General features: G+C 36.8%; 8 protein-coding genes and 1 long non-coding RNA gene across 12 annotated transcripts; 4 read left to right on the top strand and 5 right to left on the bottom strand.

The window, feature by feature from the left end:
- Positions 1–9571: 9571 nt before the first annotated feature.
- Positions 9572–17867, top strand: LOC106160552 (aquaporin AQPAn.G). Of its 2 annotated transcripts, XR_015333875.1 has the most exons (4): positions 9572–10965; positions 15102–15182; positions 15489–16226; positions 16476–17867. XR_015333875.1 is itself a non-coding variant. In XM_013537186.2 (3 exons), the coding sequence occupies exons 1-3, from the start codon at positions 10312–10314 to the stop codon at positions 15738–15740; spliced, it is 987 nt and encodes a 328-aa protein (XP_013392640.2). In that variant the 5' UTR covers positions 9572–10311; the 3' UTR covers positions 15741–16296. The 2 variants fall into 2 exon arrangements, 1 of the variants encoding a protein (XP_013392640.2); XM_013537186.2 differs by lacking the exon at positions 16476–17867 and having other exon boundaries at positions 15489–16296.
- Positions 17868–18015: 148 nt separating this feature from the next.
- On the bottom strand, positions 18016–28135 carry LOC106160550 (DBH-like monooxygenase protein 1). The gene is made up of 12 exons (XM_013537183.2): positions 27737–28135; positions 25468–25614; positions 24710–24895; positions 24258–24344; positions 23722–23907; positions 23480–23582; positions 22529–22692; positions 21944–22132; positions 21577–21636; positions 21212–21342; positions 20243–20426; positions 18016–19495 (listed from the first exon to the last, which is right to left on the bottom strand). Exons 1-12 carry the CDS (start codon positions 27983–27985, stop codon positions 19304–19306), a joined length of 1878 nt encoding a protein of 625 aa, XP_013392637.2. The 5' UTR covers positions 27986–28135; the 3' UTR covers positions 18016–19303.
- Positions 28136–28745: 610 nt separating this feature from the next.
- Positions 28746–40663, bottom strand: LOC147762572 (DBH-like monooxygenase protein 1). Of its 2 annotated transcripts, XM_087010769.1 has the most exons (12): positions 40211–40663; positions 36673–36819; positions 36023–36208; positions 35579–35665; positions 34859–35044; positions 34538–34640; positions 32663–32826; positions 32071–32259; positions 31646–31705; positions 31295–31425; positions 30728–30911; positions 28746–30524 (listed from the first exon to the last, which is right to left on the bottom strand). In XM_087010769.1, the coding sequence occupies exons 1-12, from the start codon at positions 40457–40459 to the stop codon at positions 30330–30332; spliced, it is 1881 nt and encodes a 626-aa protein (XP_086866895.1). In that variant the 5' UTR covers positions 40460–40663; the 3' UTR covers positions 28746–30329. The 2 variants fall into 2 exon arrangements, with proteins under 2 accessions (XP_086866895.1, XP_086866896.1); XM_087010770.1 differs by lacking the exon at positions 36673–36819.
- Positions 40664–42640: 1977 nt separating this feature from the next.
- On the bottom strand, positions 42641–63283 carry LOC106160549 (uncharacterized). Its single transcript, XM_087011476.1, has 25 exons — positions 62822–63283; positions 61027–61173; positions 60062–60247; positions 59751–59837; positions 59229–59414; positions 59004–59106; positions 58437–58600; positions 57662–57850; positions 57345–57404; positions 56993–57123; positions 56498–56681; positions 55919–56121; positions 55298–55382; positions 52527–52811; positions 50225–50371; positions 49438–49623; positions 49183–49269; positions 48640–48825; positions 48402–48504; positions 47694–47857; positions 47129–47317; positions 46704–46763; positions 46347–46477; positions 44036–44219; positions 42641–43601 (listed from the first exon to the last, which is right to left on the bottom strand). Exons 1-25 carry the CDS (start codon positions 63068–63070, stop codon positions 43434–43436), a joined length of 3864 nt encoding a protein of 1287 aa, XP_086867602.1. The 5' UTR covers positions 63071–63283; the 3' UTR covers positions 42641–43433.
- A 7400-nt stretch (positions 63284–70683) lies between these two features.
- Positions 70684–77293, top strand: LOC106160553 (aquaporin). Of its 2 annotated transcripts, XM_013537188.2 has the most exons (8): positions 70684–70938; positions 73506–73669; positions 73966–74026; positions 74374–74578; positions 75090–75179; positions 75502–75634; positions 76291–76374; positions 76647–77293. In XM_013537188.2, exons 1-8 carry the CDS (start codon positions 70805–70807, stop codon positions 76661–76663), a joined length of 888 nt encoding a protein of 295 aa, XP_013392642.1. In that variant the 5' UTR covers positions 70684–70804; the 3' UTR covers positions 76664–77293. The 2 variants fall into 2 exon arrangements, with proteins under 2 accessions (XP_013392642.1, XP_013392641.1); XM_013537187.2 differs by having other exon boundaries at positions 70685–70938; positions 76291–77293.
- A 596-nt stretch (positions 77294–77889) lies between these two features.
- LOC106160541 (biogenesis of lysosome-related organelles complex 1 subunit 4) lies at positions 77890–81082 on the bottom strand. The gene is made up of 5 exons (XM_013537174.3): positions 80855–81082; positions 80435–80506; positions 79816–79917; positions 79329–79463; positions 77890–78795 (listed from the first exon to the last, which is right to left on the bottom strand). The coding sequence occupies exons 1-5, from the start codon at positions 80990–80992 to the stop codon at positions 78592–78594; spliced, it is 651 nt and encodes a 216-aa protein (XP_013392628.2). The 5' UTR covers positions 80993–81082; the 3' UTR covers positions 77890–78591.
- A 127-nt stretch (positions 81083–81209) lies between these two features.
- On the top strand, positions 81210–83174 carry LOC106160542 (uncharacterized protein KIAA1143 homolog). Its single transcript, XM_013537176.3, has 3 exons — positions 81210–81405; positions 81747–81891; positions 82687–83174. The coding sequence occupies exons 1-3, from the start codon at positions 81289–81291 to the stop codon at positions 82917–82919; spliced, it is 495 nt and encodes a 164-aa protein (XP_013392630.2). The 5' UTR covers positions 81210–81288; the 3' UTR covers positions 82920–83174.
- Positions 83158–100778, bottom strand: LOC106160540 (tyrosine aminotransferase). Its single transcript, XM_024076066.2, has 12 exons — positions 100610–100778; positions 92221–92451; positions 91627–91731; positions 91122–91189; positions 90088–90246; positions 89312–89503; positions 88844–88926; positions 88216–88285; positions 87697–87825; positions 87243–87326; positions 87002–87100; positions 83158–86487 (listed from the first exon to the last, which is right to left on the bottom strand). Exons 2-12 carry the CDS (start codon positions 92447–92449, stop codon positions 86239–86241), a joined length of 1467 nt encoding a protein of 488 aa, XP_023931834.2. The 5' UTR covers positions 92450–92451; positions 100610–100778; the 3' UTR covers positions 83158–86238.
- Positions 100779–101814: 1036 nt separating this feature from the next.
- LOC147762571 (uncharacterized) lies at positions 101815–104137 on the top strand. Its single transcript, XR_015334205.1, has 2 exons — positions 101815–102258; positions 102748–104137. It is a non-coding gene; the product is annotated as an uncharacterized LOC147762571 (long non-coding RNA).
- Positions 104138–107163: the final 3026 nt, after the last annotated feature.

The raw sequence follows: 107163 nt of genomic DNA, 5'->3' as shown, positions 1-107163 counted from the left end.
CTACTTATAATGTGACTAATGAGTATAAAATCGCTGTACCATGGAATTGTATTGCTGGTCTTTTTGTGAAATTTGATGTTACTAAAATGATACCAGGAGCATATCATTCCACAGTCATTTATCTCCCCCAAAGTACTGGTTCAGTAGGGGTGGCACTTCTATTGTCCAGTGTGTGTAGATACCGGTAAAGATGACAGCATTGATAACTGGATTGACAGCGCCGTTAGTGTCACATTGTTATCTGGCAAAATTTGCTACTAACCCCAGGGAACAAAAGGTCTGGCACTTAACAACCAAGTTGATAAAATCACAAAAACGAGGGTAGAAAATAAATTATACTTTCCTAACGATGTCTTGTTCAGATTCTTGACTAAGGGGTGCGTTACTGGTGTCAAGGGCCAAGTTCTGAACTTAGGGGTTTGGCATGACAATGGACATTCCTCTCGATTTCTGCTCAAATCCAATGAAGCATCATGATCAGTTGCCAAATTTTGCCAAATTTTCAGTATCTACAGGTTGTGTTGTTCTATGCTTGGGGTCTCTTCTCTGCCGGCGGTTAATCTGGGACACCTGTGCGGCCTGTCATCGTACCTAGACTCATTTTTGCAAGTGCCATAAACACATTAAAAATAACCTTGTCGCTCAAAGTTATGCTATCATTACTGGCTTTTATGAACATAGTTCCAGCCTAGATTATAAACCCGTATAGGCAACCGAGCAAGGGAAAACGAGTACTGAACTGCTTCTCGCTTCTTTACTCCCGATTTTGCTTAATTTAAAGATGACAGATGTGGAAGACATAATGTTTTTTATTTTTAAAACATTCTTGTCATACCGTGTATATACTTCGATTTAAAGCGTTTTTTTTTTTAAATAAATCATATGGCAGGGATTATTCTTAATAACTTTATAGGGAATGTAATGCATTTGGCATGGTGTTTTAACCATATGATTTTTTATGATTTAAGGAAGGTCAGGCCTTATACATATTCTACAATATACAATTAATGTTGGACGTCAAAATATTGCCCTTGATTTACAATGTAGAGCAGACAACTTTTCATCACTGAGTAAGGTGCGAGTGGTGACGTAGCTGCGCTAATTACCAGATTGTGCATTGCGACTTTGTGTGGAACAACTAATGCAATTTTCCAGTTTGTTGGCTGTGCCAATTTTACCACTAGCTTGATTGTGCATTGAAACGCCCCGTGTAACATCTCAAGTATCTGCGCCGTTTTTGGGCAGGTGTGCTTGTAAGCCGTTCTCCTCCTTATCGTCACACTTGATAAACCACGAGTGGTTTTTACCATTAAATGTATATTGGTCTGCTTTTCTGTTTTGTTTGTTTGTTTTATGTCGTACTTGTAAATCACAATAAGTATGTTTGACCACCGTTGAACCTCACTATTGATTAACTTTGGCTACAGTGTGGGGTGACTTTATACAAAATGTGCAGTGGGATGTAAACGTAACAGACTACGCCTGCGTAACTCACCTTACAGCAAATGTCTTGATCATTGTAGTTTGGTAGTATTTTTAGGGAGTTTTTATGGGTGTCAACTAATCTGATAATAAATCGATTACTATTATCAATATTTTTATCATCATTACCCAAATAACTTTTTGTCTCGAAAAAAATATTGTGGAAAGGTTCATTTTGTTGGTAAAAGCTGAAATTCAATATCTTCGAGTAACTCGAACACATTTCCCGGGTCCAGAGTTACTTGAAGCCTTCTTTTAGTACTATTTACACTGTTCAAATAATAATAATAATAATAATAATAATAATAATAATAATAATAAACTTTATTTCTATTTAAAGGGTAACATATTAAAATTAAACAACTGTCATATCACATGTTCTCTTTAATGTGTATATAACCACTTTGGTTGACGTCAAAAAGTGTAATTTAAATCAATCTTTCTTCAATTCTTTTTCAGTTAACTTTTGATTTTCTCAGTTGACGATTTTTTCTGTTCGGACACCTAATTTACACATTTTGTCCTCTATCTTAGAATTACACATAACAGCCACTGAAACGTGCAATGGTGTTTCCAAACAGTAAGGGTCAAGGATATTTACTTGTCTGCCAAAATAAGAGCATTAAGTTGCCTTTAAGTGTTTTGACACTTTAACCCTCAATCACCTTTCAGGGGCCTCGCAGGCCCGGACCCATGTATCTTTTGCTCTCTCTTCATTAGCATGAGGTTTTGAGCCTGTTCCTTTCATGTAATCCTCAAGCAACTTATACCCCATCAATGGATAAATAATTAGTTTTGAAATAATTTACAACATATGTAGAAATTAACTTTTCCAAAAGTTAGTCCCATTTCCTGGAAACCGGGCCTCTGAGGCCCGGTCGCTTGATAATTTTACTTCCACATGGGATAAATAAGTCCATGTTACCTCAAATAGCTTTGCTATAAAATGTTTTACACAAGCAATATCATGTGTGCTATGACTATCAGTATGGTCAATGAAATCTGCCTGTGAAAGATTCAAGACCTGGAGAAATTATTATTTATGAGTAATCGGTCACCTTGCATGGTCACCTGATATGCAGATATCAGTTTAAATCTATCATTATTACATACCTGATAGACTGCGCTACCTTTGCGAAACTTTCCATTTTGAGAAAAAAAAATGTTTTTCCGCATTTTCCATACACAGTGTATACTCATGCACCCAGGTGGAGGTAAAGCGAGCAAGGGACTGGTGTAACATGAAAATCTGACTCCCCATGAAAATTTGACTCCCCCTCCACAAATGTTCATAAATCTTATTTTATTTGAGTATATGACTGTGATATTGTAGTATGTAAAATGGAAGATACTTTGGCACTTTTTTTTTTTTTTTAAGTTTGCAGGTGAATATTTTCATGAAAAAAAATATGAAAATTAAAAATGTGCACTTAACCGCCCATTGTCTCCCCTTTGAAAAAGCTATTTATTTGATATTGGATGATCATTTCTACATCTTTCCTTTAAATTTACTTTATGAAGATTATACTGGAAATATTTGAAAGTTTGATGGTAAACTATTGGGTGAAAAAACTAAAACAAAAACATGAAAAATAGAAAATTAAAAATGTGCATTTTATCACCCAATAACTCCCCTATGAAAAAGCTATTTATTTGATATTTGATGGTCATTCTGACATCTTTTCTATTAGGATACTTTATGAAAAATATATTGGAAATATTTAAAAGTTTGATGATTAAATAGTGAGTGAAAGAATGAAAAATAAATCATGAAAATCTTCATTTTTATACCCATGAGATTTGATTTCCCATAAAGAAAAGGACCTATTTTATATTCAGTCACCATACCATTGTTTTCTACATAGTTTGCACAGAGATGTACTTTTTGTTATTATTTGAAAGTTTGGTGGTGAAAATTTTGGTGAATATTTTTAAAACAAGTATTCATCTTACTACCTGTAGGTTTTGCACTTCCATGTCAAAATGCTACATTTTTAACTCAGGAAATTGGCCCCATCGCCTTTTTACTGAATTCTTCTTATATAGCATACCCAGTATTATACCATTCAAACTTTCAAATATCTCCAATATATTCTTCATTAAGTATCCGTAAAGAAAAGATGTCAGAATGATCATCAAATATCAAATAGATAGCCTTTTCATAGGGGAGTCATTGGGTGTTAGAATACAAATCTTTAATTTATCTTATTTCTCATGTGTTTTTTTATTATTTTTTTCACCAATTTTTTAACCATCAAACTTTCAAGTACTTTCAATATATTCCTCATAAAGTATCCTCAAAGAAAAGATGTCAGAATGATCATCAAATATCAAATAAATAGCTTTTTCATAGGGGGGTCATTGGGTGTTAGAATATAAATCTTTAATTTTTCTTATTTTTTAATGTGTTTTTTTTTTTATTACTATTTTTTTCACCCAATTTTTTAACCATTAAACTTTCAAGTACTTTCAATATATTCCTCATAAAGTATCCTCAAAGAAAAGATGGTGAAATGGTCATCAAATGTCAAATAAATAGCTTTTTCATAGGGGAGTCCTTGGGTGGTAAAATACAAATCTTTAATTTTTTTTTATTTTTTCATGAAAATTTTCACCTGCAAACTAACAAAAAGTGCCAATGTGTCCTCCATTATGCATACTACAATATCAAAGTCATTTACTCAAATTAAATTAGATTTTTGAATTTTTTTTGGGGGGGAGTCAGATTTTCATGGTACACCGGGCCTCTGAGGCCCGGTTTCAGGGTTTACGTAGGGTTCCATTTCCTTGTGGATGAGGGTTAAACAAACATACTGGTAGTGACCACCCACATCTACCTGTAGAACCACCGTTTATTAGGATTCTATTGCACATGCATCTGAAGCTGGGTATTGAACAGTCGGGAAAATACAGCAGAACTCGTATAATTAGGACTCATTCCCAATTCTTTATACGCAGATCGACCCAGCTCCGCGGGGACTCTTGCTGAATGCAATCAGTTTAGCAAATTAACACACCTCCTCTTGTTTCCATTGCACACGTATAATCACCTGCTTTTCTGTATTCTATTTAACTCCAGGAGGAGGCGTGCTTGTCTGTTAGCCTGATTGCATTAAGCGAGAGACCCCGGCGTGTAGGATCGATCTATGTAGAACGATAGCTTCCTTGGGTATGCGCCCTTAGACTTCTAGAAAAGCATTCACAGCAAACTGCTTCTATTTTTCTTCTGCCCTTCCCGTAAATTGAAAAATAAAGAGAAACATAACCGAAATACCTGACAACTGCTATATTTAAACAAAACTGATAATATATTTACCCTATCTCCTTCTCAAAGACACAAATGAAAAAATAAATACAGAAACAGCTCGATTAAATATACAATATAAATTAGATTGGATTGAAAACGGACATATGAAAATAGAATGCATGGGATGACCTACCGAATTGATTAATGTAAAATGATAATAGCAATTTAAATTGATTATCCCCTATGAAATAGCATCTACTGGGAATAAAACAATCACGGTAAAGCTATTCGATTCTCGATGTTTTCTCTTTTCATACGGATTGTTAGACAACTTAAAGTGACATCTCAACTGACCTGACAGTATTTGCAATGAAGTGAAAATAAACGGCTAAATAGTATTAAAATACCAATTGTCACCACGACTTATAAATTGATATCACGGTATGCCATATCACATCAACGATAGCAGCGATAACAATTACTAAGAACTGACAAATGTCTAATTATTTGGCGTCAGTCAAGTTCACGTTGTGCACCCGAAACTAAAGGTAGGTGACTTTATTAAAGAAAAGCACCGGCAGCTATTAAAAAGAGTATCCGTTAGAAGGGTTTAAAGCAAAGTTTTTCAAACGAGCTGCGAATAATAATTTAATTTCCATTACTCGACTATTTTCATTGTTAATACAACAGATCTTGATGTTAAAAATTCTAACTTAGTTATCGATGTACGGTGTCACATAAGTTATGAAACATTACAACAATTAAAAAAGTAGGCCTACCCCTCAGTTGAGTGAGGTATTTTGAAGGACTTTTCCTAATCTCCCAAAAAAGTGGATCAAAATAGTTGATATGAAATTTATTCTTACTAAACTTTTCATTTGTAAGCATCCAAAACTGTCAGGATGTCCCAGTTACACGGACCCTCGGTTTGGTCAAGCACTGGAACAATGGGACTACATTTGCTGCTGACGGTAAGCTAAGCTTCACCATACATGTACGTCCAGTAAGGGAGGATGATCCTGAGAATGGTCAACCCAACTTATATGTTAACGCGCCTTCAGGGTAAATCCACGAACTGTTTGAGAAAGCCGAACGAGTGACACATTCTACTTTGATAAATTATTTTACGTGATGATTGATTCCTTGCTTTAACCTGTTTTGGCGGTGCCACGCACTGGGGTTCGGCAACGCTCAGGTGATGGGGGCCGGACTTCGGCATGCGGGGTTTTACTCGAGAAGTTGTTTTGGCAGTGCCGCTCACGAGCTGTCGGTATTACATTTAGGTGATCCGCAGCGGATTTAGGTTCGGTGACCCAAAACTTATCCTGTGGTTTAGCGCTGTACGAAGACGGAAGAGGGGGCGGGGCGCGGAAAGGGGGGGGGGGGGGCGGGGGGGGTAGGGAGGCTAACTGGCAATGCCAAGCTGGGGTTTAAGGGCATATACACCCTCTCTTAAAATTGCTAGACGAATAAAAGATAAAGAGGATAAAATAAATGAAGTGCTGCTGCTGATTTTTATATTGTAAACATCGAAAGGTAATGAAGAACGCGCGCGTGTGCGTGTGTGTGCGCGTGCCTGCTAGGAAGGTAGGGGCTGGGCAGAGGAAAACCGCCACATGTCACTAGCTAGTTACGCCGATTCACAAGCAGTTCTACATGTAGTCCACTTGCCATGTTTGTGTTCCTCGCGATAGCTAATTCTACTTTGAGAGTGGTAATTAAAATGTGAAGCTATTACTCTGTACCTTTGATTAGTTTGCTGTGAAATGAAAAGGACATGATGGTAAGCATTCAGTAGCAAATACATAATGCGAACTTAAAAACAAAGAAGTCGATAGTCAATTTTTGACAGTCAAAAGATGAGTTTGCAGCACTACTTGCCGAAACTTGTGTCATGCAGTGGATATTTGCAAATATTCGCGATCATGGACTTGAAGTCTTCAACTCTAAATGCCCTGACGTTAATTTTATAAGGACATACGCAAGGGGGTACGCATCACCTCACACATACAATACAAACACATCCCTGTTTGCATACACAAGTTGTAATTTTTTTTAGCTTGTTTATAATCTATTGTATAGGTTGTCAACCGCTGAAAATTCTGCCATCCGTTATTTAGGCCTGCAAATACTAGTGCAGCGCGAATGCTCATACACAATGCGATAATTTGGGTAAGTGTTTATGTTGTAGTTGAAGTTACCTTTGCATACTTTGACCTTTTGTGGTAAATTTACACATTTATGACAGCAGAGGCTCAATTTCTTATCTACTGCCACCACCCTGTGTCAGTAAGCACAATTTGCTCTCGCTTAAAGGCAAAATACGCAACACCATGTCAGAAAAACGATGTTATGTTAATAGTTAGGAAGGATGGAGACGAAGTTTTTTGGGGTCATCTATGATCATCAACATCATTATCTCTGAAAATATAATGCACGATTTTACCATCTTGAGTCAAGTGCAAATCATACGCTGTCACGCAAAGGTTATGGCATATACAGGTAATTGGCGGGTAAGGGTTTAATGATATCTTCGGAGACCCCCCTCCCCCTGAGTAATTCTCTCTTTCATAACTACATGTCTTTACACGGGGTAACACTATTTAACATAGGCGGAATATCATTTGCCTCTCATTTATTTAACGGTGGTCTATAAGGAATCTACAGGCAAAATGAATTCTCCTTGAGAAAAAAAGGTAATTTTTTCCAACCCGCAAATCATTGCTCGATCCGACCCTGCTCTAGGTTTCGATGTTTTATTCCATTTATTTAATGACTTCTTTGTAAATGATTGGTCAGTCATTTACATGTTGAATGCTATATCTTCCTGTACTTTCAGAAGGAACTAACGACGCCAGGTACTTAAATATGAGGAGTTATATAGTTTTAAGGACTGAATTGGGTAAAATTTTAGCTTTGCAGGATATGTAGATATAGAATATATGACTTCGAGAAATTTCCAAACGCGTACAGTGTACCTCTAATGCATATTACCGATATGTTTACCAAAATACTCATTGTTTTTTTAGTGGGATTCTTTGCCGAGGTAACAAAACAAAATAAAAACATGATTTTCAGAATAAAACAGAAGTGAGACTAAAAGCTTTAAAAACTGTCATATTATTTGCTCATGCAACATCCAACTTGGTGTGTTGAGATGAAAGCCGTTTAATTAATCTAGATCGATCTATCCCTGTGGCGAGTCTCACTAGATTACTGTCAGCTTGGCCGGCTTAAGCGTCTGCCCCGCCTACTAAAAGCTGTAAGGGGGTAATTAACTATGGTGCCCGCTCGGCTGACTGCAATTTAGCGTGAACCCCCAGGGAGTTAGGTCGATCTAAATCTTAATCTTTAGATCGATCTAAATCTCTGGGAAAACACCCTAAGGCTTCGTTCACATGCAATGTCTATTTTCTAAATTCTATTTTCTATTTGCGGTATGTCTTATGATCACGGTCTGTGGCCTGAATATCCCGCGGCGTAATTACTGGCAGCGCGAGCCAGTTACTATAAGTTACTATAAGTAACTGGCTCGCGCTGCCAGTAATTACGCGGCGGGATATTCAGGGCACAGACCGTGATCATAAGATAGCGCAAATAGAAAATAGAAATTAGAAAATAGACATTGCATGTGAACGAAGCCTAAGTTAATAGGTTGTTGGAATATCACATATTTCTCGTGCTAAGAGGAGAGGAGGATGTAATAACCTTCATTATATCTAAAAATATTTTTTCTTAAGAGTAATTAGATTCCTTTAGGATGAGAATTCCAATCTGGGCAAAAATAAGAATAATGTAAATTAAAATTAAGGTAAATATACTAATTTTCATCCCATGCCGCCCTTAATGTATCGTTAAAAATATTGTTGCATAAGTTCAGGGAGAGGAAGTAGAAACATTTCGATTATCAAAAAATCGTGAACCGCTTATTAAGCCAAGTTTTTCCTCTAGTAGGGAATAAGTTATTTGTGGATATGTAAAATATTCATAAGACTTTCAGCAAAAAGGAGACCTCTTGCCTATTATGATACGCCTGACTTACCTGGTTCTCATTAAAGCGAATGAACTAAAAGGGGTAATCATCAAATATGCAACACTTAAAACCGTAACGAGGTAACGGGGTTAGGACGCTGTTAAGTATGTCTTTAAAAGGCAAATGAAAGAATTTAAGCAATTCAAATGGTAAGCTCCTGACACCATTTTCAAAGACCACTGCACTTCTGTTACACCCTGAGTTACCCCTTGTAACTCGCCTTTCTACCATCAGCATCGGCATTTTCTCAACCGCGAATTAATGCGGGAGTAATGCGATTTCAATAATCTCCTGTAGATACGGACAGGTTAACGGAATTGCGTTCTCAATTTAAAATGCGGTGTTTGCAACGTATTTCACAAACTGATCAGGAAACCACGGTCTAAGGCATTTTAATTTAGAATTCGGCGATCGATATCACAAATCGGCGGCTCCAAGTCTCAAGCGACAATTTCGATTATAAGGCCTGTGTACGCCTCTGAATTTCCCAATGACTGCAAATATTAGTACTTAGTAACTCAGGGTGACAGGTGGAGGATCTCTTGGTATCTGGGTGAAAACAAAAGAAGCGAACTGGAGACGGTCCAGCCCGAACTGTGAAAAGGACGTAGTTTTGTGAACATTTTATCCGACCGAAAATATCCTGGTAATTCGTTGCATCGATATTAAAAATGCCGCAAGTCGCCACCTGTTTCGATCGGTATACTTTTGCGGTGCATTCTGTACCGATACAAAATCCTGTCATGTACATACATTCGAGAGGGGGGGGGTCACATTCACAAGTTCGCTTCCCACTTTTTGGGTGGCGAGTACGGGGCTCTGTTTAGGCGACTCTTTTACCAGGCTGTTAAGCTGCCAACCTCCTAAACAGTACCGTAACTTGGAGACTGTACCATTAAACTAGAACAATCGATGTAAATATATTGAGCCTTTGTGTAGACCGCTGATGTAAAAAGGGCTTATTTGTAAAAATATTTTTGAACGGCGTGATTTTTGGACTATTCTTTCCAGGTAAGTAACTTTCTTTCTTTCTTTCTTTCTTTCTTTCTATCTTTCTTTCTTTCTTTATTTATCTGTTTTTGGCTACCTGCCCATATTCACACCTACCCAACATTATATGGTTCTAGTTGCAGTATACCAGAAGACTTAGGTTGAGTAATAAAGGTTGGTTAATTATTAAACACCAATCATTCAGGAACAGTTTCACACAGCGGACCAATTTATTCAGAAACAAAACGTAATACGAATAAAAATTGATCATTTTTTCATTTTTTTTACTTCTCCTCCATATATTTTTTGCGGTTTAATCGGTATGAATGCATCGCTGTCAACAGGCTTTTTATTCCACTCCCTTTTGATCAAAATTTGTACATCAGTTTATTTCCCGGCGGACGTGCTGTTCTTTGTAAATAAATACGCTTTTACAACAAGAGAAAAAATTACGAGTGTAACAGCCGAGAGTGCTTAGCAATATCATTGACTTAATGTTTACCGAGAAGTAGGCTACTTTGTTTAAGTTAGGCCATCACTGAATTATTCATATTTGCGCATGTGTGAAAGGACACTCGTTCCCGTCGTCTGTCATAAAATATCGTCGTCGAAGACAACGCGCGTATTATTTACCAACACATTCACGGAGATGGTCGAATCCAAATACAAGCCCATTGGGATCAATGAGTTTCGTAACCCACTATTCTACCGGGCCTTCGCAGCCGAATTTATCGGCACCCTCCTCCTTGTACTTGTAGGCTGTGGGGCAATCACTGGCGACCGTTCGCCTGTCGTGGCGCAACTACAGATTTCTTTGGTGTTCGGATTCACGGTGGGGACTATAGTATGGATTTTTGGCAACTCCAGTGGAGGGCACATCAACCCAGCGGTGACGGTAGCCATGTGGGCCGTCGGCAATATCACCTTCGTGAAAGCGGTGTTTTACATCGTAGCGCAAGTCACTGGAGCGGTCGGGGGAGCTGCCCTTCTGAACGTTCTCACCCCGGCCAACGCCACCGACGGCGGCAAGAAGTTGGGAGCCAACCTCCTTTCCCCCGGGGTTACCGTGAGCCAGGGCGTGGGCATCGAGATATTCTGCACTCTCGTATTGGTGTTCACGGTGTTCGCGGCCTGTGACGGAAGTAGGACTGACCTGTCCGGCTCCCGGCCACTGTCCATTGGCATTGCCGTCACCATGGCACATCTGTATGCGGTGAGTGCTTTCATAGGGTAGAGGGATTTTTATTTTATTTGGAATATGAATATCAGAATCTGTTTTGGATTTGGGTATATGGAAAATTTATGCGAACCGATTTACGAAGTACATCAACAAAACATGAATACAATCAAAGCAATCATGAATATTCGACGATTCCCTAAATGTCTTTTCCATTACCTATCTCTCGTGGCATAAATGCGTGCATGTGTGTTTAGTAATACGGTGACTGCATGCCACTACACGTTACAACTTTGGTTACTAAAATTATAGTTTCATTATTACAATCAAATTTACATAAAAATCTGAATTACATAAATCATAACTTAGAGGGAGGTGGTGTTCATTATACTAAATTTATAGTGAATAATCGCTCTGAAAGAATATTGGAGGCTAAAGGATTGGGTTTATGAGTAGTTTAGGGGGTGGGGTGGGGCGTTCCCCCCCCCCCCCCATCCACACACACACAACTGACAACATGATAAAAAAAATAAAACACATCTCTTCAATAAGAAAAACAGATAGAAGGAAGGAACCCACCGTATTTCAAGGTCTTATATGGAGATTATGGGTTTTTGTTGGGTTCGGAATAAGCTTATTCTAATTAGCAAGGTGTGTTATTAAAGAGGAACATAAGATTTCTATCTTAGAATTGCACGGTCAGTCAGTCCATTAACTTCGTTCCTATGGCAACAACCAATGGTTGGCACGAAGCCTGGTTAATAGTCTTAGTTAGTCAGTTCTAACAGGGGTTTATTTTACAGTTTCAGCTCAGTCAGTTTACGTTTATCTCTCTACAGCCGTAATGAAGTTAAGTCGAGCGTAGTTATACCGGTGTGACAGTAGTAATATAAATCCCAGGAATGGAAATCTCGGTCACGTTTTCCTTTCTAACAAAAGATTGCCAAAGCGTCACGCTCTATAAATCTGTTATTTTTGTCTATAACACTAAAACCCTTGGTGACGGAAAATTCTACCCAATAATTCGCCGGAAACACTTACATGTGATCGTTTTCTTATTAATTATGAGGGTCAGTTGCGTTCTAGGACAACGCAAACATAAGCTGACCACGCTTCATGCAGGTTCTCAATAAATGTTTTTTTTTTTTTTTTTTTTAGTAGGTCCCGTTGTGGAAATATGCTCTGTATCGGAGTGTCCCCCCTGCATGTGCATTTTATGGTAGGCGGTGATTTATAAGAAAAATGACCACTTTTAACGAATTCAAATAGCCTTTTCTATCCTATGCCTTTTGTCTTCCAAGACCTAACTTCCCTATATGTATTGCTTGGTATGGCACACGTGCTATCAAATATCATTATTTCACAGTTATAGATTTCAGTTTAAATGTATTTAAAACGAAGTTTGATAAAAAAGGCAAAGAACATAAATGTATTGTTGCTCAAACTTCTCTATTTATACATATATTTTAAATATACTAAATTTGAAACTATTTGACACCTCAATCAAACCAATTGGGAAATCTATAAATTCTGAACCAGTATGTGTATTACAAACAGGCTTTATTAACACTTTGAAATCAGCTGTTCATGTCTTCCAGTATTCAATACTGAATGTGTATAACTAGCAGCATGATGTAGGTTTTCATAAGAATATGTCACTATTTTGATATATTGTCAGGTAGGTAAAAGCCTTGTTATGGAATTTTGCTAGAACTAATAACGATTATGACTATACTAAAATGCGTCGAAAAAAATTCGCGTGCACCACTTCCTGTGCACGTATAAATTCAACTATATAACTTCAGATAATCAATACACTAGTAACACTATTCCTCGTGAATTATCGTGCTATCATTCAGTTGGTAAGTTGGGTAGAAAAATCAATACTCCACAGCTGAGATTTTATATGATGGGTTTGGTTACCCTCTTTAAAAGGAACATGCTTCTCAAGACAAACAAGTGGTTAAGGAAATGGATTAACAGCTTTAGGAGCATGAAAGCGTTCTTGACCCTCAACCATTACCTGTTTTTGAAGAAATTATAGACATATTTTTGGGACCATCGGTAATATTTTTCTTTGAAAAGGGACCAGCATAATTTATCAGTGAAAATATTAATTAAAAAAATAGCACCCCAATGATCCACACGTTTTATTGTCATGAAATTATCTTCTCCCGTGAGTGTTTCATAAGGCGATTTTACTGAAAGCCGTGCTTCGTGCGGCAATTTTTTCAATAACGGGTCAAGAAGCTGTGGGCACACCTACTGTATTCTGTCTGTATATTAAAAAAAAACGGTGAGCATGGGGGGTTTTCATTCATAGCTACATCCTAATTGAGTGCTTTACAATATGCTTGACATTTCCAGAATTCCAAATAATTACAGACCTTTTACGAGACGACAGCCTAATCATGGATATTCTTTTCAGCATTCGTAATTTCCTTCGAGCAGTAACCTCTACATTTAGATTTTCATTCAAAACCGAAGGTAACTGTTTCTGATTATGTTGCGAAACAAGTCGCCCAGGGCAGCGTACGTGCTGTCGGAATTTCGTGCATGAAAACAGCAAAAAGCAGACATCTTTGTTAAGATGCTAATGATACAAGGGCAATGGAATATTGAAATCAATTTCGTATTGTACGTGTTAGTCATCCAAGGAATAAATCGTCCTTTCAAAAATAGGTAGTCTAAATGATGTGACGCCTACATTCGCATTAACATGTCTGAAATTGTATCCTGAATAATATTTGAATGAAAAGACATCATCAATGATTAAAGAAATAATAAACAAATAGAACTTAAACAACTTATTTATCATTCGAGAATTATCCATTCAAAGACCTAGCATATATTTCACAAGGTTTAACAGTGTCACTGTTGAAAAATGATAGGAATTACAAAGGCAGAAAGTACATATAAATGTACCTATTACTATTCACTGATATTAGTTTTACATTTCATTTTTCCACACCAAAATTTGCATCAATGAGGACGTCCCATTGCTCATTGCCAAAATGGTGAAATGCTGTGGTTTCCACCATTTTTCATCAGTCGCCTAGTCGATTTTCGATTTTATGGAACTGTTCAAAACAATCGGAGTCTTGCGATCAACAACCATCGCAAGAGGCTGTGATAATGACGGAGCAGGGTTTCATGATTCCCAAGTCAAACCCCAATCCGACCAATTTCCAATCAAATACAGAGGGTGTATGTATCACTACTTTATTTTAGAAAATGACACCCGCCAAATGCCGCAGTCCGATATCCATAATACGTTTTTAAAAAACATGAGATGGATATCCATATCTTATCACACGTCTAAATACACCCCATCTCCTCTTCATGACTAAGTGCTTAAGGCCTGTTTCCACCACAAATGGGTCCCTTTTACTTAGCAATAAGAATTTAGAAACATTAATATTATGTAGGATGTAAAGCTGATGGAACACGACTCACCTATATGAACTATGGGCACATAACATGAAGTATTAGATTTGTTCATGACGTACATTTTTTACGCATTTTTGCGTGTTGGAATTTCGTTTTAAACTGACAAAGTCATTTTACATCTTTTTTAAAGCAGACCCACTGAATTGTTCATGACATTTTCTTGTGTGTCAGAGGTGCGGGTTGTGAAACATGGAACATCGCAATATCAGAGTATTGACGTTTCTCTTCTCTTCCGCTATGGAGTATGAATCCATGTGTTTTTTTTTTTCGTTGCTTTAATTTTAGCCTGAAAAAATTAGCGATCTCAACAGGTGGTATTACAGGTAATATAATTGAATTTGCATATATATATCAATATCATTATTCTTTTTCGAAATTTTAATTAAAGTCGCAAGTCGTAGTAGCTGTTTTTTTTGTTTTTTTTCTGTTTCCTGTCGACCATGAGGAATGTTAGAATGAAACTCCACACTAAGCAATATGAATGTCAAAAGAAATATGGCTTAGTGGATGTCAAGATTTAATCGTGTTGAGCAGCACTTTAGATGGCAAATAAACACAACTAAAGATTGCCATTTTAATTATTAAAATACCGTTTTAACATGTTTTTTTTTTTTTTTTTTTTTTTTTTTTTTTTTTTTTTTTTTTTTTTTTTGCCTGGTCTTTCTAGTGTAAAGCTTACACATATAAAAGTCAGCTATAACATGTTTTTCCCTTCATTTCAGCACGAGTACACGGGGTGTAGCATGAACCCAGCCCGTAGTTTGGGACCAGCTTTGATATCAGACACGTGGACAAACCACTGGGTAAAACGAGTGACCAGTCAGAGGCGTTTCCATTTGTGTTAGCCGCCCTTAGCGTTGTCTGTCTTTGTGAATATAAGAACACTAACTTTTGGTCAGCTGTTGGTTTGGCATATCTAATTGGTTTCTGTTGATAGACAACTCTCTTTTCAGTCAAGCATACATATAATTGATTATCAAAAAGGCAAATGCAGCCTTAAATATAAAATATTCGATCGAGTGCATAAACTTTTATCTGTAATAAAAATAACATTTACAACATCATTTATTAGGAATATATTCTAACCGTTCTTTAAATACCGCTTCCAGGTGTATTGGGTCGGACCTCTGGTTGGCGGTCTGATTGCAGGCTTTTTGTACGAGTTTATCTTCGCTGAAGACGCCTCGGTGAAAAAGCTGAAGAGATACTTAGCGTGCCGATGCCGCTCCCTTTTAGAGGAGGGTGAGGAATCAAGTTGTACGAACAAAGAAGAAGATTTCCAAAACAATGACAGTGATTTTAAGCCTGTTGAGTTCAGAGGGTACCAAAATCACGCTTACATTGAATCTACCCATTTTTGATTCTCTGTAGCTTTTTGTTTGACTGGTTCTCTGAGAGACCCAAACCCGTCATCACATTTTAACATCACGTGATTAAGCTACGCGGTCAGTTCTGAATACAACCATGGATGCAATTTTGATGCGGGTCTTAAGACATCATGAAGGTAGAGGATATCTTTCCCGTACTCCATGCTGTAAACCAGCTTAGTGATGACAATATTCCATACATAATTTCGTGTTGGACAGTGCATAAACCAGAGACCTTACTGTGAACATCTTGAAAAAAATCAATCTGTGGTCCTGCCAAAAGGAATCTTGCCCCTCTCAGATGTTTCAGACAAGTCATTTTCCTCATATGAGCGAAGAACGTGAATAGATAAATTATGTGCCTATGGTCACATGGACAACTTGAAGTGTAAAGAGCACTTCTTTCTCTCTCTCAATGATTCAAACTGAAGGAAAACAAAGTTCAATCCGGACCAAAAAGCAGACGTTCATTAATGTTGTGTTTTGTATATCATATTGTGTCTTGTAGTATATTGTTGTTTGACAGGAATTAAACTGCTGTAAGTATTGATTGCGTGTCTTTATTAACTGACGTGTATAAAACTGACGTGTCCTCAGCTACTCACGGATTCGGCTCCACAGTAACCATAAGATAAGTAGGCCTATATATATGTAGTTGAATGGATCCCCATCAGACTATTGTTAATGTACTGAATACGCAGAAATAAAGGGGAGTACCTCTCCAGGAAGGAGGCTATTCACCTTGCCTCTAGATAAGCATCGAATATTGCAGGTAAAAAACAATTCAATACAAACTCTTGAATGAAGGAAAAATACAGTAACTTCATTCTTAATATTCCAAGTCTAGAGTATTGCTGCCTGTCTCCCTCTCTCTCTCTCCCACTCTTACTTAACAATGAAAGCCAAAAGCCACACCTACACTAATGCACTTCGATCAAACTGGATATGAAGATCAAAGTCATTTCGTCACCACCAGCTTGCTGTTTACAACCTTCTTCCCCAAAAATGAACCATCAGACTGTTGTGGAAGAATTATAAGCCAACCTCCGTAGCAGAGGGCTTCCTCACATTAATGGCAGCCGAGACACCAACTATTATGAGATGAATATTATATAAAAAATATTAACTCAAAAACGGCTTGCAACTTAATCTATATACATTTATCTCAGTGAAATTTTAAGTCAATGCTATTTGGTTCGTTATTGATTGTCGATTGCGACCATCTCAACTGTTGCAATGTTAGAGTAGTACGGTATTAAATTGTGTTCACTGTTGTACCATGTCTCCCTCCCTCTCTCTCTCACTCTCAGTTTAAACAAATATCACATCATATTAACAAATATTAGTCGTAGGCCTACATGATCAAGAAACGTAAAATGACTTAATCAGACTCTGTGTTTTTGACATGACAGCACGCAACATTCGCAGACAAACATAACTTGAGGGGAATGTGTGTTTGCGGGAAATTACATTTCAGGAAGATATGCTTGTAAAGGCAAATTAGTTTACAGCAATAACTACATGCCAAACGTTACTGTTGCCACAGTAACTGTTGTCACAAATATGTCCTCCGTTCACAAGAGCAGCACATTTTGTTACATGTCGCAAGGTAGGGTCCTAGGCCTACAACGGAAGTTCAAGAACAAGACATGCTGAACAATATGCTTGCAAGTTTTGTTACTTTTAGCACACTGAAAAATACCAATTTGTTTGCGATAGTTAAGGCGGATACCGCATTAGACAAAGCAGCTTGAAGGTGTGTGTGTGTGTAAAATAGCACTGATATGGCATTTTCAGTCCATACACGCAAATGTCAGTCAATCACAATAAATGTTTTTTCTATCAATCAAGTGTTCAGTAACTGGAAATACTAACAGAGAATACGCTAGCTCATAATGACTTAAAAATTTGATCAATGATCAGCATGTTTAACCCGCAACTTAAGAATTTAGTACTCTAGCTCACATAAGGTATGGTTGGTACTACATGCACAAGTACGTGCACCAAAGCTAGAGCAGGGATTACGTGAAATTATACAGTGGTTTGCAATAATATCACTGAACTGATAAATATTCAAAAGCTAGTTGAAATACTAATGGAGATAATAGAGGTACGAGTCGCTGCAAAAATGAGCAATTAATAGCTTCATGAGGTGGTTGTCAAAATTATTGTTATGCACCTATATAGGCCTTTAAACGTATTGTATACATATTGGTATTTGTCACGCACAGAGGGTTTTAGCATTTGTTTGTGTAATAAAACACATATAAAAAAGCATAACTGTTTCTTTATTTTCTGCAACACACACGTCTCCACCAACATGGATGCCTGACATCACATGGTTCAAAACTCCCACCAGAGTGACACCACAATGTACTGTGTCACCTCCAACACAATCCAAATAATACCAACTCTAATTCATAACAGTACTGTTTGTTTGTGATGGCGTTTGTCGGAATGTGAGTCTAGGCTTGTTTTTGTGTGCTAGTCGGTCTATGAATGTGTACGTTTTTAGTTTAAGCATAAATATATGTGCATGGATAATTACCTTTCTCAGTCATGAATAAAATACATGCTAATATCCCCCTAAAATAAATAAATAAATAAAGTACTCCTTTCTATATGATGTTTCCGAATACTAGATATGTACTAGAATAAGATACCGTGGTGCATGAATAGGGTATTTAGGCATTGTCCTACATTCTATAAGTTTTTAGAAACATTATCCAGACAAAGAAATTCTACTGGTAAAATTGGAAAAGCACAAACAAGTGCTGCTACTTTTGCACTTCGTCGTTTTTGTGCAAATGACACAGAAATTGCAGAATCTATATCGCTTCCCCATGTACCTTTAGGTGCGCGTACTGAGGATACAGTTTATGCCGTCCATCCCTTCTTTGAGTGTGAATAAATATACTTTTTTGAGTGTGAATAAATATACTTGTAATATTCAATATATGCGCCAGTGTCAATAATTTGTTTTGTGTTAAAGCGCTGATGTTGTCGGGTGTAACTGTGTACTCAGTTTATGTGACACTATACAAATTTAATACATAGCATATGATGAAATTGTGTACTAAGAAAACATGTCCTATCTAATAAAAATCCGATTACATGTATTGTTCCTATAATGCACTATTCATAATGCATGGAATATAAAATGCAAGTATGGTATCTCCCATCCTTTTAATGCTTAGGGACATAACAAAAGTGGGGACGAAGCACTCTTCCTCCGTTGGATTTGATGTTGTCACGTTTGGATTAACGATTCATTTTCTTTATGCAAAAGAATGTCAACCAAATTCACATTTGGAAAATAAAGCTGAACGTACTGTAGCAGTTCCAACAGTGTATATACATCCGGGCGTGGTGATTAAAGGTTTTCAGTATGTTTTATATTTGACCAAAATATATAATTTAGGGAAAAAAAGCCGAAATAGGTCGACCCATAAATTCACGTGCTTGATCAAAAACAGTTATGTCTACAACTACAAGAAAATTCTGATCTTGAAAGAATCATTTTCTCGTTGTTTGAATGTCTTCTGCATCCCATCCCATCACATCTTCAGCAGGAGTGAAAACAAGCTGCACAGAACTGTTGCCATGGTAACGGACATCGTTCTATCAGCAGACGATATGGATCCAATGGTGACTCCTGGCGTGGTTGCAGCAGGGGTCGTGGTGGCGGGGCAGGATACCTGGGGTAACACGTACGGTGTTGTGATCTGGAGACGTTGGATTAGACCTCCCTAAAATAAAAGATGCATATGAAGTCATTTTTTTTTTTTTTTTTTTTTTTTTTTTTTTGCCACAAAAGCTAACCAAATGGCAGCATATAGTTTCAAATAATAGAACTAAGAGAATACCAAAATACATCGAAAAATTATATTTGAAAGGCTTTTACTGCTTGCTTTCTATGCTGTATATAAATGGGGCAGATACGTTGGTCAGATAAGTAGGTTAAATCTTCGACCAAAAATTTAAAGAAAGCAGTTTAAAGCTCGTTTATGGGTGATCGAGTGATTTATTCAGTTTATCGCTTGGCATGTTGAATTTATTTGAGTCGTATAAGAAACTAGTAGAAGTGGTTTATATGTTACTGGGAATCCACGCTTCATCGATGCTCGTTTCATATGTACCTTTAATGTAAAGCCTTTCTGGGGCGGACCCAGGATTATTTGAAGGGAGAGTCCGCGGAGTCAGGACCTCCCTGCCCTCCCCCCCTCTAAATCCGCCACTGGCCTTTTCTCTAAAAAGTACTGATTTTGTACTTTACTAGAACATAATGTAAATTAAGATCTCCTACTGAGCAAGAAGTGCATGTCTGTGAGTACGTATGAAAAATGCGTGCATGTATATTTAATATATTATATTCTGGTTTAGTCGTACTACAGTTAAAATCACTCGTGAAAAATAGCCAATTAGTAAACTTAATAAATGTATGTTAAAGACCCGTAGAAACTTAAAATGAATTTTGAAAAATTGAAAACGCTTACGTGTCCATATCCATTTATTCCAGCACAATATTGCGCCCGAGTAGAATTCAGCTCAAGATCTTGGAATCTATCACGAGTCTGCACGTCTTGCCAGTTGACCAAGTTTTCCATGACATCTGGAAATCTGCGTCCTGCATATTGCGATGGTGCTTGGATAATCGCATTGAAGCCGTAGTCACTGGACCTAGAATTTTACAATGAAAGAGAATAAGAATTATATTATTTAAATCACACTGGTTTATTATTTTGTTACATGCACCACAGCAGCACAGTGGCAAATTACAATTACGTAAAAATAGCCAAGAAAACGTACAAGTCTATTGAAGATAACAACCCTCATGGGATTCATCGACGTTATAAAACATCCTATAATAGCTTTTTTACACAAATGGTGTCGTTGTTATTGAAAAATTGAAAGTTGGAAATACTTTGGTGTACAATAGTGACAATAAGTTTTTATCAATTTCCTGAAAGAGAGCCGGATTTATCATGTATAATAGTGCTATAAGCAGAGTATATGCACGTGCTTAAGACCCCACAGCTAAGGGGACATCGAGCTGCCACAGTTAATTATCTACACTAAAGAAAAAAAAGTTAATTAAATTTATAAATAATTATTTCAATTAAAGAAAAAAGGTTAATTTAATGTAAAAATAATTATTTCAATTTGACAGACAAAAAAGAACAAAAAAGTAGAAGAACATATTAGGCGTTTTCACCCATGGGACATTTAAATGTGCTAAGCATGCTTGCCACTCATCCCCTTTTCCGGTGTGTGTGTGTGTGTGTGTGTGTGTGTGTGTGTGTGTGTGTTGGAGGGGGGGCATTGTGCTGTGAGTGCCGAAAGTACTATCCAGAACAATGCTATAGTAGATAGACTTAAGTCGGTTTCTCCAGTGTGTGTTTCAATTTTCAACTTTTTGTTTAGAATTTCAAGTGGATAAATAAAAATATTCTGATATCACTTACGCTGACGTCACCCCTGGGACTATTTTTATCAGCTCCGACTGCAGCGGTGCGCTGATGCAGTTTGTCAGGTTTACTCGTGGGTAATACATAATAAACGCCAGGCACATTTCTTCTTTAGTACCGAGTCCTCCCTGCAATGAAAAGAATCTAAATTTTTGTATGATCTATTAAAATATTAACGTTTTCAAAATAAGCAGTACCTCTCACAATTCTGTAAACTAAAACAGAATTTTGGAGTTACTACTCCCTTGTGTTCAGGATCAATATGGGATTCAGCTCAGCAATCTCTATTGTATTTCCTCACATGTATAGCACAAATATAACTGGTAGACGTTACTTGATGTATATGTACATGTATATCTTACCCACGTGACACTTGTTCGATCACTGCTTTTGTATTTGCAATGGGTGACCAAATCATCATTCTGGAATAAAAATCGTTTTTAAATTTAAATTAGATTTAATGCGAATACCGTTAAGTCCAAGTAGAACTCAAACCTACTGGTATATCGTTATATAAATATTTGAATTAAGCTTATTCAGAAAAATTCTATTTGGCGCTAAATTTCTGGATATAGGTTTATTTTAAATCATCGATTACTTCCCTGGGGAGCCTACACTGTATTTTGAAAGAAATGCATTAACAAAAAGCGTTTGGGAGTTTATCAATGCACGGGCTTCACTATTTCAATTTCATTTAATAGACATTTCAACAAAAAAGTGTTTTCTTACCGGCATTATTTTCTTCGGTTCTTTGAAATACCTGTACTCCTGATAGTTGAAGTCGTAATTTTCGTCGTATGCCATATACGGAAGTTCTACTCCGTCCCGGAAGTGCCTCAGGTAAATTGAAGTTCCCGCCAAATGAGTGTGCAGCACTGCACCAAATGCATTGATTCCCTCTGGCACGTTTACTAAACCCTGTATAAACATAAAGAGGCGTGAGAGGTTTCAATACCTTAGACGATATAAGGTCAAAGTGTGGGCATGTCTCCAAAACAAAAATGGCACTTTCAGACTCGTTCTGAAAATGGCTCACAATGAGAGCGTTTGTAATAATGGTAGACTTTGCCAGTCCCACACCAAGCTAGTCTGTCTAATCTCATGATAAACAACAGGCAGCGTAATTTTATCCATTACAAAATGCAGATGATTTCGAAATCTAATCTAAATTGCGTACAAATAATTTGTAACTATATAACATGCTTCGCCATTTCAGTTTTCCTTGCATTCGATTGTACTTGTAGTTCTATTGCCGGCATAACAGAAGTGTCTCTACTTATTTGGAACACAATATTTTGATTCGTATGCTCTTACACTTTCCAAACAGTCGGAGCACTGTCCCCAGCTGTAGAATTCGTCATAGTATGGTGGAATGACGTGGTTTCTAGAGACCATAACGCCAACGTCCATTATCCCTGCATCATACTGTCGACGACGTGGTATAAAGGTAAAACGCACACCAGATGAGTCCACGTAATCTGAAATTATTGAAATCCAAAGTCATGAAAAGTACTCACAAAACAGAAAAACCAAACAAATTTATATAAGAAGAATGCACACAACTAAAGATATCGTGGTACTTCCAGAATATTTTTTACATATTTTATTGTTAGGTTGTAATTTTTTTACTTTCAAATGATGCATGGTGGACTCTATAGCTGTGGAGTTTTTACAGATAAATATCGACACGTGAGACAAAGACTAATTGACCCTGTGAAGATAATACTGTATTTATCAAAGGGATATTTTCATATATTCGGTGGACACACCCATATGGAAACAATTTCATATACTCTCACAGGTTTAGTACGGGAATTCTGTATTGGTTTTATATGCAATTGCACCGTAAAAATAGCGTTTCATTGGGGCTATTTTCAGGAAACTATTTATCATGTAGGCCACGAATAAAAACGTATTTTTTGGGGAAACATGTTTTGTTTGTAATTGAAAGACAAAATGTTGCTCTTACCATCTACATCTGTTCAAATTTCCAATATTGCACTATTTTTATTCAAGCAAAATTTACATATATCACAAATTGTACCGACTTTCTTTGAAAATACGTATGTTAACCCAGCAATTTATAAGACTAATGAAAAGAAGGTGGAAAAAGAGCATATAGACTGAAGTAAAGTAACAGCAAATATTGTCCAATATTCACCTGTATAAACCATTTGTAAACCAACAAATAAAATAATACAAAATATATCTCTGAGAACGAAGGGAAAATCCGCTTTGGTCTGTAGACGTATGATATCGACTCACCATTTCTCAGAGCTGGGTTGTCATAGTGGGTTTCTAACAAAATAAAAGTGGGGTCACCTTCACCTCCAAAAGGATAGCCAACATTTTCTGGATACACCTGAGCCTGTAAACATAGATTGATCAATTATTTAATTATACAGTTGACACAATCGATAAATATAAAAACGATTTATTAGTGATTGCAAAAATCGTAAAACAATTTTAAGTTAAATAATCCAAATATACACTCTGTTGATACTCACTTCTCCTCCAATTGCCCACGCCATCAGCATTTGTTGGCATAATTCAAGATCTGGAGGCATATTTCTCCTCGCACCGCATGACTCGCTATAATTGGCGTGGTCAGTGAAGTTGAACTGGTGGTTGCAGGCATACACTATAAAGTGATGCACGATAGCTTCGTTCCCAACTTGAACTATCGGCTCTGCCTAGAGGATATAGGCATATATGTACGTACCGATATATCCATTGTTGATTTGGTTCTTTTCGAATAATCGGACTGTCAAAGGTCTATTCTACTAAAGTTCCCAATCAAACAAAAGGAAAAGGTTAAGTTTTCTTTTAAATATTTCATACTATTTAATAAAATAAAGTGCCATGGAGAGAAATAAGAAAACGCGTCGTGCAAAGGGTACAAACTGATGATGGAATGATTCTAATTACCCATGCGTTTTGGTGTTTGTCATATTTCGACATGTTATTCCTCTTTGCCTTTGAACAAAAACAATAGTGTCTGTTTAATATATACTTTAGTGTTCAATGGAGAATTAAATCATACCTTTATCATGTGATGAACGCCACTGAAACTGGGCAGCGTGAAGCCTGAACACCAGTATGTTGTGTCAGAAGTTGAAGGTACTTGAACCTGGTAGTATAAGATGCAGTGAGATTATATGTCAGTGCATGTTCTTAGACAGTTATATCTAGAACCAAGTATGTAGTCAGTCCTGGTATATACTTATTGAAAGGATTAGGGGTAAGACCGGAACGCCAGCCTTTTTAAACTTGAATTCTACCAAGTTCCAGAATTCAAGTTTGAAATATTCTTGATGCAATATGTAATAGCTTCGATCCCCCTTAAGTTAAAATTTCTAGCGTAGATATCGCAAAGATCTATTTCATCATTTATTAAATAAATCATTTGTGTCTGTGGAAATTATCAGACGAGGACGGATTTGACGTTAATACAGGGGAAACAGAAGTCCCTTATCATTCAAAAAATCCTTATACCTTATTATTTAGAAATTCCAAGGTATATGCATCGTTTGGTATAGTGACAGTGTTAACTGGATTATCAGCGGACTCCAAAAGGAACATGCTCTTTGCTCCACGGTTCACGTTTCCATGGTACAGAAGGTCTGTCTCAGTCAGGGGGTCTGAATCGTGGTAAGCCCATATAATGCGCATTGTACTTTGCTATAATGAAAATTATTTTATGTTGAGTACATTTATCAGAAATAACGACTGACTTGAAACACGCTGTTTTTTCCCTTTTTTTAACAAATGCCAATCGAAATTTTTAAGGGAAGAGGTTCCGCCATCCTTATTTTTCAAATCATTGAGGCTTATTTATCCATGAAAAAAGAACAAAAAATACTGACATCTCAAACAACCTTTCCAAGCACATCTTTTATCATTATTGATAACGCCTTAAATAATTATTTTCTGTGAAAATTGGCCTTTTTATAATACATTTCTGTTGTTTTGCCACCTTGTGTACATTATATGAAGATAGAAAAAAATCGTCTAACATACTTTCCCACAAGGCCCGATGCAGTGTATATAATCTCTTATTAAATTTTGTTTAATTTACTATAATTATTTTAATTTGCCTACTTGCCTATTGTTTTCCTGTGGAAAAAATGAGGCAGATCTACTAGTAAAATATATTACTTTCGGAACAGATGTATACGTGTTTAAAAGACATTTTAAAGTACACACAAAAACATTTGCTACACTTGTTACCAGGAATTATTCCTATCACTCACTGTTATCTTGTTATCTTTACTATCACATGTGTCCAGTCTACGCTTAAAGCGTAATGTCGTAAAGGTGCTGTTCTCGCTGCCAGAGATCAGCTCAACATCTTGGCTCGCGTCGATAGAGGGCATTTGCTTCGCCGTCGCGTAGCGATCCTGAAATATGGATTAAAAACCAGCTATATTACTATGCTACAATCAAAAACAAGCAAGCGACAAAGCTGTCGCATTAACCTGCAATCCTACCCTTGAATTTTAGGAGCGTACGTCCCCTGCCAATTCTGGGTGCAGTGAAGGGAGTTTGTAGAGTTAGAGCATGGAAGTATTCTTCGATGGTTAGAGGAAAGGCTGCAATGGAAATGCGCAAGTCTGCCTTGCGAGTGGCAGGGGCAACGTGAGATGTCCTTTCAAGCTTAGCAGGGACGCTAATTGCAAGGTGCGACTGCCTTGGGAATTGTACTTAATTCTTGTAGAGTTTGCCTTGCTGCCTGCACACGCATTCATCACTAAGGCCCCTATTTCACACAGACCACGAATCGCCAGGAATTGACAAATTTCAGGATTCGTGAGGATTCGTGAGATTTTGCCAATTTTCTGGTCTAATTTGACACGCTCATGATTCAGTTACGATACAGGTGCGATAGTGTTACGAATATTCGTGGGATTCGGCTGGAATCGCACGAATATTGTCCAGAAATTCACTACGATTTTTTGGAATCGTGAGTTCGTGGCAAAAACTTTGAACAGCTCAAAATTTTTGCCACGAATTCCCGATTGATCAAGAATTGCAAGAACTGACTACGATTATATACGAATCTGTTAAGAACTTCACGAACTGATTACGATTCAACCACGAATCCTGAAATTTTCAATTCCTGGCGATTCGTCGGATTCGTGGTCTGTGTGAAATAGGGGCATCAAAGTTTTTGCCACCAATTCCTGTTGGTCAAGAAGTGCAAGAACTGACTATGAATATATACGAATCTGTTAAGAACTTCACGAACTGATTACGATTCAACCACGAATCGTAAAATTTGTCAATTCATGGCCATTCGTGGGATTCGTGGTCTGTGTGAAATAGGGGCATTACAGCCCTTTCATCACGAAATTTCGGATGCTCTTTCAAGCCGTCTTTCTACTTTCCACTTCCCGTCAGCGGCCGCCTAGGAGTTTAAGAGCGTTTAAAATGTGCATTTTAAAAATAATCAGAGCAAAAATATGACTCGTTGTTGCATTATACACGTAAGGCCTCTCAATACTCAAATGAAATAAAGGCTTATTTAGCCAAGAAATATAAAAAATAAATAATTTTTGGGAATAAAATGCCCTGTAAAAGCGTCGTTGTTTTATAATACTGTGAAAGTTGTATAAATAAAAATGTTTAAGACTTTGTATTAGAGAAGGATAAGGTTAAAATGATAAAAGCTACATAAAGATCGTTTACTACTCTCTTCAGTTAACGGTTCGCACAGGGCATAATGGATTTTCAAGACGTGTTCTGTTCAAATAGGGAGTGTGAAAGGGGGGTACAGATACCTGCAGTCGTCTTATAATAAAAATCGGGCTGGATATCATACTACTATTGAACTTGACTGAACAGTTTGACTTTCAGATGTAATGAGAGTCTTCCCTCAACATCAAGGGTCTTGTGACCCACATACCTATTTCAATCGCTTGTTCGTTTCTGCTCCGCCTTTGACAAACTATTCTCTTTCAGTCCTCTAATATTGACTGAATAGGACTTAGGTTAAAAATCGGGTCATGTTATGAAAGCTGTGGTTGTGCAGCAACAAAGTTTAACAGTTAAATGCGAATAAATCATGACATTTTTACTCAAAATACATCGTAGGTTTAAACCGCAGTATTTTTAGATAGTGAAGGGGACAATGGTCATGAATATGTAGACCTACATGTAAAAAAATCAAACACTGTGTAAGATTCAAAAGTATATACCTTTAAATTAGTAGCATATTCGATAATCGTAATTATTCTGTGAAATTATAATCCAATAAACGTAAATATCCACTGAAATTATAATCTGATATTTGTTTTCCAAGAAAATAATATTAAGAACAGAGGTGGCAAAAAGCAGAAAAAGTGCACCGTCATTCGCTTAACCTTTTCTGCCCTAGACAAAGAAATGGCTTTTGATGACTTTTCCTATTTTCTATTACGAAATATTAAATTAGTCGTTAAAATTCTGCTAATAGAATTCAGTTTACAAATCCCTAACCCAAAATAAAAAAGATGTTAAACACTTAAACCCTATTACGTTTACCTTCAAGTACGCCGTCCCATCTTTCACCCATCCGATGACGATATCCGCCCCTGTCATACCCCCATTGGGAGAGAATCCAAGTCCTATATAGCCTGTGGTTCGAACCTGGGTCTCAAACGTGATAGTTTCATTGTCGAATTTCCAGGATAAAAAGTAGACGTCATCCTTAAGTACCGCATGGTGAGTGAAATCCGCTAAACTGGGCATGACGAGCGCAGCAAAAAGTGATAGAACACTAAACACCAGCATTTTAGAAACACTGACTCCAAACTGCTAAAATAACCGAGCGGTCTAAAAGCGTTTTTTATAAATGTTAAATTAGATGCTTAGTCAGTTCTGCTATAGAAATCACCTTTACTTGAGTTGTGCACGGGGTATTGCACAAGACGCTGGGATGTGAATCGATGAAAGGCTGGGCTTAATAACGTTCGAGTGTGAGGGTACACAAATATCGTGAACAAAATAGTGCCCCTTTGTGTGTACTGTTTACCTTGCTCTATTAAATGACCCTCCGACGGTGAGAGGAAGAGTACCCGCGACCTTGCAGTCGAGAGTAGCAGATGAGAGTAGCAGATGTCCTGCAATATACTTCTCTGATGAATCTTTGTGTAGATTGTTGTGAAGACGGGGGGGGGGGGGGGGAAGGGGGAGAGGGGGACGAGTTGGGGGGGACGACACTCTGTCTTCTCTTTATCCAAGATTCAGCAGGGACATCGCACAATGTACTTTAAATTAAATACTATGTATGTATGTTTAGGGAAAAGATTGAATATATAGATGTATCTTGAGGCGCTAATATGGCTAAGTTGACAGCTTGCATGATAACTTTAATTCGCATCATATGTACATTATAGGCCCCCGGCCCTCCATGCGCTTACAATGCCACAGCGTCTATGGGCTTAGAGCGCCTAACATTACATAATAATGAAAAGTGCACTGGGTATGACTTTTTTATTGTATGAAAAGCTCTTTTTTCTCTATGAAGCTCAAACGAAATTGAAGCTGGACATAAAAGCAAAGAAAAACTTTTATTAGTGACTGCAATGAATATATCCCATCTATAATCCTTTTATACAATACATGCTAGTAGGTAACTATTGATTAAGGCTGTTGTTGCTAGATTGACATTGTTTTCTTCTTCTTCTTCTTCTTCTTCTTCTTATTATTATTATTAAAATGAAATATTTGTAATTCAAAGTGACGGTCACTTGTTTCCTCTTAATATAGCATAAAGAGAATTCCGTAGCGCCGCATCATTAATACTTGTGTACGATTATTAAACATGCACAACATTCATATTCAGTAGTAACACGATTGTGGGATATAACCTAATTTAAACGGAGAAAAACTCACACCGATACAACAGTGCAGTAATTTTAGATCCCACAAGGAATTGTCAGTGGCGGATTTAGAGGGGGGGGGGGGGTCAGGGGGGTCCTGACCTCCCCCCTCTCTAAATCCGACCTGACCCACCTTTAATTTCTGAAACATATATCACACCAATATTCCACTCTTGAAATTAAAATACCACCCCTCACATTCTTGACCACAGTATGAGTATGCACAACTGTTTCTTTATTTTCTGCAACACACGTGTCTCCAACATCTTGGACTCCTGACATCACATGGTTCAAAACTCCCACCCGAGGGACAACACATAATATACCCCCCACCCCCCCAAAAAAAATAAATAAATAAAGTACTCCTTTCTATATGACGTTTCCAAATACTAGATATGTACTTGGATAAGATACCGTGGTGCGTGAATAGAGTATTTAGACATTGTATATTCTATAAGTTTTTAGAAACATTATTCAGACAAAGAACTTCCACTGGAAAAATTGGAAAAGCACTGTCCAATTAAACAAGTGCTGCTACTTTTCGTTTTTGTGCAAATGACACTGAAATCACAGAATCTATATAGGCTACACACGTGTCTTTGGGTGCACATGCTGAGGATAAACTTTATGCCGTCCATCCCTTCTTTGAGTGTGAATTAATATACTTGAAATATTCAATATATGCGTCTGTGGTGGTGGTGTTTTCGGGTGTACTTGTGTACCCAGTTAATGTGACACAGTTTTAGTATATATAACATATAACGAAAATATATGTGAAGAAGACATGTCCTACCTAATAAAAATCCGATTACATGTATTGTTCCTATAATGCACTATTCATAATGCATGGAATATAAAATGCCAGTATGGTATCTCCTATCCTTTTAATGCTTAGGGACAATACAAAAATGGGAACGAAGCACTCTTCCTCCGTTGATTTGATGTTGTCATGTTTGGATTAACGATTCATTTTCTTTAGGCAGAACAATGTCAACCAAATTCACATTTGGAAAATAAAGCTGAACGTACTGTAGCAGTCAGAACGGTAAATATGCATCCGGGCGTGGTGATCTAATGTTTGCTGTATGTTTTATATTTGACCAAAATATATAATTTGGGGAAAAAAAGCCAAAATAGGTCGACCCATAAATTCACGTGCTTGCTCAAAACAGTTACATCTACAACTACAAGAAAATCCTGATCTTGAAAGAATCATTTTCTCGTTGTTTGAATGTTTTCTGCATCCCATTCCATCACATCTTCAGCAGGAGTGAAAACAAGCAGCACAGTGCGGTTGCCATGGTAACGGACATCGTTCTATCAGCAGACGATATGGATCCAATGGTGACTCCTGGCGTGGTTACAGCAGGGGTCGTGGTGGCGGGGCAGGATACCTGGGGTAACACGTACTGTGTTGTGATCTGGAGACGTTGGATTAGACCAAAATGCTAAAATGAGAGCCTCGAACTTTAATGTAAAGCCTTTTCCCTAAAAAGTACTGAATTTATACTTGACTCGAACATAAAGTAATATATGTATTAAATTCTGGTAAAGTCTCACTACGATTAAGATCAGTCGTGAAAACAGAGTATTGAATAACTAAATAAAAGCATGTTATAGATCCGAATTTTAAAAATTTGAAAACGCTTACGTGTCCATATCCATTTATTCCAGCACAAAATTGCGCCCGAGTGGCATTCAGCTCAAGAGCTTGGAATGTATCACGAGTCTTGACATTTTGCCAGTTGACCAAGTTTTCCATGACATCATCAAATCTACGCCCTGCGTATTGCGATGGTGCTTGGATAATTACACTGTAGCCGTAGTCACTGGACCTAGAATTTTACAATATAAGACTATAAGAATCATACTGTTTAACGCACGCTGGTTTAAAATTTTGTAACATGCACCACAGCAGTGACAAATTACAATTGCGTAAAATAGCCGAGAAAACGTACAGAACTATTGAAGATAACCACACTCACCGGAATAATCGACGTTATAAAGCATCCGATTAAGAGCTTTTAATGCAAATGATTGGTGTATTTTAAAAATTGAAAGTTGAACTTTGCTGAACACTGTCCTGAATAGTGACTGCCATAGAATATAAACTTCCGTCTGGACTCAGATCATCGGAATGCCCAGTAAAGTTTCAATTTCCAATTTTCATTTTGTTTGAAACTTTAACTGGATAAATCAAAATATGTATGTCACTTACGCTGACGTCACCCCTGGGACTATTTTGATCAGCTCCGATTGCAGGGGTGCGCTGAAGCAGTGCGTCAGGTTTACTCGTGGGTAATACATAATAAACGCCAGACACATTTCTTGTTTAGTACCGAGTCCTCCCTGCAATGGATAGCATTTGTATGATCTATATGCTAATATTTTCAAAATAAGCAGTACCTCTCACAATTCTGTGAAGTGCAACGGAATTCTGATGTTATTACTTCCTTGTGTTCAGAATCAATATGGAATTCAGCTCTGTAATCTCTATTGTATTTCCACACATATAACACGGATATTACTGGTAGAAGCTATTTCATGTATATGTACATGTATATCTTACCCACGTGACACTTGTTCGATCACTGCTTTTGTATTTGCAATGGGTGACCAAATCATCATCCTGGAATAAAGTGCGTTTAGAAATTTTAATTACATGTAGATTTAATGCGATATGCATTAGTGATCAACAAAGAAGGCAAATGTATTTATCATTCAACAGATTCTGATGCCATGAAATCCGAGCAGAACACAGACCGACTAATATATCGTTATCTAAATATTTCAATTAAGTATATTGAGGAAAATGTTATTTAGCGCTAACTTTCTGGAAGTAGGTTTACTTTAAATCATCAGTTACTTCCCTAGAGAGCCTACACTGTACTTTGGAAAATGCATTACCAAAAGGTGTTTGGGAGTTTATAAATGCACGGACCTTGCTATTTCAATTTCATTTAATAGACCTTTCAACAAAAACTGTTTTCTTACCGGCATTATTTTCTTCGGTTCTTTGAAATACCTGTACTCCTGATAGTTGAAGTCGTAATTTTCGTCGTATGCTATATACGGAAGTTCTACTCCGTCCCGGAAGTGCCTTAGATAAATCGAGGTTCCCGCCAAATGAGTGTGCAGGAACGCACCAAATGCGTTTATTCCCTCGGGTACGTTTTCTAAACCCTGTATATACATAAAAAGGTGTGAGAAGTGTCAATACCTTGGACGATATTGGGTCAAAGGGTGCATTCCCAGAGATATAGATCGATCGAGAGATTTAGATTTAGATCGACCTAACTCCCTGGGGGTTCACGCTAAATTGCAGTCAGCCGAGCGCGCACATAGTTAATTACCCCCTTACAGCTTTTAGTAGGCGGGACAGACGCTTAAGCCGGCTAAGCTGACAGTAATCTAGTGAGACTCCCCACAGAGATAGATCGATCTAATATCTATGGGAATGGGGTGTTAAACATGCTTCGCCATTTCAGTTTTCTTTGCATTTGTTTGTCCTTGTAATTCTGGCATAATAGAAGTGTCTCAACTTATTTGGAACACGGTCCATGTATTTTGATTCGTATGCTCTTACACTTTCCAAACAGTCGGAGCACTGTCCCCAGCTGTAGAATTCGTCATAGTATGGTGGAATGACGTGGTTTCTAGAGACCGTAACGCCAACGTCCATTATCCCTGCATCATACTGTCGACGACGTGGTATAAAAGTAAAACGCACACCAGATGAGTCCACGTAATCTGAAATTATTGAAACCCAAAATCATGAAAAGAACTCACAAAACAGAAATACCAATCAATTATAAATAAGAATTCACCCAACTAAAGATATCGTGGAACTTCAAGGGTATTGTTCATATTTTAGTGTTAGGTTGTAATTTTTTATTTTCGAATGATGGTGGATTCGAGCTACGGGATGTTTACAGATGAAAGGCGACATGTGAGACAGAGACATATTGACCCTGTTAACATCATACCATGTTTATCGAAGGGAAATCATTCAGATATTCAGTGGACACACCCATATTGAAGCAATTTTATATACTCTCACAGGTTTTAATGATGTGTTCAGAAATTCTGTTTTGGTTATATGTGCAATTGCACCGTTGAAAAATAGCGTCTCATTGGGACTATTTTAAGGAAACTGTTTATCATGTAGGCCACGCATAAAACCCTATTTTTGGGGAAAACCTCTTTTGTTTGCGATTGAAAGAGAAAATATTGTTCCAACCATCAACATCTGTCCAAATTTCCAATATTGCACTACACAAACAAACTCTGTAGTTGCTTTTATGCAAGCGAAATTTACATATGTCATTAATTACACCAACCTTATTAGACGAGACGCATGTAAAGCCACGGTCAAAACCGGAGGCGCGGATTTTAGGATCGCACGTCCCCTGCGAATTTTGCATGCAGTGGAATCCGTGGAGGTATTAGAGGTAAAGGAAAGTCTGCCTTGCGAGTTTCAAGGGCCAAATGAGATGTCCTTTTCAGCAGGAACGCTAATTGCAAGGTGCAATGGCCGTGGAAATTGTACTCACTTCTTGGATTTGTCTTGCTACCAGCGTACGTGGCACGCACTCGCCACTATTAAAGAGAAAACAACGCACGGCGAAAGTAGTTCTCTTTTGCTTCACACTTGCCTCACTCACTTGTGATGACGTAATTACCGCGTACGTCAGTTTTGCCTACTGTTCTCCCCTTCTTTCTTCTTCTTTCTCCCTTAATTTCTACTCTCTAAGGTTTTTTCTAGGCTTTTGGAGGCATATTAGAAGCTGAATTAAGCAAAATTTGAAAAATTTTGAAAATTGTTGTACAGGTTACACGATCGTCGTTAATTTTCGAGACACGAGCGTGCGTCGTGAGTGCACTCCTGGCGTAGAGGTGACGCACGTGCGACGCACTTCCGCGGTGCTTTCAACTTTGATCGTTAATTGTGAGGGCGTGCGCCGTACTCAACACGCAAAGGGCACTTGCTCCTTCATTACTTGCGACGTGGACCAAGCACGTCTCACTTGCGAACTCCTTGTAAGCAGGTAACGTGTGCGGCCTCTTTGTTCGCAGATTATTCGTAGAATCTTTTGGACCAACATCCTTCGTACGTGCATACGGTTTGTCTGCAAACTCCAAATTTTGCAAGAAAGACTTGCGTTGCACATGAGATTCTGCGCAAAATTTGGACGCAAACAGGCCGTAAGAGCCCGTATGGCCGGTTGTGACCGAGGCTTTAAGATCAAACCCAGCAATTTTTAAGACTAATGAAAAGAAGGTGGAAAAAGAGCATATAAACTGAAGTAAAGTAAGAGCAAATATTGTCCAATTTTCACCTGTATATACCAATTTTCACCTGTATATACCACTTGTAAACCAATTAATAAAATAATACATAATATCTCTGAGAACAAATGGAAAATCCGCTCTGGTCTGTAGACGTATGGCAACCACTTACCATTTCTCAGAGCTGGGTTGTCATAGTGGGTTTCCAACAAAATAAAAGTGGGGTCACCTTCACCTCCAAAAGGATAGCCAACATTTTCCGGATACACCTGAGCCTGAAAACATAGATTGTACAATTATTAAATTAGACAATTTACAAAAATCGATATCTATACTAATTATGCTCTTTTAGTGATTGCATAAATATACACAGTTTTGTCTAACATCAAAATATATACTCTGTTGATACCCACCTCTCCTCTACACAATCGATAACTATCATGTGATGGCAAAAAAGGTAAAGCAATTTTGTTTAATATAAATATATACCCACCTCTCCTCCAACTGCCCACGCCATAAGCAGCTGTTGGCATAATTTAAGATCTGGAGGCATATTTCTCCTCCAACCGCATGACTCGCTATAATTGGCGTGGTCAGTGAAGTTGAACTGGTGGTTGCAGGCATACACTATAAAGTGATGCACGACAGCTTCGTTCCCAGCTTGAACTATCGGCTCTGCCTAGAGGATATAGGGATATCATATGTATATGTATTTGCCGATATATATATCCCTTGTTGAGTTGGTTCTTTTCAAATAATCGGACTGTTTAAGGTCAGTTCTACATAAGTTCCCAATCAAATAAAAGGAATAGGTTAAGTTTTCTTTTAAGTATTTCATACTAATTAAGTGATAGATACAATACGAGTCGCCAAGCTGTACGTGAAATATTACGAGTGGTATTGGTGAGCTGCGGCCTAGTAATGCAACAGACCGTGGAACGCACTCGTACATGACATGTTTGTATGTCGAATACAGCACGGCCGCGTCTTTTGTTCTACGCGCTAGCCGTGGTTTGAATGAAATAATGTACCATGGAGAGAAATAACAAAACAGGTCGTGCAAAGGGTACAAACTGATCATGGAAGGATTCAAATTACCCATGCGTTTTGATGTTTGTCATATTTCGACATGTTATTCCTCTTTGCCTTTGAACAAAAACAGTAGTGTCTGTCAAATATACACTTTAGTGTTCAATGGAGAATTAAATCATACCTTTATCATGTGATGAACGCCACTGAAACTGGGCAGCGTGAAGCCGGAACACCAATATGTTGTGTCAGAAGTTGAAGGTACTTGAACCTGGTAGAGTATGATAAAGTGTGATTTTATATATCAGTGCACATTCTCAGGCTATGACTAGAACCAAGTATGTAATCTGTCCAGGTATTTACTTAGTAAAGGGTTAGGGGTAAGAACAGAACGCCAGTCTTTTTAAACTTGAATTTTTACCAAGGTCCAGGATTCGTGTTTGAAATATTCTTGATGCAATGTAAAAACTTCGATCCCCTTAAATTTTTTAGCGTAGATATCGCAAAGATCCATTTCATCGTTTATTAATTTAATCATTTGTGTCTGTGGAAATTATCAGACGAGGACGGATTTGACGTTAATACAGGGAAAGCAGAAGTCCCTTTTTCCTTCATAAAATCATTTTACCTTATTGTTTAGTAATTCCAAGGTATATGCATCGTTTGGTATAGTGACAGTGTTAACTGGATTATCAGCGGGCCCAAGAAGGAACATGCTCTTTGCTCCACGGTTTACGTTTCCATGGTACAGAAGGTCTGTCTCAGTCAGGGGGTCTGAATCGTGGTAAGCCCATATAATGCGCATGGTACTTTGCTGAAATGAAAATTATTTCATATGAAAAAAGAACACAAAAATACTGACATTTCGAACAACCTTTCCAAGCACATTATTTATCTTAATTGATAACGCTTAAAATAATTATTTTCTGTGCAAATTGGCCTTTTTATAATACATTTCTGTTGTTCTGCCACCTTGTGTACATTATATGAAGATAGAAAAGTCGTCAACCATACTTTGCTAAAACAACATATACAGTGTATATAATCTCTTAACAAAATTTGGAATATAATTTGCTTAATTTACTATAACTATTTTGAATTGCTCATTTGCCTATTGTTTTCCTGTGGAAAAATGAGGCAGATAAAAATGTATTACTTCCATAACATGGGGCTACGTGTTTATAGGACATTTTGACGTACACATAAAAGCATTGATAGTAATCACTTTAAAAAAATCTTTGCAATTCATCGTTACCAGGAATTATTCCTATCACTCACTGTTATCCTGTTATCTTTACTATCACATGTGTCCAGTCTACGCTTAAAGCGTAGTGTCGTAAAGGTGCCGTTCTCGCTGCCAGAGATAAGCTCCACATCTTGGCTGTCATCGATAGAGGGCATTTGCTTCGCCGTCGCGTAGCAATCCTGAAATAAGGTTAAGATTAGCTATACGGCTATGCTACCGTCAAAAACAAGCAAACGACAAAGTTGTTGCATAAACCTGCAATCCTGCCTCAACTTGAGCCTTGGTCACAACCCGACGCACGGATTTTAGGAGCGTACGTCCCCTGCCAATTCTGGGTGCAGTGAAGGCCGTGGAGTTCGTAGAGTTATACTTCGTATACTTCGCTGGTTAGGCCCCTATTTCACACAGACCACGAATCCCACGAATCGCCAGGAATTGACAAATTTTAGGATTCGTGAGAATTCGTGAGATTTTGCCAATTTTCTAGTCTTATTCGACACGCTCACGATTCACTTACGATACAGGTACGATAGTGTTACGAATATTCGTGGGATTCGGCTGGAATCGTGAGATTTTGCCAATTTTCTGGTCTAATTCGACACGCTCTACGATTCAGTTACGATACAGGTGCGATAGTGTTACGAATATTCGTGGGATTCGGCTGGAATCGCACGAATATTGTCCAGAAATTCACCACGATTTTTTGGAATCGGGAGTTCGAGGCCAAAACTATGAACAGCTCAAAATTTTTGCCACGAATTCCCGATTGACCAAGAATTGCAAGAACTTACTACGATTATATACGAATCTGTTAAGAACTTCACGAACTAATTACGATTCAACCAAATTTTCAATTCCTGGCGATTCGTGGGATTCGTGGTCTGTGTGAAATAGGGGCATCAAAGTTTTTGCCACCCATTCCTGTTGGTCAAGAAGTGCAAGAACTGACTACGAATATATATGAATCTGTTAAGAACTTCACGAACTGATTACGATTCAACCACGAATCGTGAAATTTGTCAATTCATGGCCATTCGTGGGATTCGTGGTCTGTGTGAAATAGGGGCATTAGAGGAATGGTTGCAGTGGAAATGTGCCAATCTGCCTTGCGAGTAGCAGGAGCCACGTGAGATCTCCTTTCAAGCAGGGACATTAGTTGTAAGGTACGACTGCCGTGGAAATTGTATAGATTTCTTGTAGAGTTTGTCTTGTTGCCTGCGTACGTGACACGCACTCACCACTTAAGCCTGGGTCTCAACCCAACGTACGGGCTTCTACGTCTGGTCTTCGGCCAAACATTGCGAAAAACGTGGGAAATCTTGTGCGTGCGGAGCACGTCCATCGTGCAACTTTTGGAGTTCGCAGACAGCACGTAGAAAATTTTCGACAATTAACAGCCGCTGCGGTCTACAAATTCTCAAGAAATGGAAAAAATACGACATGTGAACGTTTAGCGTTCGCCTGTCGTGAATCTGTCGTACGGGACACGTGAGAAAATTCTTTTATTTTTCACTGCGCTTGGGTGGCTACTGCGTGTAGTGCGATGCACGTGGTTAAGGCGCTCGATACACGTACTTATTTCTTGCTCACAACGTGCTCACTCCGCACTTCCGCGCGCCCACCATGTTGAACGAGTAGTGGTCAGTCCATGCGCACGGATCGTGAGTTTAAAAGAACGAAAAAGAAATAATTCTGTCTTTGAAGTCAAGTTTTAAAAATGCCTAAAAAGACAACAAAGAGCAAGAGGGGGAGAGGGGGATCAGGGGCAAGCCAGGTATGATTGGGCTCACCATCTTTGAAGACTGCTGCGGATATAATGATCTCCTCAAACATCCTCTGTTTTAACCCTCCCAAAAACATCTCAACACGTAAGACTCGCGTGCAAAGGACGAGCAACAACCGTAGGAAGTCAGCAAGAGTGCCCTACGTCTACTTGCGTTGCCCTTGCATTGCCTGTACTCCATGTACGCACTACATACTGTTAAGGCCCACTAAATGCATGTGATGAAATCACTCATTTACATATTATGTTTATACTTGTAATCAGTCAGCATATTATCATTCACCTTACTTCAGTCCTGGCGAGCTCGCCAAATTTGTACTGAGTTCTTTAATATACCACCGGGTATAAAATTACTTCTAAGGGCTCTAACGCAAACGTGAAGTTCCAAGGTTCGGTACACGATTCCCGACTTGAGTTATGCTCAGAGAGAATAGCAACGCAACACCACTGTTTCGTTACAAAATCACAAACTGAATTTTATTTGGCTTCGTAGCCTTCTTTATACTTAAAACCGGCGTGCCAGACCTTTAATGTTTACGAGTTTAAAGATAAGAAGAGCGTCTAAAGATAAGAGTGATTACTGCGATAGGGTAGAGGGAAAGAGCGTCTAAAGATAAGAGTAATTACTATAAAGAGGAGGCTGTGCTTCTCACGTACCTTCCACGCACTTTCTTTTTGCGCACTCATTGCAATCACCAATTACTTGATTCTTCCCTGCGATCTAGCTACGGCCCATTCGGACGAGAGGAACCCAATAAAACGTACGTCCTGAAAATCGTGCGTGGGGTCAGGACCCAGGCTATAGGGCCCTACCATCAAGAAATTTCGTATACTCTTCCAAGCAGTCTTTCTACTCTCCACTTCTCAACGGCCGCCCAGGAATTTTCGAGTGTATTAAACTGTTTTTTTAAAGTAACCCGAGCAAAAATAAAGCTCGATGTTGCGTTTTTTAAAGGCCTCTCAATACTCAGATAACATAAAGGTTTATTTAGCCAAGAAATATGTAAAATATACAATATCGGAATTAAAATGCCCTGTAAAAGCGTTGTTGTTAAAAAAGCGGAAAAGTTGTATAAAATAAAAGAAGTTTAAGACCTAGTATTAGAGAAGGATAAAAAGGATAAAAGCTACATAAAATTAGCTGACCACACTCTTCAATAAACGGTTCGCTCAGGTCATAATAAATTTTCAAGTCGCTAGGTTCAAAAAGAGAGTGTAAAAGGGGTGTAAAGATGACTGTAGTCGTCTTATAGTTAAAAATCGGACTGGATATCATACTGTTGTTACTTACTTTCAGATGTAATGAGAGCCTTCCCTCAGCATCAAGGGTCTTGTGACCCACATACCTATTTCAATTGTTCGACAAACTATTCTCTCACAGTCCTCCAATATTGACTGGATAATACTAAGGTTCAAATCGGGTCATGTTATGAAAGGTGTGGTGGTGCAGCAACAAAGTTTATCAGATACACGCGAATAAATTAGGACATTTTTTTAAAACATGGTAGGTCTAAACAATGAGATTATAAACCAATAAACGTAAATAACCACTGAAATTATAATCTGATATTAATTTTCCAAAAATATATATTTAGAACAGAGGTGGCAAAAAGCAGAAAAACTGCACCGTCATTCGCTTAACCTCCTCCGCCTTAGACAAAGTAATGCCTTTCGATGACCGTTCCTCTTTTCTTTTACGAGTTAAAATTCTGCTAATAGAATTCAGTTTACAAATTCCTAACCCAAAATAAAAAAAATGTTAAACACTTAAACCCTATTACGTTTACCTTCAAGTACGCCGTCCCATCTTTCACCCATCCGATGACGATATCCGCCCCTGTCATACCCCCATTGGGAGAGAATCCAAGTCCTATGTAGCCTGTGGTTCGAACCTGGGTCTCGAACGTGATGGTTTCATTATCGAATTTCCAGGATAAAAAGTAGACGTCATCCTTAAGTACCGCATGGTGAGTGAAATCCGCCAAACTCGGTGTGACGAGCGCAGCAAAAAGTGATAGAACACTAAACACCAGCATTTTAGAAACACTGACTCCAATGTTTACTCCAAACTGCTAAAATAACCGAGCGGTCCAAAAACGTTTTTAGACAAGCTAAATTTAATGCTTAGCCAGTTCTGCTATAGATGTCACCTTCACACTTGAGTTGCACAAGACACTGGGTTGTGAATCGATGAAAGGCTGGGCTTGATAACGTTCGAAATATTGCCCCTTTGTGTGCACTGTTTACCTAGCCTGCTGTATGAAATGACCCTCTGACGATGAGAGGAAGAGTACACGCGAGCTTGCAGTCTTGAGAGTGGCAGATGAGATGGAGGAGCTGGGGGAAGAAGGGAAACTGCATAACCGACACCTCTTCTTCTCTGTATCCCATATTCAGCAGGGACACTCTCACAATGTATATTAAATTTATACACTTTTAAGATTATTTTAAATATTTTCAAAAATATTTTCATGTACGTACTGAGGCGCTAAAATTGCTAAGATGACAACATGCATGATAAATTTTGTATCATATGTACAGTGTAGGCCTCCGGCCCTCCACATACTGTACAATGCACATACATGTACAATGCTACAGCATCTATGGGCTTACAGCACCTAACATCACAAAATAATCATAAGTGCACTGGGTATGACCTTTTTATTGCTTGGCCCAAATTCTCCTTTTTTTCTATGCAGTTCAAGCAATATTGAAGCTGTACATAAAAGCAACGAAAAGCATTGTTTATGCCTTTATTAGTGACTGCAATGAATATATCCCAGCCATAATTCTTTTATACATGTACAGTACATACTAGTAGGAAACTATTAATTTTGGCTTTTGTCTCTAGATTGAAATTGTTTTCTACTTATTATTATAGTCATTATTATTATTATTACTATTATTATTAAAAAGAAATATATGTAATTCAAAGTGACCGTCACTAATTTCCCTTTTAATATAGCATTGTGAGAAGTCCGCAGTCGTCACATTAATACCTGTATACACTTAATAAATATTAAGAACATTCATATTCAGTAGTAACAACAATGTGGGATATAACCTAATTTAAGAGGGAAAAAATTCAAACCGATACAACAGTGCAGTAATTTAAGATAACACAAGGAATTGTCAGTGGCGGATTTAGGGGGGAGGTCGGAGGGTCCTGACCCCACCTTCAGTTTCTGAAACATATATATCACACCAATATTCCTCTCTTGAAATTAGAATTTTGTCTAGCTAAATTATAGTTTTAAACCATACCAAATTACCAAAAAATTTCGGGGGCCCTTGAGCAGGCGCCAAACCCCACACCAAGGGGGTGACGGTCGGCTTTGTATCCGAGGCCTGTCGTTCCAGACCCCCCTTTCAAATTATCCTGGATCCGCCCCTGATTGTTATTAGCATTTGAAATAAAATTGAAGAAATAGTTTCATTGTTTTGAATTATTACTACTAGAAATACTATTTCTAAATATCAAGGTAAATTGTACTCATTAGGTTTGCCACCAAAGTATTTCTCACGTACAGAAAGTGCGTCAGTCTGTACTCCCATGCAAACATTGCTATTGGTATATAGCAAACAATATATAACCAATATTTCATGTTGAATTAAATTGAGTTATTGCCTTTGCCATAGAAGAAGACTCGCCACTCTTGTTGATTTAACGAGAATGGAGGTATTTTAGCCAAGAGTAAATACTGTCTAAGGGGCAAGTGGCTATACTCTACGCGAGCATTTGTCATGTCATTTGTCCACTTTCTTTACGTTTCTTATCATTACTTGCAATTCGTCTATGAACAATTGTGTGTCAAGAACATTTCGTGTTTATAATCGCTTTCACTGGGATTGAAAGTTAACATCATTGGTCATAATTCAACCAAAAGACATAGACATGTGTATAATTACAATACAAATACAACAATGCATGTAAGCAAACGTGCTAATATATAAAGACGTTCAGGAAGATAATTATAGAGAAGAATGAAAGTTAAAAACAAATTGTAATTTAATATGCATAAGTTAGAGCACGCACTATACCGTGTGAAGTACACGAGGCTCTGAAGGTGCGATTGAACTTCTATATGTAAATTAATTAAGTACACGTATAAAGTGCGAACTAGACATGGGACCCTGAAGGACGCCCCCCCCCCCCCCCAACACACACACACACACACACAAAGAAAAGAAAAGAAAAGAAAAGAGGAAACACTTGCTTGAACACGTAGCATGTAATGAATGTGGTATGAGTAGACAAAGACAACTATTATTGAAATATGTGAAATGTACTTGCAAAAATCATTTTCCACTACAGGAAGGTAAGAAAATGTCTGATAATGAATGACCACATTGTTGAGCTGCACATATTGTAAGACATTCATCCTTCGAAGATTTGAAGTAAAAACATAACTGAAGAGACGAATTAGTTTAAATAAAGATTACACCATTTATGAATATTGTACCTGGAAATTGAGTGTACATTTTGGTTTATAGCAATCCATGTACATCAGAAAACAATGTTCAAGCATCTAGGTTGTAACAATCTCCATTGGGAAAATCAAAAACAGCTGCAAGACCGAAACAGCAGGTCAAAACAACAGATAATAGGTCCACTGTGTTGTAATGTTAATATTACCGTCAAGGTAACCACGGAACGTGCAATGACGGTTTCATGAATGTCGCCAACAGCGTCCGATAAGCATCCGAGTAAAATAAATAAGCACCCATGCATGTCCAACAGTTAGATCAAACAACGGCAGTATTAAGCACTCCACGTCCATATATAAAAAGAAAAACGTCAGCTCCTAAAGGCAACATAGAGGCAGCTAAATACAAAGACGCCTGATCATCAAAGTCAGCAGTCTTGAGTAACATATGAAGCCGTCATGAAACTCCCACATAGTTCATCAGTCATTTTGTCTTGATGAGAATTAGAAGCAGCACTATGTATTTGAGAATTCCATACATTCGTTATGTCCCGCATGTTGTAATGTGGTACGTGTACATGCATCACATCTTTAACAGAGGTGAGAACAAGGTACATAGAATCGTTGCCATGGTGACATAAACGGGTTTATCAGCAAACGATATAGAGCCAATACTGACCAGAGTGGCTGGGCAGGATGCTTGTGGTATCTTGTAAGGCGCGCTGATCTGCAATTTCTGGATCAAGTTTCTCTGCAATGAGACGCACATACCATTTAAATCACACACTTACTGACCAAATAACCAAAAAAAACGTGACATTTCAAAGCCCGAAGGATGAGTTGCCATGTTAACTGGTTCATCTCTACCTGAAGATGATACAAACTGATAGAAGCGATACCTATAGATATCTATAGTTGATACCTATAGTTGAAACAATGGTTGAAGAGACTGCAAGCTCGATGCCTTCGGCAACGTGAGCCCCTTGTTGCTCTGCATTTTTTTACCTTGGATTTGGCGTATACCGACAGATACCATTTTGAATGGTGATGTAAACTTTATTGCTCATGCACTGTAGATATTTCCTTCGTCACTAACTGATCCAAATGAAATGCAGTATATACCTTGCATTTAGAACGGACTGTTCTCGGTAAATTGTACTGAATATAATATCGAATTACACTTACGTGTCCATATCCATTTGTTCCAGTACAAATCTGCATTCGAGTGGAATTCATCTCAAGAGCTTGGAATCTATCACGAGCCTTGCCGTCTTGCCAGTTGACCAAGTTTTCCATAACATCATGAAATCTACGTCCTGCGTATTGCGATGGTGCTTGGATAATTACACTGTAGCCATTGTCATCGGACCTAGAATTCCACAAAGAAAGATAATAAGTATCATGCTGTTTAACCACACCAGTGGCAAATTACAATTATAGTCAATTATAGTCAAGAAAACGTACAGACCTACTGAAGATTACGCCACTCTCGTGAAGAATGTACGAGGTGGAGAATTTTATTGTGCAATGCGTGCTTGCCATCTGATACCTGTTCTGGTATAAGAGGTGTGGGTGCCATGAGCATCAAGAAACATTTTGGTAAACCCTACAGTATACCCTGTCCAAAACAATGTACACAAAATAGGGTAATTGTCTGGTCTCAAACAATATGCTTGTCTAGTATGTCTTTCAATTTTCAATTTTTTTTTCGAAACTACAACTGGATGGAGCAATTATATATATATATATATACAGACTTGACATTTAATATGGAATATTTCACTTTCAAAGGTATATCTTGGTAAAATGCGTTCTTTAAAAAAAAACTAAGATCTCCTATTAGATATCTAACTGGAGAAGTGTCTAGTCAGGTGTGTCGCTACCAATTAACTGACAACTCTGTCTGTTGCATTGCTACATTTTGTATTATGCAGTAATTTAATTGGGTAGTGCTCCTTTGGGCTGGTCAAAGCTTGGCTTTGGCGAAGCATGGTTCTGCCAAAAAGTATCCATATGTCGACAACTGCTGCATCTACGAATTTGAAATTTTGCATGCAAGCGGTCGGTTTTGCATTGCGTAAAATGAGTTAAGCAGTGTTTTACAAAATTGTTGATCTGTGCCAGAATGGAGAGAAAAAAACAGACATTGCCAGACGGACTATTGTGTCACACGGTATGGTCCGCACAGTTTTATAGAGTTATGCCAAAACTGATGTACCTACACAGAAGCCACGCTCAATGTATCGAAATCTTACCACCACTGTGCAGGACGCACTGTCCTTCTGGATATGCTGCTGTAACTAAACAAAAGCCACCTAGTCCGTTCAGAATGAGGGGCAAATTACCACCAAAACGCGTTTTTCAAGGCATTTAACGAACACCATACTGGTTTCAGCAGGTTAGGATACAAGACGACCTCTGAGTTAGCCACTGTTAACAGCAAAACAGCGTCGTCTGTTTCTCTAATGAATTGGGGGCCATGATCGTTTCTGGGTAGAACACTGAAACTGCGTGGCTTTCTTTATTGAGGTCAGATTTCACCTGTACTGCCCAACTGGTCAAAACAGAGTAAATAGACATCCTGATGAGTCCTTCGACGAAGCGTGTGCTGCTTCTAAAGTGACTAGGGTCATTGACAGCACCAGTATTTGGAGTAGATACCACATTGGTGCCAAAGCACCAATGGTAGTCATCGACGAAAACCTGAACCAAATCAAATAAAGGAATAATCTGGGAACCAATGTGGTATAATTTGATACTGGAGACCTTAGGAACAGTTTTAGGTTGCACGATGAGATTGCCGGTTCACACAGAGCACTTTTAATAGCAAATAACTTACAGAACCAAAGGAATGAGCAGCTACCTTGGTCATCAAAATCGCCATTTTTGAACCACATAGACAATATGTGGGTGGGTCATTACTCGCCGAATCAACGGCCTACATGCCCTACAACAAAACTGAACCAAATTGAACAAGTTTTGACTGTTCCCTGAAATTTTATTCCAGATTAAACTCTAAAAACCTATCCCATGGAATTCCTTGCCGCTTGACAGCTCTGGTAGCGGCCAGATGAGGTCAGGCGTAACAGCGACTGTTGCTGTGACTAGACACTGATATGAGGGTCTTTTGTGGGGCGTGTAACTCTTTTAAAGACGATAGTTTGGAAAATATGGAGATCTAAAATATCGTTTTCAACGGTTGTCGTATGACATAGAAAAGGCAATGTATTTTTGTTTGCTTCACTGGCGAATTCAATAAATGAACTGATGTCAAAATGACAATAAAGAGATTATTAAAAGTTATTAAAACACGACTGTAATCATTATTTTCATTTATCAGTCACCAAAACAGGAAAAAAACTGATGATTTATGATTTGGAAAAAATATTCCATATTAAATGTCAAGTCTGTGTATATATATATATATATATATATATATATATATATATATATATATATATATATATATATATATATATATTCTGATATCACTTACGATGACGTCAACTGTGGGGCTATTTTGATCAGCTCCGACTGCAGAGGGACGCTGATGCAGTTCGTCAGCTTTACTCGTGGGTAGTATATTATGAACGCCAGGCACATTTCCTCTTTAGTTCCAAGTCCTCCCTACAATGAATAGAATCTAAATTTTTGCGTCAGTACTACCTGAATACCAGTATTTTCAAAGCACCTCTTACAATCATGTTAATTTAAATGCCTACAGTATATTATGTTCAGGTACAGTGTGGAAGTCAGTTCTGCCATCTCTAATGTATTGTCACAGGTATAACAAAATAATAACTGGTAGAAGTTATCACACTGGTTATGTACAGGTGTATGTACAGTATCTCACCCATGTGACATAAGTTCGATCACTGCTCCTGTATTTGCAATGGGTGACCAAATCATCATTCTGAAACAAAGTGCATTTTGAAATTAAAATTAGATTTAATGCATGATCGGTATACATATAATCAATATACACAGAAGACAAGTAAATTAATCACGCAATAGCATTTAGTACCATGAAGCCCGAGTTGCAATAATTATTAGCATGTCCTTATTTAAACATTTAAATCACGTTTATTGAGGAAAATTCTTTTTGGCTTTAAAATTCTGGAAAGATATTATTTAAACCAGCTTTACTTCACCTAGAGGACCAACTACTGGACGAACTCAGATAAATGCATCAGCAAACAACATTTGGGAGTTTATAAGTGTCTAGTCTTCACTATATCAATTTAAAGTTGTATAAAGACATTAAAAAGGTTTAGTCACTGGCATTATTTTCTTCGGTTCTTTGAAATATCTGTACTCCTGATAGTTAAAGTCGTAATTCTCGTCGTATGCCAAATACGGAAATTCTACTCCATCCCGGAAGTGGCGTAGGTAAATAGCAGTTCCCGCCAAATGCGCGTGCAGCACCGCAGCAAACACGTTGATTCCCAATGGTACGTTTTCTAAACCCTGCATATAAGAGTTTAGAGGTGTGAGTTGTTACTATGGGAGTTGTTTGGTCAAAGTGTCTCCAAAACAATAAAAGAACGTTCAGAATCGTTGTAAAAATGGCTCACAAAGAGACCGTTTGTAATAATGGTAGCATTTGCCACACCAAACAGTGCTAGTTTGTCTCATCTAATGATAACAATAGACAACATGGTTTTATCCATTATAAAATGTAGATATTTTCAAAACATAATGTACATTTTTTACAAATATTTTTAAATACCGTTTTGAGTTTTGCTTGCATTGATTTGCAGTTCTATTGCTAGCACAATAGAAGTGCTTTAACTTTTTTGGCACACTTTGAAACTTTAAAATATTTTGATTAGTATTATCTTACACTTTCCATACAATCAGAGCACTGTCCCCAGCTGTAGAATTCGTCATAGTATGGTGGAATGACGTGGTTTCTAGAGACCATAACGCCAACGTCCATTATCCCTGCATCATACTGTCGACGACGTGGTATTAAGGTAAAACGCACACCAGATGAGTCCACGTAATCTGAAATTATTGAAACCCTAAATCGTGAAAAGGACTCTCAAAACTAAAAAAAAAAAGGCAATTTTAAAAATAAGTATAATGCAACTTATTTAGCGACAGATTTTTTTCATTTTAGTGTAAGGTTATACTCACTGGGTAATTTTTTTCAAACGATGGTGGAATTGAAGCATGGGGTGTTGAAACTGGAATTACTGCACTTGGAAATAAAACTAATTGACTAGATGTGATCATTATACCATGTTTTGCAAAAGGATATTATAATCACACGTGCAGTGGACACAGCCATATATATATATATATATATATATATATATATATATATATATATATATATATATTGAAGCAACTTCTTCAACTACTCTCACAGATTTACGTTATATGTTCAGAAATAATGAACGGAAGTTGGAAGAAGAAAACAGATTGCAGTAAAGTAACAGAAAATGTTGTCCAAGCTTCGCCAGAGATAACCAAAACCCGAAACCAATACACGAAAAAGTATATAATATTCCTGAAAACGATCTGTAGACGCATGGTATCCACTCACCATTTCTCAGAGCTGGGTTGTCATAGTGGGTTTCCAACAAAATGAAAGTGGGATCACCTTCACCTCCAAATGGAAAGCCAACATTCTCTGGATACACCTGAACCTGTTAACATTGATAGATCAATTATTAAATTAGACAATTTATAAAATTCGATATCTATACTAATGCTCTTTTAGTGATTGCATAAATATACAAAGTTTTGTCTAACATCAAAATATACACTCTGTTGATACTCACCTCTCCTCCAACCGCCCACGCCATCAGCATTTGTTGGCATAATTCAAGATCTGGAGGCATATTTCCCCTGCCCGTGCAATCTCTACTATAATTGGCGTGGTCGGTGAAGTTGAACTGATGGTTGCAGGCATACACAATAAAGTGATGCACAAGTGCTTCGTTCCCGGTTTGAACTATCGGCTCTGCCTAGATTATATATGAGCATTATATGTATGAGAATGTGCCGGTATATGCATTGCAATTGTTTATTTGCTTCTAGCAAATAAATCGACTGTTCGAGGTCAGATTTCAACCAAACAAAAAGAAAATTATTTTTTTTCATTAAAACATTTTATATTCATAATGAAATAATGTGCAATTGAGATTACTACATGTAAAAATAGGGCGTCGTACAAAGGGTACAAAGTGATGATGGGAGTGTTTGAATTACCCATGCGTTTGATATTTGTCATACTTTGACACGTTGTGCCCCTTTGGTTTCAAACCAAAACAAAAAGGTCGTTTAGATATATACTTCAGTGTAAAATGGAGTATTGAACATACCTTAATCATGTGATGAACGTTACTGAAACTGGGCAGCGTGAAGCCGGAACACCAATATGTTGTGTCGGAAGTTGAAGGTACTTGAACCTGGTAGTGTAAGATACAGTATTATAATATATGGGTGAATGGTCTTGGCCATTAATAATTAGAATCAATAATACAATCCGTCCAGGTCATTACCTAGTGAAAGGTTTAGGGTCGAGAACGCACAACGTCGGTCTTTTAAAATACTTATCATCCACACAATTCATCTACCTTATTATTTAGAAACTCCAAGGTATATGCATCGTTTGGTATAGTGACAGTGTTAACTGGATTATCAGCGGGGTCCAAAAGGAACATGCTCTTTGCTCCACGGTTCACGTTCCCATGGTACAGAAAGTCCGTCTGAGTCAGGGGGTCTGAATCGTGGTAAGCCCAAATAAAGCGCATGGTACTTTGCTGAAATGAAAATTATTTTATATTGAGTACATTTATCAAAAATTACGACAGGCTTGAAATAAACTGTTTTTTTTTCTCTCTCATCTTTTTAAATAAAAAACGAGTCCAAATTTTTAAGAGAAGGGGTTCTGCCATCCTTCTTTCTCAAATCAGTGAGATTTATTTATCCATGAAAGAAACAAACAACTTCTGGCATATTGAACAACCATTCCAAGCACATCATTTGTCAAAATTGATAATATTTAATATCTTATATAATTTCTGTGCACATCGGCCTTTTTATAAAACGTTTTTGTTGTCCTGCTCCCTGTGTGCATTACATGAGAAAATAGAGAAAAATTATTAAACGTACACCATACTTATGTGTAAGAATCTCTTATAAAAATATAGAATATAATTTTTCTTATTTACTATAATCATATTTTAATTGTTTGTTTACCTTTTGATTTATTGTGGAAAATAGGGCAGATATACAATATATTACTTCGATAACAAACATGTTTACAGGATGTTTCTGAGGTGCGCACCAAAATAATTATAGCAATCACATATAAAAAATATTTGTAGTTCAACGTTACCAGGAAATATTCCTAACACTCACTGTTATCTTGTTATCTTTACTATCACATGTGTCCAGTCTACGCGTAAAGCGTAATGTCGTAAAGGTGCTGTTCTCACTGCCAGAGATCAGCTCCACATCTTGGCTCTTGTCAATAGAGGGCATTTGCTTCGCTGTCGCGTAGCAATCCTAAAATATGGATAAAAGAAGCTATGCGATTATGATATACTCAAAAGCAAGCAAGCAACAAAGTTTTTGCATAAAGCTGTATGAAATTAGAAATGTAGTACCATTATATCTATTCTTAGAATGGCATGGTATGAAATATATTCGACGCTTTTAAAGGTTGCACAATTATAGTTTAGAAAGCATGTTTCCTGCTCCAGCGTTCGCCCAAGAAATTAAGAGATGTATTTGTTTTTTATAACACCATCATCGACCAGCATTTAACCTAAAGCATGTCGTCGCAGAAGGACTTTATACATGAATATTTAAAGTAAATGTTAAAATGTATGAAATGTCACAAGACTCACTTCCAATGAAGCTATCGTTCTACGTAGATTGATTCAATCCGCGGGGACTCTCGCTGAATGCAATCAGATTAACAGATTAAGTTGAGTGGAATATAGAAAAGCTGGTGATTATACCAGCATGTTCGAAACAGCAAACATAGTGCTGTGAAGTGTGGCCTACTGTGTTTATAATATAATTTGAACTTATCTGTTAAGGTCTGCACATCAACTTATAACAAAAATGACCTCATACTATATTTGCAACGTTACTGTAGAATTTTAAGTTTTAAAGGATCCAAAAGGTTTTTAAATAGTTTTTATCTATCTGCTGTCTCTAGTTTTAAGAACAAAAAATGGTAATTTTAGCAACAATATTTTAAAAACTATATTGTTACCTTATACTTTATTCACTTCACCCGAAAAGCAATCCAATTCCGTTATATGTTAACTTTAATTTGTATATCAATGTCTGAATAAACTCTTATCTTATGTGTGTGGAACGCCATCACTCTGCAAAAGTAACAAAACTTTTTGACCCCACGCACAGACGCGTCAGTATATCCCCCAATCCAGACGATTCTTTTAAGTATTAATATTAATATTAATATTAAAATACTGGAATATGGCTTTGATTTTTTTATTGTCGTTGCCTTATCCATTAGTTGTATAAGCAATAAATTATTGTGAAACAAGTATTTTAGAAGTTGAATAAAACATTGGTTCATAACCTGATTTTCTGTATCACTTTCCACACTGCACTAGGGATGACACTATTTGAACTGGGGAGCATAGCTCAAGGTCTCCTAATACTCAGATAAGATGAAGGTATATTTAACCAATAAATACAGAAAATATACAATGTCGGAAATACTTTGCCCTGTAAAAAGTCTCATTAATAAAAAGTATTTTTTATGAATAAGAGATTTTACGACTTTGTATTAAAAAGTGATATGGCTAAAGGATAAAAGTTACAAAAAGGTCGTACTACACCTTTCACTGAACGGATCGCACAGGGCATAGTAGATTTTCAAGGCGTTCGGCATGTTGGTTGCATAAAAAATGAATAACTAAATAACGAGCAGAAACTAAGTTTAACGCGAACACAACATTTTACTAAAAATCAAATTTCGGATTTTTTTTTTATTTTGGATAGTGAAGGGGAGACACTTTTTCGGTTGTTTGAAAGAACTTACGTTTAAGTTAATTGAACAGTTTGAAAGATATGCTGTACTTAAACTTAAAAGGAGACGCGCACCTTTTTTTGATAGGATAAACCTCATTTTCTGATTCAGTTATCTGGATAAGCATTTGATCGAGGTCAAAACATCCCGATAAAGGGACTGATAAGAAATATAAGCACTTGCTTGACTTTAGGTTGTTCCGTTAGGACTACACAGAGAAAACTTTCCTGTACTTTGTAGCTGGAAATATAGTTATCAAGCATTTTAGGGTGTTTTTGTGCGGCTTGAATTGACAAAGATAAGTTGTTTTGCGGGATAAGGGGACCTAGAACTCTAACACTGGGTCAGATTCAAAAGTGCGCATGTGCATTAAGATTAGTAACACATTCAATAAACGTAAATGTTGACCGGAATCATTATTCAATATTTGGTTTCTAGCAGTTAATATTTAATACATGGCAAAAAGCAGAAAAAGTGCGTCCGCTTAACAGCCTCCTCCATAGTCCAAGAAATGCCTCTTGCTGATTTTTCTTTTTTAAAACAAATGAACGTTTTAGTCGTTATAATTCTGCTGAAAAAATACAGTTTACCAATACCACTTCAAAACACACAAAAAGAAAATTAACTATAAATGTACCATAACCCGTTTACCTTCAAGTACGCCGTCCCATCTTTCACCCATCCGATAACGATATCCGCCCCTGTCATACCCCCATTGGGAGAGAATCCAAGTCCTATATAGCCTGTGGTACGAACCTGGGTCTCAAACGTGATAGTTTCATTGTCGAATTTCCAGGATAAAAAGAAGACGTCATCCTTAAGTACCACATGGTGAGTGAAATCCGCCAAACTCGGTATGGCGAGTGCGACAAGAAGTGGTAGAACTCTGAAAACCAGCATTTTAGAAACACTGACTTCAATGTTAACTCCAAACTGCTAAAAAGTTCCCAGCACGTTAAACACGTTTTTATAAATAATTGATTGGCAGCTTAAACTTTTCTGTTATAAAATGCCAGCCTCAGTAATAACTAGGGTCGTGACGGGATGCTGCATTAGAAACTGGGTTGTTAGTGTCGATGAAAGGCTGTCCTTGTGACGTACGAGTGTGAGGGTACACAAATATCGCGAAAGACATAAGGCCCTTTTTGTACTCACTATTTACCCGCTCTATTTAATGACTCTTATAAATGTAAGAGAAGGAATACTCACAACTTTGCAGTCCTGAGAGAGGGCATAAAACACGAAAAATGTTGTTTATGCCCTTATTAGTGACTGTTATAAATGCATCCCAGCTGATAGTACTTTTATTCAATACATATAAAACTATTGCCTCTAGATTGGAATGTTTTTTACTTGTTTTATTATTGTTATTATTATTATAAATAGCTGTAACGAAACATTTGCAGAGGAAAGTGGCGGCCTCTTGTTTCCCTTTTATAGCACTGTGAGAAGTGCGCAGTTGTCTCACCATTAATTACTTGTACAACGTACATATTCAGTAGTAAGACGAATGGGCAATGAAACTTAATTTAAACAACTCAAACCAGTACCGCAGTGCACTAATTCAATATCCCAAAATATTTGGCAAGAAATTGTTATTAGCATTCGAACTCAAACTGATGGTAATTAGATTAATTGTTTTGACTTCCTGTTGCTTGTTATAATATTTCTAATTCCATATAATTTATGCTCATTAGATTTTCCACCAAATTATTTTTCCCATTAGAAAAGTACGTAAATCTGTACTCCCAATGCCAACATTAGAACCTATATTTGATGTTGAATATGAGGTAAAGTCTTTTCGTATTGATGTAGACTTCCTGCTATTGTTTATTTAGCGATAAAGGGGATATTTGAGATATAAGTAAATTTTATCTAAGATGAATTTTTGTTCGGTACAAATGGTTACACTATACGCAAACTTCGGTCTTGTTTATGTTCACGTACAAAACGCTTGTCATCATTCCTTGTGACAAATTCCATGAACACTTGCGCGTTAAGAACTTCTGTGATTGTAATTGTTTTATACCGGGAATCAAGCAACTATGGTTGAAGGTGAACAGCATCGGCCATACATGTATAATTTAAGCGACAGACACCCAAGCTGGCTAACTCATTCGTATTTTAATTCGTAATAAAGGAGAGAGAGAGAAAAAAATACTAGAGGCAGGCTGGTGGTTTACAATATTTATTATGGCACGGAGATGCTTTGATATAGACATTGTCTATAAATACAACACAAATTATACCAAACATCAAAAAAGTGATTTTTATACTAAGACAAAGATTAAGGTAATTACATGAATTGTAAGTAAAACACAAATTCTAATTAAGTATACAGTGGGAAATATACGCGGGACCATGAAGGCCGACGCCCCACAAAAGAAAGAAAAGAAAATAGAAACACTGACAAGTACACGTAGATGCGATGAATGTGGTAAGAGGAGAGAGGTGCCGTAGGAGGCCACAGGACCACAAGAAGGAAAAAAATGATATATATCTTAAATAATAATAGATTAATAGAAAATAAAATAAAATCATGCCGCCAACCTGAGACATAAATAATGAGAGCGATGAAATGAAAAAGTGTTCATTCATAAAGTATACTAAAGTAGCTGGAAAAATTAGTTAAATGTAAAAGCAGTAAAAAGTTAAATGTTAAATGTAAAACCAATAATAACTTTGCACTAGATAAGACAAATATCTATTAATAAATGATTATGTTGCTCAATTGTACACTAAGCAAGACCTAAATTTGAATATATCACGTAAAAACATAACTGGAGTAATACTACTACTATCTCCTGTTACGCCGTTGGGCGTCTAGGGCGTCAACAAAGGTCCTCCACTCCTCTCTGTCTCTCGCTGTGTTGAATTGTCCCCCAACTTTCACCCAGTTGTTTCAATTCTGCTTCAACTGTCCTCCTCCATGTGGTCTTGGGTCTGCCCCTTTTTCTATGCCCCTCTGGTGTCCAGTACATGGCTACTTTAGTGGTGGAATTTGGGTCTTTCCTCAGAACATGGCCAATCCATTTCCATCTTCTTGTCCTGATGATTTCACTTATACTTCTCTGGTTTGTTTGCTTTAGCAGATCATCATTAGATATAGTTCTTGGCCAAAATATTTTTAATATTTTTCTGAGGCTTGAAGTGTGAAAAGTAGACAACTTTTTAATATCTTCTTCAGTTATGCGCCAGCATTCCGAACCATAGAGAAGAGTTGATAGTATACAGCTCTCAAATATTCGGAGTTTGGTTTTTATACTATATTGAGAGCATTTCCAGATTTTGTTTAAGCTCTTAAAGGCATTTCTGGCTTTGGTTAGTCTGTTGTTGACATCTCTACTGGTTCCTCAATCTGTGGCTACAATGCTTCCTAGGTATGTAAAGCAGCTGGTGTTATTAAGGATGCAGCCTTCCACTTCAACTGGTGGTGGTGATTGTATATTTAATGCCATCACTTCAGTCTTCTTTTTGCTTATCCTAAGCCCAATTTGCTGACTGCAACTGGAGTAATGTAATAGATTAATTAAAGTTTAGACCATTAACAAATATTGTAGTAGGAATATGCGTGAAAAAAACAATGGCAAATTATCTACTGTCAGATTATATTACAATACTATTAGGAAAATCAAAAACAGCTGCAGTAGTGAAGCAAAAATTTGAGTCAAACTCCAGTTACTAAGTCCACTGTGTTGCAGTTTTATTCATAATATAAGTGTCAAAAAAGAGCCACAAAACGTTCAATTATGGTTCACATGAACGTCCAAACGTGTGTGATAATCCATGTTAAGTTAAATATCCTATTCCAAACAACAGACCGAATAAACAACTAGTAATGTACTTCATATATCATAAGAAAAGACAGATGTAAACTCCGAGGCAGGTAAATACAAAGACGCGTGATCATCAAGGTCAAAAGTCTTGGGTAAATTGAGGCTCTAGGTAGAAAACCCCCACAGGTTTTATCTTCTTGAATATTATAAAGAAATCCTGGAACTAAATAAATTCGCTGTTTCCTGCATGCTGACGTATGGCATCACATCCTCGACAGCAGTGTGAACAAGCCACACAGAACGGTTGCCATGGTAACAGAAACCGTTCTATCAGCAGACGATATAGACCCAATGGTGACTGGAGTGGTTGAAGTGGTTGGAGTGGTTGGAGTGTGAGTGGTTGTGGATGGACACGATGCTTGGGGAAGTTTGTATGGTGCGCTGATCTGCAATTTCTGGATCAGGCTCACCTGCAACGAGACGCGAATAACCGTTAAATGATATTCTAACAGATCATATTTCCAACAAATGAAACTTCGAACCTTAAGGACGGTTGCCATGTTAACAGGTTCAGCTCTATGTGAAGAAGACAAACTTAGACAGTTGAAGCAATGGTTAGAGATACTGCATGCATGGTCCCTTTGGAAACGTGAACGACGTGCTGATGTGCATTTTTTTAATTTGGCGGATACCAACTGATACATTTGAATGGTGATTTAAACTTTATTGCATATACATTGCAGATATTCCATTCGTAACTAAGCTATCCAAATGAAATACATATACCTTGCATTTAGAACGGAATGTTTTTGGTGTTTTTGTGATAAAAGACCAAATTATACTTACGTGTCCATATCCATTTATTCCCTGACAAAATTGCACTCGTGTGGAATTCATCTCGAGAGCTTGAAATCTTACACGAGTCTTGTCGTCTTGCCAGTTCACCAAGTTTTCCATGACATCTGTAAATCTACGCCCTGCATATTGCGATGGTGCTTGGATAATAACACTGTAGCCATGGTTATTCGAACTAAAATTTAAAATACACCCAATAAATTGCCGTTTAGCTTACACTGGTTTAAATTCAATATTTCGCCTTGTTGCAATTCATAATGGCATACATCCATGAAAAACGAACATGAACAGACCTGCAGTTAAAAGCTGCGATCTTCTTTGAGGTGGCCCTTTCAAATTCTTTGATAGAGAGAATTCCTAAACGAACAGGACACATGAGGGGAAGGTATAAATTTTCAATAGTGCCCTTATCCAAAAGTCTGAAACTGCAAGTACCCACTTATAGAAGATATTAAGCCACTGACATGACAACACTATGTTACTTACGATGGCGTCAACTGCGGGGCGATTTTGATCATCTCTGACTGCAGATTAGCGCTTTGGCACCCCGACATGTTCACTCGTGGGTAATAGTACAAAAACGAAAGGCACATTTCTTGCCTGGTTCCGAGTCCACCCTAAAATCATATTTGATTTACATCTTGAATACCTGATGCACTTTCAACATGCCAAACACCGTGCCGTTATGTAAAACGACAACGGTATTGTTATGTTGCTGGTCCCACAAACGTTTGCGTGTTATTTGCCCTTAAACAATTAAGAATTCAGTTCTTCCATCGTTATTATTGTCCAAAAATAGGAATGTCATAAAAGTAAAAAGTAATACTGCAAATCTTACCCACGTGACAGCGGTTCGATCACTGCTCTTATATTTACACTGGGTCACCAAGGCATCATTCTGAAATATTTTTTTCAAATTAATGTTTAAACTAAACATGAGGTGTATCATTTTACAAGGCGCAAACTAATTTCTTTTTTAAATAAAACTTATGATGTCAGAACACGAAGACATTCCATTCCCCGACATTTAACATTTCTTAGTCAACTATATGAATTATCATTATATACAGCAAAAAACTGAAACTTGAAAGTCCACGGTAAAACTTTCTCTATCCATTAATAAACAGGCAATTAAGCAAGGAAATATGAAGTCACCGGAAGAATTCTTTTCGGTTCCTTGAAATATCTGCCTTCTTGATAGTTGAAATCGTAGCTTTCGTCATATGCTATGTAAGGAAGTTCCACTCCGTCCCGGAATTGACGTAGATAAATTGCAGTTCCCGCCAAATGTGTGTGCAGCCCCACAGCCAATACGTTGATTCCTTCTGGCACATTTTCTAAAGCCTGCATGTATAGAAAAAAGGGACAAAGTAAACGAGGGGGCGAGCATGTATTTTCAATAATGCCCAAAGTAGTTTGCGGGTCAGGGGGCAGATCAGAGGTAGAAAATTCCATGCAATTTCACTTGGTTCGGTTCATACAAGAGTATTTTGTATCATCCAATGCCATTATACATCCTTCGAGTGGCGATACAATATATAATTATAAATTAACCTGAACTGCATGAGTTTTAAAACTTGTTTGAAAGTTTGCAAACTGGTGTTCAATTGCAAATTTAATTGAAAGTTGGTCTTATACCTGCAAAGGTAGGCATGAAGCTTGTACTAACGTAAGCATACCTCAGGGTTACAAAACACTCATATGTAGCACATTTTTACCATTAATTTTATTTATTTATTGTTGTTTTCTTGTGTTGTCTTAATTACAGCTCAAATGTATAAAAAAAATTGCAATACTGTTACGGTATTTATCCCTGTACTTTTGCGAAAAAAAGTCGGGGATCACGTAATCCCGTCCGTTCGTAAGTCTGTCCGTCCTAAAGTGCGTGCGTCTGTTCATGTCTAAAAATTGTCATTTGGTGCATTCTTACACTTTCCATACAATCGGAGCACTGTCCCCAGCTGTAGAATTCGTCATAGTACGGTGGAATGACGTGATTTCTAGTGACACTAACGCCAACAGACATTATCCCTGCATCATACTGTCGCCGACGTGGTATTAAGGTGAAACGCACACCAGATGAGTCCACGTAATCTGAAAATGTCGAAAAGGAACACCATAAAAGGGGGTAGCAAACTAAGAAGTATGCTCTTCTAAGTGAGTGAACTACTGCGTAAACTGGCTATAGCTGCAATAGGCAGAATAAAAACTCAGAATGCAAAGTAAGTTTGTATTTTGTTTGTGAATTTATTAGTTTTCCTCAACTGGAAGAGGTATAATTATCGCTGAAGCAGCTCAACAATATGAAGAAAATCGTTACTGGAATACGCCAAACGCAAAGAAAGGCGCAAACAAGGTGCAAAAAAACACAGTGTTGAGGGAATTTTTAAACCAATAAATTCTTTTAACTGTATTTGTAAATGACATTTGATTTTTGCGACGTTGCATATACATGTATTAAACCGCTTTTGTCTGAAGATGTGGGATTGCCACTTACCATTCCTCAGAGCTGGGTTGTCATAGTGGGTTTCCAGCAAAACGAAAGTGGGATCACCTTCACCTCCAAAAGGAAAGCCAACATTCTCTGGGTACACTTGAACCTATAATCATTGATTGAGCAATTGCTAAATAAGCCAGTTTACAAAATCTATATCAATAAAAATAGAAAAAATTAATGATTACAAACATTTAACACATAAATGTAGACCCTGTCGACACTCACCTCTCCTCCAACCGCCCACGCCATCAGCATTTGTTGGCATAATTCAAGATCTGGAGGCATATTTCCCCTGCCCGTGCAATCTCTACTATAATTGGCGTGGTCGGTGAAGTTGAACTGGTGGTTGCAAGCATACACTATAAAATGATGCACGATAGCTTCGTTCCCAGCTTGAACTATCGGCTCTGCCTGAAAGATATGAGCATTTTATGCATGTATGGATATTTATTATTGATTTACTCTGTGCAAATAAACCGACTATAAAAAGTCAGTGCTGTACGGCCTCGAACTTTGCTTTCAGCCTATCAAAAAGGGGCAGTTTTCGTGTTGTCTTCAATACTGCACATCAGTTGGTGAAATACGAGGGGGAGGGGGTAAAAAACGCGTCGTGCAAAGGGTACAATCTGATTATGAATGTAATCGTATTATCCATGCGTTTTGGAGCTTGTCACATTTAGACACGCGAGTCCCCTCTCTTTGACTTTCAACAAAAACAATAACAGTTGCTTAATACAGGGTTCATACCTTTATCATGTGATGGACGCCAGAAAAACTCGGCAGCGTAAAACCGGAACACCAATACGTTGTGTCAGAAGTTGAGGGTACTTGAACCTGGAAATTGAAAACTGGTGAAAAAACGGAGTAATAATTCCGTTTTAGGTCCTCCTGAGTTGAAATGTTAATTTCAAGCGTTGGTATATCAAAGATCTATCATAGCTTTTCAACTAATTTACTTGTGTCTGGGGAAATTATTGGAGTAGAACGGATTGGCAATTAATCTACAGAAGGCATGAGATCCTTGTTACGTATGGAATTGATATACTTCATTGATTTACCTTATTATTAATAAAATCCATGGTATATGCATCGTTTGGTATAGTGACAGTGTTAACTGGATTATCAGCGGGCTCGAGAAGGAACATGCTCTTCGCTCCGCGGTTCACGTTTCCATGGTACAGAAGGTCTGTCTCAGTCAATGGGTCTGAATCGTGGTAAGCCCATACGATACGCATGGTACTTTGCTAAAAAAATGTATCGTTTTGAATATATATATATATATATATAAATCGCGAACCACAACAGTATAATGTAACATGTTACCGAAACCAAAACCAACCATTGGTGCAAGTGGTTTATTCTGTGCTATATAACCAGAGCGAGCCTTTCAGTTTTATGTAATATGAGAGTAAATGCTTCATATTTACAACTGAACTAATGGGTAACACACACCCGACTAATAACGCATTAAAGCAAGTATATCTATTCATGCGTTCACAATATTTATCAGTCAGTCTTCTTCAGGTAACATAACCACACATAGTGATTATTAATTTGATACATTATTTTTCTTTCTCAAATAGAATACTTATTATCTGATTGTACAAACATGCCACAAGTTTGAATACCCATAAAAAGTTCCTCTTTGCTCATCATTTATTTCAATTGATATTATGTTGTTTAATGTGCACTTTGGACTTCTTATAAATCATCCATGTTGTACTACCCGGTGCACTTGTGGGCATTAAATAAAAATAAAGGAAATGTTTTTAATATACAGCATACGTCTACCAAGCAATTATAAAACATGTAACTGGCATCATTCCTCTTACAAATTTGGAATATAAATAGCTTAATTTGCGTACTTTTTTCAATTGTACGTTTCCTTTTTGCTTTACTTTGGAAAATCAAGACAGGACTTTTACTGCAATAGTAAAAACAAGTTATTTTCGACGTAGACCCCCGAAAATTAAGAATGGTAATCACTTGGGAAATTATTCCAGAAATTATTTTTATTACTCACTGTTATCTTGTTATCTTTGCTATCACACGTGTCCAGTCTACGCTTAAAGCGTAATGTTGTAAAGGTGCTGTTCTCGCTGCCAGAGATCAGCTCCACATCTTGGTTCTCGTCGATAGAGGGCACTTGTTCCGCCGTCGCGTAGCGGTCCTAAACCACGGATAAAAATAACTACTAGTTTAAAGATACAATCAAAAACAAGAAAGCTGCAATGCTACAGGAAAAATCCAATAATAAACAGGTTTTTGTTTAAAAAAAAAAACATATTCTATCAAACGTTTTAATGTCAGCAGCTTTTTTAGTTATAACCGTGTGCAGATTAACCGACCTTTAACCGAAAACATTTCAATAGTCGCCCCCACTAATAATAATGATTATAAAACTTTATTTAGCAAATATTTATGTATAAAAAATACCTCAGGTATTTGCTTCTAAGTAAAATATAAGATAACTAAAACTGTGAATATAATAGTCGCCCCCACTAATAATAATGATTATAATACTTTATTTAGCAAATATTTATGTATAAAAATACCTCAGGTAAAATATAAGATAACTAAAACTGTGAATATAATATTATTTATGAATAATTACATAAAAAATAAATTAAAAATTGCAGGTAGAACAAGAAACAGCTGAAGGGTTAAAGCTCAAGAACCTCTTTTTCAACAACAGCATGGTAATTGTTGACTTTCATCGATGCAGTGGGTCTGTTCAAACGCAAACCATTTCCATGCAAAGATTAACTTAAAGCACGCCTGCAAATATATGTATTTACCAAGTAAATAATTAACTTTATGAGATGCCATTTTGTCTTTTTAATGTTGTCGCCCTATGACGCAAATCAGCCGGGCTTGCACTTGTAGATGTAACGCGAATCTTAATTTCCTCGCGTTGCTGTGACCTTTAAACACATACTGGTATCAATTGTTCGCTTCTAAAGTACCATTGAAAAACCTGCCTATTGTATCCCTTCCCTCCAGTATTGACTGACTATAGAGCCAAGGGTAAAAACCAGATCACGTTATGAAAGTTGTTAATATGCAACAACAAAAACTTGACAAATTTAAGGCACACTGTTCACTGCATTTTCACCATCTTCACTAAAAAATACACCATATATTTAACGTAAACAAGTTTTGGAGGGCCAGACACAAGTCTTTGGCGCGAGTTCTGAACGATCAGTTCCTTCGGTAAAGAATGATGGAGACTAAGCGAGATGGCTGGGGAGTTTACTGCAACTACGAGGAGACTACCCTTCATCTCCATGGAAATACCCTGTGACCAATGGCGAGGATAGGTCAAAACTAATTAATTCTCCAAGCGGTTGCAGGTCCGATGTCAAATGAGTATTATTTTCATTAAAAAAATTCACTTAAATTATGATGCGATGTTTATTTTTCAAGAAGTAGGTATTCAGACAATACAAGGGGCGTATACAGGATTATTTGAATAACTGCCATTTGGTGCAGTTTAGAGCTATGATTCAACTAGTCAAAATTCAAATTTCAAGAGGGGGTCCTTGGTGTGATTTTTTTTTCAGAAATCGAGTCAGGACCCCCCTGAAGCCCCTAAATCCGCCACTACATTAGGATGCAAAAGGCAGAATAAATGCACCGTTACTTTCATAACCTCCTCCGCCTTGTACCAAGAGATGCCTCTCGACGACCTTTTCTCGTTTCCTTTTACAATTAAACACTTAGTCAATAAAAAAAACTGCTGATGAAGCGCAATGCTAGAACCACGCCCTTGTAAAACAAAAAAAAAATATGATAAAATAATATCTACTGTTGGTTACCTTCAAGTACGCCGTCCCATCTTTCACCCATCCGATGACGATATCCGCCCCTGTCATACCCCCATTGGGAGAGAATCCAAGTCCTATATAGCCTGTGGTACGAACCTGGGTCTCGAACGTGATGGTTTCATTATCGAATTTCCAGGACAAAAAGTAGACGCCATCCTTAAGTACCACATGGTGAGTGAAATCCGCCAAACTGGGTATGGCGAGTGCGAAAAGAAGTGGTAGAACTGTAGATACCAACATTTTCGCAACTCTGTCTCAATGATAACTGCAAACTGCTAAAAAAACGCGCGTTACTCACGATTTTTATATGTGATAAATAGGCTGTTAAGTCACTTCTTCTATAAAATGTCACCTTCAAACTTTAGTTATGCACGGGGTGTTGTGCAAGAAGCCGGAATGTATATCCATGAAAGGCTTAATAAAAGAAAATCGATTGTGAGGGTACACAAAAATCGCGCAGGACATAATGCCCTTTTGTGTGTGCTGTTTACCCGCTCTATTAAATGACCCACTGTCGGTAACAGAAAGAGGGTCTGCAATCGTGCATTTAAACGAACAAAAAGGTTCAACAGCAAAACGAGAGAAAAAGATAATCAAAAAGCAACAGATGTCATGAAACACACTGCTTGTCAGTATGATCCTCCGCAATGGGTTAAATCATTGACAGTTTCCCTGATTCAAAAGGGACGCAATATAAAAAAGTAATGTTTGTTCAGGTACTATTGATCTACTTATAAGAATTCACACAGATGTGCACCGATTGTAACGAATAACTTATTCCTAAAGGAGTAATGACTGATTTCAAAAGGAAATGTTGACTACAGGTGTATTTATTTAAGAGATCGAGCCTTTTTACATTTTTCCTTCTGCGCGCGTGCGCTCAGTCAGTGTTAATTGGCGGCCTTTTTAAATTAAGTCACGAATCGGTGTCCTCTTTCATTATACAAACGTGACTTAATCTTACATGTGCATTGGATATTTTTGGCAATTTGATAGGGAGCCTTTTTAGCTAAGTAGCCATTAAGATGTGTAAATTACACAAATCAAAAATATAACTTGGTAATACAAATGGCATGAACAACAGGTATTTTTTTCTATGAGCTTAGCACCTTATACGGTACAAAACTAAACTTCTTTTATCATCAATAGCTGCATCTTTAATTGTTCACTGCAACATAATCATCGCTGTTATTACATCATAATTTACAATAGAGTTGATCTTGTCAGCATAATACTTCAACATGAACGCAGTAATTCAAGGTCACATGAAATGTTAATAAGACGTGGTGTGGCTATTGCAATATAAATATAAGTACTAAGAGCTTACATTAATATCATTTTGACTCCGCTTATAGTATATACAAATTCTAAGTATATTAATGTTCATTCACAGAACAAATGTTGCAACTGGTATCTACCAAACAATATAGAACTTGTTTGAAGTTGAATTGCTTTGAAGTAAAGCTTTTTGTTCAAGGATAATATTCCCCACTGTTGCTGATTCACCAAACGTGCTATTTTAACAAAAAAGTAAATTATCTAAATGGGTTCTTTTCACTGCAAGTGACTATAGACCCTACTGTACGCAAACCTCTGGCTTGTTTTCAGCATCATGTTTGCCTATTATCAACAGCAGTGTGAACAAGCTACATACAGTCGTTCCCATGGTAACGTATACCATTCTATCAGCAGACGATGCAGACCCAGTGGTGACTGGAGAAGCGTTGGTGGTTGTGGCTGGACACGATGCTTGGGGTAGCTTGTATGGTGCGCTGATCTGCAATTTTTGGATCAGGTTCATCTGCAGTGACATGCATTTGAGCTCTTAATCATCTTCTAACTGATCGTATTGCCAACAAATGAAATTTTTAACCCCAAGGGATGGTTGACATGTTAAATGGTTCAGCTCTATCTGAAGAAGACAAACTTAAAAGCGGTGAATATAGTTGAAGCAATGGTTGGAGATGGAGATATTGTGGCCATGAAGAACGTGTTGAGCTGCAGTTTTTTCAGTTGGCGTATACCAACAGATACCATTTAGAATAGTCATGTAAACTTTCTTGTCTATATATACATTGTAGCACAATCTTGCTTGCAGGTGTACATTTCGTATTAATTGACCCAAATGAAATAGAATATATAAATTCCACTTAGGATAGAAGGTTCTCAGTATGTTTTAGTAAATACAATACAAAATTACACTCACATACCCATATCCATTTATTCCATGACAAATCTGCACTCTCGTGGAATTCATCTCAAGCTTGAAATCTAACACGAGTCTTGTCGTCTTGCCAGTTCACCAAGTTTTCTATGACATCATCAAGTCTACGCCCTGCATATTGCGATGGTGCTTGAATAATAACACTGTAGCCATGGTTATCCGATCCAGAATTTAAAAAAATGTACCCAGTGAATCTAAACATATATTTTACCTTTTACTCTATTAAAAGTTACGACTTGCTTTCACACGTGCTAAAAAATAAGAAGTGGATCTTTATATATAGCTGACTAATGTAACGGTGCTCCTATCATACAGTGTCGCCTTCAAAATTGATTAGTAGGCTACATGCAATTATTATCGTTCATGAGGCCTGCCTTTGTGCTCATTGTTCCAAGACATTCTGACATTTCTTCCCTAGTTCCGGGACCGCCGTTAAATAATAGGGGGTTTGAATCTTGAATCCCTTATATCTTTTGGGTATGTTTTACAAATATTTTACAGCCAGTACTGTTGAATGACTGGTAACAGAGATCCATATGGAAGATAAGCTTACGCTCAACATGTTTACCCTCTTTAAACTCTTTAAATAAAGCTCAAAATAAAATAAATAAAATAAAAATGAAAAAAATATATAATAAATACACAGTGTTAACATTTGTTACGTAAATGGAAATGATCTTGCAATTGGCCATACCAAGCAATTACTTTTATTATTCCTCATTTCCTAAACTATCCTGCATATGGTATTCGGTCTACGTTGGTATGGTAATCCTTTCGTTGTTCTGTGTGTTACCGTTTTTATTTTTGAAGCCCACACCCGTAATTATCTCAGCTCCTTTTGTCACGTACATTTGACGACTAATTATATGACAATGGCGGATTTAGAGGGGGGAAGGGGTCAGGGGGGTCCTGACCCCCCCCCCCCCCAACACACACACACACACACACACACACACACACACACACCTTCGAGTTCTGGTCCCCTCTTGAAATTAGAATTTTGAATAGCTGAATTATGGTTCTAAACCGCACCAAATGGCACCATTCGCCCCGAACACCACTCCAAGTTGGGGGGGGGGGGGGGGGGTCGGCCTCGCATCCGCGGACCCCCCCTTCAAATAATCCTGGATCCGCCCCTGATATGATTAGGTAAGTAAACAGTTTTTCACCCGACAGAACCAAGGATAACGTCACTCTGTCATTCGTCTTTAAGGCCCCAGTCTGCGACATCTCTGGGTGTTCATATCTTTGCGGGGGTGGGAGGGGGACATTTATCACGCTCATCCTTGTAGAGTAAATATAGGCATATGGTACTGAGTACTCTTTGACTACAGGGTGCGCTAGTAGTCTGTTACAAAATTATACTTTAATTTTGTATACTATTTTGGAAGCCCCTGTTAAAACAGGGTACGTACCAGGTAGTATTCTTATTTTGGATACACGCTTTTCACTAGTATACTGGTTAAAATATCATTTATCAGAGATCATTACAAACAGAAATTATTATAATTTCGTTGGAAACGTGAATCAATTTTACGGCAAAAATGCAAGACATTCATTACCAAAAAGAGATAATAACGAAAACAAAAATAAACGAAAATCTCACATGCATACACTGTATATTTGCGCTTTATTTGTCCTTATAAATTTTTGTACCTCTGGTCAGAAAATTTACGCACAGTTTTCAAAATCTGTTGGCGAACAATCTTGATAACATTTTTCAGAGTAGAAACTATCATATAATAATCTCGGTCTACCATATTTAGGGCATGTTAGAAGGAAATGACAGAGTATGAAATGACGGATTAACTGCACTTTCAACATTCGTGTGTACTTAGCACTTGTCGCATAAGTAAACAAACAAGCCACATGCGAGTGATTGGGTCATAAAAAAATACCGCCCCCTGGAGTTTTGAAATCTCATAGTGGGTTCCGATGAAGAGAAAGCCATCACGAACCCGTTAAAAATGTGCTTTCTTAGCGTGACTTTCCTGTTGGATTCCTAATACCTTGGGCAAAAACATGCAAAGATTGACAGTAGTTTAAATTAGAGATGCTACGCTATCATCACAAGGTTGTAAATGGGGCGACGTAGCACCAACTTGACCGGAAAATACATATTGAACACAGAAAAATAATAGCAAAATCCAAACGTTGGGACGAGAACAAGTGCCTGTGAATAATTTTAATAAAAATCTAATTTGACACTCACAAACCAGTTGAAGTGGAGATTTTCATCAAACACAGGGTGTGATCTGTACGTCGATCCACCGCCCATGCCCCGGTAAGAAGAGGGAATGACTAAACATTACAGTTATACCGACCATGCGTCACAGTATCAATAAAGCCATCAAAATTCGATTAATAAAATTAGAATGCTTACGAATGCATACAATGTTTGATACTTTGTGTCCCAAATATGCATCGCAAGCTCACAGTCGCTGTATTTTTGAACTTTTAAAGTTTACACAACATCAATTACTTGATATAAATAATGATATCATTTTTTAAAACGTGATTTATTATAACATGTATCCATATGCAATTACAACATTTGTAATTAGGGGGTCATGACTGATCTGAAATTTGAGTATACTAGTATATATATTCCTATAATAGTGCTTAACTCAGCCAGTTGTATTATGGTTGCGTTTCATTTTAACATTATAATATCACTTAGGTTTTATAATTTATCTTAACAGTACAATATATTAACATATTATGATTCAGGCCTGTAATTTTAAAAGGGGGGGTTCTTTTTCCAAAAGAGTGGACCTTTTACAATGAAACCTTTGCGTACCTAGATCAAATTTTACCCAGAATGGACCTTTTCCTGACAAAAAGGGCGGTGCTTTCGAACCTCCCACCCACCCCCCACCCCCTGGATACGGGCCTGTGATTTTTATGTGCTCGTTGCTTCATCATTAATAAAGAGAGTGAATGTATCAGCCGTTGTGTCACTTCACACACAAATGCTGTTGCACCTGTTGACTGGCGCTGGTACCGAGTTCATCTTTGACATGTGTCACTTGTAACATATACTTAACTGCGTCTGCATGGCCAGCTATGCATTTCAACGCAACACCATTCGGCCTTAGGCAAAGACCGTTAAAGACAGCCGGGACAATGCACGCAATTGTTATATAACGGGGAAAGGTTCGTGAAAGTGATGGCGATGGGGGTATACAGGGCGCAGAATAATCGTCACTGTGAGAAGCGTTTCTAACAGTAGCATTAATCGTTAATGAAAATGCGTGTACGCTAGAAACGCTTCCCTGGTTACTAGGAATCTTTCTCATTTTCTGGCTTGATTCTGTTGTTCTAAGGTGATAATTTGAATAAACAGTGGATGTACGTGTATTAATTTACAGTCCAATATACCCGAGGCTCTGAATCTGAAGTCCGATCTGTTTGCTTCAACTTAGGTGTCAGAGATTAATGTCTGCTTCGGCATTTCTTTCCGTAAATCGAATTTTCAAATAAAAGGAATAATTTCCTGTTTTCCTGCACTTCAATTCGATGTTAAATTTTTAATCAAACAAAACTCAAGTAAAATAGCTCTAAATAATTTCCCATAACGTTTGTCTTTATTTACATATTTGAAAGAAATATCAACATAAGGTAATTTCATTTGAGGAATTTTTTATTATGAATTGTGAAAGATACGTTAATTTGAAAAATACTTAGACATAAAAAAACGGATTTTAAGACAGTTAAAGCGCAAATAGGATAATATGGTAGAGTGTCAACTAAACGGATCAACCTCGCTCGTGGTCCAAGCAGTTTCAAGCTAGCTTGTGAAAGGGAGTTATAACCCCCACGTAGCATAAAAACATGTTGAATCCTGCAAAAATGAAGCCAAACGAAATACGCATTGCACGATGCAAAGTGGACCCCTTGCCGACCAAAACTCCCCCCACTCCCCCGGCTATGGACCTGATAACAAAGCTGGGTTTATAATCAACAAAGACAACTTGCTTCTTGGGTTTGAAAATGTAGTGGCATTTGGTTATGCTCGATGAAATCGATTAAGTGGCCATGCACCGAAAGTGACGCCCCTCGTGTAAATCATCAACCAAAATTATCACCTCCACAGCAAGACTACTACGTGCAATAGTCTTCTGTTATCTACTTGCTTATTATTCCCCTTGTTGACTTTGTGAACCCTACATTTAAACTAAGAAAGAATGAATAGACCGATAAATGAATGAATGGTCATGAATAAAAAGTAAACAGAAAAAAGGGGAAGAAAGATAAGTTAGGCAAGTAAAGCAAAGAACAAAATGATCAACAAAACAAACAAATTTATTTACTGATAGACGATCGAAAGCAAATAACGTGTGGATAAACAGGTTTGTTTCAAAGGTCAAGCGTATGCGTTTTTCCTTTTACAATCTTTGCTTTCGTGTGGGATATGTTCAACGAAAACTATGAAGAGAGGGGCGTTCATAAATGTATGAAACCAGGACACAGGGTTTGACTTGATTTTTAAAAGGGATTTCTCGTGATTTACTTTGCGTTTTTGGTTTTACTCTTCCTCTAATATTTCAATTTGTGTTATCATTGAACATGTTTTACTCATCCAGCTCGTTCTATTTCTTCGCGGTGTCATACTGTTGTACTACAAATATTTATATTAAAATAATGATAATAAATACTGTGATCAACCAGTCACCCCCTCCTTCTTTCACCCCCCCCCCCTTCTTTTCTTTTCTCCCCTATCCAGTAAGTACACACTGGCAAAAACTGGCCTGCGTAGTTTACATCTGGGGAAATCACTGTAAATATTTTCATCTTCAGAATTTCTGATACAATACCTATTTGCTGTTAGTAAAAAAAGAGACCTATTTGCTGTTAGTAAAAAACAGAAAACTTAACGTCGATACAGTGCTCTTATTATCACCTTGATTGTAATTTTATTTCACTGCGGTTAAACTACTCAAACAATGGTTATCCTGTTATAACATTGCTTCGTCTATAATTTTTTAGAAGAGCTGTGTACGGGTCAGCGTGACATCAGATGACCGGGTCACCATGACATAAAAATTTCCAGAACCTGGTTTCACATTTTCACATTTTTACATCAGCATAAATTTTTGTTGACCGCTTTAATATAATAAAGGTTTTGGACACGTTTTATAAAAAAGCTAAGACACTCATATACTTATGTACATGCACTTATGTTCTAGAGAGAGAAGATTGTTTATCCTATTCTAGTATATTCAGTTTACCCCTACAGATTCATCTAATAATCAAAGCAGACAAATATATTCTGTCTTCTTCTCGTAAGTTCTTAAAAAAGGTCATAAGTCTGGTAATTTTAGTAGACCAATTTGTCCTGGGGAAGGCTCTTGAGTAGAGCCCAAAATTAGACAGTAAGAAAATATTTAGATCAAAACTGTCTGTGGAATGATTATTTCAACAATCCATTCTGTCTTCTTGTTTAACGTACTTTCCGCACGCTGTGTCACTTTGCAAAAAAAAAAAGAGGTCCCGCCCAGCCCAAGATAGCCTCGGGGGGATGGCACGACTGACCACTACTTGTCACCACCACGTCTATGACGTAAGACACACGCCGCCGTTAATGTAGGAACACCACTCACGACTTCAGGACTATATAAAGAAGAAGTCACTGCTCATCCGCCTCCACTAGAGTTCAAGCAGATAAAGGGGAAGCGCTGGCTTGACGAGGTGTAGAGTCGGTAAAACAGTATCCAAAGTATCGTTGTTGAAGGCACTGGGTAGCCAACATGGGGATTCAGGAACTTCCTCGCTACACATGGGGATTCAAGGAGGTGAAAACGCCGGCCATGTGGAAGGCGGTGATTGGGGAGGTTGTCGGCACAGCTATACTTCTTTTTACTCATTGCCAACTGACACTGAGGTGAGAAAGCATGGCGGTACTACTGGGTCACATTATCGTAACGGTACATAACGGTTTTATCTCCCTTCATGTAAATGCTTGAAACGCAGTCTCATGCTAAGACAGGCAATTTTATATTTACCACAATATTCTTATGTACTTTTTATAAACCACGCGTTAGAGGCATTTAAAAATATCGACGCCCTTTATCCCGGTCCCTCCGGGCGTTTTCTTTTTTTTTTTTTTTTTTTTTTTTTTTTGAAAAAAAATCGACTTATCAAGATCAGCACATCGTGAAGCGTAAGATTTTTTTAGAAGCATAATCATCAGCTATCAATACCCCCGTAGTGTTTACCTATCAGGTAAAAACGTTGGGGGCCTACAATGCAGGCAATGTGAAAATTCTGGTCCACCTGAAATCTTCCAGGTCCGCAGAGCCCAACAAATCGGCACATTTTTACCTGACTATTCCAACATTTGGCTCCTTTCAGAGTATCATTAATGTATTGATTGCGAAGCTGTGCAAGAACTATAGTTCAAAGTTTTAGAAAAAATTCAATATTTGAATCGAGCAATTTTGTTAATTTAATTGATCGTGGAATTTTATCGGTGGACATTATGCGTTATGCATCATGCATTCTTCAACAGTAACGCAAGTAACTTTTATTATGTACTCGTGTTTATTTCCACCCCTCGTTTTAATGTAAATTCATATTTTATCACGCAATTTTCTTATCGGTGGACATTTTGCGTTACGTTTTCAAACATTTTCAAGAGAAAAACAAACAACGTATATTATGCAATCGTGTTTATTTCTACACGCCTCATTTTGAATTAACTGTTTTTTATAACGCAATTTTCTTGTCCAAAAAAGCAGGGGACTAGCCATAAACACGCTCGATAAAAATCTTAAGTGTGTTTATGTTAAAGTTAGAATAAATTTAGTTGGTTCACCTACTTAGGTATTCCCTGGATCTGAAAAATCCTACAGCCAAAGGTCTCTTTTTATTTATTTATTTAACAAAAATATCGAAACTTTAGTGCTGAGCGTAACACATGAACTGTTTGACGAAAAGTTCAAACTAAACAGAAGCATAGTTTTTCGTTTCTGTTGACCGACAAATTACTTAAGGCGTTTGCTTCTGCTACAGCGTCGAATAGTTTTGGGACCTTTGGGCCCTTTAATTGTGAAACTTGCAGTTCATTTAGAAAGCTGTCAGGATAAGTGGGTTGGCGTTAATTTTTAACACTATATACCTCAAAAGACGGTAGTTATGAGATTATGGCCTAATTCAAAAGTAAAAAAGTTTTTTAAATTTTTTCATCGGAACATAAGGGATTCGTGGTAACCATTGCCGTTCTGAGTTCTCATTAAATCTACCAAATAATATCACATTTTCTTTGTGTAAATGTTCCTTTATGTTAGCAAATTCCTCCTTCCACCCCCTTGTTTTTTGACCCCTTCCCCCTGATATGAACATATAAACAAACGAACAGATTAAGCCACTTTCTAAAGTGAAAAGTCATAACTTAAACGTAAACCAAACTGTGTTGGTTCGGTGTTAATGTTGGTGTTTTTTTTTTCGTTCGTTTTCCTTTCCTTCGTCTTTATTATTAGATAAGCAAGTAGTTGTTGCATAATCTTGCTCAGTATTCCGTCTGTTTCTGATTCCACAAGACGTGATTTGACTTACGAAGAATGTAAAGCATCGCACCTTTCAATCATGCCAGGTTGCAAGTCGAGTAAATATCATGGATATTGCTGGTTGCATAACCGCTATAGTCGAACCGTCTAAACGTGGCAAATGAATAATTTGTAAACAACATATCCATTATTATTATTATTATTATTATTATTATTATTATTATTATTTCTTTATTGGTACCAGCGTATTTTGGTGCAATGGCTATGACCTAACAATTATAGCACATGGTATTTTTATGGATGCACGTAAGTTATAAGAGTAAAAGGACTAACTAGCATATTTTTAGATTTAGATACATACTGTCGCTACCACCATAGGCTATGTTCAGTGATTCATCTTAAACCGGACTTGGAAAGAGTTGAAGCGTTTTCAAGCGTGTAGCTGTACATGTACCACATGTACCACTCGAGACCACGTTTAAGTCTTGGCAGGATTTCATTTGTACAACATGTCACGTATAACTCGTGACCATGATGCCACTATCCATTTCAAGCGTGATTTTGCATGTAGCATCTTATGATCTACTAACAGTACATGTACTAGTAGTTTTATAAATCATGGCACAAGACCAAAAAATTTTCGCTTCTCTCTGCAAGTAAATAATTGTACAAAAGGACACAGGGATGGAGAAAGTGCCCGGTTTTGTCTTGTTTTCATTTTTTTGATGGGTTGGGAGGGGGAGGGTAAGGAGAAAGGGAAGCTCTGTCACAGAGAGCAGTGTCCCCCCCCCCCCCCCCTCGAACCCCTTATTCCGCCATTTGCACGGTATTGCACATTGTTACATGAACATGACATTTCTCATGTTCTGGTTATTACAAATGCAATCATCCCCAATATTAAAGCAATGTCACATTTCAAACTTCATGAATCATCCGGTTCCAGGTGGCCTCGCTTTCCGGAAGACGGTAACATTGTTCAGAACGCTCTGGGCACTGGGTTCACCGTGGCGTCTATTATCGAGGGTTTTGGACATCTGAGCAGGGCGGTGGTCAATCCAGCCATCACGCTGTCCTTCATCATCGCCAGAAAGGTGTCCCTCACACGAGGTAGGGTCATGCTGTGACTTCATATCACAACACATGGCGTCATATGGAGGTTTATCTTCTCTGTGACGCCTTGTAAAACAGATTGAAAATTGGCTAGTGTGTGTGTGTGTGTGTTTTGGACGAGAGAAGTAAACTACCAGAGATATTTCGTCATCTTTGATCACTGACTGCCGACATACGTAGTTTACAGGGCTAAATTATTGACTTTATATATATATATATATATATATATATATATATATATATATATATATATATATATAGTCCCTTCATGAATGTTTTATATTTATTACTAGGGTTCTTCTTCATCATTGCCCAGCTTGCCGGTGGTATAGGGGGCACAGCATTGTCTTATGTGTAAGTATGCAACTTAAAAAAAAAAAGGAAAATGAAGCGTTGGATTTCAGATCAGCTTCCCCTATCTTCTTTTCTGGAAGCAGGGTAACTTGAAATGAAGCGAGTCCATAGTAACCAAAGGCCACAAGTCGATGAGGCTGTTCGTAAAAATCAAAGGCATAGGGAATAGCTTGGAATGTATAAAGTAGACGACAATAGTTAACGAAAGAAATACAATAAATACAATATAATTACAATAAATGCGAGAAAAGAAAATTACAAACACATTTTGTACGAGGTAAACTATCTAAACAATAACGTCAATTATTTGTTCCATAAAATCGGAACTGATGTCCATTGTTATTCAGGGTAACGCCTGCGGACAGACTTGGCAACTTTGGCGCAGTGTTTGTTCATCCGGACATTTCGATGTGGCAAGGGTTTTTAATGGAGACCTGTCTGACCTTCATGCTGGCGTTCGTCAACCTTGCCGCCATTGATGATCGTCTGCGTCCTGTGAACATGCCCTCTGTTGCGGTGGGACTTCTCGTCTGCGTCATGGTGTTCACTGGGGTAAGATACCAGATGATTAAAATTCCATCATTATTTCTATGAAGTTGCCTAGAAAGCGGAATCTGAATTTCGTATGTAAATTAATATTCCCCATTTCCACAAGGTGGTACAAGTGGGGAGAATAAAACTTTTCTTTGTGGCGTTTCATGGGGGAGGTTTCAAAATGGATCCTCTTTTGGGGACGGAGGTCTTCAATGACTATTTTGTACTATACCGTTCTCGGTTGTTTTGTACAGAAAAATTCCTGGTTCGTTACGTTATTGGGTTACTAATGATTTTTTTCTTTAATTTTCATTTTTTTATTTTAAATCTTAAATTTTCAAAATTCCAATACGTCACTTCAGCTCCGTTTTCATGTCAGATCCTTTTTTCCAGTAGAACAAAATATTTCGTTGCGGTAAATTCGTTATCATTATAGATGCTCAGCTGTCTAGAGTCCTCTTATATTTTCTTGAATTTGATGATTCCGGCGAATGTAATAATAATAATAATTATGTCGCCTTCATTCCAGGCCACCCAAACTGGAGCGTGTATGAACCCGGCCGTTGCTATGGGCCCCCACGTCGTGCTGAACCTTGACTGGATGTGGGCACAACACTGGGTGAGTGAGCTATCTTTGATTTAGAAAAGGGTAAAAAGAAAAAAATCATAAAATTTTGCGGCATTGTTGTTTATTTTTATTATTATTCGCTCCTTTGCAAAGGTTTTATTTTTAAATGCTATCATCATTTAAACAATATTCCAAAAGCTACATAAAAAGTGATGACGGTGCGTTTTTCCATATTGCTCCAGCATTTTCATTACTGCACGTTTGGTAAACCATTTTCTATTTTTAAACTGAACATCCACCGCCACCCCTCACCCCCCACCCCCTGTATGACTGAACCACGACCCCCATAAGTGTATCTCCCTTGTTATTCCAGCTCTACTGGGCAGCTCCATTCACGGGGTCCGCCATCGCCACTGTGATGTACATGTTTTTCTTCACGTGGGGCGTGGAGAGCAAGGATTTCCCAGCAGTGGACGGCGACGACGAGGCTCGTGAGGCGAGAGAAGGTAAGATATGGTTAACATAGACCTTGTCTTAACGTGGGATTCCTGGGTCCCCTCTTTTATGTCCAAGTTATGTCATGAATTGAGAAACACAACCGCATTCTACACAAATTGACCGTTTATGGCACGATTTTTTTTCTTTTAGCAGCATTAACATTTTTTAAAATATCCAAATATCTATCCAACAAACCTCCATCTAGTTTCAATATCTTATGTAGCTGTATAATGTTATTTTGCTGATCAATTTTATTTGAATTGGCTTTGCCATGTCCGGACGGTTGGGAGCATGTCTTGGATTTTAACTAAGAGCTTGTTGTTAGAGTGAAGTGACCCCGCTACTTAAATAGAATACAGCGTGCTTTTAAGATATGGGTGCGCGCTTTTTAAAGGATATCTTTAAGTCGTAAAATGTAGAGATCGTGACAGGTGCCTTCAAAAAGCTGAAGTAAACTATGTATCGACATAAGTTTGGGTCTGTTATTGATAATATTTTATGGAAAGAAGTAGATGAGACGATCTGAAAGCCGCTAGGAATACGCCACCTAAAAATTTACTAAAACGTGCCTTGTTCTCCTAATTTTATTATGCTTGTATGCCATTGTCCTAAAAAATTCACGAGCGTGCCAGCTGCAACACTTTTGCCATTTTGACATTTTCAGAGCTACTTTCCGAAATCATGGACGCCGTTTCCTCCACATATAAACAGCATCAGGTCAAGATGAGAAACAAGGCGACTGGCAAAGGTAATATACAGGACCAGGAGAGCAATCTGGGACCCTCTTTCACACAGCTCCAGGACATGAATAGCTTTCACACCAAGGCCAACTAGCCACAATGTGGGTTATGGCGAGTCGGTAAAAAATAATTGGTAAACATCGAAAGCATGCATGCCTTATTGAGATTGAGAGGCGTATCATTTGAGACAAGAATTTACGTCTTTCTAGGACATTTAACGACCTTAAGAACAAACTGCCTGCACAATTTACTTCAATCTAGATTATTACACAACTTACAGAGCGAATTGCCTCCTAATGATGACTCCTATGGGAATAAGTCGTAGATAACAGTAACTATTGTAGGCTGACCTCAGCAGGCGTCCAATCAACCCCGATTGGAAAGAAGTCGACGGCAGACAACACCTGGGAGATCCTCTTTTGATTGGGTTCATTAGAAAGATATAATTATATTCTGGAGGATTGTAGAATAACCCATGCTTTAATACAAAACCGTAACTTGTTGTCGCCCAATATTCAAGGCACCATCGAGCCAAGTCGATCCACTACAAAAAAAAGCTCGTAAGTTTACTCTTTTGTGTCATAGCGCGTATTGTTACTTATTAAAACATAATTACAACGAATGTTATACCTTTTCATTTATCGCTCAACTAATTTACACACATATTAATATATTCGATTTCGATTTAAATGCAGTTGGGCCATTGTTTTATAAATAAAGGCCTCTGCAGTTATTTTTTACTTATATGAAAAAGCATTGTATCGTCCCATCACGTAAAATTTTCTTGTTATTTACTAGTACTAAATCTAATCAATGTGTGGCTAAGTTGTTATAATGTAACTTTTTTGTATATGCGTTACTTGTATTTACTTTACATTTTTGTGTTTGTCCTATAAAATATTGGTGCAATAAATACATTAAATTTTATCAGTGTATTTTATGTTTGGAACTCCGCCATGAATTGTGTAATAGAATTCGTCCTGTGATCTTGAAGTAGGTACTGAAAAAGCCTTGACTTCAGGCCAAAAATGTAGTCCGTTCTAGATAAACGTTGCTTCGAATTGAGCCATTTCTTCCACCTACAAAAGCCCCTTTCCTCCTGCAAAACGTTTTAAACGATCAGTAGTCCATTGAAATGAAATGACCTTGCGAGGAAGATCAAACTGTTTCAGAGTGACCTAATGTCCCTTGTTGCACGAAGGATTAATATCTAACTATGCCGCTGGGAGAAAAGTTACCGAGTAAGGCTTAGACCTATACTTGAGCAATGCGGACAACTCTTGATTTTTATCAGTTCGGTCGTTTGTGAAAACAGTCCCAGGTTTTTTATTAAGGGGGGAACCAAGGCCACGTAAAAAATCACTACTGGCAGCGACAGTCCAAATATTTGTATCTATCTCTTCCATTAAAATGTACTACCGTTTTCACAATTACCGCTGTTGTTTCAATACCACACGTAAACTTTTTTTCTTAAGTTGAACAATAGTGAGGGAATGATGCACAAAACTGACAAGCAAGTCGAGTTCAGAATATTCAATTTTTTTTTATTTTGCAAACATCGCTCCCCTGTATAAACGGTTTACAAACTTACTTCCAATAAGTTATAAGAAGTACTTTATCACCATAAACAATTATAATGGATATTCTGGAAGCATAGTTTTTAATAAATGCTGGAATGCAAGTGCAAGTGAGGAAACGAGAGATTCATCTACACACATTCTCTTTCTACAGTACAAACTTGAAGACTTCATCACTGAAAAAATAATTCTTATTTAAGAGGCGTGAATCCAACCTTGTGCTGCTAGTCGCTCATTAACTTATATGCTCAGCATTTCTGATTATGAATTGCATTTTTAAAGTGATGCTCAACTGCTTATAATATGACAAAATAACTGTGCATGATAGAAAATGGGGTCTAGTAATAGTGTTAATGTGCACTAAATCAATAGTATGAAAATCTATATGCATAGTGATATCACAGTTATAACATAAATAAATAGATAATTTAAAAAGCACCTTAAGACCTGTTCTGATCAACAACTTGAAACGTTCTGAATATAAATAATCAATAAATCATCGTTGATTTTTCCCCCAATTAGTCAAGATAACTGTTCCCTTTTTCACCAATATGCTTGAAGAAATAGGGATTAAGAAATATTTGATGAAACCCTTTGATAATATAAGATCTGGATTCTCCTTTTTGTTTGGTTGTTTTTAAGCTCCATTTATGTGTCACAGCTACTTGCTACCATTTGCTCCTCACTAGATGTCGCTTCATTCTCTGTGTCTTTTAACTGGGTAATAGAGGTCGCCTGACCTCCTGAGGATTTTAAATCACTTGTAGTTGAAGTAAAAAAGTTATTGCAGTCAATAACTTCAAGTGGACTGTAAGTTTCCTTGGCAGCTTTAACTGGAGTGGAAGGCTTCTTCTGGAAAACGGCAAAAAAAATTCCCCACAACTCATTAGTTTTACTTAATTATCCTGTTGTGAAAAGCACACAAAAACAGACAAAGTACAATAACACTTGCAGATTATCTGAAATGACAATAAAGGGTGAGCAAGATTTTTGTTTAACTGTCACTTAAAGTTTTATCTTTTATGTAGACTATGTTGTCCTAACCCTGTTCCAATTGGTTTTGGATTTCAATGGGGTCTTAGTTCATTATATAATATTATATTTGTTTCCTATGACCTTTGTAGCATTTTGAAACATTTATGTAAAAATCAGGAACTCATGGTTAGTTATTCAGTAACATACTTGTTCATCCCAAAAAGAGCTGCAGCAGTAACAAAACAACATGCCTTGGAGTTAACAATATATTAATTTTTTTAAAATATTAGATTTTTTTTCATGAAATATCATGTTTTTAGACATATAAAGTGATACTGATTAAACCGGAGGAGGAGGTTGTAAACTCATTTAATCATGCCATTTTTGTCACAGTAGTACCACATACTTACACTAGACAAAAAAGATGGCACAGAGAATGAATTCAACATCTTCTTAAAGGAACTAAATGATCCCAACTCATCCTCGGCTTTGCTCACTTGCTCCTCCGTGGCATTGAGGTTCTGCTTCACTAGAGAAACAAAAGACTGAAAGGAAAAGGACACTGATCAGTAAGACAATTTTCTTTAGGCCACTTACAGAAAAGGTATGCAGGATGTATGCAATGTCCTTTATCCATTTAGTCCTTTGTAAATGGCATATTACACTTAATGTCTATAGGTACCAAATATCCTAATAAATAATGAAATTATTATGCCTCCCTCAGATACTGCAGGTTTACATGGAATGAAATAGCAAGGAATGCATGCAATCATTCAGGGTTTATTAAATTAGGCTCTAAACATAATAACTCGCCTTAAAATATGTATTGCTCTAATGTATGTTTGAATTTGGAACCAGCAATCAGTATGTTTGAATAATAATAATGCTGATGTGTACCTCCAGTTTATCTATCCTCTCAAACATTTTCTCCATTTCTGCACTTTTGGCTTGAATTTTGGGAAGCGTTGTCTTTAAGCATAACGTACTGTCACTACGTATCTGAAAAATAAAGTAACCAGTATCAATGTGTTTAAAGATTTCACAGTTTACAATTTTCAGAAATATCATCATGATGGCTTTTGAGGAATACTAACTGTTAAGAATCAAGCACACATGAACTCATAGGCCTCATTCAGAATAGGTTACTTAAGTAGTCCGAGGGTACAATATGGCCAACCCACTTGAATACCTCCCCAGGGGATATCTATTCAGTGTCTATTAGCAGATTAGACGACAAGCTTTGTAGTGGGTCACAATATTTGACCCTTAGACTAGTTAGTAACCTATTCTGAATGAGGCCATATACATATATATATATTTATAAACTATATATGTGCATTTTAGAAGAAAAACTATCCCAAAGTTTCCAGCTGTTAAGTTTCTTGCATCTGAACATACTCATACTAATAGCTGAAGACAATACAGACATGTAGCCAGGTATGGGGCAAGTACTTTTTGTTAAACTTTAAAGTAAATTCATAATTTCTATATCAAATGCACCAAGCATGATACTCACCAAATCTACGAGTCCACAGAATTCATCCAACCGTGTTAGCATGTCTTCTACTGACTCTTCAAATTGGTGTTTCTGCAAAGAAATAGTTAAACTGCGACATTACAAAAGTCTTAAAAATAAAACTTGAGAATTGTTTTTAAATAATAAATGCAATATATATGCAAATGATAGTATCTCAATTTATTAAGTTTATGTTAACAAAAATAAATATAATTGTGACACTGGCACATGCGCAGATATACTTCTTGGTATTTTGGATATCTGGCTTTAATAAAAAAAAATTACAAAATAACAAACGGTCGTTTTTTATTGATCAAAATGTGTCCTTCCTGTGCAACTGAAAATGATTGTAAACCAAGTTGACTTCCGAAGCCTTAAGCACTGTCAAAGTCAGTTGCATACTTAAAAAGTGTAGATTACCTCCCTGCTAGAGTCTACTTGTAAATATGAAGCATAGTCCTTCCCAAATTCATCCAACATCTCATCTAAGGCCGGGGAACGTGTGGCCTCCTCGTTATTTTCTTCAGCAACTTTCGTGTCGTCCCCTTTCCCTTCCATGTTTTAGTTGTCATCAATTAACGCAAGATGGCACTGAGTCAAAGCACGTGATTTCTATTTTTTCCTTAAATCTCCATGGAGACCATACTTCCTGATCACTCAATTTTATCCTCAGAAAAAAATGGTTTTATGTATTTTACAGTTCAGAGTATTCAGTACAAAAACAAATTATAACGAGAGCATTAATTTTAATAATTTTGGACTGTCATGTTGCAGCGACGTCTAACGTCGTGCAAGGATGTTAAAGGTGAAGGTTGTTCAAGCTTTTTACAGCATTTCTTACAAACGAAAGAGTAATGCCTGGCAGAGGTGGACGCGGAGGTATAACATACGTACAGCAAGAGGAGCCAGCGTTTCTGAAAAGATTCAAGGAGAGGATAGGCTATAAAGAAGGCCCGGATGTAAATACAAAGGTAGGATATCAAGTGTTGCTCCATTGGTGAAGAGACATGCCACATGAAATTAATGAATGCCCATACATTTACTATACATTTAGTTGAATGCTGTTTCAACTTTTCCAAACGTCAAATTGTGAGGACGTTAATTTTATAATCTGCGTCTGAAGCTCGTGAAACCTTGAAAAAAATTAATTTCTTGTGACATTATTTAAGGATAGTTATATGCTGAGGCGTTATATTTGTGTTATTTTAAATATAAAATCATTGAATTCTGATGAAGTCACCTGAAGCTGGAATAGTTGACCAGTGCTGATTTTCTCTGTATTATAATGTGTGATGCAAACACTGATTTTCAGAGACAGGCGCAGCAGGGTTTGGATGATGATGATGATGATGGTGTTGAAAAGGAAGAGGAAAAGCCAGTGGTAGTGGTCTTGAAAAAGGGTGATCTCACAGCAGAAGAGGCAGAAAAATATGCAAAGGACCCAAATTCAGTCACTGGTAAGAACTTTCTTTCACCAAGTGTCAGTAACTCCTGTCTTCTTACTACCCCTCACCACTTTAAAATAGGGGAGTGGTCTGTATGTTTTATATTTTCACAAGTTTATTTGCTTTGTTAAAAGTTTGGTTGAAATTTGGTAAACAAGGGAGTAGGCTACACTGTCAATGCATACATGTATTCATATAAGAATTATAAGGTGAATTATAAGGTGTTTAATGTAGTATACTGGTATTTGGAAAACAAATGTTGCTTCTGTATATAAATGTGTAATTTGCACCCAAATATGGAATTCGGACTTTCTTTGCTGTTTGATTATTAAAGTCATCATGATAATCCTAATCAATTTTATATGACATTTAGTATTATTAGTTAACTTTTGTAAAGTTTATTGAACATTTATGACAGATTTACACTGTATACATGAATACGATTATAAATGATAAAAAAGATAAAGAGACTCTTTAATATGATACCTCTACAACAAGTCTACCTTTGAAGCATGGCATTTCAACCATTCCTCAAAGGCCATTGATCACATGACTTCTTTAAAAACAATTTACTTTTTTTATCATCCGAAAATGAAATACCTAATTATCCATATTATTTATAACTAATTAATATTATTATTATCATTATTATCGAGAATGGATTTGTTCCTTATATTTGACAAAGTATTTTAATACTAAATATTTAGTACTTTAAAAAAAACATACTACAATTGTAAACTAGTGTCTTGTACAATTCTCCTCCTCCTTTAACACACACGTAATAGACATCACAATTTATTTTTTCAGATGATGAACCACCCCCACCTGATGGGAAAATTCTCTTTAGGAAACCTACAAAAAGGTCAAATGACTCTGTCGGCAGTGATCAGAATTCAGTTACTTCTAAAAAATCAAAAGATAAGGACAGCAAGGAAGAAATGTCTAAGGACAAAAAACATAAACACAAGCACAAATCAAAGACTAAAGCAAAAAATACAAGTTTACTTTCTTTTGGAGAAGAAGAGGAAGAAGATACTTGAGACGCCTGTCTCGTCATTGGTGAATTTCCCAATTTGATATATGGAACTTTTCATACAGTGTGATTGGATCAAATATGGATTGACTCAAAAAAGAGGAAGATGGTAGTTTCCAGTCAACCTTTGATCAAGTTTAGAATTTAATATTTTTAAACACTCTCTAAACAGTCCAGACCAGGCCCAAAACTTGCATTTTGCTGTATCATTAAGTTTTATCTTCAAGGCTAAAATATAAATAAAATTTTCTTTCAAAATCCACTTTATTTCCAGTTTGTGCAAGTACATTTGTGATAAATATGACAAAAAAGTGCCTCAACAAAGCAAAATGGATAAATATTTCTTCTGTAATAAAGTCATGCCAAAAAGAGCAAATGGAGTATCTGAGATACACGCTAAAAATAAAACTTGCAAAAGAGCATAAACAAATTTTTAGTGAGATTCATTCTCAATTTTTACCCAATAAAGTAAACACAACTGATTATATACAATAAAATTGAATATCTTAGCTCCATCTTATTTAAAGAATAAATTCCTATATATTTAATTATTATTGACTAAATTTCTAAGTCACATACTTCTTCATATGCCTGCATAACAGGAGCCTGCCAATACCACTGAAAGTATTTTGTCATTACATTGCTCTGCTGAGCAAGTCTTGTCTGTATCAACAGTTCTTAATTCCGTTCAGTGGCTATATGAGTTTTTGGTGACTGCCCTCCATACAAAACCACTAGGATAAAAAAAATGGTTGTGCTATTGCTTACTTCTTTACTGTTCAATCATTTTGCAATTATTATTATTAACTTCAATGACAAGTACAGTATGCAAGTATGCTTTCCAAAACCACAAAGTATTTAGTCCTTGTGTCCAGTACCTAATCCTCTCAAAAGTTGGTATTTTTTCAGTGGCCCTATTTCCCAGTGTTTATCAGGCAGGTGTTTCTGTATAATAAAAAAGCTACCATCCAAATACTTCGATGGTAGTAAAAACCAACTGCTTAGTATGGCTGTGGTAATGTCACATTTAAACCTGAGCAAAGCAACATGAGCACATATTAACAAATGTGTATAGTCTGGTAAACCCAAGTCACACATTTTTTCAATTTTATTATATAATGAAAATGAAATGTAATAAACCGCAGAATCAGCAAAAATGTGCTCTTAAAAATAAACTAGATTTTTACTTCCTCCGCATCTGTACTTTATCAGAAAATAAAATCTTGCTTGATGTGTACATGTATAAAATAGCTGCCATAAATTACCAACTTTAAGTCTCTCCCACCTGGATAATATAAATGAACAGTATGTTTGAAGATACTGTTATGAATAATAAAGATGTTGCTAACTGTCTGGTACATTTTAAAACTCACACACATACACTCTCTCTCTCTTTCTCTCTCTCTCACACACACACACACACACACAGCTTGAGACAAAAACAAAGCTACAACATTTCTGGCTCATTTTCCAAACAATAATATGGCATTTCATCAAATTACATTTTTCTTTATCTCTCTCCCTCTCTCTCTCTCTTTCTGAAACATGCATGCACACACACACACACACACACACACACACACCTACTGAATACATAATCATAGTGACATCAAAATCTGTACAGCAAAGGTCTAGGTGCCTTTTACAAGAAATATACAAGAAATAAAAAAACAATTGTGCTTCGGCAAATGTGCACTGCTTATGTTTGACTTGAAAGGGCATGATAATTTTTACAAAGGACACTAGAATTCAAAAGGATTACAAAGTCTGGATATTTTACAGCTGATATTGAAGGCTGCAGATCTTTGACAGCTCCAATGCAGATTAGCTATTGTTGCTGTGATTAGTAAAATTAAAAGAATGTATGCAGTTCATAAACCCTAAATAATAATTAACACTTGTGCCCAGCAATCATGCATTAGCACTTCTATTTATATTTCTGACACCTACGTATGTCCTATAAAACAAACTGAAGTGCTAACGTATGATATTTAATGCTAATTTGTGCTCTTTTCATATCCTTTGGTAGACCTGAACCCTGAAATGTTCAAACAGTGCACACTGACAGCCTAACTGTGACTTCTGTACTAAGATCCTATTTTAGTACAAAAAAAAACCTTGTTTAGTCCACATGGTGAACTGTGTTCCTCACCAAATGCTAAATATAAAAGAACAGAATAGAGTATACATGTATATAAAACATAACTTGCCTGGCACTTGTCCCTGCAATGTTCATTACATAACCCCACCGAACAAATTTTTTTAATAGCTGCCTTCTAATATTGCTAAATACAAGGAGGAACCCCTTATATACCTATCACTGCATTAGAACATTTCTAAGACTGATTATTTTGTCAAATGCTGGCCCCACTTTTTATCTTTATACAATTAATGGAATTCGTTACTGCAGAGAATCTGTTTAACACTACAGTATACAATTTGAACTGTAGAATATATAATGTGTTTATAACTAACCACTGTTTAAGTGATTCCCACGTGAAATACAGTGACATTTTGACTAAATATAATTTCTTAATGTGGCACTTCTTAGGATAAAATTTAGAATCTCGCCCCCTCGCAAATTTCAACTTTTTAATAACAAAAAAATGAACATATTGTATTTCACAAATAAATGATTATCTCTTCTCTCACAACCAACAGATTGAATGATATTTTGTGCATTATAATTAATTGAACCTTTGTATCACTCTCTACCATAGGCTGGCTGGGGGAGGACATAACAGTTAATATGTAGTTGTGCGAAAATCCTCACCAGACAGTTGAGTAATTAGCCAGAGCAACATCTGTGAATAACTACCAAAACTAATTCTCCCTGTGGCCCTGGTAGAGAGTGCCCTTTATAATAATAATAATTATTATTATTATTTATTCAGCTAATATATATGAATGTATGTAAAATGTACACCTGAAATTGTTTTTTTTTTTTTTTTTTTTTTTTTTTTCACATTAGCTGAATAAACATTTGCCTCAAATTACCATGAACCCAGCATGATACAACAATCTAACAGACAGGAGTGTCCAATAGATTGAAGGAAGTCTGGCTAAGTGAAAAGCTTGTTTTATCTACATATATTAAATCTACTTTAAATTTTGTAGCAATGAGAAAGGCATTCCAATCCAACCATTTCCCTCATCACTGAACCACAAGTGACAGCACTTCTTACATTTTGGTACCAAGATATAAGACAGTTCTTATAATATTAATAAGTACAATCATGTCTTATATGCTCGGTTTTCTTATGACCTGGCTGTAAATAATTTCAGTGCTAAAATGATAAAGATAAAAGCTTCAGTTGGTGAAGCATTTACTTCTCCTCATGGATCTCGTCATGCTCAGGGATACTGTACAGGATGCTACTGCCGCTGTCTGCATTGCTGTTGTTGTTTGCATTTATGTTCCTGTCTCCATTACTGTTCTTGACTGGTGTGCTGTTATTTTCACTTGGTCCCTTGTAATGGTCCCTGCAGAAGTCTTTTATTCTCTGGCATGCTGTCACCATCTGTTCCTCTGGGACTGATAACACAACTCGGAAGTAGTTTGGATATTGGAAACACTGATTCAGAAAAGCAAACAGAAATACTTTTAATGCAGTTTGATCATAATTTCATTAAATAAAATAACGAAGTGATTGACAGCACTGAAAATTATGCATCTGTAGATACTTTAAGGTCTATAAACCACTTTTTTTCCTGCCAATGGAATAATATTTCAATGCAACAACAGACCTTTTAAACTGTAATAGGAAGCATAAATCCTATGACTGAGCCCCTGCATGTATTTATAACAAATTTAACTCCAAATGAAATTCAGATTACCCATAATAAATGTAAAATGCTGCACTGCAACTCTTTTTATTATCAGTAAGTTTTGATTTGTTCTGTTTCTTTCATAATAATGTATCACCATAAACCAACAATTCTTGAAAAAAGTATTTCAACATTTAAATTGTTTTCTGAGTCATTTACAACTACCCAATTCCAGACAGGTGGTTTGAGGTTCAGAGATTACTTTGATTTAAAAAAAAATTAATATAAATCAAAATCATCATTTCATTTGTTTTTTCTTACCTTTCCTGGCAAACAGAAAACTGACTGTTCTGTGACCATCATTTCAGCAAATGCCATATCATCAGTTATACCTGGGAAGTGCTCAATATCTATACCAATCTGGAAAAACATCGAAATAACCTCAGCGTTAGAGCATACAGGATGTGATTCATTTTGATATAGTGAATACTGAACTAAAGAGCATTTCAAATTGTACAAAACTGGCAAATATAAAATACAATATATCAATATGCAGTCTTACCATCATGTACATGGCTCCACTTGGTTTGATGGGATTCAACCCAGGCACAGCTGACAGATGGTTGTAACACACCTCAGCATTGGCCTGGAAAAGATACAAACTATCAATTACTACTGCAATAATAAATATCTAAAAAATTACTGTTTGATAATACAGATATTTACTGTTATCTGAGATATGATTTTCAAGCATGATCACATAATCATAACACAAAAAGTACAATTATATTTATTGCAAATTCAGTTTTGAAATACAGCTTGGTGCATGTAACTATAACTATGCAACGACTTGTCTGGATTTGTCTGCATCTAGTTTTATATACAAGTGGCCATAAGAAATCTTAATCGAAGTACTTTAAAATTTAAGCCCTAACTGACTGTATATAGGCTTCAATTTTAAATGCCAGAGTTTTGATTCATCTTTGTAACAATCACACACCTATATTTTAACCCACCTGTAAATGTGCCATAATCTTGTCGAAGTAAATCTGAGGGACTTTTGTCAAAATTTTCTCTAATGCACCTTGGACAATAGTGTTGGGTCCCAGAATCCTTTGTGACAATGAGATCAACCCTGGACGCACCTAAAAAGATTGCATTCAAAGATTTTTAGAACACCATACCTACTATGCACGTTAAAAAATTATTGCCACCAATTTATTTTGTAATGACAAAATAATATATTATTATTCAACTAATCAACAAAATCACAAAACTTTCAAATAGTTTAAAAGGAATTAGATCTCTAAGATCTAAATCTAGGATACTGTTATATTGTTACCATTGAAAAAATGGACAACATGAAAGTTTCACAAAATTAAACAATGCAAGATAGAAGGTACGGTTCATAATTAGTTAATATTCCTAATGTCTGCCTAAAACCCTAATTCATCAAACTTGTAAAACTTTTACTAGATTCAAACAAGCAATGCTCATAACTCTAGAATTTAAACTATTTTGCAACTTGACCTTACCTCTTCTTCAAAAGCACCATTTCTGTCATGTATTGTGATCCATCCTAACCTGAAGCCTGGCACAACAAACCTGAAACAACAACAACCAGAGATGTGTGAGACAAATTTAAAAGAGACAATACAAAGGTACCACATATGACCTCATTCTGAAAAGATGTAGTTGCTAGGGGAGACACAATTTGTGATAGAATTAACAGAATGTGATAGAGGAGACGGGAATTGTAGAAGTGTAACAGCTTGCAACAGAGGAAATTGGGATTGAGCTAAATGCCACAGATTGCAGCAATAGAGAAGACTGGAATTTGAACTCGATGTTGCTGTCTATATTAGAGGAAAAAGCAATTGTGCTATATTATAGATATATAAAACTGCAAGAGGAGTCATGAGTAGTGCTCGATATTACAGGCTACACAGCCTGACAAAAATGAAGTTAGTAAGATTTGACAAACTGCAATACAGTAACAAGAACATAGGCAATTAAGTTACAAATAGTGACAACACAATTTGATGGAAAACATCAATAAAAATTATTTTAAAAAGTATCAACACTTAAATGAACACTAAAAAATTTTCTGGTATTAAAGAAACGAATGAGATTATCTCAGTGAGGTTACCACAGCATTCTTACTTTTTCGCCAAGCCTCCAGTGGAGAGAATAGGAACCTCCGTAGTCTGAGATGCAAAGGAGTGATATACACTGCCTTCAAAAACCTGTCAAAATATAGTTATGCAAGAGTGTATATAAAATATAAATAAATAGATAAATAAATAACTAAAAATATAATTATGCAAGAGTAAATTAAAAAATATAAAAAGACAGATAAATAATTAAATAAAAATTAAACACAAAGGTATTTTTGTGACAGCTCAGCTATATATCTACATTTATCTAATAAATTAATAAATAATTTAATACAACTAATTAGTTAATTAATTCAATTAATTAATTAATTTAGAAGTATCTTTGTAACTATATATCTGCATCTCTGTATCTTTTTCTCTATGACACATCAAACTTCCATGTTTGGTTGAATCCATCATAAAAACACAGATACATGCCAATGCAAGCAAACACTCTCAGCAGAAAACAACTTACCTGGAATGCATATATCTCATCAGCAATGATGGGAACCTTGTGTCTGAATGCCACATCACAAATGTCTTTGATGTGCTCCTTGGTAAAAAGAGAGCCACAGGGGTTGGATGGGTTGTTCACAACAATGGCTGCTGTCTCTGTATCGATTTGAGATTCCATCTGTTTCAAGTCTGCCTCCCAATTTTGTTCAGGCTGTCAAAAAATAAAAATTGCATATATATATATATATATATATATATATATATATATATATATATATATATATATATATATATATATACTACATCATATGAATGTGACAGTTTTTTTTTTTTTTTTTTTTTTTGCAAATCCCACTCAAAAGAATTGTACCTCAGGGCCATAGGCAGGGTTGGTTTGATAGGCTTAAAAAAAAACTACCCCTAATAAGGTCAACGTTGAATCAGAATATGACCTAGGTGCTATGCTATTTCTCCAACATGGGTCAACTAAGGGTGCAAAAGGTCTGAGATTGTTACCATCATGCATAGTACTGAGAAAGCTTAAAACTAGAAATGTGCTGTTTTGACAATATGAACAGATGCAGGCCATGGCCATATTAAAACAATACTTTGTCTGTACATACAAAGTGCAAAACTGATACATGTAAACTCAAATCCATTGATTGATTCAGAAATAATTTAATCACTGTAAAAGTTTGCTACCAAATGATGTCACTCAACAGGGATTCAAGTCAGTGACACATTCACATTCATGTGGAACTCTTCAAGAATTTCCCACCTGAACTCCCAACTTACCAGCAAGTTATAGTACTTGCACTCAATGCCAAGAGAGTCAGCTAATGTCCTGTAGAGAGAGAACCCTGGCCTGGGAATGAGAAGGTTCTGGCCTGGATTGGCTAGTACCGAGATACACAGGTCAATTGCTCCCGAACACCCACTTGTCAGTATCACGTCCTACAACAAAAAGAATTATTCTATTATTATTATAATTATTTCAAGGAATTCTTTGACTTCTTTGCACAGGGATAATGTCTTTTGCTTATGTTTTGTATAAGATCATAATGTTTAGCTACATGCTATGATTCAATTATCATGATCATAAAGAACACAACAATAGAAAATGACACAAAACAGGAAATAAAATATTATTATTAGGTCATTCTATATAACACTAGTAGTACAGAATATTTTCACTGGAGAATTGATTAATTATATATTATTACAATATATGCCTGGTGGCTGATAAACATAGTATTCCTTTCACTATATCAGAAGCATGGAGAGATAAGGGTTTTATGTTAAAACTTATAGAATTTATCGTTTATTATTCATCAGAGCTGCTGCATGATATTTACAAAAAATACTATTCTATAATTTTAAATCATTCTTTTTTGTTCTTTGATTTTTGTAACCAGAATAACATCAAAATGCAAAAAAGCAGGTAGAAGACAAAACTCGTAAATAAGAATAGTTATCAACAAGTAATTAATAGTATCCAAGGTCAACAATTTCATATGCAGTAACCAACATTAACACAGCAGCTGTTTCTATTTCAATGATTTATCAAATTTTGTTTTTCATCTCAATGTGATCCTATAACCTCATACTAATCAGCTTTACTGCATTACTTTCTTTGTGAAAAAATACCAAATAAATAGTGATAACAAATGCAATTCATTGCATTTCTTTTCTAATTAACTGTCCATGTCAAGTCAAGTATGGGGACTCCATTTTGCCATCTCTCTATGTAAGAGCCAGTTGCCAATCTCTCTCAAATAGAATGTTGCAGAAAATACAGAGAATGCTGTCTGGGGAGGGTTCATAGTTACCTTTGCTTCAAGTGGGGCCTCAGGTAATGTGAGAGCAGAAGCAACTGCAGCACGTGAAGATTCGTAACCTGGAAGTTGCATGCACACATAAAGTTTGTACATTTAAATAATGCACAGGTGGGTAGGTTAACAACAACAACAATGAATGAATATATAATGCAACTTAGAGGGGCTTTTGTAAGTTACCTTCTCCGCAAACAGAGAAACAACAACTATGCAATTTATATATGAATGCTAGGAAACAGGGTACAGCAGGGAACAGCTATGTAAGAAATAGCTTACAAGAGAAATTTCTAATATTAATTTTTTGTTTCCACTGATAAACATAAAACACAAAAAGGCACAAAAAAGAACCAGAAAAATATAATATTAAAATGAGACAAAAACAGATTAAATTAATTACAACATTAGTGCAAAAAGTGAACAGGACTATACTTTAGCTAGCATCATGCATCTTAAGATCTGACAGTGAGTGACCAAATGTACCGTGTATATCAGTACATACCCACAGAGGGAGCGTATCCATTATGATTACCTCCCTTCACAGTCTCTATCAGGGCCTCCTCAAGTTCAACAGCTGGTGGAAGATTCTTAAACACAGTGGGGTCACCTACAGAATTAAAGCACACAAGAAATTAAGAATACTGCATTCCCATCAACATAAAGCACTGGGGGATTCAAAATTTAGCTGGGGGAAGGGGGGCAGCTAAGTTGTAAATGATTTTTGCCTTACTTCCCTTGGTATCCTTGTGTTACTATGCATACATGTAAAACAGTTGACAAATTGTATAATACATTGGGCAAAGAAAAGGATAGTCCACTTGATTGTGTTTTGTTTCGCTTGTTATAATATTTTTTTTTTGGGGGGGGGAGGGGGAGAAGAAGGGCCCTAACTTTCAAAACTTATGGGGGGAGGGGGTCACATGCCTTAACTCCCCCCTCCCTGTTACTGCTATTGCATGGTTTTGTTTTGGAAATTTCCGAAAATTGTCCAAACATGAAGCGGTCTAGGCATCTAGCCAAAAAGAATGGAAGGCTGAAGAAGTGTTTTCAAATCTTAATTCAACGAAATAAGTGGACAACCTGAATTTTGTCTCACCTATTGATAAGGCTATCATTGCTTTCTCTGGGTTGGGTGTCAGCTTCATACCATCCACAATCTTTCTGATGGGATTGTGGGTATTCTTTGCCATCGTTGATGCCTGAACCTTCCATGTCCCTTTCTGCTGTTTTCTTATCTGCTTTATCACTGGCTCAAAATTGGGAACCGATGCCAGACGAATCAGCTGATTACGCTTTTTAGCGAGCTTGGCATTCTCGGGAGGCATAACTGAAAAAGAATTTAAATTTAAGTCTACAATAGTGTTAATTAAGTTGCATGTGAAAAAGCTTTCTTCACCTTTGACTAGGTCTGCATTAACTATTTTAATCAAATCAAAAAGTAAATAAATAAATAAATTAAATAAATAAATAAATAAAACAGACCTAAATCTTAATCATTCATTATCATTCAGGAAAAGTAAACATCTTATGAAATAAGATATAAATTACAATTTTGTATCATTTATCAATTAACAAGAAAATATTAATTTACTGCATAATTTACACCAACTCTTTTTTTTTTTAACCTATCTTTTGTAAATTAAATCCTCCCAGTTTCACCATATCAGGAGAGTGAAAAAAATGTATTAATTTCAAAGTTCAATAATAGAGCTACATACCCAATTCATAATTATACAGGAATTAAGTATCATAAAATAATTGTCAATGTTACATTAAGATGACAAAATATAATTGAAAGCTTTCACTATAATGAAACATATAAGACTGGGTTCCCATCCCCAGATCGATCTAACAGGATAGGTCCATTTCCTCGCGGTTTCTCGCAAAATTGCTTTCAGCTTAAGTGGCTTAGATGTCTGGGACGCCAACTACTAAAGCTGCGAATCGTCCTAACTCCCTGGGGGTTCACGCTAAATTGCAGTCAGCCGAGCGCGCACGACAGTTAATTACCCCCTTACAGCTTTTAGTAGGCGGGACAGGCGCTTAAGCTAGCTAAGCTGACGGTAATCTAGTGAGACTCCCCACAGGGATAGATTGATCTAAAATCTGTGGGAATGGGGTCTAAGCCACTAAAGTCAATTGCAATAAAGTGAGAATCCCCTTGAAGATAGTTCGATCCAAAGTTTTTATGATATTCTCTGGGAATGGTCTCTAAAAGACAAATTCAGTCTATTACTGCAAAGCAATAATGGAATGAAAATATCTCTTTTTTAAAAGACCCATTAATTACTACAGAGCCCAGTTTTATCTAGCATCATAGCACTTTTTTTTACATGTTTCAAAGTCAGAAAAGAAGACATTATCACTTAAAAGCCTTGCAATCTGGTGATGCACTTGTAAACATTGGCTCAATATTGCCAAATGCCAATAAAATTGCAACTGAGCCTGCTTCAGATAATAAGTAAACAATTTTTGTCTTCTAGTACATATTTACCCAAGATTAATCAGTAATAATCCAATCAAATTTTATATTATTACCAGTTTTATAACAAAAAAAGGTATGAAAAATGCTTCAGGTCAATACTTACTTTATCTCAGTTGACAATCATGAATGAAAAATCATGGAGAATACATTTTTATCAAATTTTTCAGGCTGAGTGAGCTCTTTTGTGATTTCAACCAGTCTCTGCATGGTCAATCAAAGGGCCAGTTGGCTAACAGGTTTTGAAACAGACTTCACTGGATTATAATTGTACTCTACAAACACTTAATACATTGATAAAAATTATCTCATGCACAAAAACATCCGAGTCCTGTTTAAATGGCCTCTTGTTTTTTTCTCTGAACCCTATTGCACTGACTGACCAACAATTTGCCAATCTTTTCCGCTGTGTTCACATCAAAACACAAAATAGATAGCCTATAAATGCCTTAATTCAAAAGACCACACATGAAACCATCATTTTACAAATACCTTAAATTGCCCTTTAAAACCCCCATGTTAAACAATAAAGTCAACTGGTGATCGAGTTAGATGTGTATCACTGAGTATTCCAAGGTCTAAATTGATACTGGTGAGAACAAGCCTTCCACAGTACGGAGAAAATACATTATAGAGATCGCTCACTGCCTCTGACATGCAAACTACACATAATTCCCTTATATACATGTAGGTCCCTGTACAGATGACATGCAATGACAGGTAGTACAAAACTTGCCTATGGTATCAAGTGCTTGGCCTAAATATTACTCAGGCCCATTTGGAAAATTGTTTCTTATAAATATGTTTACAGGATGAGGGCACTGGCTATATAAATGTTTTTTCAACTTCAACTGACTCTTGGTTTACACCAAATTTCAGTCCAGTGGTAGAAAATAACAATCTAGAGCCTGGTCTACAACCAGTAATTTACTTTTAAAGGGGGGGGGGTTATTAAAAATAAAATGAAGACTTTTCAGTAAAATTGACCATGGTCCAGAGGCTGCACATCTCCTCTAGCTGAAACAAGGTAAAATTCAGTCACTTTGTCTTTACTCAAGTCTCTCCCCTCCCCTCTCAAAGCCCCTTACCTATACGTATATGACCCTAGCACATGACCTGACAGAATTTATGTACAGTAGCATCACCAGCTAGTAAACTTCATGAATTGAAGTAAATCACCAGCCTGACATTAATGACTGCTGAAAATGTTTGCTGTCTTACATTCAGTTCAAGGATGATGGTAGTATATTCAAATACAGTATGCTTTACACCAGGCAGGGAGGTTGAGGAGATTCACTTTAATGACCACCCTTTGGGATGGAAAAGGTCCAGTCTAAGTCTTAATTTGATCCAGGTTCGGTGCCATTTGATTTCTCAAGATGGGTAAAAAGAACCACATTTTCAGAAAAAGTGAAAAGTAGCCGTTTCAAGTTGCCACTGGTTACAAGTGTAACTTATTAAGTCACATGATGATCTTAAAGCACACATACAGCAAAATTTTGATTTTCCTGAAATCTTCAACTTTTCCTTTTAAAGCCAAGGTATATAAGCACCAAAAGCTTTTGACAAATCATGATATATCAATCAAATGTTAAATTTGAGTTCTAAGTTCCCATTTGTAGTCACTATTTGGTGATGGAGCCTGATTAATTTTTCTCATGACAATAAAAATTTTAAAAACCAAGAGATTAAACAAGGCAGCAAAGCTGTCAAATGTACAGACAAAAAACAGAAAATAATGATGCAAAATAGGTCATTTTGTCAATTTTGATGCAATAACAAATAATGCTTATAATAGCACTGTTAGTCAACACTGAATTTTAATCATGCACAACAGGTAACATGGTCAATAACAGGAGTGGACCCAGATATATTTTCTGACAGTATTCCAAAGTATCTTTGGTGATCCATCCTCTATTTTGATGATCTTCCAACAGAAAAAAAATAAATATCAGTCAATATAAACTTAAAAATTTGAACGTCTTCCGGAAGACCCAGAAGTTGGTCTCAATCCATCCCTCCAATAAGAATACAGTTTCAGGACCATGAGAGACCAAAGTCACATGATGAAAGTCTCAATATTTGAAAAATGATGACAGAGCATAAAATAATATTACATAATGTTTGAAGACGTAAATAACATACAACTGCTTATGTGGAAACACAGAAAATACAGAAAATGTGCAGAGCCTCACGCGGTTAAATATCACAAATGTAAGTGTTTGAGAAAAAAAATTATTAAGAAAAACATAACAAAACTAGAAAAGCACTCCGAGAGTGCAGACCTCTGCCCAGGCAGCAATTGTTGATAATTATTGATTATTGATTGATAATTGAGCCAGACCACCACCAAAAACTAATTATTGGCCCACTGCTGACAGTTCCTGAAAATTTCAGCGAAATCGGTCCATAACTTTTTGAGTTTTGTTGATGACAGACAAACAGGGGTGAAAATATAACCTTGGCAGAGCCTGAGGTAAATATAATTCCTGCTATTCAAACTTTTCATCTTCGTGTTTGATATATATATATATATATATAAAATTACCTGCATAATTAACCTCCATAATTATCACTGCTCCCTTATTATTAATTATTAATCTAGCAGAGAGCTTAACCTTTGGGAGTTTACAGGGAGATATCAACAAGTGTGCTTTATGTTATCTCATTTTATGGCCTATTAATAATCAATTAGGCAAATGACTCGGAACTTAGCTAAGTGATACCCAAGGGAAATTTACAGACTGACCCTCTCAAAGACCTTTCAGGCCCATAAGTCACATCTTAAGAAAAGCACAAACCAATAATGCACAAAATAGGAGACTACCAATTCTGATGCAATAATACATTATGTTTAACTGCACAGTCAACATCAAATTTTAATTATGCACAACAGGTAACACCGACTAAAGTAAAAGCATAAGGCTTCAGGCCCATCAGAGTTCAAGTTTATACATAGAAAGTGCCAGAATGAGAAAAATGAAAATTTCACACAAAATTGCATCAATTCAATAATAATAGATAACCCAATTGACCTGGCTTTCTAATTTGAACTGCATGCCAATCCTAAAAATCATTCTCATAAGTTAAAAATAATAATAAGTAACACAGTTTTCTTTTCATAATGTTTGCAGTAGCAGTGCAAAAAGATTGTTGTCAATTTTGATGTAACATTACAAAATAAATTATAGAATAATTATCACCAATTTTTGATTATTGACTATAAATAGCATGGACATGCAGAAAATCTGATTACCATTCGTCTTCAAGTCCATGGGAGCTCCGAGTCCCACAATGAATATGCCAAAAAGTTAATGAATATTTCACTCAAATGTATAACTTCCAGAAAAAGAAGCCAATTAGACTGCTTTTCCAACTCCGGCTGCATTTTAGTCCAGTGTTTCTTTTTTAAGGTTTGACAGTCATAAGTAACACGGTTTTCCCATAATGGTCATCATGGCAGCAGCTCCAAAAATTGTGTTTTCTTCTATTTTGATGCAACATTACATAATGTTTAACAGCATAATGACCATCAATTTTTAATAATAGAATATTAGTAACATGGACATTCAGAAAACATGACAAGCAAAGGTCTTCAGGATCATGGAACTTCAAAGTCACACCTTGAAAATGCAAATAAGTGAAAAATTAAATTTTCACAAAAAACTGTTTAACTGCCAGAAAAATTTACCAAACAGACTGCATTGCCTACTGAAGCTGTATTTTAGTCCCATGTTTCTTTCCTGTAAGTTTGATAACAGTAAGTGACATGATTTTCTTTAAATGGGAGCAGTGCCCAAAATAGGGGTTTCTTCAAATTTTGATGCAATATTACATAATGTTTAACAGCATAATGACCATCAATTTTTAATCATAAAATATTAGCATCATGGATATTCAGAAAATATGACTAGCAAAGATCTGCAGGCTCATGGAACTTCAAAGTCACATCTTAAAAATGCCAAACTGTAAACAAGACAGCACTGTTCTGAAATGGGTTTATTTCCATTTTAACACTTTTTTAACATAAACAAAATAAACAGTTTACTTCCATTTTTATATGACCAACTAAGAAAATTGATGAGATGGGGAAAATATCAATAGAACAGTGTTAAATGTCCAATTACCTCCTTTCTGAGATTCTGAACATAGTTGATGATTGAATCTAACAAACTGCAATGATATGAGTTTATTTCCATTTTTGACACTTTATTACACAATACACGATATCAAGTTTACCATCATTTTTATATAATCAACTAACAATGTTGTAAAGATGCAGGAAATATCAAACAAACACTTTTACGTTTCTTATTAGTTAAATAATGAGACTGTTAACATGCTTAAGAATTGAATCTGAGGAAATGTGAAAAAACAGCATAACTTCTAAAATAATGGCCAGATTATGCTGATTTTCTAAATCAACCTGCGTTTTAGTAAGATTGACCACTCCTGTAAGTAAAATGACAATTGGCCAATCTGTTTTTCTTATATTGTGTTATCAGTGTTGCATATATGTTGAAAAAAGTGAAAAAATAGCATAACTCCCCTAAAAATGGCCCGATCATGCTGATTTTCGAACTTGACCTGCCGATTATGAATATTCATCAGTTTTGTAAGTTTCAAGCCAAAAAGTAAAATAGTTTTCTACTTATCATGTTATCGGTGCTGCATATATGCTGAAAAAAGTGAAAAAACAGCATAACTTCCCTACAAGTCACCCGATCATGTTGATTTTCGAACTTGACCTGCGTATTATAAATATTTATCAGTTCTGTAAGTTTCAAGCCAAAAGCAAAAACGGTTTTCCACTTATCGTGTTATCAGTAAAAGTGCACGACGGCGACGACGGCGACGACGACAGACGCAGATGATAGCTATATGTACAGACACATCTGTGTCTGTACATAAAAATGTTTACTTAGTACAGTAAATTCCTCAATGGATTTGCAAAGAGTTATTACCTTTATTGGTAAACAAGATGAAAATTACTATTCTATATTTTTGTCTGCATGGTCTAAAGAACACTGCTTCACTGTCATGAATAAAATGTGGTTACAAGAAAAATGAATGAGTTGATGAATGAATGAATCTTCCAGATTTCTTTTTAGCAACCATAGGAGACCATTATGTTTTTCCACCTAAATGGTTTTGAGGCAAGAGAGCTAACCAACTTGAAAACTTAAGCTCTTACAACATGTAACTGCATATAGTTATGTAAGTTCCCCTACTGCGCACCACTTAACAAGAGAAAATTTCAATGTTTTGTTTTTAACAATAAAATATCCTACCATGAAATGAACCTGAGGTGAAAGAAAAAGCATAGTTTGAAAAAAAACAACAAAGGGAAACATAATCAACAATAATACACTTGTAATAATCACTGGAACATTTCAAATCATATTTGAGACTATAATGGAACATTTGTTAAAATTTGAATACCATACATAAAAAAACAATGGTTTCTACTGATAAAACAAATGGTGAATATTATGTAAACTGCTATACAACACAGGAATTAGGAGTGAAAAAACAAACTTATAATAAGGAATTATATGAATGTTTTAGTAATTTAACATCAATACTCAGACTGGTATAACATCAACATAAAACTTTTTTATCCCTAGCTGTGTCCTACATATGATGGTAAATTGTCCACATCTACTGCTTTATATTCATTGCAAAGCAAATTTTAAGCTAGACAAAAATTTCTGCACTTTTGCAGTATTCCCCCTCCCCACCACCACTATATAACTCTTTAATATTCAATTTTTTCTGAATTAATTTGTGTGGAAGCTTGAGCAATGTCTCCACTCAAATAAATTAGTTTGGCAATTCATTCACTTATTTTAAGATGTTTTTCACATGAAACTTTGTGAGCTGAGGTTATTGTTGGGGTAAAAAATTTACTGTAATCTCATTGGTCGAAGAACTTGAAGGTTTACAAAAGCAATAAAAAAGTCAAGTTCTGAACTAATTTATTTGAATGACATAGACATTTAGTCTAAGTCACAGCCTAACTTAATTTTGATTACAGTTACAGGGTGGGGAAATATACCGGGGTTTACTGCAAAAGTACCAAATTTCTACCCATATTCTCCCCACCTAAAAGCAAAATCTGGGATCTGTTATTACACAGTAACTTTGGTAAAGAGCAAGCAAAGGTCTGAAAACTTGTCTCCAATTGAGGACACTCATTTCTGAGTCATGCTGTTTATAATGTGATGAGGGTGAAAAGGGGAAAATGAGAGATTTCACTATAAGTACAATACAGCTAGTGTTCGTGGATATTGAACATATATTTTGCTCATACAAAAATGTAAAAAGGAATATGAACAGAGCAATATAAACTTAAAGAATCAATCTCTGTAAATTATGACCACATCACACATTTGTCTTGCACAATTTCTACATCAGTACATATCAGTATACTAAGTACATATGACACCTGTACATTTGTATAATTTGTACATCCAACCACAGATATTTTATTCAGTAATTGAATCTGTTGCTATAGTTTTATGACTTAAACCACAGGCGTAATCATTATAAAAAATTTCATTTTAAGAGCATAAAATCGGTGATATAGTGTCTTCCCAACTGTGAGATGCATGCACCGGTAGGCATTAGCCTTCAACTTGACCTTGAAGGTCGATCAATTCAATGTTTTTCTCATAATTTTATGTTGCCACTAGACTACTAAAATAATCTAATACAAATCACACATTCCATCTGATTAAACCAGGCCAGTGAATTTTATCGGTGTTTTATAATATCCAAACTCTGTCCATCACACTGGCCAATGCCATACATAAATCTAAAGATCGACGCTCGAGCCAAGGTTTTCGCACTAACCAAATGGACCGATACGAGGTCAACGAGGCTGACACTACTAGTATATCTATAGCCTTCATTATTTATCCACAAATTTAACCGAAAGCTACTCGACACATTTACTTATAAGAACATTTATTCCCTAGACTGACGAATCAGCCTTGCTTACCTGTCGTTTTCAGTTGATATAACTACGCAAAAGCATCTTTTAGGAATGACGATGATGATGTGCTGCCATTAAGCTTCATAACCTAGAATCTGGAGAGCGAGCTGATTGGATGAAAAAGAGGTGTGCCAGTGTGACGTAGTTTTGTATTCATTATGCACGCTGTTCACTGTTTACTTTACTGTTTATTACAAACAGAGAGCTACAACATTGAACGCCTGTTTGGCATGTGAAATGATGCGGAACACTACTGCCTGTATAACAAGGCAGATGTCGGGAACAAAAGAGTGACGTACTTCGCCTGTTTCGTATCTTGCACCCACACACGCCACGCTTAAATTATGCGAGCAACAGGTGCACTCACCCGGTGTACCTGCTAATAGGCCACCAGTACAGCGCTCACGCGCCAAAATAGTGTCTACGTGCATATATAGAGATAGATAGATAGATAGATAGATAGATATGTTACCGAGAATTATTAACCCAACTCAGGTGGCTGGTTCAAAGTTTATTCTGACTTCCAAACCAATAAAACAGTATAAAATAAAACCCAACACAAGCCACAAGTCTCAGCTTTTCCACCGTCACAGTGCTCGAAATTGGCGCGCACAGATTTTATATATTGAAAGGTCACGTGATAGAAGATAAGTTGTCAAGGGATGTGAAGGTACTTAGAAGTCGCGAAAGTCAACGTAAAAGTATTCAGAGAACAACCAATTATATCACATGGTCGCATCCTCCCCCCACAACTGAAATGTTGCCTCGACATTCACACACACTGAATAACTGAATAATTGAAAAATATTTCAAATTTATTTCATTTTCAATTATTCTTTATAAGTTTAATTAACTCTTCACAAATTGTGCTTTTATGTCCGCTGAAAGTTGCGTCACTCACTAAGTCTATTAATATGTTAACTCTGGTTTTCCAGTCAGTCTTTTCTTCTGACTCGGCAATACGCGCGTAATTTATAAATTCTCCAGAAGTCATTCACGCTGGCCGTTTTCTTTGTCTAGTACTCCTTCGTGGAGTTGGTCGGTCAACAATGATATTCTCTGGCATTTGAACATCACTAGCTTCACTAATCTCTGAAGATACTTCTCTAACGTCATTTGCTTCGCTACCTTCTCCCTCCTCGAGGAGCAAAGGTTGATTAAGAGGGGAAAAAAAGAAAAAAAGCTTTTGCACCTGTGCGTTTGGGCGAACGACTACGTTTAGGTCATCATATTTTACTGCCTAGTGACGTGTACACATTCGGTTAGAGAGAACATTATCCGAAGCTAGATTGCTACCCGTCAATGAAAAACGGTTTGACAAATCAGCATAATTTTATGAAATCAAGCCTTTCGAAATTGATCGTTTCTCTGCTAAAATCATATTGGACATTTTATTTTTGCAATATATGTGAAACATTTTGTCTCTGTTATTTGTGTCTATGTTTTTTGTTACTATTGAAATATAGGTTATACCGGTAAAAAAGGCATTTTTCACTGACCACAAGGTAGTCAGAACTGACCTTCCGCACGCGTGACTGATTGTATTATAAGACTGTTAGGTCATCATTTTGTGAGCAGTTGTTATGAGTACAAATGCCTTTATTTATAAGTGGTCTGTAGACTATTTGACGCATAACAAGCAGGGTATCCGCAAGGTAAGTGCCGTTTTGTAAGATACTACTAGTAGCTCGATTTTCTCCATTAGTTGACAGGACATGTCTCCTAGACTTTTAATGCAAATTTTATGAAGCCTTGTTTCGAAAGTCACATGGCGTCCTGTTTTGTGTATTTGAATAAATGAATTATAAATAAAAGTAAGGACAGCACTTAGACCACGGTGGAAGTGAAGAACAAAAGACTCAGACGTGGTGTAACTCGAATAACCGCACGTCTGGCATGAATGCGTTATAACCCGCTAATGGACCCGTGGTCTAAATAAGATAGACCCCTCGTCAGCGAGGGTTATGTGACATCCACTCGTGCTACGCATTCGTGTATGCCACATAACCCTCGCTGACTCGGGGTCTATCTATTACATCTTTCTATACATGAAATTGTCTCTAATAGCAAATATTGATTAATATTTATTATATCAGTAACAAAAACTGACGCTGCATTAATTGGTGACACGCTTATTTTTTCAGCTGAAAATTGCGACAACATGCCGCCACTTAAGAAGCGCCGTAATGATTCATCAGCAGATTACGTCAGTTACCTGAAAGACAAGTTGGCCTTCGAGAAAGAACCCTTTGAATTAGAAAAGAAAGCGCGAGAAGCTCAAATAGAGAAAGACAAATGATGGAGATGGTTATGCCTTTGTTTAAAAAAAGAAAAACTGAATCGACATACTAGGCTCTTGCTGCCTACAAGATACACATGGACTGAATGTTTGTTAAAACAGTTTTTTATTCAAGATTTCATATGGATAAATGTTTGCTTGAGGTATGAATTTTAGTTTTTACTCTTTAATTTTACATACGCACAATGTACACGTGTACAGTTCATGCTAAATAGTACTCCAAGGTGGGAGGATCTAGTTAAAAGTACCGACTCGTCTGGTCGCGTTGCCATACACACAGGTATGGCAGTTGACCAGAAGACCACCTACCAAGTAGTGCTTGGCTACAGGAGACAACAGAACTTTTAAATGCTTTCGAAAGTCCAGGAAGGCAAAGTTTCGCAATAAGTTCCCGAACTCCCACTCGACGCATTCCCGCACAGAGGACATTCTCCTGTTGAATTCTTCTCCTTCGGCACTCAAATTTGCTTCTCTAAAGGGACTCAACAGGTATCTTCTAACGGGGTAAGCCGGGGCTCGGAATCTCGAAAGGTTCGCTATGTTGCGCACGCGCTATAGCATAGCTAGCGTGCGCTATTTGCTAGTGCGATTGCACCCACCTGCTATCTCGAAGCCTTAGCAGACGCAACGCAATTATAACCTCAAACTCTACTAATATTCGATTGCCGCATAAAGTGAAGACGTCATAACACAATTACACAAAATGCAATTTTTTTCACCATGACGCAAATCAAGAGGTTGTTTTTATTTATAGGAATATCATAATTACAAATACTGATATTTGAAGTATTTGACACCAATAAAATGTCAAAAAACAATTCAATAAGCGAAGCTTGGACTGACACAATTACTGACACAATGGTGAGTAGTGTTCAGTCTCACAATAATAGACATTGAGGAAGGTCACGGTGCGGCCGAATGCTTTGTTTCTGCTTTTTCATTTTGTGTGGAAAATGACACTTTTAAATTTATTATTATTATCAATAGACTACACAGATGAATGAAATTCACCAGAAAATATAAAATGATGTATGAAATGTTTAATTTTGAAATTTTTCTGCATAATAAAATATGACTTTGGCATTCTTCACGTGAATATTTACCGCAAGTTTTTCTATCAGAGGTACCAGTGATTCAATCAATTAAAAGCTTCCATGTTTTTGTTATATGTTTTATTATATGCTATTATGACTAGCAACCCAAACTTGCCACCATGTTTAATTACATGAAAGACACATTAAAATGACGCAGAGGCCTTTGCGACTAGTTTGTATCGCCGCAAATAATAGCCTCGAAACTAATGGCGATTTGGACATTAGCGCACGGCCGGGATTTGCGAAGCTTTCGAGATATGGGATAGCGCACGCTAGCCATGCTAGCGCAGGCGCTCAAAATAGCGATTCTTTCGAGATACGGGATAGCGCACGCTAGCCATGCTAGAGCGTGTGCGCAACATAGCGAACCTTTCGAGATTCCGAGCCCGGATCTCCATAAATTGCGTATGGAAGACCATTCCAAAATTACCTAGCCTGTCCAATAGACCTAATTTAACGTCTCTGCTTATACCCCCTTTACACTGGACGGCGTCCTTTCTGCGTCCTCTCTGCGACCATGAAATTTGGCATCGCTGTGGTCTAAATAAGGAGGCACGAGCATTGATTCTGTATCAGAATGAATGCTCAATGAGCGGCCAGTTGTCGGCACGCAAAGTATTATAATTTTTTAACTCTCAAATGGGGCCGTACTGCTGGACGCAGAAAGGACGCCGTCCAGTGTACATGTAAAGCGGGCTTTACAGCACGTGAAACATGTAACAGCCTACTGTACAATTCGACTATCTGTAAAGGCTAACCGGGTCTTTCTGCGAAATCACGAAAAGATAAACGTTGGTCATTTTACGGTTACGGATAGCTAAATGTAGTTGGTCGCCTAAACGTGCAGGTGCGAAAGCTCTCTACTTAATCTTCCATCACTTGCACTGTCTCCACTTTCTGTGTCGGACTTTGATGAACAGTCTGCATCTACCGTTTTATTTGTGTCTCGCTTGGAAGTTTTTTCTAGGTACGGGTCTTTTTGCATTATTTGAAATAGGAAGCTCAGAAATTGGAAGTAATAAATTTCTGTGAAACACAGGTTTTTCTTTCTGTACAACAAACACAGGGATTTCACTATTTGGTTGAGCCAAAACAATATATGATTCGTTTTCCCATTTATCTGCAATTTTGTGCCTACCTTGGTATGTAACAACTTTCACAAGGATCCTTTCCCCAACTTCCAACACAGATCCTCTCAATCATACTGTACCTTCTGATGTGCTTGTCTCGTTTTTCTTGTTGCCAGCTCGTATGATCTTTGTAGACGTTTCTTCAAGTTAGAAATATGGACAGAGTGATTATTATCGGAGCACTCGCCTGATACTAAAACAAACGCCACATCCACGGCTAATCTAGGCTGTCTCCCAAACATTAGACAGTATGGGGAAAAACCAGTTGTATCATGCACAGTGCAGTTATACGCATGAACAAGAGAAGTAACATGCGACTTCCAATCACTCTTTTCATCAATCTCTAACGTACCTAACATATCAAGCAGAGTTCTGTTGAATCTCTCGGTAATGCCATTCCCCATTGGATGGTAACTTGTGGTTCTGGATTTCTCTATGCCACACAACTTGCAAATTTCTTTTATCAGACTACTTTCGAAATTTGCACCCTGATCACTATGTAACCTATGCGGGAAACCGTAGTGATAAACAAATCCATCCAAGAAAGCTTCTGCAGTAGTTTTTGCTGTCTGATTTTTAGTGGGAATTGCAATTGCATACTAAATTAAATGGTCTGTAATGACTAATATATGTTGAAAACCACCTTTGAACATCTGTAACGTCAGATAATCCATACATACCAGTTCGAGTGGTTGAAATGTCTCTATATTCACCAGTGGCGCTCGCACGTTTGTTGAGGATTTCCTTTTTAAACATCTGTCGCACGAAGATATCCACTGCTCAAGATCATTACACATACCTGGCCAGTAGAATCTCTCTCTCAGTATAGCTTGTCCTCTGTCTTTTCCTAGGTGTCCCCGTCGTTGTGTACGCCGCGCAGTGCTTTTTCTCTAAAAGATTTGGGTAGTACTAATTAGAAAATTTGCTCACCTTTAATTTCAGCTTTCTCGGCTCGCGACACCAAATGTTACCGGGAATGATTAACCCAACTCAGGTGGCTGGTTCAAAGTTTATTCTGACTTCCAAACCAATAAAATAGTATAAAATGAAAACCCAACACAAGCCACAAGTCTCAGCTTTTCCACCGTCACAGTGCTCGAAATTGGCGCGTACAGATTTTATATAGTGAAAGGTCACGTGATAGAAGATGAGTTTTCAAAGGATGTGAAGGTACTTAGAAGTCACGAAAGTCAACGTTTAGTATTCAGAGAACCACCAATTATATCACATGGTCACAGACAGAGTCACCATATGCATGCTACATCATGAAGACGCATACGCTGACTATATAATAGTCTAAATGCAACCATACCAGTGACACCAATACACATGACAATATTTCTTAAAAGAATTAGTTAATATAAGTGTATTCCAATCTTGCACACGCTTGTGCAAAAGCTTAACGAGAGGAGCCGGATAAGGATGTAAATGCGAAGGGAATCCCCCACCCTGCCTCAGTCCTTCTTTTTTATTTATATTAAAAGCAATTTATCCTGCCAGTCATTACCAGACCCCCTTCCCTATACTCTCAACAAAATTCAGAACCATGACTGATTTAGACCTCCAATTCTTCCTGACATTTCAGAAGAAAATGTCGACATCAAGTATTTTAATTGGCATTTTTTTGTGGGGGGGGGGGGGGGGGTATTAATTTGAAGCTGGAACGCAATACATTTGTTGGGGATAAACAGGATATAGTTTGAACAGAAATAGCTTTGTATTGCGAGATATTTAGACGTAAACAATTGGGACATTTGCAAATGCGATACAACAAAACACCAGCACTGACAATATTTATTCATTTATTTATTCATTTATTATTTTATTTATTGTTAATTTTTTAAAAGTATACGAGCTTTTGTTATCGGCTGCGCTTGCACTTATATGCGATTAACAGATCGAGTTAGTTTCTCGACTGCATATCTGGCTGTGGGTTAGAAGGGATCGACACATTAGAGACCTACGTACTTTTGAAATATAGATTTCCCTCGTATCTTTTTATATGACATAAATATCACTGCAATATAGTAATATCTT

This window comes from Lingula anatina, chromosome 4 (genome assembly GCF_051362555.1).
Source record: "Lingula anatina isolate TDL-2025a chromosome 4, LinAna3.0, whole genome shotgun sequence".
NCBI classification, from domain to species: domain Eukaryota; kingdom Metazoa; phylum Brachiopoda; class Lingulata; order Lingulida; family Lingulidae; genus Lingula; species Lingula anatina.
This window is presented reverse-complemented; position numbering and strand designations above follow the sequence as displayed.

Bases quoted from the DNA above. Each gene is read 5' to 3' on its own strand.
- LOC106160552 (XM_013537186.2), top strand. From the start codon at position 10,312: ATGTGTGAAAGGACACTCGTTCCCGTCGTCTGTCATAAAATATCGTCG. The intron at 10,966-15,101 runs GTGAGTGCTTTC...CCTTCATTTCAG, and splicing joins CCATGGCACATCTGTATGCG to CACGAGTACACGGGGTGTAG. The intron at 15,183-15,488 runs GTAAAACGAGTG...TACCGCTTCCAG, and splicing joins ACACGTGGACAAACCACTGG to GTGTATTGGGTCGGACCTCT.
- LOC106160550 (XM_013537183.2), bottom strand. From the start codon at position 27,985: ATGCTGGTGTTTAGTGTTCTATCACTTTTTGCTGCGCTCGTCATGCCC. The intron at 22,133-22,528 runs GTAAGAGCATAC...ATGTTTATACAG, and splicing joins GCTCCGACTGTTTGGAAAGT to GGTTTAGTAAACGTGCCAGA. The intron at 21,637-21,943 runs GTAAGAAAACAC...TTTTTATTCCAG, and splicing joins AACCGAAGAAAATAATGCCG to AATGATGATTTGGTCACCCA.
- LOC147762572 (XM_087010769.1), bottom strand. From the start codon at position 40,459: ATGCTGGTGTTTAGTGTTCTATCACTTTTTGCTGCGCTCGTCACACCG. The intron at 30,912-31,294 runs GTAAGTGACATA...GTAAAATTCTAG, and splicing joins GTCCCAGGGGTGACGTCAGC to GTCCAGTGACTACGGCTACA. The intron at 30,525-30,727 runs GTAAGCGTTTTC...CTCTCATTTTAG, and splicing joins GAATAAATGGATATGGACAC to CATTTTGGTCTAATCCAACG.
- LOC106160549 (XM_087011476.1), bottom strand. From the start codon at position 63,070: ATGTTGGTATCTACAGTTCTACCACTTCTTTTCGCACTCGCCATACCC. The intron at 52,812-55,297 runs GTGGAAGGCTGC...GGAACTTTTTAG, and splicing joins AATCACCACCACCAGTTGAA to CAGTTTGGAGTTAACATTGA. The intron at 46,478-46,703 runs GTGAGATACTGT...TATTCATTGTAG, and splicing joins ATCGAACTTATGTCACATGG to GGAGGACTTGGAACTAAAGA.
- LOC106160553 (XM_013537187.2), top strand. From the start codon at position 70,805: ATGGGGATTCAGGAACTTCCTCGCTACACATGGGGATTCAAGGAGGTG. The intron at 74,579-75,089 runs GTAAGATACCAG...CCTTCATTCCAG, and splicing joins GCGTCATGGTGTTCACTGGG to GCCACCCAAACTGGAGCGTG. The intron at 75,180-75,501 runs GTGAGTGAGCTA...TTGTTATTCCAG, and splicing joins GGATGTGGGCACAACACTGG to CTCTACTGGGCAGCTCCATT.
- LOC106160541 (XM_013537174.3), bottom strand. From the start codon at position 80,992: ATGGAAGGGAAAGGGGACGACACGAAAGTTGCTGAAGAAAATAACGAG. The intron at 79,918-80,434 runs GTGAGTATCATG...TTTATTTTTCAG, and splicing joins TCTGTGGACTCGTAGATTTG to ATACGTAGTGACAGTACGTT. The intron at 78,796-79,328 runs GTAAGTATGTGG...GCCGTTTTCCAG, and splicing joins TGCCATCTTTTTTGTCTAGT to AAGAAGCCTTCCACTCCAGT.
- LOC106160542 (XM_013537176.3), top strand. From the start codon at position 81,289: ATGCCTGGCAGAGGTGGACGCGGAGGTATAACATACGTACAGCAAGAG. The intron at 81,406-81,746 runs GTAGGATATCAA...ACTGATTTTCAG, and splicing joins GCCCGGATGTAAATACAAAG to AGACAGGCGCAGCAGGGTTT. The intron at 81,892-82,686 runs GTAAGAACTTTC...TTATTTTTTCAG, and splicing joins GGACCCAAATTCAGTCACTG to ATGATGAACCACCCCCACCT.
- LOC106160540 (XM_024076066.2), bottom strand. From the start codon at position 92,449: ATGCCTCCCGAGAATGCCAAGCTCGCTAAAAAGCGTAATCAGCTGATT. The intron at 89,504-90,087 runs GTAAGTTGGGAG...ATTTTTTGACAG, and splicing joins GCAAGTACTATAACTTGCTG to CCTGAACAAAATTGGGAGGC. The intron at 87,101-87,242 runs GTAAGACTGCAT...ATGTTTTTCCAG, and splicing joins GTGGAGCCATGTACATGATG to ATTGGTATAGATATTGAGCA.